General features: G+C 39.5%; 1 long non-coding RNA gene across 1 annotated transcript; it reads left to right on the forward strand.

Annotated features, from left to right (window-relative positions):
• Window positions 1–4,717: 4,717 nt before the first annotated feature.
• On the forward strand, window positions 4,718–98,901 carry LOC126952900 (uncharacterized). Its single transcript, XR_007725065.1, has 4 exons — window positions 4,718–4,940; window positions 11,756–11,903; window positions 89,416–89,536; window positions 95,387–98,901. It is a non-coding gene; the product is annotated as an uncharacterized LOC126952900 (long non-coding RNA).
• Window positions 98,902–114,004: the final 15,103 nt, after the last annotated feature.

Raw genomic sequence — 114,004 nt, forward strand, 5'->3', positions numbered from 1 at the left:
ATGTATCTCAAACTGGGTGAGTGTATTTCACTGTGTCTTCCCCAGAACAAGCCACCACTTTGTTACATTGTTGCATGGTCTGTAGTCCTCATTGCTTGTAAAAGTGACTAACTTGCAGTTGTTCATTCTAGTTGCTACTCATTACAAGCTGTGGAGCATTACATTCTGGAAACTTCTGGTTTGGTTAGTCCCCAATCTGACACTTATTGGGAAATAGCAGAAAAGCAGCTAAAAAGTGACTCTGGGCTTTTGCAGCCCTCACTTCGGAGACCATGTGCAATTAGCAGCATGGGAAATATCCATGTCCCGAGCACAATCCTGCGAAAATTTTCCAACAAATATTTGTTAAACGAATGAATGTGTTGTGTAGGTCTTCTGCTCTAGGACCCTTTTGCAAACATATACTTTCTCCCAATCTCTCCTTGTGCATTTTTTTAATGCAAATTAATTAAATGAAACTAAACCATCTATTCAGGTGGTTCTGATATATTTTTACTGACAACAGGTCTCAAGTTTCTTGTGATCTCTAGAAAATGCCTAGAAATTTGGTTTCCAAGTTTTATTTTCTTAATTCTATTAACAAAATTAAAATGAACATATAGAAGTCAACACAAAAAACATGCACAGAAATATTTGCAGTTAAACAATCTGTGAACAGCATAATTCTTGCAAAGAGGCAGACACACACACGCACACACACACAGAGAGAGAGATGGCATTAACTGGCACCTAGACATAAACTAGAGTTGGTAGTAACCTGTTATTTTATTAAGCAATTTTTATAATGTCTGAACCCACTAAAATAATTCCCTTTGTTCTCTTCCTTCTCCTCCTCCTTCACTTTTTTGCTATTTTAAAGCAACTAAGAAATAGAACTATACCTAAAAAAGAAGGTGAAAAGAGAGAAATAGAAACAGTTTGTCTATTATTAAACCTCTATTATATGCTAGGCATTTATTCTAGGCATTTTACCTATAACATTTCTTTTAATCCTCATAAAACCTTACCAAAGAGATATAATTCACAGTTTTATGGATCAAACAAATGCATTCAGAGAGGACAAGAGACTTGTCCTCAAACAGCTAATAAATGACTGAGCTGGACCAAGTCTTTCTGTCTTAACAGCCTGCAGCTTTACACAGCACCACTGTCAATAGAGTAGTAATATTCCTGCTCTTTCTCAGTTCTCCTCCTTGGAAAGTTACTGATGACTTGGAAGGCCAAGGATAATAGTCATTTAGCCTATAGTACAGTGTCCTTCCCTAACCCCCACCTACTTGACTGTGGGCTCTAATTTTGGGCAAGTGTCCCTGGAGCTTGAGCAATAAGAGGATTGTGTTATCTGGTGCTGTCCTGGATGATTTGACATTTGTCTAGGGCAGCGTCCCTATTGAGTTCTCTCCCTCTTCTTAGTTTCAGTTCCTAGCACCAGCATCTGTGTCCTTTGTACAAAGAACAGGTGGCCTCCCATGCTTCCACAGAATGACAGTCCACAATATTTACGGCAATTCGTCTCATGATGTACAGTACATTTTTTATTGCACCAAAAATCAGCCGGGCAGGGTCTGGGGCAACGTCCCTATTGAGTTCTCTTCCTCGTCTGAGTTTCAGGTCCCAGCACCAGTGTCTGTGTCCTTTGTACAAAGAACAGGTGGCCTCCCACACTTCCACAGGATGACAGTCCACAATGTTTATGGTGATTCGTCTCATGGTGTACAGTACATTTTTTATTGCATCAAAGATCAGCGTGAACTTGAGTTTGTACATAAAGGTTAAAGATCTCTTTGGCAAGAGCTGGGCACATCTTGGCATTTCCCTTAGCCTGCTTACTTTTTCAATTTGCGTTCCTAACAGATGTCCTAGATTTTAAATAACATGTTTATTTTCCAGTTAAACGTCATGGTAATTAATATTGTTCCTACAGTACAAAATTAATTTTGGTGAGGTGATGATGTCAGGAGTACATTGGGCTATTCTTTTACGGCCTCCTTTTTGCACATGTTTTATGACCTTAAATGTATCTATTTAATCTGGGAACTAAGAAGGTGACACTACTGTAATCGTTTAGTATCTGTAAAAAAAAATGTATAGTCTTTCTATTGAACAATGAGAACATATGGAGACAGAGAGGGGAACATCACACACTGGGGCCTGTCAGGGGTGGGGGGAAAGGTGAGGGAGAGCATTAGGACAAATACCTAATGCATGTGGGGCTTAAAACCTAGATGAAGGGTTGATGGGTACAGCAAACCACCATGGCACGTGTATACCTATGTAACAAACCTGCACGTTCTGCACATGTATCCCAGAACTTAAAGTAAAAGAAAAAAAGCGAAAAAAAAAATTATGTATAGTCTTTCTGATATTTATGTTCCTGGTTTTCAGGTCTCACAGAGCCAGAAAAAGGAGATGAAATCCCTTTAATGGTTCATTGTCATCATCTTCATCCAGCGTCCTTCAGAAGTATTGAGGCTATGACCATATGTTTTATCATATTTATATTTATTTATGGATTATATGATTAATAGTGTACAGTACAGGGTGTTCTATATCTCATATTATTTCCTTAAACATATATCATATTGTCTTCGAGTCAATAAATATTTTCCTGAAGCATAATTTTTCTAGGTTGCATACTATTCCTTTTTAGGATGTGACATAATTTATTTAACTAATGGCTGCTTGTTTGAAATTCTAATTGTTTCTAATTTGTCCTTGCTATAATTGTTTTTATATTTGCATAAATTAATAATAACAATATAAATATAAATATTTTAATATTTCAATATTTGTCCTTTTTTAAAATGTTTTTGTGTGTGAAGTTTTAGACATCATCATTCTTATTGTAAATTTCTATAAATATGGAATTACTGAGTAAAAGGTACAAACTTTTAAAGGATTCTGATAGATTCTGAAAAAGTATGATTAATGCCAATTTTTACTTTCTCCATCGCCTTTTTTTTTTTTTTTTTTTCTAGATGAAGTTTCTCTCTTGTCGCTCAGGGTGGAGTGCAATGGCACGATCTTGGCTCACTGCAGCCTCTGGCCCCTGGGTTCAAGAGAGTCTCCTGCCTCAGCCTCCCAAGTAGTTGGGATTACAGGCAGCCACCATCATGCCCAGCTAATTTTTGTATTTTTAGTAGAGACGGGGTTTCACCATGTCAAGACCAGGCTGGTCTTGAACTCCTGACCTCAGGCGATCCACCCGCCTGGGCCGCCCAAAGTGCTGGGATTACAGGCTGGAGCTACCGTGCCTGGCCTTCTCCACCAGTTTTATTCCTGCTCCCTGCTTCCTTGTTTTGCCATTTCCGTGTTGGCCTTATCTCCCAGCACATGATTTGGGCTGCTTTAGGAACTGGGAACATATATTCATCTTAACCACTCTGCTCACTTTGCTGAACACCTATGTCTGTAATTACTGCAAAATAAGCATTTGTGGAGTTGTAATGACAATGAGTCTTACATTTAGCATACTGAATATCTGCACTGAAAGTTAGATGATCCCTAAGTGTGTCAAGTTAATTGTTGACAGCTCTTTGTGGAGCCCAGTAACATGCCAGAAAAATTCTGTAATTGACTATAGATAAGATTTCCCCTCCAAGTAATTTTCCCATTCTTCTATAGCATGAATGTTATACTTTTCTTCAGATAGTATCGAATAAACCCCAAGAGAAACAAAATTTTATTTTTGAGTAAGTACTCAGGATTCATCATTATAGTTTTAGTTTTAGACTTGTTTGCTCATCTGCAATACATTGATCTTATATCTCATCTATTAGCTGGGATGCCTGTGCATTTAAACACTATACCAATTCATCTATTTGTCCTGGAATTCCTGTCTCTTCTATATTGCTTGGCCAGATTAAAGGAATTCAGATAATATTGATATTGAGAATATAGAGACAAGTGTACATAAAAACATGTGTCTTTGGCATTGACTAAGCAAACAGGTCTTCTCACGTGGTGCCTACACAATGTCTCAAACAGCTTTCATGATTAATTCACTTTTCCATGTTGATGTAGGAAGGTGTACTAGCTCTTAGAAAACCAGCTCCAACTAGCTTGCAGTCTGATCAAATAAAGAACCAAGTCAAGTGAAAATGGAAGAAGCGAAGCAACAAGTCCTTTAAGGCTTAAAAAATCGATGATGATTTTATAAAAGGCATTTCAATCTAGTTAATAAATTCCTATGTCTCTTTCTGAAAGGGATATTACTTTATACAGAAATTCTAAATACATATTTGAACAATTAAATTGTAATATACTTATTTGCTACTGTCTGTTCATATGTGGCAATCTCCACTGCAAAAAACAAAAACAAAAGCAAAACAAAACCCTCCCTTGAGCTCTTTATGGTGAATCTGGCCTGGGAGCTGTTCACTCTTAGCTCTGCCCTTGTGTTAGAGCAGAAAGAACCCAACTACATAGAGATTGTTGCCTTTTTCTTTGTAGTTAAAACCCTTGATACCTATGAAATAGTGCTTGATGCTAGTGGACTGAGTTGGAGTCTCATAATAATAAACAGTTCAATTTTGTAAGCACTTACATGTGCCAATACTTTACATATGCTAGTCAACGCTCGGAACAGTCCTGCAAACTCTTTGACAGCTGATAGAGCGGAGACTTAGAGAGACTATGTTTCTTACTCAAGGTCATACAGCTAGTTGTTGGCAGAGCTGTGTACATTGTAGGACACTTCTGAAACTTTTCACACATCTCTTTATGCTGTTGTTGTGTAAGATGCAATGCAAGAAATTTTAGGTGAAAAACGGAGTGCAGAGCTCATCCTGCACAGTTGGCTCACGTGGTGCTTCTTGAAACACATCCTCACCAAGAATTTCCAGGCTTTGATAGCACAACGGATTCTCCCCTTCTCAAACCAACTTTGAAGGAGAAGCAGAGCCTGAAGATGGGCAAGTTTTGCTTTTCATTCCATACAGGTACCTCTTTAGGTATTCTTGAGATATAATGTGCAGAAAACTGAGAAACTGTAGGGAAATTAAAAATAGCACAAACATAACAGTCACATACGTGCTCCTCATCAGCACAGATGGGGAACACATTTGTCCGGTGTGGCACAGTTAATGGCAGGAAGGACAATGGGGAAAAATGCTCTGTTTTTAAACTCTGATACTCTAAAATTAACCCATAGTTTGATAGGAATGTTGGGAATGGTGATGTGGTCTCGTAGGTTGAATAACGGCAAAAACATTTGGGCATGGGCATTCAGAAGAGTTTTTCTTTAGCCATTTTCTTTAAAATTCTGGGCAAATTGCTCATTTTTATATATTTTTGAATAGTTTGGTGAAGCACAGAAAAAATGATTTTTAAGTTAAATATTTAAGAGTGTTCATAAATTCCTTGTAACTGTTTGTTCTCAGTTGCCTGTCCCCAGCAAGAGATACTTCAAATACAGTATTACTTAAGGAAGCCAGAATGGACTAGAGTGTTTTGAAGTTTCCCCCAAGATAATAGTGTTCAGTTTGCTGGGTATTTTCCTTTTCACACAACCCCACTTTGTGGTTGGTAATATGATTGCACCCAATTTTCAGATGAGTAAACTGAGAACCAAAGGAGGCTAAATAGCTTGTCCACCAACATGCTTTAAAGAAACATAGTGGAATCAGGATTCAGACCCTGGTAGCTTGGTGCTAGCATCCAGGTACAGCACTCGAATGCCAGAGAGAGCCAGGCACATGGTTGGAAGTTAATTCTCAATGAGTACTACTCTGTGTTCAAGGTCACAGAAAGGTCTCCCGCCATGGCTTTATAAGATCGCCATTAACCTCAGGAATGGGCTGGTAGCGTCACAGACAAAAGAAAGAAAAGCAGACTGCTTAGGATTTAGGCCTGAGGTTCTGTGGAACACCTAAAGACCCATGGGAATGGAGAGCCCTCCTGGGGCATTTCCTGCAGAGAGGCAGACAGGAGAGAAGATGAAAAAAAAAAAAAAATCTCCAGGTGGAAAATTACTTCAGACTTCATGAAAGGTTCACATTGTTAGAAGTGATGACTCTTGCTTGCTGTTCTCTTTTGAGTCCATGCCTAGGATTTCAAGTGATTCTTGACTTTGGCTTCTGGCACACACACAGCAAAGCAGCAAATGCTCTTTACCCCCAGGATGGGTCTTTCCCACACGTTGTCCTGCCATATGTGGGCACACCCACCTGAAGCTCTGGTGGTTTTCCCTTGAAAAACACAGAGGGTTTGAAACTTCTGTGGCCTTACTTGGCCCAACCCCTGGGTAGGGCTGTGAGCTTCTCAAGACAAAATGACTTCTATCTTTGGCAAGCTCATCTAAAAGAGGCAAAGCTGCTTTATTTATAGGCTGATCATTAGGGCCATAATTGGATCAGGACTGTCTGCCAGTCATCCTCAGATATTTGTGGCGTGTTTTTCTCCAAGTGTGCCTCTTTTCGTTGTCCAGATTAGAGGCATAAAAAGAGAAGAAGGAAGTTAAGTTGTGTAGTTAAGTTTTTAATTTCCCCACAGTTTCTCAGTTTTCTGCACATTACACCTAGAGGTGACTTGCCATAGGTATGTTTTAGCACTGGGTAGGACACACAGTGTTTGCAAAGAGAAAAAGAAAGAAAAGAGCAGCATTTTGTCCTGGAAATAAGGTACAATCCTTCTTTCCTATCTTGCTATTGCTTCTGAGTATGTTCAGGTAAATTTAAGGAATCTTAGGATTATCTGTTGTGGTTGTTTTATTTCATTCTGTTTTAATTTGGGGTTTCTTCATCTCAGTTTGTCTTTATTTTGTTTTATTATTTATTTCATAGGTATGTTTTTACTTGGAGAAACCACCATGGACCCGGATATTTTAGAATAAGTGGTGTGTGTTGGAAGAAAGTAAAATTGAGAAATGATGACCTAGGTTCTGTCTTAGCCCCAGCTGTCAAGCAGCATGATCTTGGGCAAGTCATGTAACTTTTCCATTTATAAAAGGTTTGGGGTCATATCAGTGATTCCCCTGCATGGCTGCCCATCACAGTCACCTAGGGAGTGTTTTAGAATAGAGTGTCTGCCACAAAGGAGTATGGGGGAACATTTCCGGGTGATAAAACTGTTCTGCATCTTGTTATAGTGGTGGTTACATGACTTGTATGTGATATCAAAATCTGACAACTGTACACTGAAGAGAGTGAACCTTACTGTAGGCATATTATCTCAATTTTAAATTAAAAAAATTTAAATCTCTTGAATATTGATATAGTGAAAAAAATGCCCAGGCCACCCCAAACCAACTGCCCACTGAAGGCTTCTGTCCTTTTAACCATCTCCGTAGTTGTGAATGTAATAGAAACTGACTCAAACATTCTAAGTTGCCATGATCCTAGGTTCAGGTGCTGTTTGTCAGCTGTGGCCACGAAGTCAAGAGTAACTGAGGTGCAGGAGAGCACTGTGGGCACCTGCGGTTAGAGTACGTCTGAACAGGCTACTTAAATCAGGGAAATTGGAGGGTGAAATGTGGCTGAGCTCTGGGTTTAATACTCAAGTGAAGCATCCATTATGATCAATGAGCAGAAAGTGTGGGCACAGCCAAGTACTGGTCATATATAAGAAACCAGTGTATAGAAAGAAGATGTTGTGGCTGGGTGTGGTGGCTCACACCTGTAATCCCAGCACTTTGGGAGGCCCAGGCAGGCAGATCATGAGGTCAGGAGTTCGAGATCATCTTGGCCAAGATGATGAAACCCCGTCTCTACTAAAAACACAAAAATTAGCCGAGTGTGGTGGTGTGTGCCTATAGGCCCAGCCACTCAGGAGGCTGAGGCAGAAGAATCACTTGAACCCGGGAGGCAGAGGTGGCAGTGAGCCGAGATCTCACCACTGCACTCCAGCCTGAGTGACAGAGTGAGACTCTGTCAAAAAGAAGAAAGATAGCAAGAAAGAAAAAGAGAAAGAGAGAGAGAGAGAGAAAGAAAGAAAGAAAGAAAGAAGAAAAAGAGAGAGAGAAAGAACGAAAGAAAGAAAGAAAGAAAAGAAAGAGAGAGAGAAAGAAAAGAAAGAGAGAGAGAAAGAAAAGAAAGAAAGATGTTGTCAGCAGCAGCCACAACAATAATGCTAGTTGCTGCAACTTCTGACATGCTTCCTGTGTGCCAAGCACTGGACTAATCCTATCAGGTGGGCAATAGCGCTATCTTCATTAGAAAATGAGGAAACCAGGTCTTAGACGCGTTCACTTTCCTAAGGTCACACAGCTGGTAAGTGGCAGAGCAGCTAAGGCAATTCTCAAGCTAGTTTTTGAAATATCTGCAGGCATTCTTCTGTCGCTCAGGAAGCAGAGGCAGTGAGGAGAATGGAAGGGATGTGCACAAGAAGCAGAAACACAAGACACAGTGGTGCAGAGAGAGGGGGCAGAGGAGCAGTCCCATTTCTGAGACCCTCTGAGGTTCCAGTTCCAATTTGCATGTGATTCTGCTGAGTTTGGTGGGCGGTCTTTTATCTTATGTAATCCTCTTTCTCCTTCTCCCTGTCTTTGTTTGAGTTAATTTCAGTGGATCTCTGTTCCTTGAAATCAAAGACTTAAACTAGAATGAAGAGGTATCTAAAGGGTAAGGGAGGTGATGGGTGGGGGGATATTTCTTACAGAGAGGTAAAAGCAGACAAAATTATCTCACTCTCTCTGGTTGTGATACCTTTTTTTCCCCGACCTTCTCAGGTTTAGGAAGATGAGCACCTGCAAGTTCATTAAGGAAACATCTTATCAAGGGAAACTCCAAAAGAGGATAGTAAGCTGCTGAGTAATCCTGGAATTACTTAGCAACACACTTAGCTAAATTACAGCACTTGAATCAGGTTTCTTAACATGGTCTCTTTTAGGACCTTTGCCCTAATTACTTTAATGGAATTACTTGTCCATTTTTTAAAGGTTTTACCCACCATTACCTCCCTCACCTCTCTCGTCACCTCTCTCTGATGCAAGGCACATTTTAAAGGGCTGCCATTCTCCTTAAGAATAAAAACTTGGAATCCTAAATGATTGAGTCTTTGGGATGCTTTTGTGAGAAAGCTGTCCTATTGTGAAAACAAAATGAGCTAGCAAGTTCTCCCAGTCACATGAGTTTACTAGGGAGGATCAGACCAAGAATCGCCTGGGAGCCTGGGATCCTGAGCAGCACAAGGGAACCTTTCTCATCAAGAGAACCTTACTGATTGAAAGGCTCCACTGGAGGTCAGTCAGGCAGACACACAGGAATCCCAGAGGGGAAGACGCGCAAACTCAATAGCAAGCTGGCCACTGTGCCCTGTGGACTCATGGGGGTCAGTCCTTGGTTGTCAGTGCCTGGAGAGTGGGCTCTGGTTTTTTTCAATGACACTGAAACACACCAGCAAAAGAAAACTCCACTCTGACTCTCCTGTTTGTTTATTGTGCTCTCTGTGATTTCCCAAAGGGCTTCATTAACACTCTGTGACTTCAGCTTCTTGATCCCCTGAAGAAGGTTTGGAAACTGACTTTTTCTCTCTCATCTTATGTTAGTCTTCCTTCTGAATTGAGTCACTGAGGACTTCTGTCAGGAAGCAGCTCCAGTCAGTTTGACATGGCATCAGAGCTGTTGCTGGGCAGGGCATTTTAATACACCAGGTTGGCACAAATGCATGGCTTACCTCACCTGTCCTCCTAGTTAATCTTGTTATGTTAAGGATGTGATTTCCCCACTGTGGAGACTGGATGTTCTTGGCACCTGGACTTACCCTAAGGCTTGACTCAGAGGTGTATAAGAACTAGGGGAGAACTCAGTTCCTGGTAGAAAGGGCTGCCGGAGCTCTCTGACCAGTGAGTACTCTCAGGTTCATAGAATGTGCACACCTGTGAACTGCGAAAGACCTACTCCAGGAAAGCAGCTCCGGACAAACTGGAGGAACTTCTGGGATTCCTTTGGCCTTCAGAGTGTATTTCCATTCTTTATGGCATCATGGCTTTATTTGCCTTGCCCAAAGGAAGCATAAATTTACATATCCGTGTGCTGCCTTGAATATGGCATCTTAGCTAAAGCACTATTACATTCCTGTCCATCTGCAGGAGCTTTCTTTGTAACGGGAATTAGCTTCATAAAACTTTTATGAACGCCTAGTGTAAGTGTGTCTTAGGTGAGAGGGCTGGAGAACGAAATTCATGGCACCCCTTTATCATGTGGGTGGAGCAGCCTTTAATTACCCCAAGGGTATTTATTAATTTTCCTGCATCTGGAGAGCAAGACTCTCTATCTTTAAAGAATGGCGAGGCTCAACTGGCCACTGCATGCTGCCTGGCAGCCTGGGCAGTTGCCATTATCTATTTGTTTTCTTTTCCATTATTATTATTTGTGGCCTTATTTATAGTCCACAAAGTGCCTAGGAGAAAACTCACCTGCTAATAAAGTTTTGTTTTCTGATTTAGGGGAAAAAGAGTAAAGGTTTGAAGCATATTTTTGAATTATGTTGAAAAAGTTGAGTCATTTCTAAAGCTTTGAGAGGAGATTCTGCTAAGCAAAGAAGAAGAAGGAGAAGGAATGGGAAAAAAAAAAAGCTAATCGAGGTAGAGTTTGTCTCCTGTTGATTGGCTGAGGGCTTTATTTAAGTGGTGGGTTAAAATCCTAGCTCAGTCTTCTTCTACCTGTAACCCTAGCTCAGTCTTCTTCTACCTGAGAGCCCTTGGGCAATTTATCAAGCCGCAAATGCCATTTCCCAGGGCCGATGAGCAGACTAAAGAAGAACACATTTGTAAACTGGCTAGCCCAGCTGGTACATCATAGGCCCAAACAGAACATACAGATACCTGTCTGGTCTTTCGTGCTAGAAGTTAGTAGCCACTTTTCCAAAGAAAGCATTACAGAATTAGTTTCTAGGTTTCCTTTCCATACGAGCCATTTCAAGAAAGGACCTTCCAACCCTTTGTATTAGGAATCCCTAAAATAAACCTGACATAAGAAAACCTCTTTTCACTTATTTTACCCATTATAGGCTCTGGTATCTAAAGCTATGGAAGTGACATCAAGATAAAGGCACACATTTGAAGTCCTGAAATTTGTTTTCTCCCAAAATATCTTTGAGGAGGGAATTTGTGGGAAGCCTGCATGGGTGGCCAAGGTCGTGGAGTCCTGAAATCGCTGCATAAGAAGCACAGTCATTCTGGGTCACTCCCAAGGTGCGGGGAGGGCATCCCCCCTGTCATATCTGGGGTAACTGCCATTCAACTAGAGCACAAATGATTAATATATTCATACATATGGAAATGTGCACTTTTCATTAAATCTTCAGATCCACCGATTTTTGCTACAAATGTATGAATTTGGTTTTTGTTTTGTTTTGTTTTCTTAGTTTTTAAAATAAAAGTAGCTTGCTCTGTGTTCCTGGACTTCCTGTAGCATATTTTGCTCAGGACCCCAACCCCTTTTCTAGTGGCTGTCCTCACTAGTCTCAGAGCTGACCAAGAACTGCATTCAACTTTCAGTTATTTCTGTTACTAAACATATGAGTTTGAGCGAGCTGTTTGTTCACTTTAACCTCAGTTCCTTCACTTATAAAATGGTGCTAATAGCATTCATTCTCTGTCATAGGCTTTATTTTGTGAATATTCTTTTTGATAGAGAGCTCAGCATGTTGTTTGGCATACAGGAAAAGTTCTCTAATTGTTATTATTATTATATTATTGTGATGTCAGTGTCTGGCATGGTTGTTGACTCACATGAGACTTTTAAAATTGATTTTTGTGGTTAAACCACAGTCTTGCTGACCCAGCTCCGTGCTTTCTCTGTGTTTTGACCCACAGGGCTGAATGTGGCTGGAGAAGAACAACAGCCAGTCTGACTGGCCTCACTTTAAATTCCCAACTGTTAACCTCAAGTGGACACTTAATGCTGCCCTGCCCAGTAGTCACACCGGATTTCTCTAATCCAGTCATTTTCCCACTCTCTAAGGTGAGTAGTTCATTCCTTCTTCTCTAGCCTCAAACCTCCCCCATTCTCACTCTTAGCTAATAATCCTACTTCTATTTCAACGGAAAGAAAAAAGATGCAATCAGGGGAGATTGCTCCCATCCTCCCTGAATCTCCTCACCTACCTGTCTAGAAGCCTGTGAATTCTAGATTGCTTGAAACTATGGCCTGCTGTTCACCTGGTAAAGCCAGTGCCTCCACTCAAGCACAAGCTCCCATTTTCCTCTTGCCCACTCTAGCACATTGTCCCAGCATTGTCCCCGTCTCCCTGCATCATTGTTTCTCTCTGCTGATTGCTCCCATTGGCATAAAAATATTTTTTCCTCCCACCTTAAAAGATCTTATTTTGGGGCCGGGCGCAGTGGCTCACGCCTGTAATCCCAGCACTTTGGGAGGCCAAGGTGGGCGGATCACGAGGTCAGGAGATCGAGACCATCCTGGCTAACATGATGAAACCCTGTGTCTACTAAAAATACAAAAAATTAGCCAGGTGCAGTGGCGGGCACCTGTAATCCCAGCTACTCAGGAGGCTGAGGCAGGAGAATGGCCTGAACCTGGGAAGCGGAGCTTGCAGTGAGCCGAGATGGCGCCACCACACTCCAGACTAGGTGACAGGGCGAGACTCCGTCTAAAAAAAAAAAAAAAAGATTTTATTTTGACTTTTCTTTATCCTTCAGTTATATCTTTATTTTTCTTATTCCCTTTACAGCAAAGCTCCTTGAAAGAGGTCACTGTATCAGCTGCCTCCAATTTCTCCTCTCCCCTTCTGTCTTGAACCCATCCCAATCAGATGCGCCCCTGCAGTTGTTCTTGTCAGTCACTGATGACTTAAACGCACTGCCAAACCCAGTGATCAGTTCTCAGAGTTCTCAGTCCTCATCCTGCATGACCTATCAGAAGCATGTGCAGAGTGGATCACTTCCTCTTTCTTCTGGGACAATGCACATACTTGCTTTCTCATTTGCCTCTGGCTCTTTATCCTCGATCTCCGTTGCTGATTATCCAACCTCTCAGTGTGGGAGAACCTCAGAATTCAGACTCAGTATCTCTCTCGCTCTTTTTTTTTTTTTTTTTCTAGACAGAGTCTCACTCTATTGCCCAGCCCAGGTTGGAGTGCAGTGGCATGATCGTGGCTCACTGCACCCACCACCTCCCAGGTTAAAGCAAGCCTCCCACTTCATCCTTCTGAGTAGCTGAAAGTACAGGTGCATGCCACCACGCCTGGCTAATTTTTGTATTTTTTGTAGAGATGGGGTTTCACCTTGTTGCAAAGGCTGGTCTCAAACTCTTGGGCTCAAGCAATCCGCCCACCTTGGCCTACCAAAGTGTTGGGATTACAGGCATGAGCCACTGTGCCCGGCCAGACTATGTATCTCTTTTCTTCATCTGCTCTCACCTCTTAGGTCCTTCCTACTAGCCAAAGTTGGGAGCTAGCAATGTCAGCTTCACCTTGTAGAGTGTTAGACATGCCCTACTCCAGACCTACTGACTCAGAATCTGCATTTAAGTAAGATTCCCAGGTGATCCATTCACACATTAATATTTATAATCACCCTCTAATGCTATGGAATCATATGGTTTTAAATTCCACTTATTTGCTTACTTGATTCCCAAATCTATATCTCTAGTCAAATTCTCTGGTAAAATACAGACTCATTCATCTGACTGCCTATCCACATTTTCATATGGGTGTCTTACAGGCATTCCCAACTGAACCTGTTCAAAACTGAGCTTCCATTCTTTCCACTAAACCGGCTTCTCCAGTATTCTTTCACCTCTTCATTAATAGCAATTTCATTCTTCCACTGCTGAGGCCAAAATGCTCAGAGTCATCCTTGCTTTTCCCATATCTAGTCTGTCAACAGATCTAGTCAGTTCTACATTTGAAATGTCATCAGGATTTTAACCCTTCTCATCACTCCTGCTACTTTGGACCAACTCTGCTTCCCCACTTGCCCTTGTCTATTTTGAAAATGACAGCTGGAATACATTTTGATAGAGCGTGTTACTCCTCTGTTCAAAGCCTTCTAATGTTCCTGCCTCACTTAGGGTCTGACCCGTGAGACCCCACATGGCTGGTTTCCTCCACCACCTCTCTGACTCTTCGGTGACTTCTCCCCTCCTTTTTCACTTTTCTCCAACCTTACTGTCTTTTTTGCTGTTCCTCAGACACAGCAGGCAAGCTTCTGCCTCAGGGCGTTTTGTACTTGCTGGTCTCTCTGCCCGAGTGCTCTTCCCCCAGATCATTGTGTATGGCTACCTCCCTCCACTCAGGTCTCTCCTCACAAGTCACCTTCTCCGATGCCTTCCCTGGCCTTGCCATCGAACCTCCTGCCTCCACCCCTTCTCCACTGCATACCCTCTTTTCTCTTATTTGTTTATTAGCAAATCTAAATTTCTCTGCTTTCTCGCCATACATGTGCATATATTTATATGTGTATTCATGTATGTATGCATATACATATTTGTTTCTGGTCTTTTTATCCTGTTCCACTTGCTTTTGTTTGTTTGCTTATTTTGTTTTGTTTTGTTTTTGAGATGGAGTCTCACTCTGTCACCCAGGCTGGAGTGTGGTGGCACGATCTCGGCTCACTACAGCCTCTGCCTCCTGGGTTCAAGCAATTCGCCTGCCTCAGCTTCCTGAGCAGCTGGGATTACAGGAGCCCTCAACCATGCCCAGATAATTTTTGTAATTTTTTTTTGAGACAGAGTCTTGCTTTGTTACCCAGGTTGGAGTGCAGTGGCACAATCTCGGCTCACTACAACCTCGGCCTCCCAGGTTCAAGTGATTTTCCTGCCTCAGCCTCCTGAGTAGCTGGGCTACAGGCGTGCACCACCAGGCCCAGCTAATTTTTGTATTTTTAGTAGAGATGGGGTTTCTCCATGTTGGCCAGGCTAATCTCTAACTCCTGACCTCAGGTGATCTACCCACCTCGGCCTCCCAAAATGCTGAGATTACAGGTGTGAGCCACAGCACCAGTTCTGTTCCGCTGGTTTTATTCACTAACATCTATAAAAATGCCACACTGCTTTACTTACTGCAGCTTTATGATCACTTCTGTTCTTTGATATTGGAATTGGCTTTTGTTGTCTTTTTGCTTTTTCATATGCTTTTTAGAATCAGTTTCTTGAGATCTGTGAAAAATTTTATCAGTATTTTGATTGAAATTACATTGAACTTATAGATTAATTTAGGGAGAATTGACATTCTTATTACATTGAAAGTTTCTATGCATAAAATGGCATTTCTCTCCATTTATTTAGGTCATCATTAATGTTGTCTGATAGTTTTATAATTTTCTCATAGTGATCTTGTACATTTTTGTTATGTTTTTTCTTTTATTACATATTTTTCTTTATGTTGTAGAGGTTGTATAGGAATAATAGACTTTTTTTCTTTGGGGACGGCTTAGATTTATAGAAAAGTTGTGAAGATAGTACAGAGAATTCTCACAGACTCTCCTCACCCAGCTTCAGTTTCCCTAATTTTATTTCACATATACCCTGATATGTTTGTCAAAGCTAATAAACCAACATTAGTAAATTTCTATCAACTAAACCCCAGACTTTCTTTGGATTTGACCCATTTTTCCATTATCCTTTTTCTGTTCCGGAGTCCCACCCAGGATACCATGTTGCATTACGTTTGTATGTTTCCATAGTCTCTTAAGATTTGAGATTTATGATTATCAATCGTTCCTTGTTTTTCATGACATTGACAATTTTGATGAGTAGTAAGTATTTTGAGAAACCTCCCTCAATTTGGGTCTGTGTATTTTCTTATGATTAGCCTGGGGCTCTGGATTTTAGAAAGCTAGCACAGTGGTGAAGTGCCCTTTCTTATTACATGACAGCAGGACATCCCTGCCAGCCACGTGATATCACTGGTGGTGTTCATCTTGATCCCATACTTAAGATAGTGTTTGCCATCACATATGATATATTTTACTCACGAATCCTGGTTTTGTGTGTCTGTATATTTTTGTTTGTCTTCTAAAAAGTAAACTCCATAATTTCGCTCTTTTTTGTTTACTGCTGTTTCTCTGGTGTTAGCACAGTGCCTGGCACATAGCGAGCACTCTAAATATTTGTTGAATGAATACATAAATATATTTTCTTTCTCTGTTTTGTACCAACTACTGATGATATTCAATAAAATGTTAAATATTTCATGTGAATTTAAGACCTAGAAAGTATTTATAGCTGACAGTTGATCAATTGCTCCAACATGCCAATAACGTTGGGTTAAATTAAACAAGAACAAAAACAAAAATCAAAGAATAGTACCTAAACTCTTGAGACATGAATGGAAATATTATTAAGAAAAACTAGACAGATTTTAAATGGCAAATATATTACGGTTATAGAAGTAAAATGAAGCTACTCTCGATCTTTTAAGAAATGTTTATCTTTTTAAATTGACAAAAAATTACATATTTATAACATACAACATGATGTTTTGATATATCTACACATATTATGGAATGGCCAAATCAGGCTAATTAACATATGCATGATCAGGCTAATTAACATATGCATGACCTCACATCCTTATAATTTTTGGAGTGTGAGAACACTTAAAATCTACTCTCTTAGCAATTTTCAAGTAGATAATGTACTGCTATTGACTGTAGCTACCATGACGTACAATAGATTTCTTGAACTTATTCCTCCTGTCTAGCTGACATTTTGTAATCTTTGACTAACATCTCCTCAATCTCCCCCACCCCTCAGCCTCTGGTATCCTCCATCTTGAGATCAAGGTAGCATTTTAAAAATACCAAAAGTTTCTTGGATGACTCAGCTAATACCTAGATATGTTGAAAAACCAAACATGAATGTACAGGTACCATTTACATGGGATACCTCCAGTTTCATCTCTGGGTGCTCCCCCGCTCTCAGGCTGTGCTCCTGGAGTATGCAACCATGTGCTTTTCCCTTAGTGTGTGGGATCTTCCCCTCCACTTGCCTTATCTCCTTTCTTCTGCTTAGAATACTCCAGCCATCCTCTTGAACACCCTACTCCCACCCCCATTTCTTCACATGACTAACCCATACTCAGTTGCATAGCACTCCCTCCAGGAAGATTTTCCCAAAACTTCTAGACAGGGTCAGGTGCCCCCTGAATGTGTCCATAACTCCCGACATTTGCCCTCCTCGAGCATTTAGTAGCTGTACCATGACTGTCTGTTCATTTTCCTGGGGCCACCATAGAATGGAATCTTGTCCACTATCTTATCCCTTGTTGAGAAATGACTTGTTTATCTTCTAGAGAAAGGAAATTTGTATATTGGACCAAATACCAAGTACAGCGTAATAAATTGTCAGAACACCAAAGATTCATTTCTAATAATAAGCTTATGCATTATTTAAATTAAAACCAATTGTTCTACCATGCTCCCTAATGGTAGCTTTTGTATTATGGATACTTTTTATGCAACATTTCTTTAATTGTGTAATGAGAAAAGACATTATGGGTTGAGTTTGCACGTGGTTAGATTGCCCTAACCACATATCCTCATATGTAGCTCATTCGATCTAGTTCTAGGGTTTGGAAACTTTCTTTTCTAGGCCCTTTTTATTATTGCACACATTTATGGGTTCGTTGTGGAGCTGGCTTATTACCTAGTCAATATGTTTTATTGTAAGTAAGCAATCTAATAATTCAGACAAAAAGAAGACAACTTTTTCTCTCAAGTATTTTTTTACCTCAGTTATCTAGATATTAAATTCTTTGCTTCACAATGCCTACGTTGATCTACAATATGACTGTTAAAGACTGTTATACCATTTTATGACCAGAATGTTGGTGTCCCTACCAACATTAAAGCCCTCACCCCCAGTGGGATGATACTTGAAAACAGGGCTTTGGGGAGGTAATTAGGTTTAAATTAGGCCATGAAGGTGAATCCTCATAATGGTGTCAGTATTCTTAACCTTTTTCCCATTTGCCCTGAGAATACTCACCAGAAGTGCTTGTGGCTACATTTACCCCAAGATAATTTGCCACGAAAGATCTCACTTTTATTATTATTTTTGCATTGTTCTAGTGTATCAACTTTGGAAACAAAAGACATCATTCTTTTTATAGCATTCTGTTTGTAGTAGTGGTACTTCTATTTACAAATATAGTAATTTTCGATTGCTGAAAATGTCAAATCCTAGAAAACGTAGCATTCCTACGCGTGATGTTAACATCATTCTCAAGCAGTTGTTGGCCGTAGATTCATCTGATGAAACTGATTTTTCCGAAATAGATAATTCTGATGATTCAGATGATTCTGATGTTAGTTCTGTTTAGAAATAACTCCAAGAACAGTTTTTCTATTTTATTTTCACATTGAAAATCAGATTTGCTTCAGTCTCAAAGAGCATGTTTATATAAAATTCAATGAGCACTGGCAGCAAGCTGCATTTTTTTTTCTAAGTGGGAAAAGGGTTAAAGAAGAGGAAGAGAGAAATTTCCCTCTCAATCTTCCTGTATATGCATCAGAGAAAAGCCATGTGAGCACACAGCCAGAAGGTGACTGTCAGGAGACAGCCCTCACCAGAACTCAATGACACTGGCACCTTGATCTTGGACTTCCCAGCCTCCATGATTGTGAGAAACACATGTCTGTTGTTTAAGCTACCCAGTCTGTGCTACTGTGTTAAAGCCACCTGAGCTGATTAAGACACATATCATATGTTCTTCAGAGTGCTGAAAAATTCTATCTAAGAGTTCTCTCAAAATCTTCTGGGAAAATGTAGCTAATGTAACCATTTGAGGAAAGATATGGACATATGGAAGATCCCATCAGTATTCTGGAAAGATTTCATTTACTTGAGTGATCCCTTATTGATCAATTTTGCCCTCATCCATAACTCCCTTGTATGTGAATAGTCAAAAGGTGAAGTGGTGAAATGAAACAAATTGAGAAACTCTTAGAGGATTTTTATTTAAAATGGTATACATGCAATATTTTATGTAAACTCTTGGAAAAACTCATTTTAACATGAACTACCTGTATTCTACACATTTTCCTGGGTTAATATCATCCAAAGTTTACCTAGATTAAAAAAAAATTAATAATAGCAACTTGTCAGCCTGGTGTGGTGGCTCATGCCCATAATCCCAGCACTTTGGGAAGCTGAGACGGGTGGATCACTTGAGGTCAGGAGTTCAAGAGCAGTCTGGCCAACGTGGTGAAACCTCATCCCTACTGAAAATACAAAATTAGCTGGGTGTGGTGGTCCATGCCTGCAGGCCCAGCTACTCAGGAGGCTGAGGTGGGAGAATTGCTTCAACCCGGGAGGCGGAGATTGCAGTGAGCCGAGATTGTGCCATTGCCCTCCAGCCTGGGCGACAGAGCAAGACTCTGTCTCAATTAAAAAAAAAAGCAACTTGTCATAAAATAGTGGTACTTAATAAATACATAGAGATAATAGAAGGACTATATTAAAATTAGGTTCTTTTGGTTTTTTCATAGCTTGATCCCACTACCACCAAGGAACTAAATGTTTTACTATATCCTTTAAACAATCTTGCACATTTAGATGGTGTCCTGAAAATTTCATGTATTTTTGAGAGCCCAGAGGATGTTCCAAAGAGGTTTCAAGTATTCTGTGTACTTGGCCTAAGTTTTAAAATTGAAATTGAAAAAAATAACTTTAAACCAACTAATTATCTCTTATTTAAGTGTGAAAACAGGAGGAGGAAGTCTTCAGCTACCGCTCCTGGGATTGGTATGCATATTAGTCAGGGTTCTCTTAGAGGGACAGAACTAATAGGATATAAAGGGGAGTTTATTAAGTATTAACTCACACTATCACAAGGTCCCACAATAGGCTGTCTGCAAGCTGAGGAGCAAGGAGAGCAGTCCGAGTCCCAAAACTGAAGAACTTGGAGTCCAATGTTCGAGGGTAGGAAGCATACAGCATGGAAGAAAGATGTAGGGTGGGAGGCTGGGCCCATCTCTCTTTTTCACATTTTTCTGCCTACTTTATATTTGCTAGCAGCTGCTTAGATTGTGCTCACCAGATTAAGGGTGGATCTGCCTTCCCCAGCCCACTGACTCAAATGTTAATCTCTTTTAGCAACACCAACACAGACACACCCAGAGTTAACACATTGTATCCCTCAATCTAATCATGTTGACAGTCAGTATTAACCATCACAGTATGTATTACCTAGGAGGGTCCGTATATACATAAGCAGTGCTTAGTTAGCTTAGGTATTTGAGATCATTAACTTTCTATTACTCCCTTGATACAAGGGGCTTCAGAACTTCAGGAGACATATGCTTTCTTTTTTTTTCTTTGTTTTTAAGATGGAGTCTCGCTCTGTTGCTCAGGCTGGAGTGCAGTGGCACAGTCTTGGCTCACTGCAAGCTCCGCCTCCAGGGTTCACAACATTCTCCTTCCTCAGCCTCCCTAGTAGCTGGGACTACAGGCGCCTGCCACCATGCCTGGCTAGTTTTTTTGTATTTTTAGTAGAGACGGGGTTTCACCATGTTAGCCAGGATGGTCTCAATCTCCTGACCTTGTGATCTGCCCGCCTCAGCCTCCCGAAGTGTTGGGATTACAGGTGTGAGCCACTGCGCCCGGCCAGCAGACATACTCTTATATTACTTGGAATTTTATTGTAGTTGTGGGGATAACCTACTAGTAATATGATAGAAAAAGAAAAAAAACAATATCTTTGCATAATTCCCTCCCATACTTATACTTAATGCTTATTTCCCTCCCATATTTATACTTAATTCACATCCATAGGGAGTTCAGCTCCCCTAGTCATTCAGGGACCTAGAACCAAGATATAGGAAAGAGAACATGGTAAATGCTGTGGTTGCTATTGATGCTTTCATGCCAGAAGTTGCATGTGTCACTTTTCTTCCCATTTTATTGGCCAAAGCAAGAAAATGGCCATACTTTAGTTTCAAGGACAAAGAAGCATGGAAGTTCAATTCTATATGTCCAGAAGGGCAATAGGAATATTTGCAAACTATTCTAATGACTTAGAGGTCCACTGCCATGCACTCCCCCAAACCTAACAGTTACTCAATATTACTGATGTAGGTAGAGAGATATACTACACACATACATATATAGCATTACAACCATAACAGAATATTATAACTTATGTGAAGGAGATTATAACTATGTCAGTTAGAAACTTGTATATATAGACATAAGAGAAAATGTATCAGGTTATTTGTTTTTAAAAGCTCATTCTGCTATATCATTGCCCTTATTCAACCTGAAGAAGATACAGAAGATGTATCTGTCTCTCACCACCTTTAGGGTTAAGGATTCCCTTGTAAAAGGGAGGGGGGAAATATTTCAGAGGCATTCGACCCAGAGTGATTCCATCTTGAACAGGGGCTGGGTAAAACAAGACTGAGATTTACTGGGGTACATTTCCAGGAGGTTAGGTATTTTCAGTCACAGGATGAGATAGGAGGTGGGCACGAGATACAGGTCACAAAGACCCTGCCGATAAAACAGGATGTGGTAAAGAAGCCGGCCAAAACCCACCAAAACCAAGATAGTGATGAAAGTGACCTTTGGTCATCCTCACTGCTCATTATATTCTAATTATAATTCATTAGCATGTTAAAAGACATTCCCACCAGCGCCATGACAGTTTACAAATGCCATGGCAAACATTCGGAAATTGCCCTATGTAGTCCAAAGTAGGGAGGGACCCTCGATTCTGAGTAATACTCGCTCTTTTCCTGGAAAACTCATGAATAACCCACCCCTTGTTTAGCATATCATCAAGAAATAACTTAAGTATACTCAGTTGAGCAGCTCATGCCTCTGCTCTGCCTCTGGAGTAGCCATTCTTTTATTCTTTTACTTTCTTAATAAACTTGCCTTCACTTAAAAAACAAAAAACAAAAAACCTCATTCTGCTGAATCCCAGGAAACAAATCCTAGATTCTGGGCAACAATGCAGAGCTTTTGGAGAAAGTTGAGTAGCAGGTTGAGGTGGAATCTTGTGGCACACCAATATTTGGGTGCACAAAAGAAGTAGTAAGGGAGATTGGGGAGAAAATGTGAGCATTCAAGAAAAACCAGAAGAGTATTGATCTAAGAAAGCAGAAAATGTGCAGATGTAATAAGTAGTTGACAGTGTCAGATGAGGCAGAGCACTCCAGAAAGCTAAAGGCTGAAAAGGGACCAATGAAGTGGGCACTGTAGAGTCTTTGGTGGCATATCCACGGAGAACCTCAGTGCACCTCAGATTCCAAGTCACAACTCTGAGCTCATTATCCTTCTCTCCAATCATACTCTTCCTCCTGCACATTTTATTTTAATTTTTGGCATCTAGCCACCAAAGCTAGAAAGCTGAGAATAATTATATGCTCCCGGAACACCCACATCCACTGAGTTTTGTGCATATTTATATCCCTGAATATTTGTTAGAGTCTACTCTCCTCTCCATCTGAACCCACAGCTCTATTTCAAGCTCTCGTCAGCACTTGCCTGTACTATTTTATGACCTCTTTACCAATTTGTGTGCCTCTGGTTTTGTTCTCTTAAACCCATCTGTGTTGGTTATGAATGTCTGCATTACAAATTATGTTAAAATTGTGTAACTTAAGGCAACATTAATAAACACTATCTTATAGTTTCTGTGGGTCAGGAATTCAGGAGACGCTTAAGCTCTGTGGTTTTGTCTTGGGGGTCTCTGATGAAGTCATGGTCAAGATTCTGGCTGGAGTCACACTTGTCTGAAGCTTTGATTGGAATTGGAGGATCCACTTCCCAGGTGACTCTCAGATGGCTCACATACTGGTTGGGATTGTTAGTTGAAGGCCCCAGTTCCTCCTTGGTAACCCTCTCTACAGAGTTGTTTGAATGCTCTCATGGCCTGGCAGCCTAGCTTCCACCAGAACAAACAACACAAGGTGTCAAGACAGAAGCAGGAATACCTTTTATAACCTAGCCCCAAAAGTTACCTTTTGTCACATCTATCATACTCTATTGGTTATGCATGTTCTGTTGGAGGAAGGAGACTATGGAAAGGCATGAATATCAAAAGGTCATGATCATTGGAGCCATCTTGGAGGCTGGTTATCCCAACACTCACTTCACTGCTATCAGAATGGTCCCTTAAACATGAACCCGTCTAATTAAAGTGGAAATGGTGAAGATACACTGTGGATAGAGGAATTGAGAAGAATGGTGGTAAAGGTCTGAAAGAGAATGGAAGATAAAGCAGCAATTTACTATGGGCAAGCAAACAGATACATCGAATGACATTGAGAGTTTCGCTGAAGGCCAGTGGTAAGCATTCTAGCTATAGAATAATAAAGCAGAGATTTTGGAAGTGATGCAGTGTTGGGACTTTGACAGAACATACAGTATAAGAATGGGAGTGCCTGGTCGTTGGTGATGAATTCAAGTCATCAACCATGGGGTCTAGACTAGGTAGTAAAGGAAGTGACTTTAGGAAGACACTGATTGTTAGGAGAAAATGGAGTCATTGAAATAGACATATAACACCAAAAATAGATTTAAAGGCACTAGTGAATGTGAAAAACTTCAACATATATGAGGTAAGTTCAGAGAGTAGGTATTAGAGCTCAAGGTGTCACATGTGGGAGGATTCTGGATTATAATCCAGTCTAGGATGTGGCTGTAGGTATGAAAGGCTGGAGTTTAGAGAAAGTAAAGGTCACTAGAATTCAGAAACTGAAGAACCTGGGAATCTAGAGTGCTTGAAATGTCTTCCACATGGACACTAATGGTCACTGGTGTTATGATAGCAGGACATGGGACAGAGAAGTGCGCTATGAACAGGTACCAAGGCTTATGATGGATGTCAAGCAGCTGGTAGAGGACAACGATCAGGTGGGAAGGAGGCAGAATAGTCAGATGCCATGAGGGTCTTCATGCAAGGATGGAGGAACAAGGATTTGGAAGAAAACTTGAAGAACTGTGAGGATACTGATGCCACCACGGTCTCATAGTTGGTTGATGGCACTGTCATTTGAATGGGTTTGTTGATGTGGAGGAAGGAAGATTTAGCGTCCTTCACTTCAGAAGGTTTTTTGGGGAGGTGGTGACTTTGTGAAGAAATCTAGTTTTACTGAAGATAAGATGGTAAAGTTGTGATATGATTTGGCTCTGTGTCCCCACTCAAATCTCATGTTGAATTGTAATCCCCAATGTTGGAGGTGGGGCCTGGTGGGATGTGATTGGATCATGGGGGCAGATTTACCCCTTGCTGATCTCGTGATGGTGAGTGAGTTCTTACGAGATCTGGTTGTTTAAAAGTGTGTAGCACCTCCCCACTTACTTTATTCCTCCTGCTCCAGCCATGTAGAACATGCCTGCTTCCCCTTTGCCTTCCAACATGGTTGTAAGTTTCCTGAGGCTTCCCCAGCCACGTTGGGGAACTGTGGAACAACCTGTGAAACTGTGAGCCAATTAAACCTCTTTTATTTATAAGTTACCCAGTCTTAGGTAGTTCTTTGTAGCAATGCAAGAACAAATGAATACAATTGTCTTTCTGTGAAGGTGTATTTAGGGGTGTGTGTGTGTGTATGTGTCTATGTGTGTGTGTGTCTGTAAGAAAGTTTAATTACCATGAAATAGGAATTTCAGAAAGTATACTTGAAAAAAGTTGAAGAAAGGAAAAGAGTGGAAGGTTAGATTGGTAAAAAGGACACCTGGAGATATCTGACAATGAGAGTAGGGAAAAACAGATGAGAAGCTTACATTTCAGACAATGACCTGTGGGGAAAAATAAGGTCGAAATAAGTGTCCTTGAGATTTCAAATAAAATTCTGGCATAAGGTTTTGGCAGAGATACGGCAGACTAAGAATAGGAATTTGTGACAACAGCATTTGAATAGAGTCTCTCTGATTGGAGGAGTTTGAACAGTCCAGCTGAGTCTTAGGGTCCTCAGCTTCAGATCCCCACAGGAGGAGATACTATTTCCTATCTAGAAAGGTACTGGAAGGTCAAGGAGCCAAGGAGAGTTTCAATCAATGGGCATGGAGTAGGGGTTTAAAACTGGATATGACCAGTTGTCAAGTTAACAATATTGTACTAATACCAACTTCTTGGTTTTGCTGTTGTACTATATATAGTTACATAAGATTTTATGATTGGAAGAAGCTGAGTGAAGGGTACCTTGGACTCTCTGTACTATCATTTCGATTTTCTGTGAGTTGATAATTATTTTAAGATAAAAATTTACTAAAAAAAAGAAGGCTATAAGGCATGGTCTGATGGGGTCTAAGATCTGCAAGGGAGAAAATGAGTGGTACACGTTGTGGGACTAAATAGAAGAGATAGGTGGTTGAGGGATATGTCTTCATAATTGTTTCTAAATGTCCAGGGGCTAGAAGGATCTCATTCAAATCTCTGTGGACAGGATACCTAGGAAGCTTACTCAGAAAATATCACTGAGGCCAGGTGCAGTGGCTCATGCCTATAATCCCAGCACTTTGGGAGGCTGAGGTGGGTGGATCACTTGAGGCCAGGAGTTCGAGACTGGCTTAGCTAATCTGGTGAAATCCTGTCTCTACAAAAAATACAAAAAAATTAGCCAGGCATGGTAGTGAGAGGTGACAACATGCTAGTAGCCCTTGCTCTCGGCACCTCTTCGGCCTCAGTGTCCACTCTGGCAGCACTTTAGGAGTCCTTCAGCCCACCACAGCACTGTGGGAGCCCCTCTCTGGGCTGGCCCAGGCTGAAGCCGGCTCCCTCTGCTTGCCAGGAGATGTGGTGGGAGAGGCGCGGGCGGGAACCGGGGCTGCGCATGACACTCGTGGGCCAGCCTGAGTTCTGGGTGGGTGTGGGTGCGGCAGGCCCTGCACTCGGAGTGGCCCCAGGCAGTGAGGGGCTTAGCACCTGGGTCAGCAGCTGCAGTGGGTGCACTGGGTCCCCCAGCAGTGCCAGTCCACCAGCACTGGCTTGATTTCTTACCAGGCCTCAGCTGCCTCTCCCCGGGGCAGGGCTCAGGACCTGCAGGTCACCATGCTCAAACCACCCCCCATGTGGGCTTCCACATGGCCTAAGCCTCCCCACCGAGCGCTGCCCCCTGCTCCATGGCATCTGGTCCCATCAACCACCCAAGGGCTGAGGAGTGCGGGTGCACAGCGCAGGACTGGCAGGCAGCTCTGCCTGCAGCCCCGGTGCAGGATCCACTAGGTGAAGCCAGCTGGGCTCCTGGGTCTAGTGGGGACTTGGAGAATCTTTATGTCTAGCTAAGGGATTGCAAATACACCAATCAGCAACATGTGTCTAGCTCAAGGTTTGTAAATACACCATTCAGTACTCTTTATCTAGCTAACCTAGTGGGGACTGTGAGTGCTTTTCTGTCTACCACTCTGTGTCTAGCTAAAGGATTGTAAAGGCACCAATCAGCACTCTGTCAAAATGGACCCATCACCTTGCTGTAAAATGGACCAATCAGCAGGATGTGAGTGGGGTCAGATAAGGGAATAAAAGCAGGCTGCCTGAAGGAGCAGCGCCAAGCTGGGTTCCCCTTCCATTGTGTGGAAGCTTTGTTCTTTCACTCTTTACAATAAATCTTGCTGCTGCTCACTCTTTGGGTCCATGCTGCCTTTATGAGCTGTAACACTCACCGCAAAGGTCTGCAGCTTCACTCCTGAAGCCAGTGAGACCACGAACCCACCGGGAAGAACCAACAACTCCAGACATGCCGCCTTTAAGAGCTGTAACACTCACCGTGAAGGTCTGCAGCTTCACTTCCTGAAGTCAGTAAGACCACAACCCCACCAGGAGGAAGAAGCTGCAGACACATCTGAACGTCTGAAGGAACAAACTCTGGATACACTATTTTTAAGAACTGTAACAGCGCGAGGGTCCGTGACTTCATTCTTTAAGTTAGTGAGGCCAAGAACCCACCAATTCCATACACAGTGGTGCATGTCTATAGTCCCAGCTACTCGGAAGGCTGAGGCAGAGAATTGTTTGAACCCAGGAGGCGGAGATTGCAGTGAGCCGAGATGGTGCCACTGCACTCCAACCTGGGCAACAGAGCAAGACCTTGTCTCAAAAAAAAAGAAAAGAAAATCATATTGAATGTAACTCCAAAGCTCCCTGTGGATAAGGACTTTTTGCCTACTTGGGTGACTGCTGAATCTTCAACACCTAGGGCAATCAGTCAGTATCAGGTACATAGAGGTGCTCTTTGGTTGAATGAATGCATAATTAATATTTCAGGAACTAGTTTTGGGGTGTACATTCAGAAGGGTTATTTACCTAGTCACATTTTCTTCCATTTATTTTCCAAAGGCTCAAACTTACCCAATATGGCCATTATTCTCTCAAAAAAACATGAGCAAACGACTTCTGGAGCTGATATTCAATATTTTAGAGAAAGAATTGAAAAGAATTTTTTTGGAGGAATAAAATTTTATCCATAAAGTAAAATAGATGACCTCTTTTAATGAGACTCTGGTGTTCTTAACAAGCTGTTTAATAAAATTCTATTTCCTATTTAAAAGAAAAACTCACACAACTCTGTCTAGAAATTTCTGCCCTAAACAACTTCTTAGCTCTTTAATGGGAGGATAAAAATAGTAATATTTACTATTTTTGTAATATTTACTATTTTTTGTTTACCTCGATGGCCTGGCATTGAGGTAAATAATTATGTACATTATTTTATTTAATTTTCCCAACAACCCTCTGCAGTTATTAGCTGTGTTTTACAAGTCAAGAAAATTAGACTCAGAAAGGTTACAATATAACCTGTGGTCACATGGCCAAAATGTGGAGAAGCAAAGGTTTGAAGTAAGATGTAGATTATTTCCCTGTTTCCAAAAAATTTTCTTTTTTTTTTTGAAACAGGGTTTTGCTCTTGTTGCTCAAGCTGGAGTACAGTGACTGAATCTCAGCTCACTGTAACCTCCACCTCCTGGATTCAAGCAATTCTCCTGCCTTAGCCTCCTGAGTAGCTGTAACTACAGGCACCTGCCAACACACCTGGCTAATTTTTGTATTTTTAGTAGAGACAGGGTTTCACCATGTTGGATAGGCTGGTTTTGAACTTCTGACATTAAGTGATCTGCCTGCCTCAGCCTCCCAAAGTGCTGGAGTGTGAGCCACCATACATGGCCCCAAAAAGATTTTTCATGGCCTTTTGTAGTCAACTTCTCCCCCAGTACCCAGCTCCTGGCAACCACTTATTGGGAGAAACGCTGAGTGTTAGGAGAGAAGCTGAGGCAGGGCTTGCCTGTCTGCTAGACTTGCTGACTCCTTGTTTCTAGCACTCATATTATCTCAAGCAGTCATATGTTTCTCATTCACTTGATACATTGTTTCCTTTCAACCCCCACATCCTCACCACCTGTTTGTTTGAGCACCAATAAATAGTGTGGGCTCCCAGAGCTCCGGGGTTTGCAGCCTCCACTCTCACGATGGCCCCCTGGTCCCACTTTCTCTCTCAAACTTTTTCTCATTCCTTTGACTATGCTGAAATTTGTCACCCCCACCACCTGGTGTTGGGTCCTGATCACCCCAACAACCACTGATCTGCTTTCTTGTCCTGAATATCAACTAAATGGAATCATAGAGTATGTAGCCTTTTGAGTCTGGCTTCTTTCACTTAGTATAGTGCATCTGTGAGCTTTCTCCATGTTGTCTCCTGTACCAGCAATTCTTTCTTTCTATTGCTTTCCAGTGGTCCATTGCATGGGTGTATCACAGTTTGTTCGTCTAGTCACTAGTTAGAGGATACTTGGATTATTCCTAGTTTTTAGCACTTATATATAAAGCTGCTCTAAATATTCATGTTTAGGTTTTTTGTGTGAATATAGTTTTCATTTTTCTTGGGTAAGATTAGAAGCAGGTTTCTGGCTTATTTGGTTGAGCATACATTTCGTTTTATAAGAAATCCTGCACATATGACCACTGTAATAGTTCAAGTTGTTCTCCTGTAACTGTTCTGGAAGGAGCTAATGAGACCAGTCACAGACAAGTTGGAGGCAGAAAGAATGAATGCTGAACTCTGCAAATCTGGCTATAAAGCTTATATATGATTATACTGTACCTTTTTCTGAGGACTAATGTTAGAAGAATCAATAGGAAGGAAGAATGTCATTCCTGTAGACTAGTTCCCTTCGTGGGATACTTGAGAGGACTGTGTTTACAGTTGGCCTCTTTCCAACCATGGTTCCCTCCTGTGATTTTATAAAGTAATACAAAATGACAGATTAGAGGTGATATAAAACAATTAAAAATCCAAAGAAACTCAATGGAAAAATAAGAAGAAGTATAATTAAAATTTAAGATAAAAAGAGAAAGGGGAAATAACAATATACAATGATAGTAATCCCAGCACTTTGGGAGGCCAAGATTGGTGGATCACCTGAGGTTGGGAGTTCAAGACCAGCCTGACCAACATGGAGAAATGCCGTCTCTACTAAAAATACAAAATTAGCCAGGTGTGGTGGCACATACCTGTAATCCCAGCTACTTGGGAGGCTGAGGCAGGAGAATTGCTTGAACCCAGGAGGTGGAGGTTGTGGTAAGCCAAGATTGTGCTATTGTACTCCAGCCTGGGCAACAAGAGCAAAACTCCATCTCAAAAACAAAACAAAACAAAACAAAACACTAAAAAATCAACCAAGAAAGAAAATAAACAGTTTAGGAATACAACAAACACACATTGCTATTATTAGCAGAAAAATTTATTTTTTTTTTTTTTTTTTAGGGATACCAGAAGGTAAGGAATAACACCAAATTTTGTTTTTATTGTAATAAGGGAGTAGACAAGGCTGAAAGCTTGCCATCCTTATATTATTTTGAAATATTGCCATACTCACTTTCTCCAAGACTTGAGATAACCCACAAGTACTCCTTGGGCAGAGCTCCTCCAGTCTGAGTCCAGGGTAAAGGGACCTCACTTCTTCAAGGAAACTCTATTCACCTTTAGTGTTTCTCCTGTGTTAAGATATTTGTGTTACCGATAATGTGCTATGACCACTTAGCATTCGTTAAACTTGGCTGCACATCTCATCCACCTTGTCCCCTTTCCACTTTCAAATGCACCTGGGACTATAATCACAGAATATCAGGCTAGACACACTGTTCTTGGTCCAGATGGAAGGCTGTGAAAGTCCATGGACTTTGAGTCAGGTAAATGTGGTTCCACTACTAACTACGTAGTGGTTTTGATGTGGAGCTTGGTAATAAGGAGCGGAGAGAGTTCAGATCAAGAGAGTTTACAGTAAAGATTCACATGAAGCCTAATCTCAGGGAATACCAGGAACAGAAACCAAAGTGCTTCTGGGTCTTGATGAGCCTGGGACTGGAGCTATACTGGATTCGGAACAACACTAGAGAGGCCCCTGGGGCTTGTGAAACTACCATTTTGTGATAAATGTGACTCTGGTCCAGTCCTTCTGTCTGCTCTAATTACCTCTTGGACTTCTCTTTGATTAAAATTGTCCTTGTCCCTTTTCAGTTTTTCTAAGAGATATCATCACTGGCTCAGGTCACTGTGTTTTTAATACCATTCCATAAGTCAAAAGTTGCTAGCAGCATATGGCTGCTTTTTCCTTTTATCTCTCTTTGGTCTAATCACCTAAGTGTCGCTGAGGACAGGGAGGGAGGGACAGGACCATGTGACACAAAGTATGACCCCACAGGCCACCAGGACACTAGGAGTGCTTGACAGAAGAGTCTGTGGCCAGACAGTTAATGCAAATATATATGATATACTGAGCCTCAGTTTCTTCATCGATAAAACAAACCTAGTAGTCCATGATTCAGAAGCAGTAGAGCCTTGCAGCTAAGAGCTAGAACTCTGATACCAGATTGCCTGGATTTGGCCTTGACCATGCCATTTACTGACTGCAAAAGCTTAGGCACTTTCCTGACCTTTCTGTGTCTTTATTAAGTGAGGATACTCATAATATTGTTGGTGGTTACTGTGGTTACATTACTGCATAATGTTATTGTTGGAGTATCTGTGAGCTGCTTAGAAGTGCCATTTAAAGTTTGCCTGTCATTGTTTTCCTTTCTATGTTGTTGTGAACAGTGAATGAGATGAGATAAGCAAAAACACCCAGTATACAATAGATGCACATCTCTTAAATACACTGCCTGCCTGCAAACCTGTATCCTAACCCTGTTTTCAAGGGAACCCAAACTCAAACAAGCACTTGCTATGCACTCTCAGTGTGCCTTCATGAAAGAGAAGTTAAAGAGATGAACAGCTAGCAGAAATACTTACATTTTATTGCATTTGCTTTCGGGTTTTTGGTCATGAAATCCTTGCCTAAGCCAATGTCAAGTACAGCTGGGACCTAATTAAACTAAAAACCTTTTGCACAGCAAAAGGAACAGTCAGCAGAGTAAATAGGCAACCCACAGAGTGGGAGAAAATCTTCACAATCTATACATCTGACAAAAGACTAATATCTAGAATTTACAACGAACTCAAATCAGTAAGAAAAAAACAATCCCATCAAAAAGTGGACTAAGAACATGAAAAGACAATTCTCAAAAGAAGATATACAAAGGAACAACAAACATATGAAAAAATGCTCAACATCACTAATGATCAGGGAAATGCAAATCAAAATCACAATGTGATATCACCTTACTCCTGCAAGAATGGCCATAATCAAATAATCAAAAGCCAGTAGATGTTGGCGTGGATGCGGTGAACAGGGAACACTTCTACACTGCTGGTGGAAATGTAAACTAGTACAGCCACTATGGAAAACAGTGTGGAGATTCCTTAAAGAACTAAAAGTAGAACTGCCATTTGATTCAGCAATCCCACTACTGGGTATCTACCCAGAGGAAAAGAAGTCATTATTTGAAAAAGATACTTGCATACGAATGTTTATAACAGCACAATTCACAATTGCAAAATTGTGGAACTAACCCAAATGCCCATTGATCAACTAGTGGATAAAGAAGCTGTGGTATATATACATACAATGGAATACTATGCAGACATATAAAGGAATGAATTAACAGCATTTGCAATGACCTGGATGAGACTGGAGACTATTATTCTAAGTGAAGTAACTCAGGAATGGAAAACCAAACATTGTATGTTCTCACTGATATATGGGAGCTAAGCTATGAGGATGCAAAGGCATAAGAATGATACAATGGACTTTGGGGACTTGGGGGGAAGAGCAGGAGGGGGTGAGGGATAAAAGACAACAAATACAGTGCAGTGTATACTGTTCGGGTGATAGGTACACCAGGATCTCACAAATCACCACTAAAGAACTTACTCATGTAATCAGATACCACCTGTACCCCAATAACTTATGGAAAAATAAAATAAAATACTAAAAAAAAAAAAAGAGAGAGAGAAATACTTAGAGCTCTACTCTAGACAAAGACATTGATTATGGAGTGTGTTGTAGTCTTAATCATAGCTTTTTTAAAAAAAGAGTATGGGATCCTTCATCTTGATTAATAGCTCACAGCCCTGTGTTCAAAGAAATAAGTTGTCTTCTACCTAGCCTCCTCTGACATGTTTATTTGAAAAGTCCCAAGTCTAGGTTATATGGATAGATGTCAATGCAACTGCCCAACAGGAGCCATGCAGTGTCCACACCCAAAAGGTGTGACAGGCACAATGGAGATAGGAGAATGGGGCCTGGGGTGGGGGGGTGCGGGGGTACTAACTTCTCTTCTTCCTACGGCTTTTAGTTAAAGCTCAGAAACCCAGAATTTCTCCAAATTCCCCAAATAGGAGTACTTGCTCAGTAAATACTGTAGATTTAAATTTGATCTTCCACATGCCATATTTGCTTCTCCCCTGTCAAATAGCCAGTGGCAAGTACATGTGTCAGTTTAAACAGCTAATAGAAGTGTCTGTCAATATGCCTGTGCCAAATAGCTCAGCAACAGCCAAGAGCTAAGAGCAAGCTCTAAATACAAATGGCTGTGTTAGGGTGGCAGCCACTGGGCAGTCAGTATATCCCTAAGTGAAGTGCCTTTCCACTCAGCATCTAGATTCACTGTGCTGCAGGCACAGTTCAGAGGAGCCCTCAGGGGGTTGCTACAAGATGAATTATCATTGGAATCCCTTGGGCTTCCCAGACAAGTTGTCCTGTGTGTAAGGCTGAAGGCGTGGGTCAGAATCTGAGCAGGACATTTCGCTGCTCGAAGAGTCCTCTCCTCAGAGTCTGTCCTTGCAATGCATCAACCTCACTGCCTTCGTACTTTTTTTTTTTTTTTTTTTTTTTGAGATGGAGTCTTAATCTTGGCTCTTGTCTCCCAGGCTGGAGGGCAGCGGCCTGATCTCGGCTGGCTGCAACCTCTGCCTCCCGGGTTCAAGCGATTCTCCTGCCTCAGCCTCCGGTGTAATAGCTGGGATTACAAGCATATGGCACCACGCCCGACTAACTTGTATTTTTTAGTAGAGATGGGGTTTCACCATACTGGCCAAGTTGGTCTCAAACTCCTGATCTCAGGTGATCCGCTCGCCTTGGCCTCCCAAAGTGCTGGGATTACAGGCGTGAGCCACCACATCCAGGCTGCCTTCCTACTTAATACCCACTCTCCAGGGGAGTCAACAATGCCTATTTGGTGGGGAGTCAGTAGGTTCTCAACCTGAAGAAATGCTGCTGGAAAGCCATCTAGCCCTTCAGTAAAGGAGGAAAAACTCACATTTAACACTGCACCCACTTGACCCACATGGGGTGAGAGCTCTGTGTTCAAGTAGAACTAAGGGTCTTATGTACCTGCTTTCAGTCTCTGAACTTAGGATCACTTGGTACTTTAGAAGACAGAATCCTGGCTCAGCAGGCTCAGGTGTAGCTCCCTGTGAGGGCTCTTTTGGGTGAACTCACTCATTAAGTGACACTCAGAGCAACTTGTTTAGCTGAGCAGGGTCTTCTGCGTGAGCGGTTGGTGTTGACTGCCGTAACTGCCTGACTTCCCTCCAACTTCCATCCTTTGTTATTGGACACATTCTACCATGAGGCCTAGAAGGTCTGTCACACATGATTGTGCCATTGAACACCATGTAAAGAGGCCCTTCAGAGAAGACGCATGGGGCTCAAAGCCCACCCAGCCTCCTCAGGCAAGGTGTGGGCCCTGGGGCAAGATTGCTTCCACCTGGCAACGTCATCGCCTTCTAAAGGCTGATGCTCTGAAACTGACTTGTGATCAGAAAGCTCTTCCTGTATTCACACAACTCCTTCATCCTGCTTTATCTGACCCCCAACCCCCAGCCTTGCCCTCCTTCCCAGCACCCTACACCCAGCCCAGGCAGTCAGAAACAGGAAGTGGAGTCTGTGGCAGGGGTGTCAGGCTCCCCCTACCCCGCAGCCAGCCCCCAGCCCCCACACAGCATGGGAGGAGAGGGAGTCATGAGGATCCACCTTTAAAAACATTGTGTTGGATTTCTATTTTTAACCTTCTTTATATTTGCTTCTTAACTTATCTCCTTTTCTTTGTCTACCTTATTCAACACACTTAATAGACACCACTGACCTCCTATTGTAGGCTAGGCCCTATGAGTAACACGAAGATGGATAAAGTAGGCACAGTGCTCTAGGAATTCACTAATTTTTCTGAAAAGTTAAATAAAAATGCAGCCTTTTCCACATTGCTAAACCTGCTTTGGAGCCTGATTTACTGGATTTGACTAAAGTTTGAGGTAGACTATGAATCAAGCAGGTTCTTGGACGCCAGATTGATTTCCTATGGAAGAAGAGAAGGTTTGGCAGAACAAGACCAACTAAACTGCACAAAATGAATTATAAGTCATCTGCTTTTTATTCTCTTAAACATAGAAATGTTACCAGCAGTTTAAAAAGACAGCAATAGTCTGAAAACAGGAAGATATGACAAGGACAAAAATTACAGGGGGAAAAAGGATGTGTGAGCTTTTCAAGACTTTAAATTCTCAAATGATGGATTGAGGCCTATGGACATACAAGGGATTCCTACTGGAAGTACGTTAGGCCAACTCAAAAAAAAAAAAAAAAGCTATTATTGTGTGTAACTGTAAAAGGCCCAATATATTGTAGGCCCCTCATCCAGGAGTGTTGCACAAGATGTGCAGGCCTGACCCAGGGCAGCAGATGATGGGCCTGCCTGCCCATATGACACGGTTTCCAGTGTGCATCTCGGTCATCGTCACCGAGGTGGGTCAGAGGTGACCTACAGGACATAGCTGCTTCATCTCAGTTTTCTGGGCGCTTCCATTCTTTCTTGGGATGAGCCATGGGGCTGGATGTGTCAACTCCAGTTCACAAAGAAAGGACCTGTCCGTTTCCACCCTGGGCCTGACCTCACCAATGTTTACTCATGAGGCTGATCAGCACGGCTCCAGCCTCCTTCTATTGCCTGTTTGTATGGAATAGTCCAGAACTTCCCTTTTTGACAAGAACATTACTCGTGCTTTTCATCTTCTTGACGTAAGTTCTGCCAGTGCAGCGACCATTTTTATGAGTTGGTGCAGGGTGCTCTTACACATTTTGGGGTGACCCCCTGCTGTCCTATGCTTTCTGCCACAGAACACCTTTTTAAAACATTGTTGATAATTCCACTTCCTTTTCTTCAACTGTGGCAAGACCAGACTTGAGCTTTTACTTCTGCTGTGACATTGAGAAGAAAAACAAATCTCATTTAGTCACTTGCGATTTAAACACACGTACACACAAGGAGTCAAAGCCAGGTATATCTAGCATTTATCTCTCTGGAGTTGACAGGCTTCAGAGATGATCGTAGTGTGATGACATCTTACAAATAACACATGATCTCCACCTTTCCAGACACTGCAGCTTTATGATTTATGATCAACTCTGCCACCCTCACCCGTTATTATTCCCTTTGTTGAGTGCCTGTCTATGAAAAGATTTCACTTTTAAGACATGAGATGCCTAAAATTAAGAACAGCAAACTTCATCTTCTCTTTTATGAGCAGGGGGATGTATTTTAAATGCCCAAGGCCAGATAACTTTAATTTTTAGAGGGAAGCATTGTACAAACTAGGAAGGGAAAGGCAAGGCCTGGTCTAGTTCCAGAATGGCAGAGCAGAAACCCGGAAGCTGCTGAACAGCCCCAAAGCTGCCCACCTCCTCCCGGGGCCCTGGCAGGAGGCACGGGTCAAGAGTTCAGACACTGCATGTTTTTCCAAGGAATAAATGTATCACAGTCACATCTCAACTCTCAGCTGGGGGACACAGGAAGGGTAGGGGAGAGTTTGATTCTTCCGTGGTAGAAACGATTATTTAAAATAGCATTAGGGAATTGTTCCGCTAAATTATGGTATAACCCCTCAATGGACTATTATCCAGACTTTTAAAGTGAAAATTTTAAGATATGAAGTAACCTAGAAAATGTTATAATAAAATTTTAGTGTAAAAATCTGAATGCTCAATTTCATCAGCATTATAATTGCAGTGAGTGGGAAGAAATATGGAATAATAAAAGAAAACAGGTGATATGCTATATGGGGGCACTGGGTGGTTTTTTTCCCTTTTCATATATTTACAACATTTGTTATTGTATAATAAAAATGCTTGCATTATTTTAAAAGGTGAAGCCTAGTCTTAAAGATTTGATCTTGCCACTACATTCAAGTTTTAAGGCCTCTTATTCCCTGAGGAATATCCACTCCCCATTTCTCTCTCTTTTTGAAATCTCCAGAATCTGTGAGCAATAAGAATGTACAAGGTAGCATAACTCTAGAGAATTTACAAGACAATCTCTGAAGTTCAAGTATAACATCAGAACTACCCTATTAAAATTTACATAAAAACCTTTCTCTCATTTTTCTAAATAGTACTAACATATTAATTATTTAAATAAATTTCTTTTTTGCATAGTTTTTGATTTACAGAAAAATTAGAACAATAGTATAGACAGTTCCTACATACCTCATACCCAAGTTCCCTAGTATTAACATCTTATCTTAACGGGGTATATTTGTTAAAATTAATGAACCAATATTGTTAAATTATTATTGATGAAAGTCCATATTGTATTCATGCATCTTTAAAGTTTACCAATGTCCTTTCTCTGCTCCAGAATCCCATCTAAGATTCCATATTTAACATTTAGTCGTTGTGTCTCCTTGCGCCCCTCATGGCTATGAATTTCTCAGACGTTCCTTGCTTTTGATAACCTTGGCTGTTTGAAGGAGCATTGGTCAGGTGTGTTTTAGAATGATCCTCAGCAGGGATTTATCTGATGTATGTCTCATGTTTAGACTGGGGTTTTAGGTCTTTGGAGGGGAGACCACATAGTGAAGGGTTGTTGCTACCCCATTTATCAAGGCTGCACACCATGAACATGACTTATGCTGTGGATGTTGACCTTGGTCACCTGGTTGAGGCAGCGAAAGATCTTTTTCACTGCTTCAGTAAAAAATCCAGGTGTATCTAGCATTTATCAGGTATATTTAAAGCATTTATGCAGCTTTTGGGCTGCTCAAGCAGATCTTTCACTGCTTGAGTATCTACCAAGAGTAAAAAGAGTCAAAACAAACGTGGCAACCAAATAAATAAGCAACAAGCAAACAAACATGGCACTGGGACTCTCAGAATTTATTAAATAAGAAAGCATCACTCTTCACATGGGTACCCTTTTCTCCTCCCTATACGCCATCTGCCTCTGCCTTTCCTGCCTTGGCGCCTGTATTTGCTTTTATGTATATCTTAGTGTTATTCTATTTATATATAAATATATGTTCATATTTAAATCATTTCAGAAATTGAAATGACATAGATCCCCCAAAACTACTTGTGGGGGTGGGGGGGTCCACTGTTGAATTTTATGCTGTGAAGATACAAGCCAGATTTTTACGTAGAGGTGGAGATTATGTATTTAAAAACATCTTTCCTCCATTCTGACAGAATAAATAAATTTCATAGCATTGTCAAATCAAAAACATCCTGCAAATGATGAGGGTTAAATACCTGACCCTTCACAAGTCTGTTGGGGGATGAGACTTGCATCTCAGGGAGTCACTGGGGAGCGTGTGTTTCTAAGAAGCCACATTTGCCCCTCAGTTTTTGTTTGTTTGTTTGTTTTTGGTTTTTTTTGGAGATAGAGTCTTGCTTAGGCTGACTGCCCAGGCTGGAATGCAGTGGCGTGGTCTCGGCTCACTGCAACCTCTGCCTCCTGGGTTCAAGCGATTTTCCTGCCTCCGCCTCTGAGTAGCTGGGATTACAGGTGCCTGCCACCATGCCCGGCTAATTTTTGAATTTTTAGTAGAGACAGGGTTTCACGACGTTGGCCAGGCTGGTCTCGAACTCCTGACCTCAAGTGATCAGCCTACCTCAGTCTCCTAAAGTGCTGGGATTATAGTCATGAGCCATCATGCCCAGCCTGCCCCTCAAATTTTGATGTCTCCCCTGTATCTGACTCATTGAGATTGCTTGATAAAAATGTGTTGAATGAAAAAACCAATTATTTTAATAAAGAGCCAAGAGCATATTAAAACTAAAGTTTCCTAGAGATACTGGCCACTTTCGGCCCTGCCACAAGCCTTTCTGGGAAGTGTGCTCCATTTGTAGCCTTTGCTCTGTAAACTCATGGGCTGCACCCACACATGCACAGAGATTTGAGAAGCCTGACCTCAAGACAGCCAGCGCATAGATTTGCCATCCCTTACTCAGGAACTGGCATATAAAGATGAGCTGGGCCTACTAGAGTCTTTCCTTTGGCAATTTGGACTCAACAACAAGGAATGAATTGCCAGGAAGTAATTTTACTGGAGCTGTCAAATTGCCACAGGCTCACATAAGCCAAAGCCACGTGCAAGATGAAGTTATGACGTGGCATAGTAAAGAGAGAAAAAGCTGGTCAGAAAAGAATGTCTTTCACAAAGAAAGGAACAACAAACACTGAGGCCTACTTGAGGGTGGAGGGTGGGAGGAAGGTGAGGACCAAAAACTACCTGCCGGGTACTAAGCTTATTACCTGGGTGATGAAATACTATATACACCAAACCCCTGAGACACACAGTTTGCCTACATAACAAGTCTGCACCTAAAATAAAAGGTTAAAAAACAAAAAAAGAAGAAGAAAGTGATGTCACTGAGGGAGACTGAGTCAGAGAGAGGTCATGAAACAGGGGATATGAAAGAGACCAAAGGAGAGAGACCAGGGCCTAAAACTGGGGAACATCTAGGGCCTTATGACCTTCTGATCCATTCAGGTCTGTGTGAATATTTCCAGATCACACCCAAGCCCCGCCCTGAAGTAAAGTGGGTCTCTCTGTTCCTTAGAGGTCAAAGAGTATTATCTAAAACAGTGAACTTCCCTAGGAACTCAGCCCCCAAACAGCCTACTAAATTTTTCAGAGTTGAATAATTTCTCTTGTAAAAAGGAAGATTTTAAATGTCTTAGAACTGTGTATCCTACAGTCAAAATTCCCAGTTTACCGGTTGTCAAAAGGTTTGTTTAGATATAGTGTAGGAAAGAGGGAGAAGGTGGGAACCAAGTGGCCTTCCCACGGCTTCTCATGGCTTCCCACGGCTAACTTGGAGCTCTTTTCCCAAGTCACACCCATGCTATTTTCCTACCTCCTTCTGGATGAAGCCTATTGCAAAAGCTCTGAATTCCAAGCTTGCAAATGCACCCGATGATGCATATAGCTGCTTGCTCCTGGAGGCTACTGGGCTGCTTCCCTTAGTCATAGAGTAGGCATGAATCTTTCCCATCAGTGATGACGTTTTTACAAGATCAGTTACGTTATGAGCTTGTTGAGTAATAACACTGAATTTGTTATTTTATAAATGTGCAAAAACATGACCAAAGAGTGTCTTAAAACATACCACAAGTAGAATGTTATGCATAATAACAGATTTAAAGACATTAGATAAAACTCAATAGCTATTCAGACCAACAAAATCTGAAAAAAATAAATATTTGAATAATTATGCTTCTCTTGAACATAGTCTCTGCTTCTTTTGCATAGTAACTTATTTGTTCCTTTTAAAGTATATTTATTGATACTTTCTTGGATTTCAACTTTCTGATTTGGGGAAAATTTTTTAGTCAATTTATATAAAAGTATAATTGGGGAGTCTTCAATGAATTCCTTTTTTTTTTTTTTTTTTTGAGATGGGAGTCTCGCTCTGTCACCCAGCCTGGAGTGCAGTGGCACGATCTCGGCTCACTGCAAGCTCCGCCTCCCGGGTTTACGCCATTATCCTGCCTCAGCCTCCTGAGTAGCTGGGACTACAGGCGCCCGCCACCTCGCCCGGCTAGTTTTTCATATTTTTTAGTAGAGATGGTGTTTCACCGTGTTAGCCAGGATGATTTCGATCTCCTGACCTCGTGATCTGCCCGTCTCGGCCTCCCAAAGTGCTGGGATTACAGGCTTGAGCCACCGCGCCTGGCCCAATGAATTCTTAAAAATAATTATTCTTTATTTGTAATAGAAAATGGCCCTTTTTGTGCTTCATGTATTTGTTGAGTATACTATTTGAGAAGATTTTATTAGGTAATACTTTTGCCTGAAAAGTAGAACTACATAATTAAGTTATATAATTATAGAGCTGAATTAGAATTGTTTTTAAGATAAGTAACACATCAGGAGAGTGGCTAAGTTTTGTTGATTATAAAATCAATTTTTATTCAGTTTTACTTTTTAAGTAAAGCCTGATCAAGGACCAGACCAAGATGTCAAACAGATGGAATGAGAAACTTGGCAAGGCTAGATTCTTGAATTGAATTTTGTTTCATGTTTGAAGTTGAGGTTTCCCCAAGACTGGATACAAACTTTATATTTTAGCCACTAAAATCTAAAAGAGTCTTGCTATATCCGAAAGGACAGAACGTTTATGTATTTCACCAGGATAACTCCTGGGGTGCCTGCAGTGTTGAGTAAGCTTTCACTCAACATTGCCTGTGGATTTGAAAATGTAGCGGGGTAGGGTGGTGCAAAGAAAAGTAGAGCTGGGGGTGTGGACTTTGCCAACCATCAAAGCCAACAGCCCCTGTGCTTTATGTGCTTTATGTATTCAATGGTTCACTTATAGAGGGACTGTGAAAATGTAACCTGAATTATTCCTGTGACCTAATAACAGATTCCAAACAGCCCAAACTCCTTTGATTTAGAGAATGCCTTTGTCTATATTTGCTTTATTACATGAAGATTGTCAAGACAGACACTTTACATACGGGGGGCATGCATAAGCCTACCTATTTGAATTGGTGTGTGTTACATCTATTGGGCATTGAAGTACCAAATGAATAGACCTAGACCCTATAATTTCTTTCTTACATGTATGTAATCATATTACCAAAACAAAGCAGTCCTCAGCTGCTATATACATATGTGTTTCTATTTCTAGGCATTATAGATTATGTTCATTTCATCTGCGTCATTTTCTTGGAAGCTGCTAATGGGTTAAAAGCATGCCTCCTCTTTTCCCTGGAAGCTGCCCACAGCGCCTGAGATAATGTTGGGCCCACAGAGATGGTTCAGAGAACACGGTGGTCCCTAAGAGATGACTAAGCTGAATATGGGAAGAGTAAATTATTTTCCTTCCTTCCTCCCTTCCTCCCTTCTTTCCTCCCTCCCTTCCTCCCTTCCTTCCTCCCTCCCTTCCTTCTTCTCTTTCTCCCTTCTTTTTATCCTTCCCTCTCTCCCTTCCCTCTATTCCTCTCTCCCTCTCTCCTTCCCTCCCTCCCTTCCTTCTTTCTTTCTCTCAAATAAAGAAGTTTGTTTTCAGCCAGGCGTGGTGGCTCACACCTGTAATCCCAGCACTTTGGGAGGCCAAGGCGGGCAGATCACGAGGTCAGGAGATGGAGACCATCCTGGCTATTGCGGTGAAACCCCATCTCTACTAAAAATACAAAAAAGTAGCCGGGTGTGGTGGCGGGTGCCTGTAGTCCCAGCTACTGGCGAGGCTGAGGCAGGAGAATGGCCTGAACTTGGGAGGTGGAGCTTGGAGTGAGCCAAGATCTCGCCACTGCACTCCAGCCTGGGCGACAGAGCAAGACTCCAACTCAAAAAAAAAAAAAAAAAAAAAAAAAAAAAGTTTGGTTTTCATTTCTCTTCACACATTTTGTAAAATACATTGTTTATGGCACTCACATCAGAAGCTCCTTTTCTATTTTCACCATTTAATTCTAGTCATTCCCTCAAATTATAAAAGTGCTAAAACTTATAAATATTTCTGAGGAAAACAACATAAAAAGTCTTGTGAAACTTTACCTTTATGCAAGTGGCACTTGAATTTTTTTTTTAATTGCTTCTTAGACTCTTTTTTCTTTCCCTTTCTTTTCTTTCTTTTTTTTTTTTCTTTTCTTTTTTCTTTTCTTCTCTTTCTCTTGACAGAGTCTCACTCTGTTACTGAGGCTGGAGTACAGTGGCACAATCTCTCCTCACTACAACCTCCACCTTCCAGGCTTAAGTGATTGTGCTGTCTGAGCCTCCTGAGTAGCTGGTATTACAGGCATGCGCCACCTTATCCAGCTAATTTTTGTATTTTTAGTAGAGATGGGGTTTCACCATGTTGGCCAGGCTGGTCTTGAACTCCTGACGTCAGGTGATCCACCCGCCTCGGTATCCCAAAGTGCTGGGATTACAGGTTTGAGCCACTGCGCCCAGCCTGAGCCACCATGTCCCTCCAGACTTTTCAACCAAAGTGGTTTAAAATGGCAGAGGGTCATGAACACAAACCCAGAGTCCCTCAGCCTCGGGCCAGTCTTATAACTTCCTGTGGTAAGCCCAACATTTCTTGAATTTCTCCTCTTTCATCTTATTGATTTTTCCTTCTGCCTTGTAATAAATATTCACATTTGATTTCACATAATTTTCTTGAAATCTTCACATAAATGTGGATACTCTTGAGAGATATACCTGTTATTTGCCATGAGCTAGCTGCAAACACACACGTTGATACATACACACCAGTTTGAGAAGCATGAGCTAAGAATATCAGGAGGCTGACTCTTTTGCTATTATTAAAGAATGAACTACTTCACCTATGGCTGAAAGCATTAATTACATGTGATTTAAATATAAAAACTAAATTATCAAGTTTAAGGTATTCTATAATGAAAACTTATGGTTCTGAATTTTTGTTAATAAATAATGATTTATTTTTATAAGCTTTGTCTAAAAAAACTATTTAAAAGAATAATAATTTTTAAAAAATGGTCAGAAAAGGCAACAGTGTTAGTTAAAAGAAAAGGCCAAGGATAGACTCCAGGGTCCAGGTGGAGTCCTGGCTTTACCAGTCATCAGTCATATGACCTGCACTGGTCACCACACCCCCCTGTGCTCAGTTTTCTCGTTTATAAAATAGGAACAATGATACTAGCTACATCCCAGGAGTGATTAAATTGGTAAATACATGTAACACGCTTTGAACATTGTCTAGTATTTAGCAAGTGCTACAAAAGAATTGAATTAAAAATTGCATACATAAGTGAAGTTGATCATATATTGATATTATTTTATTGTTATTATTATTATTATTTGAGATGGAGTTTCTCTCTTGTTGCCCAGGTCGGAGTGCAATAGCATGATCTTGGCTCACTGCAACCTCTGCCTCCCGGGTTTAAGTGATTCTCCTCCCTCAACCTCCTGAGTAGCTGGGATTACAGGTGCCTCCTGCCACGCCTGGCTAATTTTTGTATTTTTAGTAGAGACGGGGTTTGGCCATGTTGTCCAGGCTGGGATCGAACTCCTGACCTCGGTTGATCCACCCACCTCGGCCTCCCAAAGTGCTGCGAGTACAGACATGAGTCACTGCACCTGGCTGATATTAGTATTGTTACAGAAGTGGCACTAATGAAGGATTGATTTCAGAGGACTCCAAAGCGGGGACCCAGGCCTTGCACTCCCAGATGGATTAGAACACCAAAAATTAACCTGTTGTCTCCCTCTGCCCCAGTCATGCTGTGGCAACGGTTCATGGCCTGCTATCTCTCTTAACTCCCTGTCCCAAAAGATAAGCCATGAAGCTGTTGGAAAGAAGCCATCCATCATGACATCACTTGGTATAATTATCCTTTAGAAACCCAGCTCTAGGTCCGAGGTGGAAGTGTGCTGGGCAGGACTGTCAGGAAACACAGCTGAACAGGCTTTATCTTTCTGACGCTATCTTGTCTCTGCACGTTATTGTTTCAGGGTATACATGTTTTTGTTCATTCCCGCATACAGACTGGGAAACTTTAACCTTTCAAAAAAGCAATGATGAAGATGCTCACTGACATTGACCTCAGACACCACCTCTCAATGGAACCACTATTTTTTTCCCATCACCTTGGTCCTTTATTATCTTCTGGCAATAAGCCCTATGTGCATATTTTTTATTGTGATGATACCCTAGCAACCACACTTTGGGAGCCCATGTTTATACTCTTTACAATAAGCCCGGTTTTCAGCTGAATCTGCTTCCTCTACAGCCCTGAGATAATACTTCAAAATGAAAAGGTCTTCACTGTGGCTATAAGAACATGCAACAGAATTAGGTTTCATAAACAAGAACAAAATATGGGTATTCTGTGTGTAAAAGAACAATGAGAACAAAGCTCTCTTGATGATGTTTACACATTTGAACCTTTAAAGAGTGAGAAGAATCATGAACATTTGAAGTTCAAAGAGCCTATTGTGCACAAGAATGGGATTCCCATCTGAGCAGGAGATCCCCCTGGTGACTTTCTGTCCACTGGCTGATCACCTGCCTCAGGTCGGGAAACTGTAAACCAAGGGAGGCCTGCTCTAGCATCGCTGAAAGCACTTGTTCTTTTCCCATGGAGGCCAGACAGGTGAAGGGATAACAGAGAATGTATAAAATAGTGGCTGAATGACCCATCTATTCAAAAGAGAGATGAACATGGAGTCTTTTACTGCAGAAGATCAATAGTCATTGACATGATCAGACACACAAATTTCTATTGAGCTTGAGGTGTTGAGGTTATATTGGCAAAAGTTAAGGTTCATTGAGGGCAGCAAGAGAAAAGGGAGCTGCTGAAATTAGGGTTTTGCCTATTGGAATTTAGGGAATGAAGAAGCAAGTATTTCAAGAGAGTTTTGGAGCCAATATGCAGCAATGAATAAAACCATGGGCTTCATTCTCAGACGGACCGGAGTTGAGATTCTAGCTATGCTGCTTAATGGGTAAAACTTTTCTAGCTTCTTCTAGTCTCAGTCGCCTGCTATATAAAATGAGGACTTTTATAAGGCTGTGTAATGTTTTCTAAAATATACTACATGCAAGGTTCCTGCATGATAGGTTTGAATAAGTGGTAGTCATCATTTAGTTGTTAACTGAAGAGGATGAAAAAATAATATACTTTGTGATTTGATTTAGCGTCTGTACATAGTAAGCCTACAGAGTAAAGTTACATTTGGTACAACTCTACTGAATCAGTTAAACATTTCTGACACCATATCCTTTGCTGGGTATTGTGACAGGAATGGATATGAAGAAGCCATCACGCATGCCAAGTTCAGCCCTTCCCCAAGTGTTCTCAGGAGATTTTATCTCACTTATTTTCATAGCTACGGTTCGTAACATATACAGGACAATTAATAAGTATTTAATGAATAAATAAATGAGCCAATGAACAAGTAAATTTATAAATTAAGATATAATTTCTGTACTGAAAGAAGCATGCAGTCCAGGGCACAGAAATACATATACTGAAATAAGGGTAGGGGGAGAAACAGGGAAGGGTGTTGCTCAGTACCCCATCTCCAGGATTCCAATCAAAATGTTTTAAAAGCCTAATCCAGTGGAGACATGATGCTTTTGAATCCTTCAAATATCTGTGTCTAGAAGAGATCTAAAAGAAAGGGCTTGCTAGAACACCAAATCTGCAAACCCTCGTTGATGCTTATTACATTCTAAGCCCAGGGCTATGCAAAAGAAACACAGACATGAATGATGCTTAATTGGAGCTCTTGAGGAACACACAGTTTACTAGAGCTGATTTCAGCTAAAGTGTATATATTGTTGCATTGGGTCAGAGCATAAGCTTTACTATATAGAGATTTTACTTTGTATTTGACTAAGTGTAAATGAGATTACCTCATATGCCCAAATATAATATGCTTAATGAGTGTGGCCAATAAAAACTAATTTTAGGAATGAACTATATCAGGACATTACTCAGAAAAATGCTTGCTGATAGATTTATGTTTAAATATACTGAAATTACATCTTTTTACGTTTTTAATCATGGTGATCTCTATATGTTCAAGGGCAAATAAAAACAGAAATACTTATCTTTTTTCCCCTAAGAATTCTTTTCTTGTCTTAATTACTGGTTACTGTTACAAACGATTCACCATGGTTCAAAATTCATCCATCTGATATCTTCCTTTCAGTTATGTCACTGGGCTCCAGCACCTTCAGGACAAGTTTATAGTAAAGAGGAGCAGAAGGGAAACTCAAATCAGAAATCAGTTATATCTATTAACCTTTTACTCCAAGGCTATATACTAGGCAGGAAAGTGAAGTTGTTCACTAATTTGATTGTATTTTGAACAGTCAGAATTTGATCTTCCTCAGCAACTTGGGAATCTACCTATTCCTATTATAGACCACATGACACAACACTCACCTCCAATTGTGACCATAAACCTAAACCTAGTGCATCATATCCTCCCCGAACTCAGTTATTATTTCAGAAATTGATACATGACCTGATTCAAGCCAATAAAATGCAATGAAATTTTGCTAGATTTTCCGGAAAAGATAGCTTAGATTTTCTTTACAATTGTGGATCCAAGCGAATAAAACAAGACTCCATGGCTGCCATTTTGCAGTTTAGCTAAGACTACAGTAATGTAGCTGAAGGCAGAGCTGAGGTTTCTGTGGCATCATTACAGCCTTGAATATAGGCATATTGGAACCATCCTCTAATCCTAAAATTGCAGTAATTTAAGCTCATAATATTTTATTTCTGCATAAGTTGTTTTAGCTGGGGTTTTGTGTCACTTTCAACCAAGGGTTCCCACACATTCTGATTTCCCATGACAGTGCCAATATTAGGTAACTGTCTTCATTTAAATTAAGACAATTATATAATTGTTAGTTACCTATAAAACTCAGTGTGAACCTGGGCAACACAGTGAGAACTTATGTTGGGCAAGGGTCTACAAAAATGAAAAAATGAAAAATTAGCTGGGTGTGATGGCACACGCCTGCAGTCCTGGTGGCCTGGGAGGCTAAGGTGGGAGGATCACCTGAGCCCAGCAGTTTGAAGCTGCCATAGCTATGGTCATACTACTGCACTCAGCCTGGGTGACAGAGCACAGTCCTGTTTCTAAAAAGAGAAAAATAAAAACAAAACACAAAAACTTAGTGTGCCTTAATTTTTATACTACTTAAGAATTTTTATATAAATGAATTTAAAATAAAAGTTTCCCCCTTTTTGCGTAATTTTTTTCTCTTTTTGTTACAGAAAATACTGTTTCTTTATCTGTGAATATCAAATATTATTCTTACATTCTTATTTTCCATAAATGTGACTTAGCAAAGAAGTAAGAGCATCAAGAAGGATAAAAGCACTAGAGAAGAACTCTCTGAATTTCTTCCTACAAAACAACCAGTCTAATCACGTTGGTATGCATCTCCTGTTTTTTCTGTTAAGAACAGGCATCGTTCCTCCTATGAAAGACCAATCCCTTTGCCATTGCTTTTATTTTCATCCTTTCCTTCTTTTTGCAAAAAGTTACAGAATCAACTTTCTCTTTTCCTCAGCCTCTTGCTCACAGGTTTGCCTAGTATTCTTCCCTCAAAGAAATAAAAAAAGAAAAAAAAAAAAGAAAGAGAAAGATAGGTAAAAATAACAAAATAAAAAACAACATTATAAAACACCTCTAATCATCAATCAGTTAATCAAAACCCTCCCTAGCTCCACTTACCCTGACATCTTTCTCTTCTTATTTATTTATTTTGGGGGTGTGTATAGTAGGTGCATATATTTATGGGGTACATGAAATTTTTTGATACTGGCATGCAATGTGTAATAATCTAATCATGGAAAATAAGGCACCCATGCCCTCAAGCATTTGTCCTTTGTGTTACAATTCAATTATACTTGTTTAGTTATTTTTAAACGTACAGCTAAATTATTATTGATTATTGTCACTGTCACCCTGTTGTGCTACATCTGCCTCTTCTTCATAGTCAAACTTCACAAAAAAAATTTTATTACACTTACCATCTCCATTTCTTAATTTTGTTACTCACTCCTTTACCCACTCCAAGCTGACTTCTTATCCCTTTCTTCCACCAAATTCCTCTTGCTAAGGTCATTAATGACTTCAGAATCAAGAAATCCTGTGGTCATTTTTTTTTTTTCTTTTTTAAGATGGAGTTTTGCTCCTGTTGCCCAGGATGGAGTGCAATGGTGCGATCTCGGCTCACTGCAACCTCCGCCTCCCTGGTTCAAGCAATTCTTCTGCCTCAGCCTCCCGAGTAGCTGGGGTTACAGGCATGTGCCACCATGCCCATCTAATTTTTGTATTCTTAGTAGAGATGGGGTTTTACCATGTTGGTCAGGCTGATCTCAAACTCCTGACCTCAGATGATCTGCCCATCTCGGCCTTCCAAAGTGCTAGGATTAAAGGTGTGAGCCACTGTGCCAGCCCTGTGGTCATTTTTCAGTTCTAGTGTTACTCGTCTTTTCAGCAGCCTTCCTTCCTTCCTTCCTTCCTTCTTTCCTTCCTTCCTTCCTTCCTTCCTTCCTTCCTTCCTTCCTTCCTTCCTTCCTTCCTTCCTTCCTTCCTTCCTTCCTTCCTTCCTTCCTTCCTTCCTTCCTTTCTTCTTTTTTTCTTGAGACAGAGTCTGGTTCTGTCGCCTAGGCTGGAGTGCAGTGGTGTGACCTCAGCTCACTGCAACCTCCACCTCCTGGGTTCAAGCAATTCTCCTGCCTCAGCCTCTCAAGTAGCTGGGATTACAGGCACATACCACCATGCCTGGCTAATTTTTGTATTTTTTAGTAGAGACAGGGTTTTGCCATGTTTGCCAGGCTGGTCTCAAACTCCTGACCTCAGGTGATCCGACTGCCTCTGCCTCCCAAAGTGCTGCGATTACGGTCGTAAGCCACTGCACCTGGCCCAGCAGCATTCTTTTGAGGACTCATCTAAAAAAAAAAATGCTCTATGCCCTTAATTTTCTTTTTTTCTTTTCTTTTCTTTCTTTCTTTCTTTTTTCTTTTTTTTTTTTTGACTTTAATTTCTGGGATACATGTGCAGAACATGCAGGTTTGTTACATAGGTATACATGTGCCATGGTGGTTTGCTGCACCCATCAACCCGTCATGTAGGTTTTAAGCCCCGCATGCATTAGGTATTTGTCCTAATGTTCTCTATCCCCTTGCCTCCGACCCCCGATAGGCCCCAGTGTTTCCCTTGCTGTGTCCATGTGTTCTCATTGTTAAACTCCCACTTATGAGTGAGAACATGCAGTGTTTGGTTTTCTGATCCTGTGTTAGTTTGCTGAGAATGATGGTCTCCAGCTTCATCCATGTCCCTACAAAGGACATGAACTCATTCTTTTTTATGTTTGCATAATATTCCGTGGTGTATATGTGCCACATTTTCTTTATCAAATCTATCATTGATGAGCATTTGTGTTGGTTCCAAGTCTTTGCAATTGTAAACAGTGCTGCAATAAACATATGTGTACATACCCAGTAATGGGATTGCTGGGTCAAATGGTATTTCTGGTTCTAGATCCTTGAGGAATTGCCACACTGTCTTCCACAATGGTTGATCTAATTTATATTCCCACCAATAGTGTAAAAGCGTTCCTATTTCTCCATAGCTTTGCCAGCATCTGTTGTTTCCTGATGTTTTAGTAATCGCCATTCTAACGGGCATGAGATGCTATCTCATTGTGGTTTTGATTTGCATTTCACTTATGAATGGTGATGATGAGCTTTTTTTCATGTGTTTGTTGGCTGCATACATGTTTTCTTTTGAAAAGTGTCTGTTCATATCCTTCACCCACTTTTTGATGGGGTTGTTTTTTTCTTGTAAATTTGTTTAAGTTCCTTATAGATTCTGGATATTAGACCATCTGACAGACAGGTAGATTGCAAAAATTTTCTCCCATTCTGTAGGTTGCCTGTTCACTCTGATGATAGGTTTTTTTTGTTGTTTGTTTTTGTTTTTGCTGTGCATAAGCTCTTTAGTTTGATTAGATTCCATTTGTCAATTTTGGCTTTTGTTGCGATTGCTTTTGATGTTTTAGTTATGAAGTCTTTGCCCATGCCAATATCCTGAATGGTATTGCCTAGGTTTTCTTCTAGGATTTTTACGGTTTTGGGTTTTATATTTAAGTCTTTAATCCATCTTGAGTTAATTTTTGTATAAGGTGTAAGGAAGGGGTCCATTTTCTCTTTTCCACATATGGCTAGCCAGTTTTCCCAGCACCATTTATTAAATAGGGAATCCTTTCTCCATTGCTTGTTTTTGTCAGGTTTGTCAAAGATCAGATGGTTGTAGATGTGTGGTGTTATTTCTGAGGTCCCTGTTCTCTTCCATTGGTCTATATGTCTGTTTTGGTACCAGTACCTTGCTGTCTTGGTTACTGTAGCCTTGTAGTATAGTTTGAAGTCAGGTAGCATGATCCCTCCAGCTTTGTTCTTTTTGCATATAATTGTCTTGGCAAAACGGGCTTTTTTTTGATTCCATGTGAAATTCAAAGTAAGTTTTTCTAATTCTGTGAAGAAAGTCAATGGTAGCTTGATAGGAATAGCACTGATATGCCCTTAATTTTCCAAACATACACATACTTGTGTTTACTCTAAGATATTTGACCACTTCTTTGTTTTCCTTTGCAGGCTAACCTGTTCCTACACAGACATGAAATGTTATTGACAAACTCAGCTGAGCTTGTTGCTTTGATTACCACATATATGTAGGTGACTTCAAATGTCTATTTCTAGCCTTCTCACTGTCTGAGATATCCAGCTGTACCTTGATAGTTCTTGTATATCTCAATGTGCCCAAAACCCAGCTCACCCTCTTTCCCCCTCTTCTACAAATACCTGCTCCTCCTCAATGTTTCCTATCTCTGTGATCCTCTTAATCATCATTTTTGTTAAATTTTATCTATCATAAACCCCTTATCTAACTGTCTAATCATCCTATTAGTTACTGAGAGAAGTGTATTGAAGTTTCCAACTATAATTATGGATTTTTCTATTTGGTTCTATTTGTTTTTCAGTTCTATTAGTTTTTGTTTCACATATTTTGTTTCACATATTTTGCAGCTCTGTTATTTGGTGCATTATCTACAATCAGTTCTATATATTTTAAGATTGTTGTATCTTCTGGGTGGATTGACACTTATTGTTATGTAATGTCCCAGATAATTTTCTTTACTCTGAATTCTACATCACTAATATATCACTCCTGTTTTGTTTTTTACTACTATCTTTATGGTATTTTTTCCATCTTTTCAACCTTTCTATATTGAAGTGAGTTTCTTGTAGGCAGCTTACAGTATTTCCTTAAAAGAAAAGAAAAGAAAAGAAACTAGATCTGCCAATCTCTGTCTTTTACTTGGAGTATTTATCCAATTTGTATTTAATGTAATTATTTATTGGTTAAGGATTATGCCTGCCATGTTTTTTGTTTTGTTTTGTTGTTGTCGTTGCTTTTGTTCGCTCTTTGTTTTCTCTGTTCTTTGTTCTCTGCTTTTTTCCTCCTGTCTTCATGCAGGTTATTTGAATATATTTTACAATTTTGTTTTGGTTTATCTTGAGTGCTTTTGAGTGTATCTGTTTGTATAAATTCTTTTAGTGGTTGCTTTAGGTATTTCATGTTACACAATTTATCACAACCTACTAGTGTCAATATTTTACCAGTTATACAGAACTCTTACCTCCTTTTAAGTACCTTTATATTTTCCCATTTATAGTGTCAATCAATTTTGGTCATCAAAGTTCAGAGATAGGGTCACATTGTGTGAAATAACTATAAATTAGATGAGCAAACTGTCAGGCATCCTGTCATTCTTGCCTCTTTCCAGTACGCAGAAAGTGGAAAACAGAGGCAGTGGCAGCCAGGAAAACCTGACATCATGGGATCTTAAGTATTTTAATGGAGGTGATCTCATTTTTCTATGTAAAGGAGACACTATTCTTGCCCAAGGTCATTACATAAATTTGCTTTTCCATTTTGGTAATAGGAATAATTTGTTATATCAGGGAGTAATATGAGAGTTCATGAAAACAAATAGTAATATTTGGGGTTCTTTAGATGAATTTGTTTTCTGGAGAGCTTCAAGTACTTTCAGATATTTCTGTCTTTTATTACTTACCTAGAAAAACAAAAAGCTGATAGGGCTTGTTTAGGATCAAGGAATACACTATTAAGAAAGAAAAAGAAATAGGAGAGGAAAGGAAGAGAGGAGAGAAGTGGGGAGGAGAAAGCATGGAAGTAGGAGTCGGGAAAAATAAGGTTTTCTGATGAATCTTCAAAGTTCTAAAACATTTCCCTGGGTCATGCAAAACTAATCCAAATGAAGGGCTTTTTCCTTGCTCTCATTTGCTTGACTACCTAGTGGGCCTGCTGAGGTTTTAAGAATAATCATATTCCCAAAGGCTTCTGACAAGGAAGATTCTGGGAAATGTGTAAATCAAGCCCCTGCAACAATCTAGACAGTCTCTCTTCAGTGTCTCTCATTAATGCCATTTCCACAGGTCAATGCAGAAAACCTCAATGTCTGAATGAGATGGAAAAGAAATGGTCTCAATCCTTTAATCTATTCCTAGTAGATCACTATCATTATCTACAATCAGTTCTATATATAATTAGAGGGTTTATTTTTTGCATTACAAAAACTATCCATAATTATGTGTTATTTGCAAATTGTGGCAGATCTACATTCATCTCTGTGATGAAATAAGGGTCTTGCTCCTCACTGTATTAATATCATTTCTACATTCTTACTCTCCCACCCCAAATCTCCTGATTTAGTGGCAGGTTATATTCAAAACGTTTTTTAAAAGCATTTACCTGTCTTTCTAGCATCCACATAGCATGTCCTGTGTCAAACCACCCATTCATCACTTGCTTATCCTCTGGCAAAAGCAGGAGGTAAATCATGATGGGGAGAAAGCAAAGGCTGGAGCAGAATTTTATACAAATAAATACAGTATTCTCTACCTTGGGGTTCAGATAGTTGCTTACCAATTTTTGTGACTAGTTATAATGAGCAATATCTTTTCAGATGGAACTCCCTCAAGAGAAAAAAGAGATTCTTTTATACTACACAAATAGATCAAGGTCATCTTGTGACTGAGTAGAGAGAGGATAATGAAAAAGAAGTTGATTCTTTCTTTAAACTTTTAGTGCACCCAGGGATTCATGAACCCACAAAGTGAAAGAAAATGTATTTCAGAAAACCAAGGAATGTGCAATCAGAGCAAATGGTTCCATAGTCTTCAAAATTTGTTTCAATGATTGACTAAATTATTGCCAGAAAATTGTTTTATTGGTTATATGTCCCTTATTTTTGTATCTCCTAGTGTGAATTAACATTCTTGCCAGTACTAGCAGACTATGTTTGCTGACAAATAAAGGAAAATTCAAGAGATTAAAGTGTGTTCCTGTGATTATATAAAGATCGTGCACACCAAAAATTAATAAGTTCTAAGTATTTGCAAATATCAAGAAAACCAATTGCATTTTCAAGTATATCCAGTTGAGATATTGAGTATGAGTTGTACAAAAAAGACTAGAATTTAAAGTCTCCATTCCGAATGCTGATTATTGTTGGAGATAGATAACTCAACAGCAATAAAAGCAGTTTTCTTCATATTGGTTTCCATTATTTAATATCTACCTGTAAAACATATTCATTTTGTTCCTTAAAAATACCTTAACATAGATTACATTGTATCCAGGTTACGCCCTCCATTTTCAGCAATTAAAAAAATCCAGTGTAGTTGAAAATATGAAGAAACATCACAGCATGCCATTAGATGATACCTTAGTGAAGGATTCCTTTAGGGTCCCTAAGAATACTTATGTTTTCATCATCAATGTTATTATGAAAAAAGATTTATTAAAAGCTTCTCTACAGTTTTACTCTCTGTGTTAAGAAGCCTGGCACTCTTTAAAGAATCCAGTATGGGTTCAGAGACTTTTCTTTAGTCTCTTCTAATCCTCTACTTTCATCTGCCACTCATATTTGATGTTCTCCAGGATTCAGTATTTGACCCACATGCATGACATCGCCCTGGGCAATCTCATCCCCTTTGCGACTATTAATTACTCTCTACAAGTAATACAGCACATCAAGGGCTAGAATAGAATAATGGTTAAGAACACAGGCTTTGACCTTGAACTTAGGCTGCCTAAGTTCAAATCTTGGATCTGCCACTCGCCACTCACAAACCTCTCTATGGTTCAGTTTTCTGATCTGTAAAATGCAGGGAGTAATAGTACCTACCTGAGAGAGGCATGAGGTCTGTTTGTCAATACAGTAAAATGCATAGAACAGTTTGCCATACGGTGGTTATTCAGTATTGATTTTTGTTATCTTTAAGTCATGATTCCCAAATCTATATTTCCAACCTCTCACCAAAGCTCTAGATTTAAACAAATTAATCAAAATATGGTGTCTTCAGCCTTCCCCAGTATCACCTGGGATGCACACTCCACATGCAGAGTCCCAGGCTTCATCCCATCTTTCGCGAATTGAAAGATCTGGGAATAAGAATTGGGAATCTGCATTTTACAAATGGTCTAGGTATTCTGATACAAACTAAAAATTATACCCACTTTTCTAAGGTTATATTTTGTTGCCTTAGAGTCATCTCAACTTGTTTCATCATATCCCCTTCAGAAGACATCCCTGTTTAGTTACTGACACCATCATCTGCCTGACGTTCAAAAAGACGTCCTGGAGTTATTCCTGAATTCAGACCTTGTCGATCCCACATTTTATTTTCATAATCTTCATATTTCCAAAACATATCCTTTCTCTCTCCAATCCTATTGCCATTGACTTCATTCAAAAATTATTTACTGAGCACCTACTGTGTGGCAAGCAAGGGATACAGCCATCTCCATATTGAGATTTCAACTTAATGTAGCTCAGGCTCTTATTATCATTCACCTGGATTATAATAACTGCCTACTAACCGGTTCTTTGCGTCTTCAGTCTTCAATGCTTTTGAAATATTCCTCCATATTGCTTACTGAAATCAAGTCTAATCATGTCAGTTTTGTGCTTAAAACCCTGTCACATCTCAAATAAGGCTAAACCTCCAAGTGTAAGAGATGACTTTTGCTGAGATGTGCCAACATCTCTACCCACTTCTTATATTCTCTCCACCTAGGACTTTCGCTTGAAGAACACTAAGCTATGCATTGGTTCCTTTCCTACACCGTGATGGTGTCAGTTAAACACATGTGTATTTGGCTCTACTTGTTTCCAGATGCATGTGCAGGAATTTATTCTGTTTTTTAATTAATTTATTTATTTTTGAGACAGTCTTGCTCTGTCGCCCAGGCTGGAGTGCAGTGGCCAGATCTCAGCTCACTGCAAGCTCCGCCTCCCAGGTTCACGCCATTCTCCTGCCTCAGCCTCCCGAGTAGCTGGGACTACAGGCACCCGCCAACACGCCCTGCTAATTTTTTCTATTTTTAGTAGAGACAGGGTTTCACTGTGTTAGCCAGGATGGTCTCAATCTCCTGACCTTGTGATCCACCCGCCTCAGCCTCCCAAAGTGCTGGCATTACAGGCGTGAGCCACCGCGCCTGGCCTTTATTTTATTTTATTTGCAAGAAATGAGAGCATGGTTGGAGGGCCTTGAGCCCAGTATTGCAGAGTCAGAAAGCTTCCTGCTCCGTGTGTCAGGGCTTCTCCAAGCCAGTACTCTGTCCACCCTGCCCTCCCACTGTCCGTCCTCCGCCCCAACCCCGACCTCAATTTCCTCTTTCCTAGTTTACCTTTTTCATCCTTTCATCCTCTTTCCTAGTTTACAAGATTCATCCTTGGCCAGGCACCTTGGCTCATGCCTATAATTCCAACACTTTGGGAGGTCAAGGTGCGAGATCACTTGAGGCCAGGAGTTTGAGACCAGCCTAGGCAACACAGGTAGATCCTGTCTCTGGGGGAAAAAAAAAAAAAAAAAAAATTGAAAATTAGTGAAGCATAGTGGTGTGCACCTGTATCAGCTTCTTGGGAGGCTGAGTCAAGAGGATTATTTGAGCCTAGAGTTTGAGGCTGCAGTGAGTCATGATTACATCATTGAACTCTGAGTGACAGAGTGAGACGCTGTCTCTAAAAAATGAAATATGCATTCCTTGCAGTCAGTCCCTAGGTCTGCATGTCAGACTGGCCTAAGTAACCCTACTCTGCTGTAGTGATGTGATCTATTTATTTTTCTACCTTTCTGGCCAGTCTGAAAACTCCTTGAGAGCAAACGTTTTAAAAAAAGATAGCAGGCTTACATTAGCCTTTAAATTTTTAAAAAAAAATTTTAAATTAATCTTTGTCATTCTTGGATTCCTGGCAGCCCTTGGGCTGAGCAGCTGTAGAAATGGAGGCACCCTTCCAGTCTAACCCTCTCCCCTTCCCTTCCTACTCCCTGGTTTCCTCATTCTCTACGAGAACAAACCCAAAACCCACAGTCTGTCCAAAATTTATCTCCCTTCCCCGTCCCCTACAAGCAGTCACCTCTTGGCCATCCCTTGGGCCTAGGAGTGTGCACTTCACAGATGTTATCCACCCCCTGGAAGATGGGCCTGGGAGATGCTGCATCAATCCATGAGAAGGCTTGGGTCACTTGGGCAGGGAATTCCACGTCCCAAGCAATCCAAGCATGGTCTGGGGGCAGAGGTGGGAACTGAGCTGCCATGTTCCCTTTACCTGGTGTAGGATGGGTAGAGAAGGGGATCCTTCCAGATCAAAAGGCAGGACTGACTCTGAACTAAATGCAACAATGCCTAATATACAACAAGTGCTCGATACATGTAATGAAAATGCAACTGTGAATAATTGACTGGCTCATCGTTTCCCAACCTGCCATCCCCAATGTCTTAACAAACTCCTGTGTTGCCATCACTGTGAGATGGGAGGCAGGACAATTTGAGAATAAAACACAAATTTAAAGTTGTCACTCCAATGGTGTCACTCTGACTTGCAATCTGAGGTGTTTTGTGATTGGAGAGAAAGCGGTAGTGTCAGGGTCAAGAGCTGCTGGGGACATAACAGGGCATAAATAGCCAAATCATAATTACGCAGGAGTGGATTTTTACTGTTAATAGTGGTAAAAATTATAAAACTGTACTCTTACTTTCCACAATTTGGGGGCAGGTGGTACTTAGCCAAAAGTTTGGTTTTCACATGAATTATACTCCCTAAAAGCATTGAAAAATGCTGGTTGTTCAAAGTTTTAAACATTTTAAAGAAAAATGAATTGTTCTTAGTTGGATAAATACGTAGTGAAGTTTCAGATGTAGATTTCAACTCCAACTCTACTACTTATAAGTTGTGTTTCTTTTTTTATTATATTTTTCCTTAAGTTATTGGGGTAGAGGAGGTATTTTGTTACATGAGTAAGTTCTTTAGCAGTGATTTGTGAGATTTTGGTGCATCTATCACCCGAGCAATGTACACTGTGTCAAATTTGTAGTCTTCTATTTCTTGCCCCACTCCCACTCTTACCCCCAAGTCCCTAAAGTCCATTGCATCATTCTTATGCCTTTGTGCCCTCATAGCTTAGCTCCCACATATCAGTGAGAATATAAGATGTTTGGTTTTCCATTCCTGAGTTACTTTACTTAGAATAATAGTCTCCATTCTCATCCAGGTCACTGCAAAAGCTATTAATTCATTCCTTTTTATATCTGTGTAGTATTTCATTATATATATACTGCAGTTTCTTTATCCACTTGTTGATCAATGGGCATTTGGGTTGGTTCCACGATTTTGCAATTGTGAATTGTGCTGTTATAAACATTCGTGTGCAAGTATCTTTTTCGAATAATGACTTCTTTTCCTCTGGGTAGATACCCAGTAGTGGGACTGCTGTATCAAATGGCAGTTCTACTTTTAGTTCTTTAAGGAATTTCCACACTGTTTTCAATAGTGGCTGTACTAGTTTACATTTCCACCAGCAGTGCAGAAGTGTTCCCTGTTCACCGCATTGATGCCAACATCTACAGTTTTTTTTATTTTTTGATTATGGCCATTCTTGCAGGAGTGAGGTACTATTGCATTGTGGTTTTGATTTGCCTTTCCCTGATCATTAGTGATGTTAAGCATTTTTTCATATGTTTGTTGGTCATTTGTATATATTCTTTTGAGAATTGTCTGTTGATGTCCTTAGTCCACTTTTTGATGGGATTGTTTGTTTTTTTCTTACTGATTTGTTTGAGTTCATTGTAGATTCTGGATATTAGTCCTTTGTCAGATGTATAGATTGTGAAGATTTTCTCCCACTCTGTGGCTTGTCTGTTTACTCTGCTGACTGTTCCTTTTGCTATGCAAAAGCGCTTTAGTTTAATTAGGTCCCAGCTATTTATCTTTGTTTTTATTGCATTTGCTTTTGAGTTCTTGGTCATGAAATCCTTGCGTATGCCAGTGTCTAGAAGGGTTTTCCCAATGTTGTCTTCTAGAATTTTTATAGTTTAAAGTCTTAGGTTTAAGTCCTTAATCCATCTTGAGTTGATTTTTGTATGAGGTGAGAGATGAGGATCCAATTTCATTCTCCTACGTGTGAGTAGCCAATTATCTCAGCACCATTTGTTGAAAAGGATGTCCTTTCCCTACTTTATGTTTTGTTTGCTTTATCGAAGATCTGTTGACTGTAAGTATTCTGTTTGCTCCATTGGTCTATGTGCCTATTTTTGTACCAGTACCATGTTGTTTTGGTGACTATGGCCTTACAGTATAGTTCAAAATCAAGTAGTGTGATGCCTCCGTATTTTCTCTTTTTGTTTAGTCTTGCTTTGGCTATGTGGACTCTTTTTTGTTCCTTATGAATTTTAAAATTGTTTTTTCTAATTCTGTGAAGAATGACAGTGGTATTTTGATGGGGATTGCATTGAATTTGTAGATTGCTTTTGGCAGTATGGTCATTTTCACAATATTGATACTATCCATCTATGAGCATGGGATGTGTTTCCATTTGTTCGTGTCATCTATGATTTGTTTCAGCAGTGTTTTGTAGTTTTCCTTGTAGAGGTCTTTCGATTCCTTGGTTAGGTATATTCCTAAGTTTTTTTTTTTTTTTTTTTTTTTTTTTTTTGCAGTTATTCTAAATGGGGTTGAGTTCTTGATTTGATTCTCTGCTTGGTCGCTGTTGTGGTGTAGAAGAGCTACTGATTTGTATAAATTAATCTTTTATCTGGAAACTGCTAAATTATTTTATCAGTTCTAGGAGCTTTCTGGAAGAGTCGTTAGGGTTTTCAAGGTAAACGATTATATTGTCAGCAAACAGTGACAATTTGAATTCCCCTTTACCGATTTGGGTGCCGTTTATTTCTTTCTTTTGTCTGATTGCCCTGGCTAGGACTTCTAGGACTATGTTGAAGAGGGGTGGTGAGAGTGGGTATCCTTGTCTTGTTCCATATCTCAGAGGGAATGCTTTCAACTTTTCTCCATTCAGTATTATGTTGGCTGTGGGTTTGTCACAGATGGCTTTTATTACATTAAGGTATGTCCCTTTTATGCTGATTTGGTGAGAGTTTTAATCATAAAGTGATGCTGGATTTTGTCAAACGCTTTTTCTGCATCTATTGAAATGATCATGTGATTTTGTTTTTAATTCTATTTATGTGGTGTATGACATTTATTGACTTGCATATGTTAAACCATCTCTGCATCCCTGGTATGAAATCCACTTGATCATGGTGGATTATCTTTTTGATATGTTGTTGGATTTAGTTAGCTAGTATTTTGTTAAGGATTTTGGAATCTATGTCCATTAGGGATATTGGTCTGTAGTTTTCTTTTCTTGTTATGTCCTTTCCTGGTTTTGGTATTAGGGTGATGCTGGCTTCATAGAATGAATTAGGGAGGGTTTCTTCTTTCTCTGTCTTGTAGAATAGTGTCAAAAGGATTGGTGATTGGTACCAATTCTTCTTTGAATGTCTGGTAGAATTCTGCTGTGAATCTTCCTGGTCCTGGACTTTATTTTGTTGATAATTTTTTAATTACCATTTCAATCTCACTGCTTGTTATTGGTCTGTTCAGGGTATCTAATTCTTCCTGATTTAAGCTAGGAGGATTGTATTTTTTTCCAGGAATTTATCCATCTCTTCTAGGTTTTCTAGTTTATGTGCATAAAGGTGTTCATAGTAACCTTGACTGATCTTTTGTATTTCAGTGGCGTCAGTTTCATTTCCTGTTTCATTTCTTAGTGAGGTTCTTTGGATTTTCTCTCTTCTTTTCTTGGTTAATCTTACCAACAGTCTATCTATTTTATTTATCTTTTCAAAGAACCAGCTTTTTGTTTCATTTGTCTTTTGTATTTTTTGTTTGTTTGTTTCAATTTCATTTAGTTCTGCTCTGATCTTTGTTATTTCTTTCTTCTGCTGGGTTTGGGTTTGGTTTGTTCTTGTTTCTCTAGTTCCTTGAGGTGTGACCTTAGGTTGTCTGTTTGTGCTCTTTCAGTCTTTTTGATGTAGGCATTTAGTGCTGTGAACTTTCCTTTTAGCACCACTTTTGCTGTATGCCAGAGGTTTTGATAGGTTGTGTCACTATTGTCATTCAGTTTGAAGAATTTTTTAATTTCCATTTTGATTTCATTTTTGACCCAATGCTCATTCAGAAGCAGGGCATTTAATTTCCATGCATTTGCATGGTTTTGAAGGTTCCTTTTGGAGTCGATTTCCAGTTTTATTCCACTGTGGTCTGAGAGAGTGCTTGATATAATTTCAATTTTCTTAAATTTATTGGGGCTCATTTTATGGCCTATTATATGGTCTATCTTGGAGAAAGTTCCATGCATTGTTGAATAGATTGTGTATTCTGCGGTTGTTGGAGGAAATGTTCTGTATATATCTGTTAAGTCTATTTGTTACAAGGTATAGTTTAAATCCATTGTTTCTTTGTTGACTTTCTGTCTTGATGGCCTGTCTAGTGCTGTCAGTGGAGTACTGAAGTCCTCACTATTATTGTGTTGCTGTCTATCTCATTTCTTGCATTTATTAGTAATTGTTTTATAAATTTGGGTATATATATGTTTAGGATTGTGATATTTTCCTGTTGGACGAAGCCTTTTACAATTATATAATGTCTCTCTTTGTCTCATTAACTGCTGTTGCTTTGAAGTTTGTTTTGTCTAATATAAGAATAGCTACCCCTGCTCACTTTTGCTGTCCATTGCATAAAATGCCTTTTTCCATCCTTTACTTTATGTGAGTCCTTGTGTGCTAGGTCAGTCTCCTGAAGGCAGCAGATAGTCAGCTAATGAGTTCTTATCCATTCTGTGGTTCTGTATCTTTTAAGTGGAACATTTAGGCCATTTACATTCAATGTGAGTATTGAAATGTGAGGTACCAGTGCACTCATCATGCTCTTTGTTGCCTGTGTACTTTGGTTATTTTTTGTTTTTGCTTTTTAACTTGTAGTTTTGTTTTATAGGTCCCCTGTGATTTATGCTTTAAAGAGATTCTGTTTTAATGTGCTTCCAGGATTTGTTTCAAGATTTAGAGCTCCTTTTAGCAGTTCTTGTAGTAGTGTTTTGGTAATGGCAAATTCTCTCAGCATTTGTTTATCTGAAAAAGATTCTGTCTTTCCTTAATATATGATGCTTAGTTTTGCTGGATACAAAGTTCTTGGCTGATAATTGTTTTGTTTGAGGAGGCTGAAGATAAGGCCCCAATCCCTTCTAGATGTCGGGTTTCTGCTGAGAAATCTGTTGTTAATCTGACAGGTTTTCCTTCATAATAAGGTTATGTGGTACTTCCGTCTCACAGCTCTTAAGATTCTTTCCTTCATTTAACTTTGGATAACCTGATGGCACACTGTCAAAGATACAAAGATCTTTTTTGATATGAATTTTCCAGGTCTTCTTTATGCTTCTTGTATTGGATGTCTAGGTCTCCAGCAAGGCTGGAGAAGTTTTCCTTGATTATTCTCCCAAATACGTTTTCCAAGCTCTTAGAATTCTCTTCTTCCTCAGAAACACTGATTATTCTTAGGTTTGGCTAATGACACCAACCTACCAGGTTTGTAATGAAGTGGGAATGAACCAATATGTGTGAATTCCTAGACTATGTCTGACATAAGCCCTGATTGGTGTGTAAAGGGTGACATATGATAGGCTTTTATTTTCATCTGGCATTTATGTAATAGGACATGAGATGGAAGGAGCAATAAAAGCAGGCCACAGACAGAACTAGGGTAGAAAATAGAAAGATGACCTGCAGCAGAACTAAAACTGGGTTAGAGATATTCTTGCAACCATTCCTGATAGATAAAACAAAACAAAAAACCAACATCAGCAACAATAGCAAAAACAACAACTGAACGTCTTCAATCTTCCTTGTTCAGAATTCTTTAGTGAATCAAAGGTTAGGCAGAGAGAGAGACAGAGAGAGAGCGAGAGCACCATTACCCACACCTAGGTGAAGGAGACAGCCAGGTAGGGAAGGAGCAGCTCTCAGGGGTACAAGCAGCACAGGCATATCCAGGCCAGACATTCTTGGATGAGGTAAGCTGGTGCTGGATGGTTGAATACAGCATAGTGATAAGATCTCTGGAAGTCCAATCACAGAGGCAATTTAAGAGCAGGGCAGGGTCTCCAGGAGGGGAGAGCTTGACTGGAATTTGAGAGAATAATTAAGAATGGACCCAGCTCATGGAAAGGTGACTGTAGGGTAGAAGATCTGCAAAGGAGTTCAGAGGGCAGTAGTGTCCTAGGCCAAGGTCAACCCAGCAGAAAGAGGAACCAAGGCTGCAAATAAGAGCTGAAATTCACCTCCCAGGTCCAATGGAACCATTTGATGCTAAGCCTGTGAGTAAAAGTTGAGTTGAAGGGTCTCCTGGGAAAAGCGGGGGGCAAAGAAGCAAAGGAGTCAGGCCTGAGGGGGCAGCTGGTAGCCGATGTGCAAATATACTGATGTGTGTCAGCTGAACGGTCTGTTCTTAACTTGGCTATTGCTAAACTCAGACTCCCCCATCTTATGTGAAGCTAGATACACTCACTTTTTTGCTGTTCTTCTGGAATCTTTTAGACATTGGTAAGTAAACATATGGGTTATCATTGCAGACACATTCCTTCCATCCTTACTAAAGCAGGTTAATATACTCTTTATAAAATAGTGTCCAAACAGAAATCATTTTGAATCTGGCAGAGACATCCTAGGCTGGAAGAGCAATTAAAAGATCACCTTATCCACTGCTTTGGAAACTTCTTTAGCCATGGGTAAACACAGTTTAGAGGTACAATATATAAAACACAGTTTACAGGTACAATATATAAAACACAGTTTATAAGGTACAATATATAAATACAGGTACAATATATAAAACAGGTACTATATATATATATATATAATATATAATATATATAATATATAATATATATATAATATACAGGTACAATATATAAAACACAGTTTAGAGGTACAATATATAAAACACAGTTTAGAGGTACAATATATAAAACACAGTTTAGAGGTACAACAGTTTAGAGGTACAATATATAAAACAGACTCATAGGGACGGGCTTTGGATGAAGAGAGAGGGCATTTTTTGGGCATGGAACAGGGAACTTGGAGCTTCACTGGATGGCTTCTTACCAATACCCATTCCTTGCTCAGAGAACAGACTCTGAAAAATGCCAGGCCAGCTGCCACCTTTTTATTCGCTTTTTTAGTCTCTATGTCACATAGCTGCCCACCTGCAGGGAATAAACCTCACTCTCCAAAGCAGAGATTTCTTTCTTTGGCCAGTTCTTTTTTTCTGTAACACCAAGCTTTGTCTTTCTGCAACGTCTATCCATCAGCAGTCTTTGATGCCACATTAAGAAATTTTATCCTGGGATCCGGTTATTTAAATCAAAGGATTTTACAAAATTCATAACCTGTATCATTGGAATATATCCATGCCTTATTCCATATTACATACATTATAATACTGAAAACAAAAGAATTTTTTTTTTTCTGAGAAAGGGAGAATCTGCTGGGAAGCAGTCTCAACAGGATTTAGGAAATAAATAACATATAAATTATCACATGATACGTAAACAAAAAGCATGGTTCCTAAAATGAAATTGGTAGTCAATGTTGGAATGTCAAATAAAAACAACTGACTGTACCATTGCCTTAGTAATAAAAATTTTCTTGATTAAAGCCAATTTAGGTTATAAAAAAGCATATTGAAGAAACATTTATATAGAAGAAGTAATGCACAGTTGACTTATAAAGAAATAGTATACACAGTAAGCATCAAATTTAACTCATCATTCTGAAGTGATATACATTATTTAACCCCAAAAATGTAATTAATTAAAAGTACATAGTAGAATTGTCCTTTGAATGTCAGGACTTATCTGTAGCACAAGTTCTGTATTCAGAGTCTGTGCATGTATAATTTATGATCATAAACAATGATCTTAGGTTGGCATCAGGCTAAAGTAAGTTTGATTGTCATAAGCAAAGATGGACTTTTCGATTGTTGCTAGTAAGTTCATGAAGCACAACAATGTGAATGTAGCTGCCAAACAGGTTAATGTGATTTTAAACCATAGAAAAATATAGCTCTGGGTAGTAAAATCTAGGTTTGGGATTTAAGTGAAAGGATTAGAATCCAATCTGCTGTGCATACTTGGGATATCTTAAAATGGTGTGTATTCTAAGATTAGTGGACAGAATGGAAACCAGATTATATTGAAAAACAAAGGAAATGGGAATATCCAATTTGGAGAAGAGATGACTCATGAGAGATTTGATAGTCATTCCCAGGTCCTGGAAGGCTGTCATAGGAATAACAGAAATATAGATCTTGTCTCTACATGTAGACATGTCCAAAAACAAAATGGACAGTTACAGAAGAATTCAGATTCTTGTAGTGAGAGTGTTCAAAGGCCAGGGGTCCACTTGGGGATATTTCAGTGAAGAGTTTTTCAAACTGTGTTTCAAGATCTATTGGAGAATCATAAAATGAATGAATTAGAATCCTCTAATGACTTAGAGGATCATTGTATTTCCTTTAAAGAAAATAAAATAGGAAATAGCATTTTGAGCCTGCAGGAAAAGTACTTATTATTTTGTTACTATTTTGTAAAACTTGTGTTACACACACACACACACCCCCACAGACACACACACACACAGTATGGTAGGTCTCAGTAAAAAAAAAAAAAAAAATGAATTTCTTCTTGTAAATTGCAGTAAAAAAAAATGTGAGAGTCAAGGTTTGAGTCATCATCTTCATCGTTGCCAGATGAGGACCATCAGCCAGACACACCTGAGCTGGCATTTCAGTCACAAAACTTTTAGTTATTTAACCTTTCTGTGGTTAAGTTTCCCCATTTGAAAAATGGAGAAAATAATCACAGTTGCCTCTGAAATGTATTTATACATATTACGTTTTAAAAACCTAAATACTTAATATGTTTTAATGATTATGTACATCATCACTTCTGCCTTTTAGTTTCTCAAAATTAAAAAAAAAAACAAAACAGAGTTTTCTCTTTAGCCTCATTTTTTTTCCTTCTCTTTCCTTGGACACTGATGTGTACAGATAAATCAGTAGGACCACATCCTTGGGAACAGGTTGTGGGGGCAGGGAAGGGTAACAGAGTATGCGCTCAGTTCCTTAATACAATAACACGATTCATTCCCAGACTCCCAGATGTAGCTCCATTGCATTCTGCCATGGCTTTGGAGGCAAAGGAAGCCTTCCCATTTTTACTCAATGGCTCTTTTGCAACTGTTCACTTTGGCTGTCGGTGTCTCCCCAGCTGGAACTGGACATTCATGTTATCAGAGAACTGAACGTCTCAGCCTCTCGTGTGTACGCTCCATTGTCTAACATGGGCTGCTGTGTAGGGTGCTGTACCAATGGCCTTTATTGCTGTTTGGGTAACAGGAAGAAACCTGGTACTTTTGTACTGTTCAAACACTCATCCTATTCATGGCCACTGTTTATACCAGAGGAAAATGTTCTCACAGAGAGACCAATAATTTAGAAAATATTTGAACGGGAGGTTGAATAGCTTCTATTGGTGTCTTTATCAGTGATCTCTATTTCTGAATACAATGCAACACTGTTATAAAGTGTTCCTCTCCACTGCAGATTTGGTTTATTGCAAGCCAAATCTTACTCCCCGTGTACAGAATAAAATCTCTATCACCACAAAACAAAAAGGCTACACTATGTGTAACTATGTGTAATTCTTTTTTTTTTTTTTGAGAAGGAGTTTTGTTCTTGCTGCCCAGGCTGGAGTACAATGGTGCTATCTTGGCTCACTGTAACCTCCGCCTCCCGGGTTCAAGTGATTCTCCTGCCTCAGCCTCCCGAGTAGGTGGGATTACAGGCGTATGCCACCATGCCCAGCTAATTTTGTATTTTCAGTAGAGGCAGAGTTTCTCCATGTTGGTCAGGCTGGTCTTGAACTCCTGACCTCAGGTTATCCACCCACCTCGGCCTCCCAAAGTGCTGGGATTACAGGCGTAAGCCACTGAGCCCATCCTACTGTGTGTAATTCTTATTCCTGACTTCTGGGATAATAGAATAAGCTGTAGTAGTAGTAGTAATAATAATAATTTTATATATATGTGTGTGTATATATATAATTTTAGAAGATGAACGAATTGAAGCATGAGCTACCATTGTAGATATTTCAGAAAGTGCTAAAGTTTATTATGATTAAACATATAAAAGTTTTCCAAATTAGAATACTGAATTGGGTAGATGCAAGAGAGATTTAGACTCAGAGGAATATCTGTATGTCTGGAAGTTTTGTGAGCTGCCAAGGTCTTTCTCCACTTTTGATTAGAGTAAACCAGTATCACTGAGAAAGACACAATTATTCAAAATGATATTTATGGCATATATTGGATTAAAGTCCTCAAAGTCAGGTATGCAGAAATAACAACTTTATTTATCTATAAACTAGGTCAATGTCTATTTCCAACCTCCTTGCCCTTAGATGTGTATGGCTTTTCCCTGGCCAAGGCTTCAAGAGCATAGTGGCATCTGGTGCTCAGGTCATCTTCTCCCCTAGGCACTGTCTGAAACGACCTTGGTCTTGCTGGTCTCTCATCATTGTTCCTACAGATTGGTGCTGGGTTGTCTCATGTCCCCAGATGTGATGCCACATTGCTTTCAGCTGTCTCTTAGATATTAGCATGACCCTCTAGGGGGCACAGAGGTCATTCGGCTGCTCCTTAGCCCTGCTAGACCATCAGAAACTCCCTGGGCTCAATGCCATTCCCACTTGAGCAGGAGACCTTCACAATCCAGAGTTACTTTGAGACATGAAAAGACTGAGCCTCCCCAAGGATGGAACACTTCATGCTCTCTGATTCTGCTTCTTCATCCAAACTGAACCCAAGGTACCTGAAGGCCTAAGGCTTTCTCTTCCTGTACACACTGTGCAGCTATCTCTCTTCTGGCCTTGCTCCTTTTCTTGGGTTACACCAAGGGAAAAAGCATTGGTCTCTGTCTTCTCAGATACCACAAACCTATCTGGGGTTTTGCTGTCATTCCTCCGCAGGAATGGCCCCTGGGAGGGGATAGGGCATAGGAATTATCTTACTCAGGGATGCACAATGTCTCTATTTCTTCCCTCCCTCCACTAAGGACCTTCACTGGAATCCTGAGGATTCAGAAAGCTTTGTTCTTGATGCAATTGACTCTCTTTGGGGTTGCCAGGGAAAAGCAACCCATTCACCCATGTTTTAAATGGGGAGTCTCTTTCAACACAGAGAAAATAAAATGGTGGCTGTGGTTGATGACATATGTCACAGGTGCAGAGCACTATCCTCGATTGCAGAGGGCAGGAGGGTAGTTTGGAAGATTTCCACGAGAACCTGGTCTTTAGCTAATCTGACTCATGGGAGTTCCACCAGTTCACTCATTCACTTGTACATCCATTAAGCATTTACTGAACACTTACAATTGTACTGAGCATTGAGGAACACATCTGAATAAGATATGGTCCTTGCTTTCATAGTCCAGCTGGAGATGAAGAGAACAAAAATGTAAACAGATAATTACAATATAAAAATGTAAATTTCATAGCAGAGGGTTGTCTGAAGAACTAAGAAAGCACAGCAGAGGGAACTACAAATTCTGCCTAGGGCAGCTGGGGAAGTTTTCACAAACAATTATTGCAGTTCTTTTGACCAAAGGAATATTGAAAAAATGGTGTGTATGTGTGTGTGTGTGTGTGCGTTTGTGTGTGTGTGTGTAGGGGGAGGAGTATTTCAATGTATCCTAATTTGCTTAAAACAATAGACGATATATGGTCCTATTTCTAAAAAAATGGAGTGAGCTCCTTTGATGTCCTAAATGCTTTATACCTTCCCTTTTTTAGAAGATGTATTCATCTTTCTAATAGGTAGTATGCTTTCAGAAGGGCTTCATCAATGTGATCAATGGACAGGCTACATGGTATATTAAGAGATATAATATGTCAGTAACTACAATTCTATTTTTGACATAAATTAGCTATTTTCTTCTTAAGTTTCTCTCTGGCACAGTTTAGTTCCCTCTACTAAATCTAGTAAGTTTTTATAGCAGTGATTATCTGAGACCGGAATAGATGGTCTCGGAAGTAATTTAACTCTTCAAAGTGGTTTAAAGGAACTAAAAAAGTTGGAAAAGCAATGCTCTCATGTAAAAGAGGTGAAGAGAGAGACAAAATGAGATGAGGTGAAAGCCTAGGCTTTACCTTGCAGGAATGAATAATTAGTTACTCAAAGATGAAAGACTAATGGCTTTGGGACTGGTACTTAAATGTGTTTCACTTTCTAATGTTCTCTGAAATGAAACCTAATGAAGCAGATTTCACAGCAGTTTCCAAAACCTATACAAAAGAAAGATCCTAAGAAGTGTAGCAGAAATCAAATAAAAACATCAAAATTTATAAATATATTTTGAGAACATTTATTTAACATTTATCCCTTTAAATTTAAATTTCTTGAGTATCCATGGAGTACTATTCAGCCATAAAAAGGAATGAAATAATGGTCTTTGCAGCAACTTGGATGGAGCTGGAGGCCATTATTTCAAGTGAAGTAACTCAGGAATGGAAAACCAAATATCTTACGTTCTCACTTATAAGTGGGAGCTAAGCTATGAGAACGTGAAAACGTAAGAATGATATAATGGACTTTGGGGGGGGTGGGTAGGAATGGAGTGAGGGATAAAAGACTACATATTGGGTATAGTTTACATTGCTCAGGTGTCAGGTGCACCAAAATCTCAGAAATCACCGCTAAAGAACTTATGCATGTAACAAAAAACCACCTATACTCCCAAAACTATTGAAATAAAAATAAATCAATAAATGAAAATAAATTTCATGAGGATGTAGTAAGCTGAGAATTGCATACCGAATGCCACAAGCAAGTCTATTTTTTAAGAGTACAAAAAAAAGGCAGGCATATACACATATTCAGAAACAGATGAACAAAAAGGACGCTAGTGACTCAACATTTTTGACACTTAACAGTGGGTTGACTTGATTTTAGTTCCAGGAACGGGCAAAGGTTCAAGTTGGATCTCAGTTTATTCGAACTGGTTTTCCCACCATCTTTAGTTACATCGTGACAGTACTCCCACTGCTATGCCTCAAATACCAAACACTATGCCAATACTTTTATTGGATTAAAGAAAAGAAACCTCAAGTAAACATGTCTGATACCCCCAAAGATTACATATCTTTTTTTTTTCACCAGTTATTTTTGTTCCCTATTTTCTTGTAGGTGCTTTTGCTGATATGGGGTTGAATGTAGACAAGACCACAGCACTCTGTGGCTGGCTATTTTTGTAGAGGAGAAATCTGTAAAGGGCAAGTAGGCTCAGTTCATTGCCCAGACGATTTCCAACTAGGTCCAAACCTGTTTAGCTGCAAATACAATATCAGTTCTTTCATGCATTATTTAGTACAAAACATTTAGCTGCTGTTATTTAAAGTGGACTATAATTTCCAAAACTTTCACAATCCAAGAAATGCCTCAGTTTGCCTGTCATATAAATAAATTAATGTCACTTCATCCTGTCTGAGAGCATTAAGGTATTCTACAGACTATAAGACCTCTGGATCCACCAGGCAAAAAAGACTCATAGAGTTAAAAGCCATCAACTGCTCTTCTCTCCATAGTAGCAGGTTTGTCACTATAACAAGTACAAAGTTTGGCAAACCTCATAAAGCAAATGGGTTTGTTCCCATAATCCCAGGCCTCTGGGCTTGGTTTCTGATTAGCAATAGTATGCTGGCGCACTTCTTACACAGGAAAAGACAAGACATGGCTGTTACTAAAATACTAGGGAGAGTATTAATTTTTGTCCTCAATAATATCATATAAGGTACCTTAGATATTTCTGCTAGTTTATCACTGTGTACTGCACAGAATAATATGAATGCAGCCACAACAACTACAACAAAAAACATGAGACACAGGATTTAATCAATGGCTGTTCCAAATATTTTCTGTGTGGGGTCAAAGAACAGGATTCTACCAGTAGCTTTCCATTTCCTGCAGTTATGCCAAAAGGTCAAATAGGTTTATGTGTAGGTAGAAGAGTAAAAGAGTTTAGTCTAACAATGAGATTTAGCTTAAGAATTGGGACCAATTACATGAAATTCTTCTCTTCTCAATAAGCATTCTAGAACTGCCATTTGATCCAGCAATCCCACTCCTGGGTATCTACCCATAGGAAGAGAAGTCATTATACAAAAAAAGATACTAGCACACACATGTTTATAGCAGCACAATTTACAACTGCGAAAATGTGGAACCAGCCCAAATGCCCATCAATAAACAAGTGGATAAAGAAACTGTGAGAAATACATATCTATGTATATGTATGTATGTATGTATGTATGTGTGTGTGTGTGTATATATATATGTATGTATATGATGAAATACTACTCAGCCATAAAAGGAAATAAATTAATGACATTTGCAGCAACTTGGATGGGATTGGAGACCATTATTGTAAGTGAAGTAACTCAGAAATGGAAAACCAAACATCATATGTTCTCACTCATAAGTGGGAGCTAAGCTATGAGGATGAAAAGGCATAAGAATGATACAATGGACTTTGGGGATTCGGGGGAAAGGGTGGAAAGTGGGTGAGGGATAAAAGACTACAAATTGGGCTCAGTGTATACTTCTCAGGTGATGGGTGCACCCAAATCTCGCAAATCACCACTAAAGAACTTACTCATGTAACCAAATGCCACCTGTTTCCCCAAAAAACTACGGAAATAAAAAAATTAATAAAAGTATTCTAGAGATTATTACATTACTTAAAAGCGAGGCACCATAGCATGAAATGAGTCCTGCCAAGCTCTGGAGAGACTGTGCAAGTGATGCTTCCCACTGGGCTGTTAATGATCCACAGCTGGCCAGCTACGTACCTTGCTTATCTGTATCATGGCCACAAGGATACGTAGACCCTGGTTATCTCTCTATTCAAGATATAGGGATGACTGTTTGTTACAGACTGGAAATGATAAGGTGGAAAGGTTCTAGTTATCAATGGTGGGAGACAGGGGCACTGAAGAGGAAATATTCCTCAGTAAAATCAATTTACACTTTAAACACACAAGAAAATCATCTAAGAAATATTCTGATTGTTGCTTTAATTAGTTCTTGTTTCAAGACAATCTATTTCTTATGGACCACCTACATGGTAATCAGAAGGACAAACACATCATTATCTCTACCAATCACATTACCTTCAAATATGACCTTCGCTGATCAGGTTGTTAAAAATTCTAAGTGCAGTAATTCTGGAATAGTTCCTATCTCACAAGAGGAGAAAAAACCAAAATGCTGTAAATGCCAATGAATCCCCAAGGAAATATTGGAGCTTCTTCTACGGATATTTGCATAAAGGAAACAAAGACGATGACTTGTGTATTAGTCGGGTCTCATGCTGCTAATAAAGACATACCCAAGACTGGGTAATTTCTAAAGGAAACAGATTTAATTGACTCACAGTTCAGCATGGCTGGGGAGGCTTCAGGAAACTCACAATCATGGCAGGAGGAAAAGCAAACATGTCCTTTTTCACATGGCGGCAGTAAGGAGAAGTGCCGAGCAAAAGATTAAAAGCCCCTTATAAAATCATCAGATCTCGTGAGAACTCACTATCACGAGAACAGTATCAGGATAGCCGCTCCTATGATTAAATTACCTTCCACTGTGTCCCTCCTATGACATGCGGGGATTATGGGAACTACAATTCAAGATGAGATTTGGGTGGGGACACAGCCAAATCATATCAACTTGTTATAGTTGAATAGTCCTAAGATGGGAGATATTCTAATAAGAAATGCCATTGAAAATATTGCAAAGAAAATGCAATAATATATTACCTAAATTGGCTATAAAGTGTATGTTCTAACCACTTCCTCCCCAACTCTCTTTGATTTTTTTTGTATAGGAGCGTAATAAACAATAAAACAGTATAGTTATGTAATGAAGTACATGCATAAAATAACATAGAAAACAATTGCCAAGAAATATTTAGTAAAGGAAAATCTACTGAATGATATCAAAATTGTTTTTATTAAAGCATGTAGAAATGTTGGAAAGGGGAGATAATAACAATAATCAGTAACAATAAATGGAAAGGTTGAGATAGGCACAGTGCATTTTCTTTCCCAGTATGAAATAATCAAAGTAAATGAAATAACTTACCAACCCTATAAGGCTTTGAAATTCAAGTTGCTATCAAACCCAGAGAGATTCTTTTTGTATTATCTGGATGAAAGGTTGAAAATTGAGTTGTTTGTTTGAAGTGATTTAGCTACTTGACACCAAATATCCAGAGCCAGATGCATAGATAGAAACTAAAATTCTGCAAGTGTGCTCACAGAAAGGTGATTCAGAGGACCCTGCACCTGCTAAAGTACATAACCAGGTTTTCTTATTTTGGAATGACTAAATACAAAGAGGATTCTACCTCCTATTTTTCAGTTAAAAGACATAAGGAACATAGGAATAGGGACAAACCATTAGCTTTATTCTTGCTAGCTATCGATTTTCTTTTTCACTCAGCCTACTAGATTTTCAAATTAGGTGAAAATTATTCCACTAATGTGATCTGAAATAAGAATACACTCACACAAATGGCTAAAAGCTGAAGGCACAGGTGAAAGATATATTTGTAAAAAGAGTACTCCAATAAAACCAAGGGCAAGGGTTGGGCTGACTAAAAGTCAAATTAACCTTTCCACAAATATGTAGGTTACTTAATTGACTTGGAGAACTATCATTTTATTTACTTGTCTTTTGTTGGAACCATTCCTAAATCATTCCAGAGGGATAAATTGTAACACTGTCCAAAAACAAACATCTCAAAATCTCCCCAAGAGACCTGCTCATAAATGACACTCCATTCCATGAAGTGGCTTATTAGTGATGACCTTTCAGGCCTTCTTCATGCCTAGAACCATAGGGACAGTTATTGAGTCTAAGGTATTGATTGTGACCTTAGAACTGTAAGAAAAATATGTGAAGCCCTTCACCTACAGCCAAGTGAGAGAGAATATACTTCTCAGCCTGTTTTCTAGATTCAAGATTCTAGCTACGGTATAAACAGTGGAACAGTAGAAAATTGCAAAATCACTCTAAAGGGAATATTTCATACTACATTTGGGACCATAAAGTCAGGAAGGTAAAAGTCAGATATTTTTCTGTTTCTTCATGTACGTGGAAATTAATATAGCTGTGCTAGATAAACTTTCTGACATTTTTACTGCATGTGAAACAGGATCCAAGAAAAGGAATTGGAATGTTTTTCTTTAGCTCTCTACCTGTGTTGTCCAATATGGTAGCCACTAGCTACAGGTAACTATTTAAATTTAAATTAGTTAGAATTTATGACATTAAAAACTTAGTTCTTCAGTTTTACTAGCCAAATTTCAAATGCTCAGTGAACACATGTGGTTAGTGGCCACCATATTGAATAGCATAAAGTATTGATTATTTCCGTCATTGAAGGAAGTTCTATTGGACAGTGCTGCTCCATAGCATAACTTACTATTTCTAATACCTTATATTTGCATAAAGCAATTTCAACAGTTGCTTAATATTACTATTTATATTTTATAGGCAACAAAATTGCAATTGAAAGAGGTTAAATGACTTTCAAGCCAAAATAGTGAGCAGGGTCTTGCAAAAACTGACTTTCATGGAATTTTAAGTGAGGTCATCTGAATTCTATCAAGTATACTTTCACAGAAACTCTGCAGTGATAAGAACTTAAAACAGATCACAGATAAGTTTATTGCTCACCTTAGTCACCTAAATAATCTAAATTCTCCATCTAGGATTTTGTAAATGAGACTGTCAGAGGTAAAGGGAGTCTATCATGTGGTTATAAGAATCCATCAAAATCTCCTCTCTGTTTTTAAATTACTTTGAATTGCACCCTGTTTCTTATTTCATCCTTGGATCCTTCTGACTTATATCACACTTGACATCTCTACCAATCTTTAATTTTTCCCTTTAATTTCTTTTTATCAATATTTTACCCAGATGTTCTAGGCCCTTTTCTGGGTCTAACACACATTGACTAACTGCTCTACAGAGCTTGAAGATTTCTCTCAGTCCCAGACTCTAATGGGAGTAGATGACCATGGCGAGGGAAACAGCAGTATTCAGGATCACTTGGCTCAGACGGGAATCTTGCAAGTACATAGGCAATGGGACAGCCATTAATTTATAAATATAGCCCATGAGACTGGTGTTGAAATCTCCAGCTACATTGTAGATTTGTCTGTTTTTCTTTGCAATTTTATAGGTTTTGCCTCATGCATTTTGAAGCTTTGTTATTAGGTGCATAAATATTTACAATATGTGTGTCCCCTTGATTAGTAGTTGACATTATCGTAACAAAATAACCTTCATTATCCCTACAGTATTCCTTGTGCTGAAATGTATTTTTCTGTTATTAAGATAGCCATTTAGCTTTCTTTGGACTAATTTTAGGATGGTATCTTTTTCCAGTCTTTTACTTTTAACCTATTGACTTCTTCTCATTTAAAGTAGAATTTTTGTGAGAAGCATATAGCTGAGTCTTGCTTTTTGTCCAATCTGACACTCGCTAGCTTTTAATTGGTGTGCCTAGACTATTTATATTTAATGTTATTGTTGATATAGTTGAATTTAAATGTACCATCTGCTATTGGTTTTGTTTGTTATCTAAGCTTTTTATTACTTTTATGTGTATTTTTCACATATACTTTTTACATCCAAAGTAACTGCTATTAAACTTCCTTGGGAGCTTTGCCTATTTTTCTGAATATTCCAGAATATAAATGTATTCCTTTAAAGATTTTTTGGCATAAACTTCCAGCTAAGCATGGTAGCGCAAACACACCCACTTGCTCTCTATTCTCTACTGAAACCCTTCAAAAATGACAAAGGGATTTAAGAAAAAATTTTTGAAAACCAATTATAGATTTGCATGCATTTTTAGGACATAATACAGAAAGATCTTGTATATCCTTCACCCCGTTTCCCTCAATAATAATAATGTCCTGCATGACTGAAATTGACATTAATATAATCCACAGATCTTTTTCAGATTCACCAATTTTATGTGCACTGATTAGTTTGTGTATTTAGTTCTCTACAACGTTATCATAGGTAAAGATTTGTGTGAGCACCACCACAGGAAGATACGGAGGACTTCCATCACGTGTCTGCTTTGTGCTAACCTTCTATAGCCACAGTCACTTCCCTCCCTGCCAATCTCTGACAATCATTAATTTGTTTTCCATCTCTATAATCTTGTCATTTCAAGAAGATTATACAAATGCAATAATGTGGTATATAACTTTTTGAGATTGGCTTTTTCACTCAGCAAGTCAAGAGATCCATCCAAGTTTTAACATGTATCAACAATTCATTCCTTTTTAATGCTGAATAGTATTCCAAGGCATATATGTGGTGTAGATGTTTAACTTTTCGCCCATTGAAGAAATGTTTGGGTTGTTTTCAGGAAAGAATTTTTTGTTTTGTTTTGATTTTTTGCTAAAGACTCTGCAAAGATAATGAAAAGATAAGCCACAGTCTCAGAGAAAATGTTTTCCAACCACATGTCCAACAAAGAACTCATATCTAAAGTATACAAATAAATCAACAGTAAAAAATGAGTGAAACAGTTAGAAAATGGGTGGAAGATATGAACAAACACTTTACCGGGAAGATACATAGTTGACAAATGAATATATAAAAAGATATTCAACATAATTCTTTATTAGAAAATACAAAATAAAGCCACAGTCAGATATCACTATATGCTTATCAGAATGACTAAGATAAAAAATGTTGACCATGACAAATGCCGGTGAGGATGTGGAGAAACTGGATCACCATTCATCATGCATGGGAATGCAAAATGGCACAGCTTCTCTGAAAAAGATTATGACAGTTCCTTAAAAAACTAAACATGTGCTTTCCATATGACCCAGCAATTACACTTCTGGGCACAGAAATGAAAGCTTAAGTTCACATAAAACCCTGTACATTAATTTTTATAGCAACCTTATTCATAATAGCCAAAAAATAAATGAAATTTTAAAGGGCATAAACCCAAAGGACAGAGAACACAAGTGGATTTACTACGAAGTTAATGAAGCTGAAGCTTTAGGGCCCCTCACTGTTCACGTGGGTGCCTTCCAAAGGCTCAGGAAGGGACCCTAGAAATGTATTCACACTGTTGTATATTTTTATAAGATTTGCAAAGGTAAGACTTTTTAACCCTAATTAATACTGTTGTGTATTTCCACTCTGACATCTCCTTTATCACATTTCACCTTGCATTTGATGGGGACTGTGATCACTTTCGAGCTCCGGGTAAGGAAAGTTTATTTGGGTATACATTGAGCTTTGGTTTAGAAGGATATATTTATAAGTGCAATCACTCTGTATATAAGTACGTCGCGAACCATCCTAATAGAGGTCATGGCTTCCATGAATATTTCTGCCACCCATTTTACCAACACACTGAGTATCACAATGCAAATACACACTCAGGCTCAGAGATGGTTTTGTGATATGATAGTTCCGTAAGGTATCAGCCTTCAGTATATGCAAGCAGTACATGAGAAATAAGAGTCATTTCTTCACTTGTAAAATTAAACTTCTTTTCTATCCCTTTTCCATCCTTTTAACATTTTTCTGCAGGATAAGTCTTCTGGCAACAAATTCCTTAAGTTATTGTTTATTAGAGAAAGTTTTTATTTCTCCCTCACTTTTGAAAGATAATTTCATTGGGTATGAAATTCAAGGTTGGTTTTTTACTGTTGTCATTGTTCAACACCTTGAATATTTCAGGCCAGGTACAGTGGCTCACACCTGTAATTCCAGCACTTTGGGAGGCCAAGGTGGCAGATCACATGAGCCCCTGAGTTTGAGATCAGCCTAACCCACATGGGGAAACCCCTTCTCTACTAAAAATACAATTAGCCAGGCTTGGTGGCACACACTTGTAATCCCAGCTTCTCAGAAGGTTGAGGCATGCGAATTGCTTGAACCTGGGAGGCAGAGGTTGCAATGAGCCGAAACTGTGCCATTACACTCCAACCTGAGTGACAGAGTGAGACTGCATCTCAATAAAAACAAAACAATAATAACAACAACAACAAAACCAAGCAACCAAACAAACAAAAAGAATATTTCAATCTATTCTCTTCTAGCTTATACTGGTTTTGAGGGGAAGTCCTATAAGTTTTATTCCTGTTACTCTGTAGATGAGGTGACTTTTATCCTTCTGGCATATTTTTGCTTGTCTTGTTTTGTTTTGTTTTTGGAGACAGAGTCTTACTCTGTCACCCAGGCTGGAGTGCAGTGGTACAAACGTGGCTCACTGCAGCCTTGAGCTTTTTGGCTCAGGTGATCCTACTCTCTCAGGCTCCCAAGTAGCTGGGATTACAGGTGCATGCCACCATGCCTGGATAATTTTTTAATTTTTTGTAGAGGCAATGTCTCGCTATGTTGCCCAGGCTGGTCTCAAACTCCCAGGTTCACGTGATCCACCTGCCTTCACCTCCCAAAGTGCTGGGATTACAGATGTGAGCCACAGCGCCCAGTGTCCTCTGTCTTCTCTCAAGCATTTCTCTTTGTCTTCGGTTTTCTGCATTTTGAATAATGTGCCTAGGTGTAGATTTTTTGGTAGTTATCCTGCTACATGTTCTCTAAGTTCTCTGGATCTGTAGGTGTTGGTCATTAATTTTGGAAAATTCTTGGCCATTATTACTTCAAATATTTATTTTCTTTTTTTTTTTTTGATGGGCAAAATTTTATTTTATTTTATTTTTTATACTTTAAGTTCTAGGGTACATGTGCACAACGTGAAGGTTTGTTACATATGTATACATGTGCTATGTTGGTGTGCTGCACCTGTTAACTTGTCATTTACATTAAGTATATCTCCTAATGCTATCCCTCCCCCCTGCCCCCACCCCACCATAGGCCCTGGTGTGTGATATTCCCCACCCTGTGTCCAAGTGTTCTCACTGTTCGGTTCCCACCTATGAGTGAGAATATGCGGTGTTTGGTTTTCTGTCCTTGCGATAGTTTGCTTAGAATGATGGTTTCCAACTTCATCCATGTCCCTACAAACAACACGAACTCATCCTTTTTTATGGCTGCATAGTATTCCATGGTGTATATATGCCACATTTTCTTAATCCAGTCTATCATTGATGGACATTTGGGTTGGTTCCAAGGCTTTGCTATTGTGAATAGTGCCACAATAAACATATGTGTGCATGTGTCTTTATAGCAGTATGATTTATAATCCTTTGGGTATATGCCCAGTAATGGGATGGCTGGATCAAATGGTATTTCTAGTTCTAGATCCTTGAGGAATCGGCACACTGTCTTCCACAATGGTTGAACTAGTTTACAGTCCCACCAACAGTGTAAAAGCATTCCTATTTCTCCACATCCTCTCCAGTACCTGTTGTTTCCTGACTTTTTAATGATCACCATTCTAACTGGTGTGAGATTGTATCTCATTGTGGTTTTGATTTGCATTTCTCTGATGGCCAGTGATGTGAGCATTTTTTATGTGTCTGTTGGCTCCATAAATGTCTTCTTTTCAGAAGTGTCTATTCATATCCTTTGCCCACTTTTTGATGGGGTTATTTGATTTTTTCTTGTAAATTTCCTTAAGTTCTTTGTAGATTCTGGATATTAGCCCTTTGTCAGATGGGTAGATTGTAAAAATGTTCTCCCATTCTGTAGGTTGCCTGTTCACTCTGATGGTAGTTTCTTTTGCTGTGCAGAAGCTCTTTAGTTTAATGAGATACATTTGTCAATTTTGGCTTTCATTGCCATTGCTTTTGGTGTTTTAGTCATGAAGTCCTTGTCCATACCTATGTCCTGAATGGTATTGCCTAGGTTTTCTTCTAGGGTTTTTATGGTTTTAGGTCTAACATTTAAGTCTTTAATCCATCCTGATTTGATTTTCGTATAAGGAGTAAGGAAAGGATCCAGTTTCAGCTTTCTACATATGGCTAGCCAGTTTTCCCAGCACCCTTTATTAAATAGGAAATCCTTTCCCCATTTCTTGTTTTTGTCAGGTTTGTCAAAGATCAGATGGTTGTAGATGTGTGGTATTATTTCTGAGGGCTCTGTTCTGTTCCATTGGTCTATATCTCTGTTTTGGTACCAGTACCATGCTGTTTTAGTTACTGTAGCCTTATAGCATAGTTTGAAGTCAGGTAGCGTGATGCCTCCAGCTTTGTTCTTTTGGCTTAGGATTGACTTGGCAATGTGGGCTCTCTTTTGGCTCCACATGAGCTTTAAAGTAGTTTTTTTCCAATTCTGTGAAGAAACTCATTGGTAGCTTGATAGGGATGGCATTGAATCTATAAATTACCTTGGGCAATATGGCCATTTTCACAATATTGATTCTTCCTATCCATGAGCGTGGAATGTTCTTCCATTTGTTTGTGTCCTCTTTTATTTCTCTGAAAAGTGGTTCTCCTTGAAGAGGTCCTTTACATCCTTTGTAAGTTGGATTACTAGGTATTCTCTTTGAAGCAATTGTGAACGGGAGTTCACTCATGATTTGGCTCTCTGTTTGTCTCTTATTGGTGTATAGGAATGCTTGTAATTTTTGCACATTGATTTTGTATCCTGAGACTTTGCTAAATTTGCTTATCAGCTTAAGGAGATTTTGGGCTGAGATGATGGGGTTTTCTAAATATACAATCATGTCATCTGCAAACAGAGACAATTTGACTTCCGCTTTTCCTAACTGAATATGCTTTATTTCTTTCTCCTGCCTGATGGCCCTGGCCAAAACTTCCAACACTATGTTGAATAGGAGTGGTGAGAGAGGGCATCCCTGTCTTGTGCCAGTTTTCAAAGGGAATGCTTCCAGTTTTTGCCCATTCAGTATGATATTGGCTGTGGGTTTGTCATAAATAGCTCTTATTATTTTGAGATATGTCCCATCAATACCTAGTTTATTGAGAGTTTTTAGCATGAAGGACTGTTGAATTTTGTCAAAGGCCTTTTCTGCAACTATTGAGATAATCACGTGGTTTTTGTCTTTGGTTCTGTTTATATGCTGGATTACGTTTATTGATTTGCGTATGTTGAACCAGCCTTGCATCCCGGGGATGAAGCCAACTTGATCATGGTGGATAAGCTTTTTGATGTGCTGCTGGATTCCATTTGCCAGTATTTTATTGAGGATTTTTGCATCGATGTTCATCAGGGATATTGGTCTAAAATTCTCTTTTTTTTGTTGTGTCTCTGCCAGGCTTTGGTATCAGGATGATGTTGGCCTCATAAAATGAATTAGGGAGGATTCCCTCTTTTTCTATTGATTGGAATAGTTTCAGAAGGAATGGTACAAGCTCCTCTTTGTACCTCTGGTAGAATTCAGCTGTGAATTGTCTAGTCCTGGACTTTTTTGGGTTAGTAGGCTATTAATTATTGCCTCAATTTCAGAACCTGTTATTGGTCTATTCAGGGATTCAATTTCTTCCTGGTTTAGTCTTGGGAGGGTGTATGTGTCCGGGAATTTATCCATTTCTTCTAGATTTTCTAGTTTATTTGTGTAGAGGTGTTTATAGTATTCTCTGATGGTAGTTTGTATTTCTGTGGGATCAGTAGTGATATCCCCTTTATCATTTTTTATTGCGTCTATTTGATTCTTCTCCCTTTTCTTCTTTATTAGTCTTGCTAGTGGTCTACCAATTTTTTTGATCTTTTTGAAAAACCAGCTCCTGGATTCATCAATTTTTTGAAGGGTTTTTTGTGTCTCTATCTCCTTCAGTTCTGCTCTGATCTTAATTATTTCTTGCCTTCTGCTAGCTTTTGAATGTGTTTGCTCTTGCTTCTCTAGTTCTTTTAATTGTGATGTTAGAGTGTCAATTTTAGATCTTTCCTACTCTCTCTTGTGGGTATTTAGTGCTATAAATTTCCCTCTACACACTGCTTTAAATGTGTCCCAGAGATTCTGGTATGTTGTGTCATTGTTCTCATTGATTTCAAAGAACATCTTTATTTCTGCCTTCCTTTCATTATGTACCCACTAGTCAATCAGGAGCAGGTTGTTCAGTTTCCATATAGTTGAGTAGTTTTGAGTGAGTTTCTTAATCCTGAGTTCTAGTTTGATTGCACTGTGGTCTGACAGACAGTTTGTTATAATTTCTGCTCTTTTACATTTGCTGAGGAGTGCTTTACTTGTGGTCAATTTTGGAATAAGCATGATGTGGTGCTGAGGAGAATGTATATTCTGTTGATTTGGGGTGGAGAGTTCTGTAGATGTCTATTAGGTCCACTTGGTGCAGAGTTGAGCTCAATTCCTAGATATCCTTGTTAACTTTCTGTCTCGTGGATCTGTCTAATGTTGACAGTAGGGTGTTGAAGTCTCCCATTATTATTGTGTGGGAGTCTAAGTCTCTTTGTAAGTCTCTAAGGACTTGCTTTATGAATCTAGGTGCTCCTGTATTGGGTGCATATATATTTAGGATAGTTAGCTCTTCTTGTTGAATTGATCCCTTTTTACCATTATGCAATGGCCTTCTTTGTCTCTTTTGATCTTTGATGGTTTAGTCTATTTTATCAGAGACTAGGATTGCAACCTCTGCTTTTTTTTTGTTTTCCATTTGCTTGGTAGATCTTCCTGCATCCCTTTATTTTGAGCCTATGTATGTCTCTGCACGTGAGATGGGTCTCCTGAATACAGCACACTGACGGATCTTGAGTCTTTATCCAATTTGCCAGTCCGTGTCTTTTAATTGGAGCATTTAGCCCATTTACATTTAAGGTTGATATTGTTATGTGTGAATTTGATCCCATTATTATGATGTTAGCTGGTTATTTTGCTTGTTAGTTGATGCAGTTGCCTCCTAGAATCGATGGTCTTTACAATTTGGCATGTTTTTGCAGTGGCTGGTACCAGTTGTTCCTTTCCATGTTTAGTGCTTCCTTCAGGAGCTCTTGTAAGGCAGGTGTGGTGGTGACAAAATCTCTCAGCATTTGTTTGTCTGTAAAGGATTTTGTTTCTCCTTCACTTATGAAGCTTAGTTTGGCTGGATATGAAATTCTGGGTCGAAAATTCTTTTCTTTAAGAATGTTGAATATTGGCCCCCACTCTCCTCTGGCTTGCAGAGTTTCTGTCAAGAGATCTGCTGTTAGTCTGATGGGCTTCCCTTTGTGGGTAACCCGACCTTTCTCTCTGGCTGCCCTTAACATTTTTTCCTTCATTTGAACTTTGGTGAATCTGACAATTATATGTCTTAGAGTTGCTCTTCTCGAGGTGGATCTTTGTGGCGTTCTCTGTATTTCCTGAATTTGAATGTTGGCCTGCCTCACTAGGTTGGGGAAGTTCTCCTGGGTAATATCCTGAGGAGTGTTTTCTACCTTGATTCTATTCTCCCCGTCACTTTCAGGCACACCAATCAGATGTAGATTTTGTCTTTTCACATAGTCCCATATTTCTTGGAGGCTTTGTTGGTTTCTTTTTACTCTTTTCTCTCTAAACTTCTCTTCTCACTTCATTTCATTCATTTGATCTTCAATCACTGATACCCTTTCTTCCACTTGTTCAAATCGGCTACTGAAGCCTGTGCTTGCATCATGTAGTTCTCGTGCTATGGTTTTCAGCTCCACCAGGTCGTTTAAGGACTTCTCTATGTTGTTTATTCTAGTTAGGCATTTGTCTAATCTTTCTTCAAGGTTTTTAGCTTCTTTGCAATAGGTTCAAACATCCTCCTTTAGCTCAGAGAAGTTTGTTATTACTGATCGCCTGAAGCCTTCTCCCAACTTGTCAAAGTCATTCTCCATCCAGCTTTGTTCCATTGCTGGCGAGGAGCTGTGTTCCTTTGGAGGGGAAGAGGCGCTCTGATTTTTAGAATTTTCAACTTTTCTGCTCTGGTTTCTCCCCATCTTTGTGGTTTTATCTACCTTTGGTCTTTGATGATGGTGATGTATAGATGGGGTTTTGAAGTAGATGTCCTTTTGTTTGTTAGTTTTCCTTCTAGCAGTCAGGACCCTTAGCTTCAAGTCTGTTGTAGCTTGCTGGAGGTCCACTCCAGATCCTGTTTGCCTCGGTATCACCAGCAGAGGCTGCAGAACAGCAAGTATTGCAGAACGGCAGATGTTGCCGCCTGATCCTTCCTCTGGAAACATCGTCTCAGAGGGGCACCCAGCTGTATGAGGTGTCAGTCAGTCCCTACTGGGAGGTATCTCCCAGTTAGGCTACTCAGGGGTCAGGGACCCACTTGAGGAGGCAGTCTGTCCGTTCTCAGATCTCAAACTCTGTGCTGGGAGAACCCCTACTCTCTTCAAAGCTGTCAGACAGGGACGTTTAAGTCTGCAGAAGTTTCTACTGCCTTTTGTTCAGCTATGCTCTGTCACTAGAGGTGGAGTCTACAGAGGCAGGCAGGCTTCCTTGAGCTGTGGTGGGCTCCACCCAGTTTGAGCTTCCCAGCTGCTTTGTTTACTTAGTCAAGCCTCAGCAATGGCAGATGCCCCTCCCCCAGCCTTGCTGCCACCTTGCAGTTCAATCTGAGACTGCTGTGCTAGCAGTGAGCAAGGCTCTGTGGGCATGGGACCCTCCGAGTCAGGCGTGGGATATAATCTCCTGATGTGCCATTTGCTAAGGCCATTGGAAAAGTGCAGTATTAGGGTGGGACTATCCCAATTTTCCAGGTACCGTCTGTCACAGCTTCCCTTTGCTACAGAAGGAATTCCCTGACTCCTTGTGCTTCCCAGGTGAGGCGATGCCCTGCCCTGCTCCATGGGCTGCACCCACTGTCTGACAAGACCCAGTGAGATGAACCTGGTACCTCACTTGGATATGCAGAAATCACCTGTCTTCTGCGTCGCTCACGCTGGGAGCTGCAGACTAGAGCTGTTTCTATTCAGCCATCTTGGAATCTCCGTATTGCTTCAACTATTTCTTCTGCTCCATTCTCTCTGTCTTCTTCCTCTGGTATTCCAGTTACATGTATGCTATGCCTTTTGAAATTATCCTACAGTTCTTGAATATTCTGTTCTATTTTTAAAAATTCTTTTGTTTCCTTGCATTTCTGCTTGAGAAGTTTCTGTTGGTCTAATTTAGGCTCACTGATTCTTCTCTCAGCTATTTCCAGTCTACTGATAATCCTCTCAAAGGTATCCTTCATTTATCTTAGTATTTTTTTCTTTTTAGTATTTAATTTTTATTCTTTCTTAGTTTACATTTCTCCACTTAAATTCCCCATCTGTTCTTGCATGTTATCTATTTTTTACATTAGTACCCTCAGATTTTAATCATAGCTATTTTAAATTCTCTGTCTGTTGATTTCAATGTCTGTGTCATATCTGAGCCTGGTTTTGAGGCTTGCTTTATCTTTCTAGATTGTGTGTTTTCTTGCATTTGGCTTGCCTTATAATTTTTGTGTGTGTGTGTGGAAAGCCAGATGTGTCATACTTGGTAGTAGGGATTGAGGTAAATTGATCTCTAGTGTGAGGTTTTATGCTAATCTGCTAGGAGTTGGGCTGTGTTTAATATCTGAAGTAATTACAGGAGCCAGAGACTTCAAATTCCTCCAGTGTACTTTTTTTTTGTCTCTTCTTCAGTTTTGGCTTCCCTGAGTACTCCTGCTCAGAGTTTGTGTGTTTCAACCCTAAGGTCATGACTCCTAAGCATTTCTCATTCCCAGGCAAATGCACACTCAGCCTCTAGCAATTTGTCAGACTTGCCATCTAAGTGTTCTTACCAGTTTGTGAACTCCAGAGGCATCTGCTTCCAGTGAGCAGATCTCAGCTGGACTCACTTCTGGATTCCATAATTTTGTAGGGGTAATGGGAACAGAGTTTGTTCACCATGTCTCTGATGTGTCCAAGAAAAGTTGATAATTTTCAGTTTTTCAGTTTGATCTTGTTGTAAGGATGGAAATGACAGCTTCCAATCTCTTTACACATCACAGCTGAAACTGGAAGTCTCTTGGCAGAGGAGATATTTCGATAGATATTGCCAAATTGCCATTCAAAAAGATTGCAACAGTTTACATTCCCATAAATAATATATGCAATGACTTAAATACAATTATTTTTAAATAGCTTGAAACAACTAAGAACACTTGGTAGTATTTGATCTTGAGACTGTGGGACAAACCCTAATAGTATGAATATCAGAGAAAGTCTTGAAACTAAGAAGGAGGAATCAGGAGGGGAGGTTGTGTTCTAATGTATTATAAATTTAGCATTCCTCCAGTTATGCTCTTTCTTAGTTAAAAATAAAAGTAATGAGTAAAAACACTGATCATGCTAAAGAATTGGTGGGTTTGCATATACCTAGCCTCACACATATAAAATGCGTCAGAATTTTCCATGAGTCAGGAATCACAATTGAAATTCCTGACCTTGTTCTGGCTCCAGGAGGGAACACAGCTTCGCTATTGTATGCATGCAGCTGACTTCTACACAGGAAGTAATCCTTGACGGTTTCAAACCGTGCCTCTTCTTTCTTTTTTAAAACAAAAATATGCTCCGTTAAAATTTCTCTTAATTTTTTCATTATAGCCAGAGAAATAATAAGTGCTTTTTCCCCTGCCTATCCTTGTGGAGACGATGAAATGGCAGTGAGTTGATTTTTTTTTTTCTTTTCCCACATGAATGTTATTTTTCCATAAATCCTTTTTCTGTGAGTGGAAAATTCACTTCAAAATCCAGTAAATGGTTTTTTAAAGGCAGCAAGGGGCAAAACCCTAACAAACCAGTGATCCTTCTATTGACCACAATCCTTCAACTTTTATTTTTACCTCATTGGAAATTTTATCTTAGAATTGGATAATCTTTAGTATGAAGTAAAATAATTGAAAAAGAAAGGTCTGATAACATATTTCAGGGTCAAAATGTAAAACAAAAAATGAGTCAAATAATTTGGTGTAACAGAGCCATCTTAATTTAAGCTTAAGTTACCCCAAAAGTGACTGAAGAAAAGACTGTCTTAAATGGGCTATTTCATTATTGTTAAAAGCTACAGTGTCATTTGTTCACTCACTCTGGTATAAAAAGCTACAGTGTCATTTGTTCACTCACTTTACTAATGGTAAATGAACTCTCTATTCTAAAGAATGTAAAAAGGTTCTCCATCCTTGATAACAATAAGCTATGGACAGGAAATGAAATATGAAGCAAAGCCAAAACTCTTCTTTCAGCTTTGTTTTGTTAAGCTCTGTTCTCATAAGATATTGTCAGTCACAATGAAATGTGACTTTACTAAATGTTATCATTTAATAACATAGAGGACATAAAAATAACACTTCACCCCCAGGTGCTGAGATTGGGACAAACTGAAGAAGTTATTTCCACATTTACATGATAATATTGCTATAAGCAGTATTGAAAACTGTCCAATATTCAAGTTTCTTTTTAAAAATAATTCAGGTTCAATCCCTCTGACCATAGAAGATATATCTGTTTTGTAGTTTAAAGCATCATCCAACACAAATTCAAACTTTCGTCTGCATTGACTAACCCAATTCTTTATACATGATTTTTTACTAAAAACAATTTAAGAACATAAAAATTTGAAGTAAATATTTTTATTATTATTTTTTAAAGAGCCCATGTAGCCACAAAAAGTAAACTCAGTGATCCAAATGAAAGCTTATAGATGAACAGAAGGCCCTTTGCTCTCAAATGCCTTTGCTTCTGTTTTAACAGTGTTTCTGAGTAGGAGAATGTACTAAAATCACCCACTTCACAACTCACTTTCCAAACCAGTAGTTTGGGATTAGAGGGATTTTTTTCTATGTGCAGAGAGACAACAAAAATTTAAAAACTTTTACATTCAGTCATCAGGAATTATCCTTATTCTATTATCTTTCCTCAAGTCAAAAAGTAGTTTCTCAAAATGTTCTCATGCTACTAAATATTAGACTTCAAGGTGTGTTTATCTCATCAAAACTACAGCACCTGTAATTTATGTGTCTCTCCTTTTTTCTTGGTTTACATAGAAAATATTGTTCCAGAGAAAGCTCTCAATTCTAAAAGCTTTAAAACTTTGTTATCAGCAGAAAAAGAATCTCAGGAGTAATGGTACCATTTGGATGTATAGTCCTGCCAGATGAGCAAGAGACTTGATGATGAAAACCTAGTCAACTTCATGATGATCTGAGGGCTACTAGTTGGTTTCTGAATTTATAAACTGCAGATGAATTACTCTCAACAAGTGGTATATCAACACTTTAACTGTGGGCTACATTAGAGATTCATTTTATTCTGAGTTGATTAGAAACAAGAGTAAAGGATGAGATAGAATGGGGAAAGAGAAGTAGAAAATAGAGTTGATTTTTTACTTTTGGAAGGATCTACTCTCAGATGCAATAGTATAGAAGTAATTACAGTGACAATCATCACATATACCATGCACTAGTGCCTGAAGCACTTGTGTAATATAGTACCATCTGTTTTTGGAGGCTCATTACTTCCTCTCTTTCTTCTCCATCAATCTGCCTACATTGCAACTTCTCCTAGGCTGTGTTGTTTTTCCATAACCTATGTTTTGTTTCCTTTATCCTCTCATTAGTGATTTTGCTCTTTTTGAGCTACCATAGTGGTATGCTGCAACAATTTGGAGTCAGATTCACCTAAAGAAATTTATGCATTTCAGTTACCTATATGCTGAAGATGTATTATTCCTAGCCTGTTTAATGTTATCAAATACAACATCTTCTGTTTCAATGAAGTAGGTTTCAATGTAGAATAATGGATAAGAGCTCAGGTTGCAATGTGAGAAAGTTGGGGTCGTATCTCATGCCTACCACTTAATAGGTGAGTGTTCCTAGGCAATATACACTTATTCTCTAAGTCTCTATTTTCTCATTGGTAAATGAACTTAATAATAGAACTAATGGCTTCATGGGTTTTGGGTCGATATTAAATGAACTCCTCCATGAACAGTGCATAGCATAAAGCATGGGGTATAATGGGCAGTCAATGAATGCTATCATTCAAAAAAAATATCAAACATGACATTGCAAATCTATTCTAAATGGAAAGAGGTGTAATACAGTATCCTCATCTTGTTGAAACTGATTATTTTCTATTATGATGAGGAGTTTAATTGATAGGCATCTTAGAACTCATGTGCTGAGTGTGCAGCTTTCTGGATGCCAACCCCAAATTAGAGGGCACAGAAGAGTAACCTACTCTAATTCTAATAGATGATAGAACCTAAACATAATCCATTTGGTTTATAGCATCAGATAAACTTGTCATATTAGTATCATCAGTCATTACTAATTAATTCAAATATTAAAGCAGGTTTACATCCCAAGGAGAGTTCCTGTGCTAAGACTTTTATCAAATAAGGTCCAAAAACAAATGGTCCATTGAATGATGCTGTTTCTAACAGACCGACTTAATAAAACAGATCTTTCAGAAACTTCTACAATTATTGAGACTTGGTCTTTTGGCTACATATCCTAACTCAGAGAATTTTTTTAAAAGTGAAAGAATCAACAATTATTTTCTAGTCAATTACTCTTTGCTAGTTTTGAGTGAACTTGAATTTTTAGAAACCATATGACTTGAGATTTAAAAGATGTATGTTAAGTGATATAAGTATTCCTCTAGCTATTAGGCTCAGTGCTCAAGTTTTGTTCTTTGTGAGCTGTTAAAGTTGTATGATGTGGTCGTGCAGGGTCAAAGTAAATCAGTCACTTTTTCATAGTAATAGTTCATTTGTTTGTTATCCTATGTTTATGGTTACCTAACAATGCTCTGACCCGGTCTTTGACATTTATTCCTGAGGGTCAGCAGATGACATAAAAAGAAACACCAAGTTGTAAATTGACTCTTTGTTAATAAATCCTGTTGAAATTTTGATAGAAAGTGGCAGTTAAAAACAACTGTTTAAAGTGGTTTGTGAATGATGCATGATTTCAATAATCTATTCTTTCCTTTTTCTCCTTTAGCACTGATTATCAAGATTTGACTATAAATAACTCTCCAGACGCAGAGGCTAAAAACTGCCAATCAACAGTCTCTGCAGTATCTTTTATGAGTTCCTGGATGAGTGCCTTCCCGTTTTTTCTGGTAATGAAATGTGTCTGGCATGTCTTCTGCTGGGTACTTCAATATTAACCCTATTTCATTAGGATATTCTAATTTAACATGTACAAACTTGTAGATGCTGTACAAGAAAGCTATACCAGTGAACTCCCTGTACAAGAAAGCTATACCAGATACTGATATTATCACCAAGAAATTTCTTTAAAGTGAACCACATTCCAAGGTGGTGTTCCCAACAATGATGGTGTTGCAACTCAAAGAAGGCAAAAGAAGCAATCATTTGTTACCTCTAGGCTCTCCCATGAAAATCCCTACAGTGTCCTTATGCCATATACCTCATATTGAAGAATCCAAGGGCAGCATTAAGTTATTCCCTGCTGTATTGCTCCACCTTGTTTCTTGGTGGACAAGGGAGCACTCTAAGCTTGAATTTCCCCTTTCCCAAGACTAAAAATAGACAATGGGCCAGCTACATGGTTCATTGTTGTAGGATCTTGAGTGAGTAAGATTAAATTTGTAATAGCTCAAATTATTTCAATCTTAATCTCTATTTAATAAAAAGTCTTTGGTTCAGGCAGTTAAATGATTTCAGCAGGTGTGTTTGCCTACAGTTATTTAGTCTTACTGCCTAGTTTCTATAAGGTTGGGTTATAAATTGCACTACTAGAGATTTTGTTGATCTCAAAGCATTTTCTAAATTAGCTCTGTGATCAAAATAAGAAATAATTGAGAAGAAACAATTTCTCCAAAGAATAGTTAAGAATATTTGTCCTTAGCTCCTTGGGCTGGCCTCATGGACATGCAAATTGTATGGTCATACAGTCCTTAGGAGACCTTGTGCCTGGCTTCATGCCTTTCTGTGCCATTTTAAAATTCTTGATAATTTTATCTTTGAACTTGTGGTTTGTAAGTTAGTGAAATGGGACAATGGAGCATGTGCATGAGCAGAGAAGACACATACAATGCATGATTGATGTGATACCTCATTACCCCATGAGCCATGTAGTATTCACCATGGCCCATGAGCAGAACATTCCGGTGGACCCACGATACATGGGAGTTCACTAAAACTCAAAGTAAGCAATGTTAAGCATGTTAGGTCTACCACTGAGTAAGTAGCAGGAGGAGAAGTGGTCTGATAACTGCAAGAGACCACTTTTCTTTTGAATGAGAACTCGCTTTGAATGAGAACTTTCTTTGAATGCAAACAGAAGGAAATAGAGTTCTAAAAGGCAGGAACAGCAAGGAACTCTATCATATCCATAACTCATGTTACTTCCCTGTATTAGCCAACCACATATGCTAGAAATTGTGACATAAAGCAGAGAGAAAGATAAGTTGATCTACAGTTAACTTTCCTTTTAGTTTTTCCTTACCCATCAGTAAGTCAGAGGTAGAGAATGCTGGTAGAATGTATGTATATGAGGAAGAGAAGTAAGAACAGTTGAGTTAGTATTCTGCAGCATTTCCACTGTTCTAGTCAGAGCAAAATACATGTGCATGTATGAATACAAAATACAAATTGTGTGATTTTGATGATTCTACATTGGGTTAATGGCTTTTAAATTTGTGTTCAAGACTGGCATTGCACAATATAAAGATGAAGGGTAAGAATCCTGCTAATAACTTGAAATTTTATTTTTTCTTATTTAGAACAGAATTATAGTAACAAATATAAAAACTATGACAAGTCAAGAGAAAGACTGTGAAAGAAAGGAAAAAACTATTTTAGTACCTTTAACAGCATGTTATTTTCTGCTTTTTGAGTAAGAGATTCTGCATTTCATTTTGTTCTGGGCACTGCAAATTATATAGCTGGCCCTGGTTGCACCACAGCCGTTTGCTCCTTGACCTTGCTAAATCACTAAGAGGTGGGATTTGAGAAGAATGGAGGGGCAGGTGAGGCAGTGAGGCATCCTTCATCCTTCCCTGCAAAGCCCTAGGGATTCTTTTCTGTATTGCTTTAATAAAGGCCTTTCTTGCTTTTTTGTGAAATTATATTAATAATAGTAGCTTCTATTAGTTTTCCAACCAAAGAAAGGTCCCCGTATTATTCCTTATTTCTAATTTACTAAATACATCCTACCCTTTGTTAAACTCAAGTCATCTTTGCTATTGTTACTTTCTATAAGCAAGTTCAAATCACCCATGATTTGACACTGTGGATTACTTGCTTCTCTTCATTTTCTTTTTGTTTGTTTGTTTTTGAGATGGATTCTCTCTCTGTCACCTTGGCTGGAGTGCAGTGGCACAATCTTGGCTCACTGCAACCTCTGCCTCCTGGGTTGAAGCAATTCTCTTGCCTCAGCCTCCCGACTACCTGGGATTACAGGCCTGCACTATCACGACTGGTTAATTTTTGCATTTTTAGTAGAGACGGAGTTTCACCATGTTGGCCAGGCTGGTCTCGAACTCCTGACTTCAAGTGATTCACCTGCCTCAGCCTCCCGAAGTGCTGGGATTACAGGTGTGAGCCACTACGCCTGGCCATTTCTCTTCATTTTCTTTTCTCAGTTTGTATTCAACCATCTAATTTCAAAACCATTTCCTTTTTATTACATTTTTAAACTCATAATTTAAGGTCACTAAAAGTATTTTACATATATCCTGCAAAATTTGATCCTTTTCTTTTCCCTTTTTTCTTATGTCCTGATTTCTTAGGTCCACAGACATGTAGGTAAGACCTAGGCCTTTGTAGATGTCCCGTTGATTACTTCTAAAGAAGAAAAGAAACATGTTGCTAGTGCCCTTTAAAGATCTCCCAAGAGGCTATAAGCAACTTGCCAAAATGTCAGTAATGTTTTACCTCCGCCTTCACCTCTACCTGTCATTCATCACCTCTAAGCAAATCTTTTGATCTTAGGAAAACCTCCACCTTGCCTTTTTAGTTTCTTTGATTTCTTACCTCACACTATCTAATTTCTGAAGTCTCAGTATCAAAAGTGGTGAGACCTAAACCCTGTTCTGATTTCTTTTATCTGTATCTTAAAGGAGCTTTAAAATTTCAAGACCATCTTCATTCTGACCTCTGCATACATGCCCTACCCCATTGCTTCCCTGCCCTTAGCTTTTTAGGAATACCAAGCTTCCTGAATTTATTCAAATGTGCCTTGTGTTTCAGGCCTCCTCACTTTTTCTCTTGTTAGTCCTTCTGTCTAGAATATCCTTTATTATCTTCTTTACTTAAATAATTACTTTTCAAGCTTAAAGTGTCAGCTCAGGCATTACCTCCACTGCAAGTCTTTCCTGTTCCTTCATAAGACAAGTTAGGGTCCATCCAGTTAGGGCCCATATTACCCTGGGTATCACTCTATGTCAACACATCGTATATTGTACTAAAAACATCTGTTCATGTGATTGCCTTCAGACCATACTATGATGTCCTTGAGGGCAGGGATGTATTTTTTTAATTTGTTGCATTGTATAGTCCTGGACACATAGCAGTATTCAACAGATGTATTTTTCCCTAAATTAAGACAAGTTGAATTAGATGTGCTTTAATATAATATGTGATCTCTCTTCTGGACATTATTTATGTGGTCCTAGCCCAGAGAATATACAGACAGTTGATCCTTGAACAACGTAGGGTTTGTGCAGTTGAAACTCCCCTGAAACTACTATCAGCCCACTGTTGACCAAAAACCTTATCGATAATATAAATAGACAATTAATACATATTTTGTATGTTATATGTATTATATACTGTATGTAAGCTAGAGAAAACAATGTTAAGAAAATCATAAGGAAGAGAAAATGTGTTTACTATTAAATAAATGAAAGTGGATCAGCAGTGGTCTTCATTCTCATTGCCTTCACATTTGGTAGGCTGAGGAAGAGGAGGGGTTGGTCTTGTTATCTCAGGGGTGGCAGAGGCAGAGGAAAACCCATGTATAAGTGTACCAGCACAGTTCAAACCCATGTTGTTCAACGATGTGTGTGTTGTATAAATATATATGTGTATATAAATTATGTGCTCCAGCATTATTCGCTGGAGATTTTTTTTTTTTTTTTTTGACAGAGTCTCACTTTGTAGCCCAGGCTGATGTGCAGTTGTGCGATCTTTGCAACCTCCACCTCCTGGGTTCAAATGGTTCTTCTGCCTCAACCTCCCGAGTAACTGGGATTACAGGGCACCACTATGCCTGACTAATTTTTTGCATTTTTAATAGAGACAGGCTTTCACCATGTTGGCCAGGCTGGTCTCAAACTCCTGGCCTCAAGTGATCTGCCCACCTAGGCCTCCCAAAGTGCTGGGATTACAAGCCTGGGCCACTGTGCCCGGCTAGAATTTTTAAAAAGTCATAGAATCTTAAAGTTAAAAAGAACCCCAGAGTATCCCACTCAATTTAGGAATCTCCTTTGCAAAGTTTTGGCCACTTGTTATCCATTTTATTTAATAATTTAATTTCATCTTATTCTTTTAACCTGGATTAGGGGAAGGAGATGATGAGGAAGAGATAGTTTCACAGACCCTTTTACTCAAAGCCAGTTGCTAATATAAATTATCTTCTCCAGAAGCCTATTGTAATCAGGGATAAGTTGAGTCATAGGTAGTGGAAAAGTCATCAAAAACTTCTGCTATCCCTAGGTTTGGGCAATCCTTTCTGAAGAATTTCACAAGAAGATTCTACCAAATTTTCAGCAATTCAAAAGTTCTGTTATAAGCTCAGCTAAAGATAAGCCATTTAGAGAGTAGTTTTGAGTACTTTTCATGAGCTTTAGCTAGAATTTTGATTTCTTGGTACTTTTTGATTCATTTCATTCTTGGGAAAGCTGAGTGCATGAACTGTCATTTTCGTCAGTGTCTTGCGTCAGTTACAAGATTGATATCTATTCTTTTTACATTAGGACAAGAACATTGGATTCCAAGAAGCAACTTCCAGGTTTTTCAAGTTTTTCAGTATCAGTATTTCCTTATATATGGGTCCTATCTACCTTGCCATAGACTCACAGACATATGTAGGAGGTTAGCCCTCTGGTGGTGATGAAGGCCAGCCTTTACAGTCAACTGGAGACTGGTCACTTGTCCACACGCCTAAGGGATCTGATCTGATGAACAGGGCCTACCCGAGGAACCTGACATGTGGGTTCTGTACTTTCTGCTGCCAGTTCTTTAAGAGGTTCAAGGATCTTTAACTTTGTCTCTGTACTAACTCCTTGTACTGCTGAAAATAGGCAATGCCTATCTAACTTTGCCAGCTAATTTTGAGGGTCAAAGGAAAAAATATGTGCAGAGTTAAAAGTGCCGTGGAAGTGAAAAAGTGTTGTGTTCACTCTTCTGTCCCTATTGGGAGCTGATTGCTGATCTCATTTTGCATCATAAACTGGGTGGCCCAGATTGGGTGGAGCAGATAGAAAGAAAGAGGTATCTAGAAAGAAGAAAAGATGGGCTTAACAGTGTTGACTTTTTTCTCTGTGTACTGATTGAGACCATTTCTTAATCAGAGAAAATCTGTTTGGGATCCAGAATGGTTTTCTCTGAAAAGATGAATTGCTAAATTACAAAACTAGGACAATGGGATGGAGAGACTTCTCACCCATGATTTGACCCTATGGATTACTTACTTCTCTTCATTTTCTTAAAAACCATAATTGCCCCGCAATGGATCATGGATCCCAGGCTGCTTCTGGACAGGTTCTATTGGGCCAACACTCAGTCTTACGTTCAGTACCCCTATTTGTGTCCTGTGGCATTGTGCCCAATGTAGCAACTAGAGTGATAAATGACTTCCTGCTCCTAAGGTCACCAAATAAGCAAATGCTCCCCAGGGGTCATTAGATGGCTTTGTATTCTTCTCCTAAATTGTTCCATCAGTGAGCCAGGATGGCGGAGGACTTGATTGTTTTTTATTTTATTTTTGATGCTCCTTCTAGGCTCCAGACTCACTGGAGACATCCTGACACATAATGCTTTGCCCAGCACAATGTGATGCCCTTTACCTAGTAAAAGGGTGAGTCCCATAAAGGTGCTGCCTTCCCCCCAGAACAAACAACGGAAATGCATCAGGAGAGCTCAGCTGCAGACAGAATGCACATCATGAAGCAGGAGCCACCCTGGGATTGCTCAGATGAAAGCCAATTTCAATGAACATTGTGTTTCAAAGCCTGCTTCCTCTTGCTCGGTAAGAGCTGCAGAAGGAACATCCCACTTGCGTCTGCTGACACAAAAGAATGCTGTGGCTGGGAGATCTTATCGAGCCTTCCTGTGCCACAGCAACAGAGCTCCAGTTGTGTCTTGTAAGAATTGGTCATTGTTTCATGGGGACGACTGGCTCCTTTGGGTGGGATCTGATGGCATCTCATGGAGTTGAGGTAGGTGGTGCTGGGAGGTCAGCCAGCCACATGACCTGGCTTGCTGGCTTCTCAGAAGTCAGATAGAAAAGCAAACTTCACCCAGTTTGCTGGATGCCGAATAGTTAAACATTTTAAGTTTAACCATTAAAATATGTATATTCTGTTTCCTTAATAATATCTTCAACTGTACAAGTTAAGAACAAAAACTAGAAATGATGTCCAGGGTTTCTCTATTGGAATAAGCTGTTTATTGTTTTCTTTTAACCAACAGTTGCTTGATTCTGATGAAACTGAGAAAAATCAAGTAGTGTTTTGAAAAATATAAAGTTAATTATTTAAAACTATCTCTGGAGAATGTAGATGCTAATATGTAAACATTTTAGTGTTGATGACATAAGTCTCAAAAATATATATTTGCTTCATGAAGGTGAACCTTCAGTTTACAATCATCACATTTATATATAATAGTGTAAGTTAATAACCTCAACTTAATTAAATTTGGCTAATTCTAGATAATGTCTCCTTTTCCTAGAAAGTTTGTGGCCTCTTCTAGAGAGGGAAAATTGATGGTTACTTGTTCAGTTATATGCAGAGTAGAATTTGAATTTGGTTCTCTTTCCTCTTTGTCTTCCGATAGGTCTGCTGCAGTAATGAAAACATACGGAAATATATGTAACTGTCGGTAGACATGTCAAGGAAAAGGGGGGCCAGGAGTTTCCTAAAGGAACTTAAAAAAATTTTAGATTGAGGGGGTACATGTGTAACTTTGTTACATGGTATGTTTTGTGATGCTGAGGTTTGGGCTTCTATTCGAACCATCAGCCAAATAGTAAACACAGTATTCAATAGGTAGCTTTTAAACTCTTGCTTTGCTTCCTCACCCCTTCCCCCACTTTTGGAGTCCCCAATGTCTGTTGTTTTCATCTTTATGTCCATGTGTACTCAATACTTAACTCCCACTTATAAGTGAGAATATGCAATATCTGATTTTCTGCTTCTGCACTAATTTACTTAGGATAATGACCTCCAGCTACATCCACATCTCTGCAAAGGACATGATTCCATTTATTTTTATGGCTGCATAGTATTCCATGGTGTATATGTATCATATTTTCTTTGTCCAGTCCACCATTAATGGACACCTAGGTTGATCCCATGTCTTTGCTCTTGTGACTAGCATTGTAATAAACATATGAGTGTAGGTGTATTTTGGTAGAATGATTTATTTTCCTTTGGGTATATATCCAGAATGGGATTGCTGGGTCAAACGGTAGTTCTATTTTTAGTTTAAAGAAATATTTTAAATCCCTCTTTCCCATATCTTCCTGTAGAATTTTCTAAAATGCTGTTTGTTCCATATATTCTGATATTCAGAAAAAAACAATTATTTTCCTTTAACTTTGTACAAGGTTCTGAGGATCAAGATATTACCAAAACACTATCTTTGTTCTAAATATACATTTTAAAATTATCACACATAGTTATGTGTAAATGTTTCTGCCCTCAGTGAACCGTGAGCAGCTTCAAAAAGGGAGCTAGACCATATTCATCTTCCTGTCTCCAGTGTTGACCACAATGTCCTGCACATAGAAGGCTTAGTGAATATTTATTGATGGACAGGTGGATGGATGGGTGAGCAGATGGATGAATAGATGGCCATGCTGTAGCCTAGCACAATTACAAGTAGGGATTTAATTCAGGCTGTCCACATGGTGCTTGGCATGACTACACCTGTTAATCCTCTGGGCATTTATTATCCCACTCTTTTTTGTTTGTTTGTTTGTTTGTTTTGAGGTGGGGTTTCACTCTCGTTGCCCAGGCTGGAGTACAATGGCACTATCTCAGCTCACTGCAACCTCCGCCTCCTGGTTTCAAGCGATTCTTCCACCTCAGCCTCCTGAGTAGCTGGGATTACAGGCACGCGCCACCATGCCCAGCTAATTTCTTGTTGTTGTTGTTGCTGCTGCTGTTGTTGTTGTTGTTGTTGTTGAGATGTAGTCTTGTTCTGTCACCCAGGCTGGAGTGCAATGGCGCGATCTCAGCTCACTGCAACCTCTGCCTCCCAGGTTCAAGCGATTCTTCCACCTCAGCCTCTCGAGTAGCTGGAATTATAGCTGGAATTTAGTAGAGACGGGGTTTCACTATGTTAGCCAGGCTGGTCTTGAACTCCTTATCTCGTGATCCGCCTGCCTCAGCCTCCCAAAGTGCTAGGATTACAGGCATGAGCCACCACTCCCGCCCAAGGTTAAATTATTAATGAACAACATTCCGGTTAAGTACAGATCCATCATATGCATTTAGATGCATTGTAACTGAGCATGAAGAGAAACCAAAATCCAGGCCATCAGAAATAATGCATTAGGAACATTTCCTTACATCAGGAAGGTCTAGAGATAGAACCATTACATCAGCCTCACCATTAACTGGTGGGGAAAACAGCTCTTTGGAAAGGGTTTCCAAAGGTTGGACTTTGCATAAAACAGAGATTTTGGTAAGTGGAGTAGGGCTGGACAGCACCATCTCCGGAGGTTAGCCAGGAAACCTAGGAAGGGATGGGATGCCATCCACTGAATTTTGAGTGTGGCATCTTCTGAGGGAGTCATGGAATGACATCAGCCTGAATAACCATGAGTCATTCTTGTTCTTACCTTTCCTCAGCACCATCGGCATGTGAATTCAGCAGCCCCAGAGTTTCTCCTTTCACCCAGTTTTGTTCTAGCCCCGTTTGCTCTCATATTGCCCCAGATGAGCCAGGAGGGACAGACTGCTCCACAGGGTGCCTGAAAACCTCCAAATATGAGTCATGGAAAGCAACATCATGTAGTTGGCATTTGACTGAAAATCAAGAGATCTGGATGTTAACCACGAGCTGCCACTTAATTATAAGCTATGTGACTACGGATAAATCAAATTCTCTCTCTGAGTCTCATTTCCTCAACTGTAAACTGAGGGAGTTGGACAAGGTGATCTTGAAAATATCTGCATTCTCTTTAAAAATACAAAAAAGTAGCCAGGCGTGCCAGTGGGCTCCTGTAATCCCAGCTACTCAGGAGGCTGAGGCAGGAGAATTGCTTGAACCCAGGAGGTGGAGGTTGCAGTGAGCTGAGATCGGGCCACTGCACTCCAGCCCAGGCAACAGAGTGAGACTCTGTCTCAAAAAATAATAATAATAAAAATTAATAAATAAAAGAAATAAAAGAATTTAACCTTGTAAACTATTTTAGAATGAGCACATAACAGAATAGAGGAATCTCAAAATAATTATGCTGAGTGAAAGAACCCAGACCAAAAAAAAAGAATAGTTAGATACAGTGTTATTCTGTTTATATAAAACTCTAGAAAACGCAAACTAACCTAGAGGAAGAAAAAGTACAGCAGTGGTTGTCTGGGGAGATGGGGAAGGAGTGGAAAGGACAGAGGAATAGAAAGGGGAACAAGCAAACTTTGGAGGGTGATGGATATGTTCACTGTCTTGATTAGGGGATCTGCATATGTCAAAATTTATCACACTGTACATTTTAAATATGTGCAGTTCATTGTATGTCAATTACACCTCAAAAAGCTCTTTTTCTTAAAGAATGCAAACCTTTTAACATTCAACTAAAATACTGTATTATTAAGGTTTCAATAAGAGAAACAAAAACACTAGGATGCCTGTGTGTGTGTATGTATGTATATTTATATAGTTCCGGGGATTTGACATTACATAATAGTGTGGTGTGGTTAAGATATGTCTGTAAAGCTGTTGTCTTCATATCCAATGCTGGAGCTTGAATTCCAATGACAGATTGTCAGGAAACGAAGACGGATATAAAGTGGGGAAGAACCAGAGCAGGCTGGAACCCCAGACACAGTGGGGGCTCACAAGGACAGACTGAAACTTGCATCAATTCTGAATGCCTCTAACCTTGGTTGTATAACATTCTTCAGAGGCAGAGCCCTTAATTATAGAGCTCAGTACAGGTGTGTACCTGGCTCAGGAGTTGGAGAAGCTTCAGGCGGATCCATCCAGGGGAAGGTGGAACAGTTGCAGGCCCAGCTGCTGTCTCATGCAAGAGGTGATCCAGCAGCGAAGAGACATATATAAGCTAGCAAATGACTGCTGCTTTACTCTCCTCTCCACATTTTGCCTGAGAATCTCTCCTGTGACCCACCCTAACCAGAAACACACAGAAAACGGAATTCTGGGAAACAGAGTTCAGTCTAGTTGGGTTCACTCTTTACAAAGCCATGCCTTGACAACTTGGCCTCCTACTCATCTTAAATCAAACTTAATTTCCAGTTAAAGATAATAACAAAATCATGCCTGCCTCTAACATGATAACGTCTGTCCCAAGAACAACCAAAACACACTTTTCCCTAAGAGAGAATCCAGCATTCTTTTTTTTTTATTTTGGGTGATATCCATTTTTCTTTTAACAGATTCACACCAGATTCTCACTTCTCTTTTGATATCCTACAACTTATATATTGAGATATTAAGTTAAATAGTATTAACACATTTTCTGTTAGATGATGAGGGAATGAGACAGAAGACAAATACAAAATAATTTGTTAAAGAAATACATATACATATATTGACATGCATGTTTGCATATAGTCATATAAAAATAAAGAAGAAATACTCATAACTAGTACAGTACTTGTATCTGTCACTGGTCACGTGGCCATAGCTGGTATTTAGAATTATATTCTTCCACTACCTATTTCATGTTCCCTTTGTTCTCAGTACTTTAATTGGTCATGGGTTCTTGACTGGTGGTATAAACCAAATCTTTGTTCCTGAATGTTCTAGGCCATTAGCAGTCTTGCTAAGTTGAACTGATGTAGTTTTCTATTCACTTTAGTCACAGGATATGGTAGTACCAAGAGGAAACCTAGAACTTTAACTTTCGAGCCATGCTCCTCCTGATTCTCTGTGTAGAAGCAGCCTAGATTCGATCACTGCCTTCTTTGCTTGTTGATTCAATGGCATGAGTCAAAGTGGTCAGGTGGCACTCCAGATCAACTGAGTCATCATATGTCCCCTGGCAGAAGTACTCCTCCTTTTGGAACTAAGACCTCTTTGCCACCCGAGCCTGATGTCACAGGGACGGGAAGCAATAGTTTGTTAGTGAATTGCTAGGGATAATAGTGAGAGGATCCTGTCCTATTTCCACCCCTTGATCCCCATATGCATGAGTTCTGGCTAAGGAAGAAACAGAAATACATGTTGGATGCTGATCTAGAGCATACTTTGAATCCTAAAGGACCACACATGAGTCTCAAAAGGACATTCCACCATTCTATCAAGCCAGTTGCTTCAGGATGACAGGGTAAGATCAGTGGGTTGCATGAGTCCATTGCTGTACCTCATTTACTGTGACACAAATTCCTTGATCAAAAGTGATGCTGTGTGAAATACCATGATAGTGAATAAGTTATTCTGTACGTGGTTTTTGTAGTGGTTTTAGCAGGAGCATGTGGGCAGGGAAGTCAAATGCATATCCACAACAAGTGTCTATTCCAGTAAGAGCCAAATACTGCCACTTCCATGAGGGAAGTGATCTAATGTAATCAGCCTAGTAGCTGGGAATGGTGCCATGTCAGGGGCTCACTGTCAATCTCTGCTGTTAACGGATTAGGCACTCAGTGGTGGCTATAGCTAGATAGGCCTTGGTAAGTAGAACTTCATGTTGATGAACCCATGCATAACTGCCATTTTCTGCCACCTTTGCCTTTTTTTTTTTTTTCATTTTCTAGTTGGGTAATGACAGGAGTTGGTTGGGAAGAAAGGTGACGAATGTCCACAGAATGGCTCATTCTATTCACCTGATTAATAAAATCCTCCTCTGTTGAGCTTACCCTTTGGTGAACATTCACCTGGAACACAGATATTTTTACATACTATGCCCATTTGAAGAGGTCCATCAACCTACCTTTTCACCAGATTTCCTTGTCACCAATTTCTCAATTATGTTCCTTCCAAATATCTGACCATACAACCAAATAGCCCATGAATTAGTGTCGACTTGTACTTCTGGACATTTATTCTTTGAAGCAAAATGAATGACCAGGAACATTGCTTGAAGCTCTGCAAACTAGGCCCAAGATTGTTATCCCTTTATTGGCTTGTCATAAGAAGCTCTCCAAGGGTCATAAGTGTAAGTTGAGAGAAAGAAGGCAATGTAATAGGAGTAAGGGCCATAGATATGTAGGCCACTTGCTCATGCAACATATTTGTGCTTTCAGGCCCTGCTGAGGCCCAATTTCCTATCTACCACTTCCATTTGGTCAGAGAGTCCTGCTGTGCATACTCAACTTTATGGCCTGGTGACTCAGACGACACTAGTAATGGGCAGCTCAGGTCATAAGGTAATTTGGTAGCCCATGGTCAAACACTCAGTCTCTACCAAGGCCCAGTAATAACATAAAAGCTATTTCATAAAAGAAGAATCATTACCTATAAAGAATGGCAGCGCTTTCTTCCAAAATCCTAAGGGTCTGGTCTGTGCTTTGCCTATGGGAGCCTGGCAAAGGCTTTAAACAGCCTTTCTTTCTGTTACTGACATTTCTAGCACCATTGGCTCTTCTGGATCATGTGGTCTAAGTGGCAGAGCTGCTTCCAGAGCAGTCTGGACTTACGGAGCCTTCTCTTGTTCTGGTCTCTACTTGTGGGGTGCCTCACCATGCCTCAGACTTGATATTTGTGGGGTTTATTTTCCACTCGTGGTGTGCAAATGTCTTACCACTTTATCTAGAGCAGTTTGTACTTTTTAATTACCAGAGAAGGAATCAGAAAAGCTGAAGGAGGATCCATGGGAAGATGAAACAGCTGCAAGCCTGGCCACTGCCCACACCAAGGAAGTAAGCCAGCAGATAAGCCACAGTGTTTGGGGGGCGGCCGAAATGTGGCTGCTGCTTCCCCTCTACCCTCCTGTCTCCCACAAGAACCTCTCCCTGTAGCTCACCTTACCCAGAAAGATACAAGAACATGAATTCTGGGTAATGTAGTTCATCCTAGCCAAGTTGACATATTACACACTACATACTCAACTTATGATCTACTACTATAGGATGGAGAATCCAGTTTAAAAAAAAAAAAAAAAAAAAAAAAAGCAGATGGCCTATCTTGGCCTGATCTTGTTTCCTGAAGAATTCATCTGACAAAATTTTTTCCTACCTACATGGCTTTGATTCCATAGAATTTGTGTGTATGTTCTAGCTCTGGGGAGATGATCAAAAGGGAGCTGTTTCCAGAAACATATTATTTTTTAATAAATAAATTCTTAACAGTGTGAAAATATATTCACAGTTTGAGTGTATTATTTATCAATTGCTTTTCCAGAGAGACTAAAATTTGCTTAGGTTTGAGGGTTTTTAAAAAATATTTAATCTTCAAAGTATTAGCATTTACTTTTAAGTTAAAAAGTATGCTGTGGGCAAACAGCAATGTGATATGCTTTCGCATTGTAGCAAAAAGAACATCTCAACATTTGCTCTCCAGGCTTCTTGGAATGCAGTTCACTGTGGTGCTGTAGGTGACCATAGTGTTTCCAGAATTGATTGTCCGGGAAGAGCAGGATATCCCAATGTGCTTACCTGTTCCTCTGAGAAAGCACTAATTTTCCTTTGTTTCTTTGTTTTGTTTCTATAAACCATCTAAGAGAAGGCTGATGTCAACTTTTGTCTCAAAATACGTGAATCTATGAGTTTCTCTCAGAAAATGGTAAGATCATTGCTCTGTGCAAGAAAGGAGGGTGTATGTAAGGAGTATGTGACAAGCTTTGCAGTGACTTGAAGGACAGATTTCACAGGAGAGAGCAGCTAAAGAAGGAGACACTAAAGTGACACTAAAGGGAAGGTGATTTTCAGATCCACCCTTCCTTATCTCCAACCAGTGCATGATTTCCTGATGAAGCCATTTGTCCACCCGACAGTGCTGTTGTTTCTAAAAATTCCTACCACAGAATAACAACTGTCAACACCTGCCTCAGACATAGGAGTAGGGAAGACTGCAAGTGGGAGAGAGACTTAAACACACCAACCTTTTTAGGAACAAAATCACTCATATCAGCTGATCTGCGGAATTAAAGGAGTTTTTAAAGTGTGTGGTATTCTTTGACATAGTATTGGCAGAATAATCATTTAACAAATGTCACTGGTGGATGAATTAAGAAAAAAAGGTGTCACGTTGGCTCTTCATACAGACATTTGGCAAATAATTGGCACTAAAGGGATTCTGATTTCTTCCCCTGCCATTTTGATCTTTCAAGTTTTGAAATAGCAAATAACATTGGTCCTTAGGGTTGGTGCGTGTTAGAATCACAATGGACAGAGACCCTGAAAAACTCTACAAAAGAGGGAGGAACAGAACTGAATGGAAAAAACGTTATGGAAATTTTCCACCCATGGATGGGACACACCCTCATGCAAACAAAGCTTTGGGGCGAAGACTATATTTTATAAAAATGTGATAAAACACTTGCTAAGCCCTGAGGGGATGAACAATGGTTCTTTTTCTTTTTATTTTTTTTTATCCTCCAAAATTCAGTGTCACATGCTGAGCAGTTGAAGGGAAAGGCCTTTTGTCATATCTGTTTCCAAACATCTATTTCCTTTCTGAAGCCCCAGAAGTTTGAGTTGCTGTCACAGTGAGGGGCTCTCTTGTGTCAGCCACTCTGATTCTGTGTCCTTGTCCTAACTAGGTTGTCTGCCAATGCTAACTGGCCAGCTCTGACAGGAGGTGCTTGGCCCAGGAGGAGTCATCAGGGCAGTTCTCTGGGCTACTGCTGTGTCTCCAGCTCTGCAGTTTGCTCTGCATCACTCAGCGGCAGACGGAGAGGCAGCTGCAAGCCCCTTGTGAGATTTCTTCCTTGCCGTCATCTCACGATGCTCTGTAATAAGGAGGCAAACGGCTGAGGTCCCCTCAGTTGTATCTTGCTTCCCTCCCCAGTGCCTCTTCAAACCACTTTGTCAAAAACAACAACAATGAAACAAAAACAAAAACAAAAAGATTCTTGTGTTCATGATACTAAAACAAAATTGCTTAAGCTCTGTTGCTTAAGATTAAGCACTCAAAAAATGTCGAAGGTGGTCTTAAAAATCTGGCTGTGGTTAATGGGATCAGCTGCATTTTTCTTTAAAATGATGTGACCCATCTCCTCCATTTTACTTTTGCATTTGACTTTCCAACTTCCATGCGAAGGAACAGCATGTGGTTTACTTGTGGTCATATTATATGTTACTTTGGTGCTTTACAACTTTCAAAGAGCTTTTATGCAAAAGTGATATCATCAGATCCTCAGATAACCCTGTGATGTGGGTAGGTTGATGGATACACTATCATCATTTCCCATATGAGGAAAGAAGAGTAAATAAGTTACACAACATGGACGAGGTCACCCTGCACTTCAGAGGTGGAACCAAATTCCAACAGAAGCATTGAATTTCTAAACGAGTTTTTGTTTGTTTTTTATCTTTTCCATCACACCAAGCCACCTCTGTGAAGGAAAATTGCATGCATCTCCCTAACCCAACATTTTTCATGTTAAATGTCCACTAAATTATAGTCACAATTTGGTAGTCTCAGTAGTTCTTCTGGTTTGAAGACAACTTTTTCCAAATTTCCGTATTTTTTCTACGACTTTATCATTTTCTTCTCTACCCAGAATTCCATACTTAACATTCGCAACAACACCCTCTTTTATCTTTCTTCTTTCTTCCCTCTCTCTCTTTTTTTTTTTCTCCCTTTGTCTGTCCTCTTTTTCTGTCTGCCTTTCTCTGTCTCCTTTTTGTGTGTTTATTTTTGTTTTGGTTTTAGAGACAGGGTCTTGCTATGCTGCCTGGGCTGGTCTCAAACTCCTGGACTCAAGCAATCCTTCTGCCTCAGCCTCCCAAAGTGCTGGAATTATAGGCATGAGCCGTCATGTCCAGCCTGGTTTTGTTTATTGATTGCATACTGAAAGTAACACATGACTGGAATATAAGAGAACTAAGTTTGAGATATTATAATTTCACATAACCTGTATAGGTCTCTGTTGTTTTATCTGTAAAATTGCTTTTCATAAAATAATGATGTTCTACACAAGTGAAGAAGAGAGAAGGGAAAATGGGATTTTTGTGCTAATCAAAAATAACATGTGGTTAAAAAAATTGAGGGCTACCTAATTGGTAGATTTTCTCATTTTAAGTAAGAGATGATAGGATCAAATCCAGGTCCTCTGTCTACAAGTCAAATATTTAGTAAGTTGCTGGGTGCAGTGACTTGCATCTGGAGAGGCTGAGGCAGGAGGATCACTTAAGTCCAGGAGTTTGAGGCTACAGTGAGCTATGACTGCTCCACTGCCCTCCAGCCTGGGTGACAGAAGACTCCATCTCTAAAACAAAATAAAACAAAACCCAAAACAAACAAAACCCAATTATTTAGTGATTTTATTTTTTAGTGACTTTGTTAGCCTTACCAATAAGTTACTTTTATTTATTTATTTATTTTTATTTTATTTTATTTTTTTTTGAGACAGAGTCTCGCTCTGTCCCAGGCTGGAGTGCTGCGATGGGGTCTCGGCTCACTGCAACCTTTGCCTCCCAAGTTCAAGCTATTCCTCTGCCTCAGCCTCCTGAGTAGCTGGGGTTACAGGCACGTGCCACCACGTCCGGCTAATTTTTGTATTTTTAGTAGAGATGGAGTTTCAACATGTTGGCCAGGCTGGTCTCGAACTGCTGACCACGTGATCCTCCCGCCTCAGCCTCTCAAAATTCTGGGATTACAGCCATGAGCCACCACGCCCGGCACCAGTAAGTTATTTTCAATATGAAATGCCAAGACAGGACATACAAAATTTAGGAAAGAAAGAAGTCAGAATTTTAACAAGCTACTCTTGTCTTCAGTATAATTAATACCAGATAATTTCTCACATTGAAGGCGTTTTTTCTTAGAAACTCTAACAGTCAACAACAACAACAAAAACCAAGAATAAGCAAAAGAGGATATGAAACGATTATTCTAGCGTTCTATTTTTCTGGTTCTCTTTGTCAAGCTAAGCGTTATGAGGTGATGGGGGTGTTTGTTCTGACTAGAAATGAGTTGCATTTAGATGTTATATACAAAGGTTTTTCCTGGAATAACATCGTTATTTAGCTAAAAAGCTATAGCTCCATAGACTTGTGTGCTCTGAACACAGCTGCATAATTAGTAATCATCATTAATCATTTCTACTTCTGTACTTTTATCACCAACAAAATTATAGCAACCTATATTTTTAGTAAATTTTAATTGCAAGTTTAATTTGATATTTATTTATCACTATAAGAAGCAGTTTGCTGAACTGATTACGCAAATTTAAAATGATGTTTCTGAAGATAGAAATAAAACTTCCCACCAGGAATAGACAGGCTTTTCAACAGAAGAATATCTGCCTCTTGGCAAAAAAAAAAAAAAAAGGAAGGCTTTTAGGTTTTTTCCACCTTTAGTGTGAAAATGAGTATTCATATAGGATGGCTTTAGACTACCTATTAGAAAATGCATATCAAGTAAGAGATGGATAATTTATAGAGTTGATTGCTTTAAGCAGAGAAGCTTAAAAAGGAGTCTTTGCAACTCAGGTTGTTCTCAAGAGACAAACGTAGGCTCATAATTCAGAATTGAAACCTGCCTGTGAAATACACAACAAAAAGGAAAAGAAACTTAGAGAAATGTTTGAGAAGTAGAATGTTTTACCACTCTTGGAAAAATTTTCTTGTTTCTTTTCTGTAGGAAGGAATGAGATAGTTGTTAAAACTCTTGAAAACTATCTTAGAGAGTGAGGCTTGAGCAGTTGAGGTTTTCTCATGGGACTGTGCACTGATGTTTTGTGCTGCTGTATCAGGATCTCCAAGCTTTCCTAGGTGGACAGTTAAATGGATGTGTCAACAGAAGCTGAGAAATGTTCTCTCAGCCAGGCTTAAGACATGAAAAAGAAAATGGCTTTCTTCATTTACAAAATTGAGCCACAAATAGACTCAAGAACAAAAGTCTAACAAGGAAGATGAATAACATAGAATTATCACTGTCACTTACATTATGTCCAGAATAAGTGGATTGCAAAGGGCAAGTCATGTTGTCAACAGCCTGAGGTATGTGAGGAAACTCTCCTATGAAGGCCTATGCCCAAATGTCCTGAAATGGAAATCTGAGACCTGTTAGTACAAAAGTGCCCTGAATGTTCTTAACTGGCAGGGTGAAGGCAAGGGGACCGGGCTGCCTCTAAAGCAACTAGAACCCTTCAATCACATGCAAGGAACTGGTAATCTGAAAAAACAAACCACCAAGAAAGGGTACAGATAAACGTCATAGCAAATCAAATGGAATGTGATCAGCCAAGCTCTATACTCCTATTAGAACAGGGAGTTCCAAGGACCGATACCTTGTCATTTAAATAGTCTGCAGACACAAGCAATGCATTCTTCACAGGCATCTTATTTCCTGTTTTTGTTTGTTTGTTTTGTTTTTGACTTTTTAGTATTTATTTTAATGTTTTTGAAAGGGATACATTTTTTCCAATTTAAAAAGAGACATGGCCATCAAGAGTGGGTTAACATATAGCAGAATACCATATAAACAAATTAGCTGCTAGCTACAAGCAGCAACTTGAATGAATCTTAAAAACAAAACATTGGGACTGGGCGCGGTGGCTCACGCCTGTAATCCCAGCACTTTGGGAGACCGAGGCCGGCGGATCACGAAGTCAGGAGATGGAGACTATCCTGGCTACCACGGTGAAACCCCGCCTCTACTAAAAACACAAAAACAAAATTAGCCGGGTGCGGTGGTGGGCGACTGTAGTCGCAGCTACTCGGGAGGCTGAGGCGGGAGAATCACTTGAGCCCAGGAGGCGGAGCTTGTAGTGAGCCAAGATTGCGCCACTGCACTCCAGCCTGGGGGACAGAGCGAGACACCGTCTCAAAACACAAAAGACAAAAAAAACATAACATTGCACAAAAACACATCACAGAAGAATATGTATAATATAGTACCATCTATACAAAGGCCAAAGCAGGTAAAATTAATATATTATCAGAAATCCATAAATAGGAAGTAAAGCTTTAAAGAAAAACAAAGAACAAGTACCATAAATTTCAGGATTGTTGCCTCTTGGTGGCGGGGAGAAGGAGATGTGATCAAGAAGGACACGAAGGTGTCAAATACTGGCAGTGTTTTGTTACTTAACGCCGCTGGTGGGAGCCTGAGTATTCATTTTATTATTATTTACGCCAATTATAAATGTCATCTACTTCTTTTTGTATGATTTATAAGTTTGTTTTCTCAAAAAAGATGAGTCAAATTTTAACATTTTATTTCGTTCTTGAGATCCAAGTATCCCTATCTTCTGAGGGTAGCCTTTATGCAGAGACACCTATGAGGAAACGCAACATGCAGAGTTTCCGGATCCATAGACGATGCTGCCAAAGAGTAAAAAAGAAATAAAACAAGATAAAATAAAAATCAGAAAAAACTATTGGTTGAACTTTTTTTTTTTAAAGTTGGCATCATATCTGTGAACTGACACTCAAGGCCTTTTACCACCTGAACCCAATCTTTCTTTCTAGGCAGATGATATCCCAGAACTTCCCAGTGGGACCTTTTTCCTTGTTAGATGTGATTCCTTGGCCAAGCCTTACATTTCCCCTGTTTGTGCTGTGATTATCTCATTCCATTTACCTGCATTTCCCACCCTCTTGCTGACCGAACATCTTAGTTTGACGCTTTCTGGGAAGCCACCTCCATAACCTTTGTCTGAGGTGTCCTGACTATCTTTCTTGAGCTCTCAACAACTGCCAATTTAATTCTCCTAGCAGTTAACCTTGTGTGCCTTATAACAACTGCATTTTCACCAGCCAGACCCCTTTCCCTCCTGGGCAGATAGCTTGACTTTATTTTCTGTCTTCCCATGCAGGTAGATGATTGAGTTCTATCTACCAGAGCATATGCCTCCTGGAAGCCTGGTTATAATACCTCCCACAAAATCCTTCAAATGCTTTTTATTGTTCTCCTAAGTGTTGCTTATGGGGGACCCAGTGAAGTACTTCAGAGCCCTAGAGACTTGCTGAGTCATATGAGTGGTCAGCAAACTTTTCCTGTAAAGGGTCAGGTAATAAATATTTTAAGCTTTGTAGACTGTATAAAGTCTCTGTTTCTTCTCCCCCTCCTCCTCCTCTTTCTCCTTCAGCTTCTTTCCTTTAAAAATGTACAAAACCTTTCTTCTTTTCCAAAATCTGGCTATATTTGACCTGTGAGCTGTAGCGTGCTAAGTCCTACGCTAGAAGGAAAAATCTTGAGTTTCAAAATAACGATGTAAAACAGAGACCCTCCTCCCCACACCCATTCTCTGCAACTGACACTTTTCTGATTACTTTTCTTTTACTCTTTGTCTTTCTCTGAACTATAGATGTATGGTTAGCTTTCTGAGGTCAAATATAATAAAGAGGTAGCCAACTATTTGGCAAATTTGGACCAAGCAGAGTTCTGATATAAAGAATGTAGGACCCATTCACCCCCAATTAGTCTCTTCACTGAAAGGTGGCTTATACCAGATATATCTTATTTACTAATTTGTTTAGTCCATGTCTAGGGAACCATTATGATCAAGCCAATATGCCCAGGTCAGAGTAGCCTACTATAGAATCAAAGCTTTAGGTTAGGCTTTGTGGCTCACACCTGTAATTCCAGCACTTTGGGTGGCCCAGGCGGACAGATCACGAGGTCAGGAGTTCGAGACCAGCCTGGCCAACATGGTGAAACCCTGTCTCCACTAAAGATAAAAAAATTAGCCAGACATGGTGGTGGGCGCCTGTAATCCCAGCTACTTGGGAGGCTGAGGTAGGAAAATTGCTTGAACCCGGGAGGAGGAGGTTGTAGTGAGCTGAGATCACATCACTGCACTCTAGCCTTGACAACAGAGCAAGGCCACCTCAAAAAAAAAAAAAAAAAAAAAAAAAAAAGAATCAAAGCTTTAAAATCCAGCAGAAGTAAAATTTCCAAGTGGGAGGGAAGAGGATCAAGAGGAGAATCTGCAAGAGTAAAACAGGAAGAAGATGTGTGCTGCATGGCACAAAATGAATCTGCAAAGCATCTGGGAACTGCAGGTATGTCTGACTCATAATATTAATGCTTTGCCTAGGACCCCCAATCTCCCTCCTTCTCTTCAATTTTCTGAAATAACCCACATCTGTAAAGTGTTTTCCTTTACTTATATTTTCAGTCCCTACTGATGCCTGGAACTCACTGGAGTCAGCAAGCACAGGCAGCCATTGTAGCAAGTCAGAGTGGTGTGATGAAAGGCTTCAGGAGAAAAATATTCCACCACCACCTGGTTCACTCAGATACCTTGCCAGCGTACTGTGGTTCTCATGTAAACAAAGTATCCTTTACCTCTTTCACGGTGTTTCCCCCTAAAACAGCAGATTCATTTGGACACTGAGTAACTTGCTTTTTTTTTCACTAGGCCAACATTTGTTTTGTTCCTTGAAGCTTCAGGTTCAAACTCAAGTGTGGTTTTTCTTTCTATAACACACTCAGTCTTCAATGACTTACTCATATGCCAAGCTTAAGAGACGCAAAAGGAATGCCGGTGCCAAGCAAAAAGCCAACAGACTCTTGCTCTTGTTCTTGTAACATACTTCTAGAACCAAAGGAATGGGGTCTCCTTTTAATTGTGATGTAAAAAGTAGAAGAAAAGAGAGTTAGCTTTTCTACAGTTGATTTAGAAAAAGGGTCTCTGAAATTACATTCATATATATATATACTTTCACTGGAGTAAGCCATATAGTAGATCTTCATTCTCAGCAATCACAATGTACTCCAAGTGACTTATTTATCTGTGAGTTTTGACTCTACCTGCCTTTGTTAATTATTTGGTAAGCTAATATTAATAAGGTATTCATAGCTCTTTTGCTAACTCTTCCAGGGAACCAACGTCTCACTCGGGCCTCTGATATTGTAACTGTGGGCCTTTAAGAAACAACAGAAAAACCCAGCTGAATAAAAACTGTCCTCCTCTGCGGCTGCCCTGATGGAAGGGGCTCAGGAGCAACAGCCTTCGTGGTGCCCACCCTCTGGGCCAGAACAACAGATGCTCCACATCTGAGTCTAGTGCCTCCAAGAAGCACAGGTGAGGATTCTGGGGGTAGGGAGAGTGGGAGAAATTTCACCATCCCACAGATGAATGAACGCTGGTCTAGTGTGTTCAGGGCAGTATACCTTGACCCAAAGGGATTGCATGGAATACACTTTATGTTTAACCTCCTAACACCTTTTTTCTAATGCAATTATTTGAAATATAACTCAATAGAAAGACACGACCCTCCTGGAAGTGTCTTGAAATGCTTATTGCACAGTAAGGTTTCTGCTTATTTGCTTAATTTTTAAGGATTTGTAGCTTGATTTTTCCCCCCAGAATGGATGAAAAGATGAGCAGTGTTCAATTTTGAACATCTTAAGAAGTCGTGGCCCTTGTTAAATTTTGTTTGAGAGAATTCATAGAAAGTTACTGTGAAACAACCATATTCTTAGAAAGCTTCTCATTTAAGACTCAATTGGGTCAGAGCTTAGGTTATTCTGAGAGCTGAATACATTTGTTCTCTCCCTGAATCACAGATTCTGACATGTTATTTTAGAAGTTCTTGGTCTTTTTCTAAAAATTGACAGACATATGGAAAAGTTAATAATTCAGTGAGTAAAATATGCTTATATCTGCAAACAACAGCGATAAAAAAGATGCCCTATTTTTACTGTTAATCTTTCTAAGAGTTTTGAAAATGCAAACCCAAACTTGACATAGAAAAGGTACAAAATACCTTGGCCCTTAAATTTTCTGTGCTGTTTTTCATTGTCATGCAATGTTTTAATTTTCCTTGAGATGAAACCACTTAGATCCCAACTTTAGATCACTATGTCCTATGCTATCGGATCTATGGAATTTTAAAAGGTAAGAATGTTCTTGGGAAAATGTGGCTTCTATGAAATATAATCACAAACATAAATAATGGCTATTTCTACATTATTTATGTTAATTTTTTATTCTTATTACATTAATTATATTCTTATAATTATTTATGTATTCCCTTTTTGTTTGTTTGTTTTTGAGATGTAGTCTCACTCTGTCACCCAGGCTGGAGTGCAGTGGCACAATCTCTGCTCACTGCAACCTCCACCTCCCGGGTTCAAGCAATTCTCCTGCCTCAGCCTCCTGAGTTGCTGAGATTACAGGTGCCCGCCACCACACCCGGCTAATTTTTGTATTTTTAGTAGAGGTGAGGTTTCACTGCGTTGGCCCGGTTGGTCTCAAACTCCCGACCTCAGGTCATCCGCCCACCTCAGCCTCCCAGAGTGTTGGGATTACAGGTATAAGCCACCACACCTGACCCCATTTATTTCTTTAAATTTATCTGATTAAAGACAAATTTAGGGATGATTTTCTTGTAAATGAAACTAATGTCTTTCATGAATGAGTAGTTGCAAACCAGATCTGATATCGTTTAAGGAGATATGAGAAGGACTTAGCTAGTCAGTAATAGTTTCTCCATTTATTTTCCACAATTCCTTACAATGTTATTTCAGTTTATATTTGGAAAATAGCTGCCAAACTATAAAAATTGCCTCACAGTCCATAAAACAATGTGCCACCTTCAAGCTAAAGATGAACACTTTTTTTTTTAGAGCATGAAAAGTTCTATTCCTTGGGTTGCTGTTCCATCTGTCCATAACTTTACAGAAAATTACCTACCAGGAGCTCAAACTTAAGCTGATCATATGTGAGGTCATACATAAATTCATGGAAAAAAGGAAGCCCTTCTTGCTGACAGATTTGGCTGTGAGCAATGGGATGGGGCAATTCTTTTCCTCCTGGGGCCTTCGTTTCTTTAGCCTTGAATCTTCTTTTTCCTATTTCTGCATGACTGCCTTCATCTTTCCTTGGGATCTCAGCTTAAAGGTCACCCTAGAGTGATTTTTTTCAGAGTAGGTGCCCTATTATATAATTGTCTCTGTAGTACCCGATGTAAGTTTAAGGTGCCCTGTAATCGTCTGCATAGCATTTATCATGAACTGATACTCTTGGTTTTTGTTTGTTTCATGTCAACCTCCTTGTAGTTGCAGAGCATGAACTCTGTCTTATTTGTTCTGTAATCTGGCACCTAGAGTGGTGCTTGGCAGGTCTTACGAGTTGAATTGTGCCTCCCAAA

Source organism: Macaca thibetana, chromosome 4, assembly GCF_024542745.1.
Source record: "Macaca thibetana thibetana isolate TM-01 chromosome 4, ASM2454274v1, whole genome shotgun sequence".
Classification (NCBI taxonomy): Eukaryota; Metazoa; Chordata; class Mammalia; order Primates; family Cercopithecidae; genus Macaca; species Macaca thibetana.